The sequence below is a fragment of the Hirundo rustica genome, chromosome 10, assembly GCF_015227805.2.
Source record: "Hirundo rustica isolate bHirRus1 chromosome 10, bHirRus1.pri.v3, whole genome shotgun sequence".
Taxonomy (NCBI): Eukaryota; Metazoa; Chordata; class Aves; order Passeriformes; family Hirundinidae; genus Hirundo; species Hirundo rustica.
In genome coordinates, this window is record NC_053459.1 from 11057346 (window position 1) to 11201524 (window position 144179).

General features: G+C 40.1%; 4 protein-coding genes across 9 annotated transcripts in view; 1 reads left to right on the forward strand and 3 right to left on the reverse strand.

The window, feature by feature from the left end:
* The first annotated feature begins 2651 nt into the window (after positions 1–2651).
* Positions 2652–26868, forward strand: ATP1B3 (ATPase Na+/K+ transporting subunit beta 3). 2 transcript variants are annotated; one of them, XM_040073715.1, is made up of 8 exons: positions 2652–2927; positions 10355–10483; positions 14533–14640; positions 16191–16378; positions 17111–17161; positions 17737–17763; positions 22111–22197; positions 24556–26868. In XM_040073715.1, exons 1-8 carry the CDS (start codon positions 2819–2821, stop codon positions 24724–24726), a joined length of 870 nt encoding a protein of 289 aa, XP_039929649.1. In that variant the 5' UTR covers positions 2652–2818; the 3' UTR covers positions 24727–26868. The 2 variants fall into 2 exon arrangements, with proteins under 2 accessions (XP_039929649.1, XP_039929650.1); XM_040073716.1 differs by lacking the exon at positions 17737–17763.
* Positions 26869–36883: 10015 nt separating this feature from the next.
* TFDP2 (transcription factor Dp-2) lies at positions 36884–93235 on the reverse strand. 4 transcript variants are annotated; one of them, XM_040074084.1, is made up of 13 exons: positions 93119–93235; positions 81981–82074; positions 75538–75604; positions 65585–65688; positions 61958–62079; positions 59497–59544; positions 58217–58379; positions 57654–57797; positions 55424–55492; positions 53648–53799; positions 49251–49417; positions 45271–45376; positions 36884–44391 (listed from the first exon to the last, which is right to left on the reverse strand). In XM_040074084.1, exons 2-13 carry the CDS (start codon positions 82020–82022, stop codon positions 44223–44225), a joined length of 1353 nt encoding a protein of 450 aa, XP_039930018.1. In that variant the 5' UTR covers positions 82023–82074; positions 93119–93235; the 3' UTR covers positions 36884–44222. The 4 variants fall into 4 exon arrangements, with proteins under 4 accessions (XP_039930018.1, XP_039930017.1, XP_039930020.1 ...); XM_040074083.1 differs by having other exon boundaries at positions 57654–57800; XM_040074086.1 differs by lacking the exon at positions 59497–59544.
* A 2642-nt stretch (positions 93236–95877) lies between these two features.
* Positions 95878–117409, reverse strand: GK5 (glycerol kinase 5). Its single transcript, XM_040074727.2, has 16 exons — positions 117278–117409; positions 116183–116276; positions 113166–113241; positions 112675–112768; positions 111573–111704; positions 110473–110548; positions 109802–109863; positions 109640–109713; positions 109276–109336; positions 108135–108261; positions 105409–105513; positions 102992–103077; positions 101676–101779; positions 100325–100384; positions 97941–98074; positions 95878–96858 (listed from the first exon to the last, which is right to left on the reverse strand). Exons 1-16 carry the CDS (start codon positions 117407–117409, stop codon positions 96722–96724), a joined length of 1554 nt encoding a protein of 517 aa, XP_039930661.1. The 3' UTR covers positions 95878–96721.
* Positions 117410–121912: 4503 nt separating this feature from the next.
* XRN1 (5'-3' exoribonuclease 1) overlaps positions 121913–144179 on the reverse strand; it is a 36022-nt gene continuing 13755 nt past the window's right edge. The window contains exons 15-43 of one of the 2 annotated variants that reach the window (XM_040074079.1): positions 144068–144179; positions 143212–143381; positions 142317–142437; positions 142127–142225; positions 141499–141602; positions 140949–141080; positions 139528–139690; positions 139269–139382; positions 138702–138800; positions 138423–138538; positions 137424–137570; positions 137024–137113; positions 135953–136088; positions 135172–135228; positions 134354–134486; positions 133202–133271; positions 131935–132160; positions 131142–131243; positions 130405–130500; positions 130066–130180; positions 129483–129547; positions 128992–129102; positions 128497–128622; positions 128024–128180; positions 127497–127672; positions 127188–127301; positions 126996–127107; positions 125787–125938; positions 121913–125585 (exon numbers count right to left, since the gene is read on the reverse strand). The exon at positions 144068–144179 is cut by the window's right edge and continues 8 nt beyond it. In XM_040074079.1, coding sequence (XP_039930013.1) covers positions 125295–125585; positions 125787–125938; positions 126996–127107; positions 127188–127301; positions 127497–127672; positions 128024–128180; positions 128497–128622; positions 128992–129102; positions 129483–129547; positions 130066–130180; positions 130405–130500; positions 131142–131243; positions 131935–132160; positions 133202–133271; positions 134354–134486; positions 135172–135228; positions 135953–136088; positions 137024–137113; positions 137424–137570; positions 138423–138538; positions 138702–138800; positions 139269–139382; positions 139528–139690; positions 140949–141080; positions 141499–141602; positions 142127–142225; positions 142317–142437; positions 143212–143381; positions 144068–144179 — 3706 coding nt within the window. In that variant the 3' untranslated portion in view covers positions 121913–125294. The remainder of the gene's footprint in view (positions 125586–125786; positions 125939–126995; positions 127108–127187; positions 127302–127496; positions 127673–128023; positions 128181–128496; positions 128623–128991; positions 129103–129482; positions 129548–130065; positions 130181–130404; positions 130501–131141; positions 131244–131934; positions 132161–133201; positions 133272–134353; positions 134487–135171; positions 135229–135952; positions 136089–137023; positions 137114–137423; positions 137571–138422; positions 138539–138701; positions 138801–139268; positions 139383–139527; positions 139691–140948; positions 141081–141498; positions 141603–142126; positions 142226–142316; positions 142438–143211; positions 143382–144067) is intronic. The other variant, XM_040074080.2, reaches the window with a different exon arrangement.

A 144179-nucleotide genomic window follows, 5' to 3' on the forward strand; every position in this document is an offset into this window, starting at 1 on the left:
ATATTCAGAACCAGCAGTGCCATTCCCTCATTTCTCTCTGTGGAACCAGCTCAAGTATTTCAGTAACATCCTGACACATGCAACTGGATTTCTGCCAAACCTGAGTTAAAACCTGTCTTTCAAAAGTATATCTAATCTCATGTTTAAAACCCAAGCAAAGGTATACCCACTATCTCTGCTGATAAAAATTATTTAAATGTTTAATTGCCCTCAGAGTCAGGAAATGTCAACATTAGGTTTGTCTTGCTCCAGTTTCCAGCAAATGAATACCATTGCCTTTGTCAGCCAGGTTGAAAAGGTCAGACCAATGAGATATCTTTCCTACATTTAAGTACCTTCTCAAAGTAATCCAGTCTCTTGTCAGGCTTGGGTTTTTTTGTTTGTTTGTTTGGGGTTTTGTTGGGTTTTGTTTGTTTGGTTGTTTGTTTGGGTTTTTTTAAATAAGCTGAAATGGGGAAGCTTCATAGTCTATGTTAGCTTGTTTTCTGCCCACTGGATAATTTTTCAGTACTCTTTGAACTATCACTAATATTTCCCTGCTATTGGAAATACCAGAAGTGGCTGCAGGTGTTTTTGTACCATTTCTTCACCAATGTGTGCAGATGTCTGCTTTCTAGCAGACAAGTTTTTATGCCGTTAGATTGCATTAGTTCTTTTCCAGTTGCTGTGATGTAGCACTGCCAGGGCTGTGCTGGTCCCTGTGCCAGGGCTCTGCCCACCCAGCCCCGACTCTGGGGCTGATGTCCAGGCCTGGGCTCTCTCTCACAGGAACGTGGGGCACACCAGGCTGTGCTCATTCAGCACTTTGTATCCACTGGAGGATGGAGGGACCCTTCCACTATTTTACCTGGGATCAGTGTGTAGCTCATGGGTTTACATGTCCATGAGTCAGGATATTGACCCTGCTCCATCTCAGAAACAGTTTGATTTTCAGTGGGGATGAGGATCCACTGCTCCATCCAAGTCAGGCTGGGCTGCAGGAGATCACTGATTTTAAAAATGAGCATAACATTTATTAAACTGAGCCTCTGAAACTCACTGGATTAGAGTACAAAAAGATTCCTGTGTTTAAGGATGTGCAGACCAAAGAGTTTCAGTGATGTTGGATAATACTAGTTCCTCTAATACTTTGGTTTACCATTTCTTTAATTAAGAAAAAAAAAATGTATTTAGCTGTTGATATTTCATTGCATAATGTAGGGCTTGGTCGTTTCTTAGAGACAATCTGATTTTTAAAATCTGTATTTTCACAGTTCTTTGCATCTAGTAAACTTTAATGTTATTGAATCCGTATGGTGACCAGTCCAAAAAGACTGCTATAGGTCTATTTTGCTGACATCTTATTCCCTAATAGTGTAGGATGCCTATTTGAATAAATTGGAAAAAAAATTCAGCAAAGCAGATGTTAAAATGGAATGACAGTCAGTCTTTTGCTTGGTGACATTTAGAAGAAAAATAAAAATGGAGATGGCTTATTTCTGGTCTGAAATTGAATCTATTAGCTGAGCAGTGTGACACGGAGTAATTAGTGAGTGATACATTATTTTCTGTTGTTGTCCTACAGCAAATGGAATGATTTAGATGTTGTACTGTAACAGTAGAGACTACTGCAATCAGAAGTTCGAGAAGCAAATAGATGTATTCTATTTTATACTTTACATTTACTGCTTTCTGGCAATACTGCAATCATTGTAAAGATTTAGATTAACCATGCTGATAAATACGTATTTCCTCATAAGACATCTCTTAAATTGCTTTTCTTACATTTTTAAGATGTAGTCTGGTGTAGCTTTTCCACTCGGGTTTGGTCTCTTACTGTTTTTAAGAACTGCTTTGATGCAGGAACTCTCCTGTCACACTTGAGTTTTGCAAGGCCCCGGTTAATGCCATTATTGACCCTGGCTGAGAGCTCTGTGAGAGGGAGAACACCTTGGAGCTGATCCCCAGGGCTGGGGGTGCGGGGGGGCTGCCGCTGCTCCGCTTCGTATTAGGGAGAGAGAATTCCAGCTCTCGATCCGTGCCAGAGAGTAAATGGAGGCTGCTGCTCCTGTGCTGCAAGCCGGGGGACGCCGAAGGGGCTGTGTGCTGTGTTATTCCGACCTTCAGGAGCGTGACAGCAAGGGAGCTTTTGAGCCCTTAAGCTCCAGGAGTCACCTTACCAACAGCGCTTCTGTAGCATCTTGACGCATTCGTGTTCTGTCACGTCGTGTTTCGGGGTGGTGCAGGATCACGGCGAGTGCCGAGATGGGGGTCACACCTTCTGTTCCCTGGCACTTCTCTAAGATGGTCGTGCATCAGGACCCGCCGCGCCGCGCAGCATCCCCGGCGCTGCACCGGCCGGGCACATGGCGGGGTCACGGGTGCCCGGAGCCGGGCTGGGTGCCGGAGCCGGGCTGGGTGCCGGAGCCGGGCTGGGTGCCGGAGCCGGGCTGGGAGCCCAGGGCCCGGCGGGCTCGGGGAGCGGCGGCAGGCCCGTAGCGGCCGTGCGGGCCCCGTGCCGGGCGCTCCCCGCGCCCCGCTCGGCCGGGCCGGCCCCGCTCGGGCCCGCGGCAGGGCGGCGCTGGCCGGCAGGGGGCGCGCGCGGCGAGCGGGGATCGGCCGTGGGCGGAGCGCGGCGGGGCCCGCCCGGCGCGGGGGCGCCCCGAGGGAAGGAGGGCGGGACTGGGGAAGGTCCCGGCGTGCCCGGCCCCCGCCCGCTCTCCCGCCGGGCGCCGCGGCCGCAGTTACTTAGCGGTTGGGAGCGGGCGCTGGCTGCGGCTTTCTTTGCCGGGGAGGGTCTGCCGCCGGAGTGCGCGACGCAGCCGCTCCTCGCCTCGCCATGTCTAAGGAAACGAAGAAGCCCTTCCGCCAGAGCATGGCCGAGTGGCGGCAGTTCATCTACAACCCCAACAGCGGCGAGTTCCTGGGGCGCACGGCGAAGAGCTGGGGTAAGGGCTGCCGCGGGGGACGAGGGCGGGGCGAGGCGCCGGCGAAGCCGAGGGGCGGCAGGGAGCGGGGCCGAGCGCGGGAGGTGGGGGTGCGCGGGGGCGGGATGCGGGGGGGGCCCCCCGCGGGGATGAGGGGACGGGCCGGAGGGCCCCCGCGGGGCCGAGGGGACGGGATGCGGGAGGGTCCCCGCGGGGATGGCGCACAGGTGAGGCGGCCCGCGCGGCCGCGGCGGCGCACGCGCCCGGGCGTCCGTTACAACCGCTGCTCTAAAAATAGCTCCGTCCGTGACAGCGGGGGTGGGGGTCGGGGGGAAGGGGGAGTTCCCGGGGCGCGTCCCGAGCTGACTCAGCGCCCGCCCCGCGGCCGGTGCGGGCCCGTGGGCTCCTCACCCGCCCGCTCTGCCGGGGGCGCCCCGGGGGCCGCCGCGGTGCGGCCGTGACGGGCTTCCGCCGCGAGGTGCGGGGCGGCCCCGCCCGCGGCATCGCCCGCAGCCCGCGCGTGCCGGGGCAGCTCCCCCGCTCCAGCCGTGCCCGACGCCCCCCCCGCGCCCCGGCGGCGCCCGGAATCCGGAATGAATGAGTGCGAATTGCCTTTGTACTTGGAGCCGCGGGTCGGGGAGAGAAGGTGAAGGAAAATCGCCACCCCGCCTCCCCAAAAGTTCATGAGCCCCGATTCCAGAAAGTGATCGTTGTGTGTGGTTGTGCGTCATCGTGCTAAATTTGTTCCAGCGTAGGGCTTCTGGGCCTTTTATTTTCTTAAAGGAAGCTTTAAATGAAGACTCTCCAGTAAAGCCTGTGAAGGCGGTGTTTGTTTTCTTATTTTCAGGTAGTCATCCTCTTGCTTTCTTCTGAGCTGGAAAGCATGTTATCGTAATCTGGTTGCTTCCAATAAAAATATTTGGATTTTCCGAGTGTGTTTTCTCATACTAAACAGTTGTATAAATGCTTAATATTAGGATGTTTCTTCAGGCCTCATGGGACGTATTTACTGACTTCAGAAAATGCTGCGTCTCCTCCCAAAACTTGGATGTAGTTGGGATACGTAATAGTTGTGCTTACAAAACCAACAAGACTCTCAGCGTGGTGTTAAGGAACAGGCCAATACATCCTTGGCCTTGACACGATCTCAATGAATACTGATGTTGAAAGAGCGAGGAGGAGCTTTAAGAGGACTGTGCATGGGGTGTGCTTTCTCTGCCGTGCCAGTGTCTCCTGTCTGTCGGGAGAGGGCCCGAGCTCTTACCGGAGTTCCCCTCCATTCAGATGGAAATAAGAGCTTGCGGCTACTCTGCCAGTTGAATAGCAAAGGATAGGAAATTTCCACTATGCTGTTGTCTAAGGGATCTTTCTGTACAGGCAGGTTTCCTCAAGTGCGTGGGCTGGGTGTGTGGATTGCAGAAGTCTGGCTGTGTCATGAGGCTGAGCAGCACAGACTGTAGATATGTTAGAAATAGCTTGCTATTTTTAATTTTTTTTTTTTAAGGTGAAGATGAAACCAACTTCTCTGTTTAAACCCATCTAGTAGGATAAGTCACTCAGACTGTTATTAGACCAAGGCCAATGGATAACATTTGAAGTTGAGATGACTTAGTTGGCAACTGAGTTTCTACAGCTACTTGAAAGTATCTATAAACAGTTTGAATTATTTTACTTTGCGTATGCAAGTCAAATAATTTTACTTCATTAAGAAGTTTTATTTAGTAGTTTAGGTGATTGGCATCTGCTTACCACTATATACCATTTCCTTAGCCTGGACATTAGGAACGGAATGTTCAGTAAAATCATATTTTCAGTGTATTTTTTCATCAATATTTGTTTATTTTGGCATTAACATGCTGTGCTTATTTAATTTAATTATAGTCTGACTGTTTTAGGGCATGGTGTTTGGTTTTACTTATTAATGGCAGGACACTAACTGGGTGGCTCTGTTGGCACAGGAGACTATGCAGGGTTTGGTCTCCTGCTCTTACAGTAGAGGTATGAGCCTAGAGCTCTCTCACCAACCACAGTTCCTTTTCCGTTGCTGGTATCTGGGCTGAAAGGCGAGGACATAGGGGAGGAGAGCTCTGGTTGCCAGTCTGCTGGGTTGCCCTGTCTCCAGGGGCAGCACCATGAGAATTCAGCTGGCTCTGGTTCTTCTGTGCGTATTTCTCTTGTCTCAAGACACCTTCCTCGCAGAAATAAGACAGGGGCGGCAGAGAAGCCGTTAAGTAATTATTCACAGTGTGTGCATGTTTTGCCCTAGTCTGACACAGTCCCGGGGGCTTATGTAAATGGTAAAATGGTAACTGCAAGGTGGTGATTCTCTGTGAATCCCAATGCTATGGCATCGGAGTACTCCACGTCAGGATTTGTGAAAAGATCAAACACAAGTGGTTCCTATGCTCATTTGTCATGTAACAGAGGTTTCATTTTAGAGTTTGGTAAAGAGCTGCTTTTTACAGCTTGGTGAAAATTCTATAATATGTATCCTTCAGCAGAAAAAAAGACTTGAAGACTTTCACCTTACTTTTTTGCAGACTTGAGGGGTACTTCAGTTTGAATCTTTCACAAGTGGATATCCAAACCTATACACACTCCCCCCCAAAACGTCTATTTTTAATTATTCAGCAGAATCATTTGTATTAAAAGAGACTACTGGAAAAAACTGCTGACTTGAGGCTGTGCTGTTCTCGGCAGCAAGGCATGAGGGGTGCTGATAGTCCTCGAAGAGGTAATGGGAATGAGGGTGGGTCTGGGCTACACCCAGCGTTTAATCAGGTAGAGCAGAGAAAGGACGATTCGGCTCACTGCTGGGTGGAACCTTCCTGCAAGTGGAAGGAAGATCAGCATCTGTCTGTGCCTGTAATGGCAAGGTGCCGTGTCTGCCCTAGAGTTAGCAAGAATGGAGTGAGATCATCAGAAACGTCTTGTACTGAGATGCTCATTGCGTGCTCAGATGTGTGCACTGTCCTACAAGATAGTTAATTCTTTTCACATAAGGTTACAGAAAAATAATTTGTGCCAAAAAAGAAGGGGAATATAGACTGTAGCAGTACTTCATCTCTGGTCATGCTAGATGTCATGTCAAGTGTATTTAAGTTGTTCTGTAAAGCTGGTTGTGTCAGGGTATTTGAGGTAGAGGTGGCATTGCCTTGAATTGCATAGAAATTCAGATCTCCTGATTTTCTTTTGAATGTCATTTGGTGCACAGATATATGTTTGTAATTACAAACAAAAATCCTAACAACAAAACCCAACACCTTATTTTTCAGAAAGCTTTCCACCATGTCAGTGTTGGCCACCATAACAAGGGATCCAGCTTTGCATCTTTTTTTGTCTTCACTGAATTCCTGGTTAGAATTCAAAGACAAAAAAAGTGCTGTCAGAGTTTTAACTGCTTTTCTGAGATGGTTGTTCTGTCTTCTTTTTTGGTGTTTTGAGCAGGGTTTTATTGTCATTTAGCTTTCTTCATGAGTAGTGTAATATTAAACATTCTGGCATCACTGTCTGCTATTGCAGTAGAATACTTTATTTTCCTTGGTTCAGATTGCTCTGAAAAAGGCATCTTGCTTTGTCTTGTTACAGATATCAGTATGCTCTAGTAGTACAGTAAATGTATTTGGTGGTGGTGGGGGGGGTGTTCTAAATGAATAATCATGGCATCAGACCCTGCCTTTTGTGATTCTTCACAAATGTTGCACTTGACAGTTTTTATTGTCTCCTGAGGTGTAGCCATGTTCCGTCTGGGGCCCTGGCTTAATGTGACATAAAATATAACATGGGACTGAGATTATATTTCTTCCAAGACTTTCTCTTCCTCCCTCTGCTGTCGCCCAAATCTGGAAAACAGTAATTCTCGAGTGTCCAAGAAATAAGATCAGTGATTATTGCACTGTTCAATGTTACGTTACGGTAAGGAAATCATCTGCATGTGCACTAAAACTCCTTGATGTTCCTGGTACTGATAGTAGTCAGTAGGAACATCACTTGGGTGTTTAAATCCCTCTCATTAAAGATGCTGAAAGACAATCATGCAGGTGATAGGATCAGCGCAGCATGGAATCCAGCAAACCATAAAAACAGAATTTAATTGTTGTTGTTGCAGGTAATGTTGAATAGTTGCTACCCTGTTTGTGGGAGTGTTTATATTGATGCCTGTATATATCTAACTATGCATTACATACAAGTGGGTTTGCCAGTCTGGTTTATGCCAGAATAACATGCTTTTCATTGCTTTTGGCATGTAATGTTTGGAAAGTTTGTATTCCATGGAAATAATGGCCAGGTATGTGATATCTTGCGTTCACCAGAGTCAGAAATTGTAATTTTCACAGTGGAGAAGTGTTTCAACTCCTGCAAATGAATTCCAGCTAATGACAGGACCAACATGTTGGTTCAGGAATTGAAGTTTTCCAGATTTGACTTGCTTGTCAATGAGGTTGGGATAGGAAGAAGTGTTTTAGGTACTGTGATGCCCTGCAGAAAGAAAAGCAAACCAAAACAACTAGGTAAACTGTAATGCAGAATTTAATTTTTGAATTTTTCTTGTGTTATCGTTTTGGTGTACAAGATGTTCTACAACAGCTGAATTGAGCTGGATATTAGATGTGGAAGCTGAACTTTGTTTGGAGGAAATACGGAGGATAGCTTTTCGCTGTTCCTTGGGTACATCTTGTTTCCTGACAAGAAATCCAGTGTTATGTGAAGTTATTTTGGCAGAATTTCTTGACAGGTTATGGCTTGCTCACTGTGATTAGCTAAGGATAATTAGTACTAATTGGCTCACAAAGAGCTGCTTACTCAGTTTGGGGCTGTTGGAAGGTGCAGAGGGGATTTTTATTGTTTGTTTTTTCCCTGTTTTTAATGTGGCAAAGCAGTGTAAATGGGTCAGTTTAGTGGACAGCGTTCTGCAGTGCATTTACAAGCTGTATTAAAATAAGGATTAAAAATAATCTGAGTGTGAGCAGGCATGCGCTTTGCCGGGCTGGGGGAGGCTGGTGGAGCTTCAGGGCTGTGAATAGAAACAGCCTTTCCAGCCGTGCTCCTGCTGTGTATCCCTGCTGGTTGGGCTGCTGCGGGGAGGGAGAGGGGCTGGGGAAGGTGCTGTTGTCGGTGCAGTCTCCAGCACGGAGTGGGGATCACTGTTACCCCTGTACTGTGAGTTAGCCCAGGCCGTGAGGGGTCCCCGGCTCTGCCCTGCTGCTGCCCGTGGTGGGGAAGGGGTCCTGGCCCCGCTGGACTGAGGGGCTGTGCAGGTGGGGGGCACCAGTGACCCCAAGGGGGAGAGCTGCCCCTTGTGGCACCTGTTGTTCAGGCTCTGCTCCGAGGCCAGGAATGCAGGTGATGTGGTACTGTTGGCCCAGAGCAGGACTCTTCTTAGGGCCATGTCTGCTTAGAACTGCACACCGTGGTGTTCTCATTACTCATGTTATGCTCATCAGTTTTTTCTTTTTCCAATGAAGTTTGGCTTATTGTTTCAGAAATTAAAATACTGAATTAATTTTCCCCGATTTTCTTGCTTTTACTCCGACTTGCCATGGTAGCTGCTTGTCTCGTGTTACGTGTCAAATTCTTCCATTCCATTGGGACTGTTTGATGAATGTCTTGGTTGCTTGATGGAAAATGTACTTTGTAGACAGTTTGATGAAAGTATCCAGTAGTTTAACTTGTATGGATCAAAATGTGAGCTGCCCAGAGTGTTTGTAAAGGAGGTTTTTTGTTTGGTTGGTTTTGTAATACCAGAACACATTGGCTACTAATCAGAAGATCTTTGTTCTGTTTTGAATCCAGTTAAAGCAATTATAAGCTTATAGGTAAAACAAATTGCTGCTGTGCCAAATACAGATACAACTTTTGTAATGTCTTTTTTTGACTAGAATTTCTACTATTTGTTTTTATGTTCTCATTTTAGCAGCTAAATAGCTTCTAAATAACCTTAGCAATCATTCACAATAGATGTCCAGCTGTCTTGTTCATTATAGAGTAGTCTCGTTTCTGTGTTTGCATACTTAGCTTCTTCTAATTGCTTCATAGAATCTTACAGCTTGGTGGTTTCAAATGTATTTTAAATAGCTGGTCTTTTTCAGATTATTGCAGATTGGTAAGTCACTTCCTCAACATGTGAAATTGAAAACTAAAACCAAACGGAAAATCCACTGACATTCAGCTGGTTGCTGTTGAGAACTTTATTTACAGTAAAGAATTTGGAAACCACATCATTATTTTAATAGATGTATGCAGAATTCTTTTGGGAGAAGTAAAACGGGTTCTTGGATTTTTAGCAGTTACGGGTTTCTGGGGACCATACTACACTAGAGACTATTTCAGTGCAAAATCCAAGCATAGTTTCTGGGACAGGAGCCAGGGCTTAGGCTTCTTTTTGTCATCTTCCAGTGGACAGTGCATAGCACTGGGGTACAGTTGTGTTTGCTTTTGCTCTTTCCTTTAAAGGTTAAAAAGTTCTGCACTTGATTCCCTCACATAATCAAGTGTCAGTAGTAGGATGCTGCATAATGGTTTTGAAGTGCTTTTCTTCACACCTGAGTTACATCTCTGGCTTCTGATAGCACCCTCACAGCTAGAATATCCAAGAAAAATTGAATTTTGTCAACATTTGGTTATGTTTTTGAATTAGAACACTTCTAAAGACGGCTATCAGTCCAAGCATCCAGTCCTCTCAGTACTTTAAATAGCTCCCATTCTTTTTGACGGTCTCTGCATGTGTCCTTAAGTCTCAGATGCATGCTCAGTCTTAAAACAGAATCCCGTATGTGTTTTTAGGTTGGTATTGAGTGCTCAGTTAATGAAACAAGTTGAAGTTGGTAATATCTGTGTATTTGGTGAATTTGCTGTGCTTGCTGGGCCCCCAAGGTAGATTGGTAAAGCAGGTATGTGTGTTAGGCTGGATAAATCTGAAGAGAAGGCTTGGTTTGTTTTCAAAAACGTGGCAGAAAGCATTTTCACCTTGAGAACTATCTTGTAACAGGACGTATGTGAAGGACTGCTCTGTGTGGAGTTCCCTCAGATACCAACTGTGTTAAAGCGCCAGTTGCTTCCTCCCTGGTCTGGATCCAGTTTTATCTTTTCCCTCAGTTCTTCATCTCCCAAAAACCAGTTACAAAGCTAAAATTCCAGTAATCAAGTGACAGTTTATTTTTTTTTTCGAATGCACTGCTTAGTCATTTTTGCCAGCTTTGCTTTATAGCCCAAAGAGTGGTTTTTAATGCTTTTCTCTTAGAGATGCTAAAATGCCCTGTAAGCTCTAAGAATCAAAATATCAAGGAAACCTCTTTGTATGCATTATTGTGCACTGTGCATTACATATGTATGCTAGAGGCATATTTGTGACTACAAACATTGTATTGCTAATTTTCCATTTTTGATTTTCAAAATAGGTAATGGAATTAGATAAAACAAAAATAATAATTTTAGCTTTTTCTTTACAGGATTGATCTTGCTATTCTATCTGGTATTCTATGGCTTCCTAGCAGCCCTCTTCACATTCACAATGTGGGTTATGCTTCAGACACTGAGCAGTGATATACCGAAATACCGTGACCGGATTTCTAGTCCAGGTAACACTGTATTTATTTTTTCATAAACCTCTCTCTGGTTTAACAACTGAGTTTCATTTGAGAGCTTTTTTGAAGTATGAACTGCTTATGGAAAATCATTGAGTTACTTGCAGGTTGCAAAGGTAAAACTTGGTGTGAGGCAAGTTATATATGTTTATAGCATAAATTCAGGAAGTGGCTTTTTGTGTGTGTACTAACTTTTGCTGGTTTTTTTCCTCTAAGCTCCTGTCAGTTGAATTTTTCATGTAGACCACAATTTTGCCTGCCGACCCACACAGCTTGCTGATGTAGAAGTGGGTTTATAATTTAATCAAATTGCTTTAAAGATACTTTATACCAGTTCTCCTGGATCAGATGGAAGGCACCTTGATTAGTGTTTGATACTTTGCAGAAGGTACAGGATGGCCATACTGTGGGTGTGATCTGCTCAAGACTGTGTAAGGACTGTGGTACAGAGGCCTTTTTGCAGAGTTTTTATTGCAGTATTAGGTAGTTTCCAACTGAAATGGAATGTCTGTGGATTTCAGGGATTGTTGGCCTGTTACGTAGGGATCCACTAGAGAAAGGCTCTTGTTTTATGATGAAGCTGTCTGTGTAGCACGTAGCTGCCACTGAAAGTGGTGTCTTGCTTCCTTTGTGCACTGCCCACCTGTCTCACTGTTGGCTGCTTCAAGGAACTGTATGTTAAAAAAAACAACCCTGTACAAATGAGAATGAGTAATAAGGTATTTGTCTTCCTGATATAATAATATATTGGTGGAAGTGAGACAACAGTATTTTTTTAAATACTTTTTCTTTTTGTTGAATGCAAAGCTCTTAAAATTGAACATTATCTTGGAGCTGTATCCACACTTAAGATGGTACAGTGATGTGTGAGCAAGTTGCAGTTGAGCCAGTGTGATAAATGTCTCTGGATTCTGAACAGAATTTGTTTTGCTGTAGTGTTCTAGCTTCTCGAACAAGTGTCATTTCGTAAGGGATTTTGAGGATTTGTGCTGTTTTTTCAAGCTAAGAATGGGCTAGATGCCAGGGTGGGGGGGGAATGGCTTAGTTGACCATTTCTTCCCCATTTCCATTGTGTCTGTGTGGAAGTCAGAAGCATTGTAGTGGATGGAGCTGTGGGTAGCTGTGGCTTAATGCTGGGCTTGTGTGACATTTCTTCTCTCATGTAGTTCAGGGTATTAATTTTCCTTGGTTTTGAAATAAGTCATAAGGGATGTTTGTTTTTAAAAGTATGTATGCCACAGTTAGTTTTTAATTGAAGAATTCCTGTAACATTTCTGAATTAAATCTCTTTTTTAACCATGTCTTTAGTAACTCATACATTAAAGTTAATCAAATTGCTTGTTTCTGTTTCAGTGTTTCTCCTTAACTCTGTCGTTTTTCATTTGCAGTGAGACATGTAATGTTCCTGGCTGTAAACTAAAATTCTTAAAAAAACCCTAAAATCTACACACAAAACCTGGATGCCGTAGGTCAGAGGTTCTGCTCTTATGTTAAACATACTTGGAAATCTCACAATTGATTCCTTTTATAATTGATATCTCACTTGCTTTGTACGCTGGGGTATAATAGTATAAATCAAATCCAGATGATTTTAAAACCTTTTTTGTTAAATCACTCCTGGAATTGTAAAATAATATAATCTCTTTTACAATCCTACATGTGATCCTATGCTGAGGCTGTTAATTCTGTTCCTCTAGAAGAGCTCAAATCCTGCATCTCCCACAGTCTGTGCATCAGTCCTTCAAATGTCTTTTTCTGTAGAATTTACACCATAGTTTTTTAGGCAGAATATAATCCACTGGAAGTGGAGCAGTTCCCTCTTCGTAGGATGTTTCTGATATTCCCCTGAAGCAGTAAATATCTTCAAATTATTTTTTTTCATTAATTGCTGTCTAATTTTGTTATTTTGTCATATTCCCTTTGAAAAATACCATTTAAGTCCTTCATTTACAGTATAGTTCTGTAGGTAGTAATCTTTTATTCCCTAAAAGCTCCTAATGTGTAAAACCCCTTCAGTGATTTTTTCAGCCCTGCTACTAATTGCCTTTTATTTTGTTGAATCCCAGTTCAGTGTGAAGGCCAGAAAATTACTGTAATGGTGCAAAGTACTCTGCAGTCAGAATAGTGTTTGTAGCTTTATATGGACTGTCAGTCATTAAGGCCTTTACTTGTGGCTTCCATGGAAATAATTTAACTGCTGTTACTGCAAAAAAAGGGGATTTATGATTTATTTGGGTTCCTATAAAAGACCTAGAATAGAAACCATTAAATTGTATTTGGGGTTTTTTAAAAGCTGAAAGACATTTGTCGGCGATGAATTTCTAGTATAGATGTTTATTATTTGCAAGTTACAAGTATTTGTAAATAATTTCTGCCTTTGGGTGAGAAGCTTGGTCATTTCTGTCAGTAAATCCTTGATAGACCTGGGCTGCTGAACTACACTCTTGATATGCTTTACAAAACCTTACTGTGGTGGTTAACTACAGTAACCTGGCTTTATCTTCCCACTGCAGTCTTACTTTCTTAAATGTCTGATGGTCTGGTTTTAATTTCTTTTTTTCTTTGAGATTTTTGTTTTCTGCCTTAAATTTGACTCATTTGGGTATCTAGTTTTAATTGATTTTGCTGGAGAGCAGGAAAACTACATGGCATCCTAAGATGATACAGTCAGTTGCTGTGTAATTGCGTAATTGCAGCTTCTTCCTTTATGTCAAAGTTGACTTTGATGAAACAATTTTAATATTCTAATTTAGAAGAAAATGAATCTGGTGAAATATAGGTTGAGGTTTGGATTTTTGTGTTTGTTTTGTTTTTTCTCTTTTGTGCAACTACAATGTCCGCTCTCAGCTGTCCTTGAAGAGACAGATGCATGGACACACTCTGCATGTTAATCACAACTGCAGGGTTTTTATCTTGTGTTAATTATTTATATTAAATAAGAGTTACTTTAAGGTAGCGTGAATAAAACAATCAGTTATACACCCTTTTTTGAACTGATTTAATCTTTGCTGCAGTATCAGGTGGTGTAGTGCTATTTCATCTGCTGCTGAAGCTGTGATGAGTAATAGAAGCATCAAGTACCAGTGTAAGTGGCAGCTCTGGGTGGCACAGGCTGGTGTATCAGTGTGCCTTTTGCTTTCTCCTGCTCCAGAGAAACCCCTGAGCTTGACCTCTGCAGCTTTCTGGGCCACGTGCTGGGAAGCAGGGGCAGTTCGGCTCTGGAGAGGGCCGTGCCTACTTTATTCCACGCGTGCCTTGTCCATCCTGCAGCCGAGGCCGCATTCGGCCTTTGGTGACCCGTGGCCTCGTCCCTCCTGCAGCTGTGGCTCCTGGCCGTGGGTGGTTCGTGCCCCCGAGGAGCCCCAGAGGAGCTGAGCTGCCGTTCCAGGGGCTCGGGCGTGGGGCTGGGACGCAGCTCCGGAACATTCCGCTTCCCGGGCCTGGCTGAGCCCAGCCGAGTGTCTTGTGTTCTCCGTGGAACAGGTGGTGCCTAAACTTGGTTTGAGGAGATGGAGGAGAAGACTGAAAACTAACTTGGCTTGTCTGTTTTGACTGGGGTAACTTTCAAGCCACCTTTATTAATAATCAAAAATTTAAAATATTTTTCTATGAGAAATTTATGTTTCTATGAGAATAATACAATCAAAGCTTCGCTCTGTATTGCCTAAAGCTTTGAACTATTGCTTGAAGTGAAGGTTTTCTGGGTGTGCTTTTGGGTATTTTTTCAATTATTTTTTTAAGCTAAATCTGCTGAGTGTGGATCAGTAAAAATCTTTGATTGAAAGTGATTAAACTGCTGATTTTGCTTTTCCTAATCACTTGGGTTTGGTTTGTGAATTGCAGTTATACATTGGGTTGGATTTAAATGTTAAATAATGTAATGCTGATTTTGATTACTGGCTTTGAACACAAAGTACCTTCCAGTACTATGGAATGTAGGGGTGACATTAATGTTTCTTTACAGATGATAGACATTTTCCAATTTATGGATGTTTGAGTTGGGGTTAGAGTGGTGAAGCTAACTTGAACTTTTTATTTTTAAGGACTTATGATTTCACCAAAGCCAGACACTGCACTGGAATTCTACTTTAACAGGAGTGACAGCCAATCATATTCAGAATATGTTACTACGCTTCAAAACTTCCTTGAATGTAAGTTACAATTGCCCAAGCAATTTAGGAGTCTTAATCTTGAGTACATTATTTCATTTCTTGCTTGTAGTTACTAATTGCTAATGGAGACTAGTGCAATTTCAGGGTTGCTGCAGATGTATTCTAAAAGTCTGTATATTACAGAAAAAGTATAATGCCTGTATTGGACAGGGAGCCTGAGTATGAGCAATAGTGCCGTACATAATGGAGAGTTTTGGGTGATGTTATTGAAATGCTGTAAGGTGTAGAAATTACTTATGCCAAAAGAATTCCATTTAAAATAACATAGGTCTTGTATTTGATAGTATAGTAATACTTTGTTAGTATTTGAGATGGTCACGTTTATCTGATTAGTCTTAATCTAAGTTTATCAAGATTTATCTGATTAGTCTTAATCTAAATGATTTAGTAAGAGTGAGAATACTTTAGTCTGAAGAATTTGAGTGTCTGTTTGAAAAATGAGGCACACAAAGATGAAATTAATTGCAATTTATTGATTTTTCACTCTGATACACAGTGTCTACACACAGGAATATTAAAACACTTAATTTAGAACACAGAGAAAAGGTAACACAGGACAAGTCTAAAGGATGGCAAAATCACTGTTTTGTCATACATTATTTTATGTATGTGCCTGTATGTACACTTACTCTAATAATATGGAAATCAACTGAAAATATTAATAAGTTTAACCCCCTCGAAGTTGTAAGTCAGAGTGAAGAAGGTGCTGTGAAATCTCACCTGTGTGCATGAATTGCTTTGTTAGCTACAGCTGTACTGGAATCTCCATATTCGTAGTTCTGGTGCCTACTAAAAGTTTCAATGAGTAGGCTTTTCTTTCAGAGCTGTGCCAAGGGTTCCTAAGAGGAATGCTGCATTTCATGAGTACTTGCTTCCTGCAGTTCTGTGGGCCTTGCATCGAGGATGAACTTTCCCTTTGTCCATTTCACTTTGTTAGCTGGGGGCTGGGTTGTAAGAGAGGAGAAGAAACCACGAAGTATTTTAAATGGGTGTAGTTTAGCATTTGTGTGGTCTGTGCACTGCAGAAACACCGGAAAGTGAGAAACAACTTGAGATGTTAGTATAACATCAGTTATACTGCCTGATGTAAATGTAGAGACAATTTAATATTAAGTAGTGAAATACTTCTAAGTTTTCCTGTGTATTTGTAAAAGAAGCATATGCAAAGGGAAAACTGGTTGACTTCCCAGGTAAAAACTTGATTGTATTTTAATGTATTATTGGCTTAGAATATGTAGTTAGTTTACGTACAGAAGTTAATGAAGCTGTGATTATTATTACAGTTTAAAAAGCAGGAAAGTATTAATTCTTCTGTAATACTCTTTATTTTTCATTCAAGTACACTGCTACTTGTCTGTAGGCTTTGAAAACATGTTTGTTAAGATGGATGTAAGAGACAGTGCTCTGAAAATACTTCTTTGAGAAAACTATTAGGGAAGTAACACAGTAATTATTTGTTTAGGCATCTGCAGGTTTTGGCTACTTAGATGTTTTATACTGTTGATTTACAAGCTGTTTTTGTTTCCTAGCATATAATGATTCAAAGCAGTCCCAAAACATAGATTGTACCCCAGGAAAGATCTTTGATCAGAGTGATGCTGCTGTTAAAAAGGCTTGTCGATTTAACCTCTCTGAGCTTGGACAGTGCTCTGGGAAGGAAGATAGAAATTTTGGCTATTCTAAAGGAACTCCCTGTGTGCTTGTAAAAATGAATAGAGTAAGTGCCAACTTATTTTTTTGTTCTTAATACAAATGCTCCCAACTACTGCTGTATGAAAAAACTACTCTGGAAAGTACTGAAATATGTGTTTGGTTTGCTACTCAGGATATTTGCATTTCTTGAACAGTGTCATTTACTGAAACATTGAGCAATTTCAGAGTAGTATGAAGTGGCCTTTTTGAGAATTCTAATACACTACGAAGTATTGGCTTTGACTGCTTGCACCAAAATATGTGAATCCTGTTTTAAGAAGTATATTGTTCTTGGCTTTTACTTACTGTTCTGTGAAACAGATTCTAGACCACTCTGCAAAGTGAAGTGTTTCACTTCATGTTTGTGTTCCAGAACTCTTAACTAGAATGTAGTGCATTCTGTGACTGTTAAACTATGAAATGTGAGGAAAATTTCACAAAGTATTTGACTTTTCAATGATGTTACCTGTTACTTTAATTGCTAACTGTTTTGAGCTACTACAGTTCTGTGCTAAATGTAAAATAAGAAAAATTTGTGACTACTGTAACTATTTTGAGTCAACCTGAGTAAACTATTTAACTTAACAATATTTAATATCGTAGTCCTAGTTTAAAATTGTGTTCAGGTAAAAATGACTCTGGATAGATTTACTCCCTGTACAGACTTCTACTTAGTGGGGCAAAATTTCAAATTTAGTCTGTAAGAACGGAAAGGGGGGAAGAAGATCTGTAAATATTTTAACTTTGTCTCCTCTAGGTAATTGGATTAAAGCCTGAAGGAGAGCCACGTATAGAGTGTACCCCTAAGGTCAGTTCAGATTGTAAGAAATAAGTGTGTTGTTTTCCTTGTGATTACGATGAATAATGAAGTAGTTTATTTCACTCTTCCCTTCTTAGAGATTTTGTACTTCTGTTTGTGTTTTTCATCTTACTGTATGTCTAATTTAGTTTTAGTGTCTTTAATTTCTTCAGTGTACTTATAGAAGCATTTTTTGGTTGTTCTTTCATCCTTAGATGTGTTTGAACTATCTGACTTGGTTTAGAGTTGAGGAAAATGCATACATGTGTATTTGTGGTCTCGTTTATTTATTTATTGTGAGTTATATTTTGTTTTCCCATTTCATAACCTATATTTTTATTTTTTCTCCATGCTGCAAGTGCACCTTAGACAATTTTATAAATGATGGGTAAGACAACTGTGTGTGGAAACTAATGTTACTGCTCAAGTAAAGTTACTGGTCAAGTAAAAGCTGCCTTCAAATCAAGTATAAACTACTTGTAATAACAGCTAATCTTTGCGTATTTGTTATGTGCCAATGGATTTACACAGAATGTTTTATTGCAATTATAATAATTACTTTGACTTATGGGTGTTTTTCCTAGACTGCTTGGGGAGCAGTGAAAGCCTTGGTAAGTTTGTAGCTTGAGCAAAGGGCAGAGTCCTGGCTTTTGGCTTCTGGTGACTGATAAAATGTAGGCTGGGAAATACCAGCAGTTAATGAGACAGACACATGTAAGGGTTTCTGCCTTCATCCTAGATGCCTGTGGTAGGCTCAGATTTTAATACTTGATTTTCATGGGATATTTGAAAGTTTTGATCTCTCCGTGACGGTCCATTGCACACAAAGGTGATTCCTCCTCTTACTTGAGACTGATTTCTTTGCTTCCATTCACAAACCTCACATTGTTCTCTTGAATAGAAGAAAGCAATTAAGCTCCTTCTGCTTCTATTAGTACTCTTTTTTCTTTGACTTTTCTAATTTATAATATTTTTTTTTGAAATGTGATATCCCAAACTGGACAGAAAGTTGCCTGAGGTATTCTTAATGACAGCATTTCTCCCTTTGTGATCACATTGAAAGCAAGGTGAATTTGCTGTTTGTAATGCACTTGTCTTTAATTGTTTTATTATTTAAATTATTCTTCTGGTTATTTCCCAGTCTGTATATGTAGATGTGATTTCTCAAAGTTCACAGCTTTGAATTTCATAGGGCTATTTTTGGCCCCTCCTGTCATTTTTTGTGGTCATTTTAAAGGGATCAAGTTCACTGAAGTGCTTTTCACTACTTAGCTTAGTGCCATCAATGCATGAACTTGGGTTTGCATTTCAAGTCCTAGTTGAAACAGAGAATAGGATCCAGAGCAGTCATCTTCATTCCACCAGAAATGCCTTGTGATGTGTTGAGAACTAATCTTCAAGTGATTTATAAAATATTGATGCCAATCCTATTTTATGATTGTATTTCTTCAACTTTCTTTTATGGATGCTCTCTGAGACAATAGTAAAAATTACACTAAGCAGATGATACTTTTTCTTACCCTCTTAACTGGTTTCACTAGCCAAACAGTAAGTTTAATAACAACTTGGTTGCTCATGGTGGCTTTTGCTATTTTTTTACCCTTTGGGATACATAGAAATGATTTGTGTGTGTTTCCTTGCATCCTCTTGCTGTAGGTACAAAGTTCTGCTACCATATCCACTTAAAATTTTTGTGATCTACACAAGTGTGATGGTTCTGAATTTCAAAATTACTAATCTTATTTGTTCTTTAGTGACTTCCAGGGAAGTATTTGTCAAGCTTTGTTACTTTGAATGCATCTATTTTATCTTTATTAGCCTATTCTCACCCTAGCTCATAATAATTTCCTTGCTTAGGAAAGCTTAGGTACCAATTAGAATTCATCCTCTGGATTTACCGTTCACTGGTTTTTATTTCTGTTTCACCTCTGTTTTTAAATATTTCTTACTGTTAAGAGTCACAGAGTGGATAAGGTTGGAAGGCACCACAGTGGTCATCTGGTCCCACCTCCCTGCTCAGGCAGGGCAGTCCCAGAGCACATGGCACAGAGTTGTGTCCAGACAGTTCTGGAACATCTCCAGTGAGGGAGACTCCACACTCTCTCTGGGCAATCTATGCCAGTGCCCTGTCACTGCACAGGAAAAAGGTTCTTCCTCATGCTCAGATGCACTTCTGTGCATCAATCCTACAAATATTGAGAATGATTTGGAGAAGTGTTTGCCTGGACTTAACACACCATCTGACTTAAGTGGTGTTTTTGCTTTTACAAGTCTCTCAAATACAAAATTAAGTTAATAGCTTCTATCTGGACATCCTGCCAGTCTTGGCTGCCTGAAACATCACTTTAAGTTTTTCAGTGTGGAACTTATGTTCTTCAGGCATTCACCTGTGAGGTGATTCTCCTTTATTCTCCCTGCAGTTTTTATATGGAACTTTTTTAAAATGGAAAAATGTTAGATAATGGAAAAATGTTAGATAGATGGTTTATATCAGAGTCAGCACACTTATGGCTGGGAATGCTTCCCCCTCTGCCCTCATGCAGTTGAAGCTGTGAGGGAGGTGAGTATTTGCAGAGTCAGGCACTCATTATAGCTGGTTCTTCCTCCTGACCCTGTGGGAGCTTACCTGCTGCAGTCTTGAGAATCTCCACAAAGAGAAACAAACCAACAAAAGATTCTGTCTTCAAGAAGTTTGAAGATCAGCATTTTAGGTCTTTCGTTTGGGGCCAGAGTTGTGCAGTTTCACAGGTGCTAGCAGCACATCCTGCAGCAGTATTTCTTTCAAGTTAAAACAGCCTTTACTGAAAACTAGTAAATTTGATGGGGTTTTTTGTTTCTAACTAGGGAAAAGGAAGAGCTTTAATTCCGAAATACATCTTTTTCTGCTGCTTATTGACCATCTTGACTCTGTGTTAGGTATCACTTTCTAGTTGACAAGAACGAGGAACAGCTGTATGAATGACAGTCTATGTGCCTTGCTTTTGTCAGCACACTCAGCATCTGAGTTAGCTTGCTTTTTGTGAGAGAAATCTGTTGGTTTACAGTTACTACTATTGAATGCTGCTCTTTACCTTCTCCATTTCGTCCTCTCAAGTGATTATAGGCCATTCCCACCCAAATTCTTTCCTTGGCTCTTTGTATATTATTTCAACATCTGGTAAATTCTTCTTTCTAAACTACAGTCTTAATTAAGACACAGTTAGTGTGGTGGAAGTCTGTCTGTCCAGCTAAGTTGTCCAATTTTTAGATTTGCTGACTGTCAGGAGCTCTTTGTGGAAACAAAATGATAAGCAGAAAAAGTGACACTCACTAATGGATTGATTCTTGAGGTTCTTCAGCAAATACAGCTTGTTTAGGTGGTTTTTAGTTGCTTTTATTTAATTGTGTAGGGCTATTAATTAGGATTGTTTATTCAGGAAGATCTGGAACCCCCCCCAACAGTTGGACTAGATAGGCAGCTGCATGTCCCAGAACCTCCCTGCTATTGCTCTGATAGCCTAATGCATATATTTAGTATATAGTGATGACTGCATGCATGCCTGGAATTTAGCTGCTCCAGAAAGCACTACTCCTATTTACTTTGCTTATGTTATTCCATATGCTGATTATTTAACCATTATTTCAGCAACACATTTGAAAAGTGAGTATTTTCAGCTGCATGAGCTTTAAATAAAATAAATAATGGTGAAAATCAACATATTCCTGCTTAATAGTTATATATGCAAGCTCAAGGTCCAAAATACTTAATAAACATATGTTAATGATTGCAATAATTTAGACTGCAAAGGAATGAGAATGGGGCCATATCCTAAAAAAATATTGTATGTTGTTTTGAGGAGGTGGAAAGAAGGTAACCTTGAACTGTGACTTGTTCTTAAATATGTTTTGATTTTACTGTTGTCTTCTGAACTTTGTAGGGTGTCTGTTTAAAATTACAGCTGATGTATATGGTAATAGGGAAAAAACAATGAAACTTGCTAATACACTCTGAACTTGTGAATTACATGGAACAAGCAGTGATGTTCTGAACTTACATTTAGCATTTTGGAGGGGTTATTTTAATGACATTTCCTTTGGTTATGGCAATATATTTCATTTATTACAGAAAGGCACATTGGATGTGGGCTTTTCCTAGTGGTTTGAACTTGCAGTAGTTTGATATTCTGCCAGAATATACAGTCTTGAAGAATGTTGTATATAGGGAGAGGTGTTTGGGTATTGCTGTACTGATAGCCTGTGTCCTATACGTATTTTGTATATTTTATGGATTGAGTGACTCCTTAGTCAGAAATTAGGCAGCAGCAGTTGGTAGCTGCTTCTTACTCCCAGATTTGGGGTTGCAGGGGCCAGTTGGGTGATAAGGCCTGCATCTGTATATATTATTCTTCTGAGGTGGTGGTATAACTCCAGCAACACCATTTTAACCATTTGGGTTTCTTATCTGGCCTATGTTTGAAGGATAGAGGGCACCTTGTGTTAGGAATGACACTGTTGCAGAGAGGTGTCTGTGGTTCTTTGTGAAGGCTTGTGTCATTACAAGCTAGAGAGGCTTAAAAACCTGGCTTTGAACAGCGCATAGTTCACCAAAATACACAGGCTTGCTTGGGGATGCTTTGGATTTTAATTGTGTGTTGAGGGCTTGGGTTGTTAGATTACTCATTACTATGAACACACTCTTCCCTCTTCCCCATTACTTTGAGTCGTAAGTGTGAAGACAAGCTGTCTTTGATTTGATTGCTAAGTTAAGTAGTACTGCTAATCCTTACTGCAGAAGATGTGTGTAGCATGTGACTGTTTGCCAAAAGGAACCTGGTTTGAATTATTCTATATGACTTTGTAAGTCAGTTGCCCTTTTTTAGGTATTTTGCACTTTATCACTGGATTATCATTTTAATTTTGTGTTCATTTTTATGCAAGCAAATGTTTACTTCTACTTTTGTTGCTGTCTGCAATTACAGGAAGAAGGCATGGTTAACATAAATTATTTTCCTCCTAATGGTACGATGGACTTGAAGTACTTCCCATACTATGGGAAAAGCTTGCATGTAAGTATCCCTTAATGATAATCTTCAGCGTCAATGTTTTGTTTCTATGTGCATTTACAGTTGCTGGTAGCAGGTTAATTCTGAAGTTTGATCTTTGTGAAGAGGTACTGCTAAGGATTATTGCAGATGCAGACATTGCACAGCACTCAGTGAGGCTGGAGACGTGCTTTGGCAGACATGAACAAACTGGGCATTGTCCTAATGGAGGAGTGGCTGCCCTTTTTTGCTCATTGAAATCTTTTGGAGTCTTTCTGAATGCAGGGAAAGGCAGGAGAAGTAAACTGGGTCTTCATATTACAATACACTTTCTGATAGTTAATCCTTGGTGCTTCTGTACAGGATATGAAGTTCATAAGTCCTTATGGTGTTGTTAATTATATTTCATTGTGGCTCTGCATGTCAAGTTTTCTGTTTGCCCTAGTTTATAAAGAAGGACTTAAAGGTAGCAGATAGGTTTGGGGGGTTTTTTTAATTATTGTTGTAAAAACCCCAAACTCGCTACTTTATGAACAGAGAATACTTAGAAGTAAAACTCCATTCTTTGAAATGCCAGTCTTTTGAAATTTGAATTTAATTATTTTTTTATTTTCTTGCATCAATTTGTGATCATTATATGCAGAAAATCTATACCTTCTATAAAACAGAGAATTAAATAGCGTCTTACTGTTATTTAGTCTAATAAACATTGTTCACATTGAAGATAGAGATACTTTTTAAAACATAAATCTATTAGTCCCATAGTGTACCATGGTGGGTGGTTGTAATTTCACCAAAGTGATTTTTATATTAAATTACTCCTTTGTCAGTTAATTTTCCAGTGTACTCTATACTTGCAGCCATTCCATAACTTTTTTATCCTACCATGGCTTTTACTAATGAGGAAGGAGTTTGTTTTTCAGCATTTGCTTTCATGTTACTTCTGGGTGGTTCTGTATTTTCCATTTTGTTGCCATATTGTGAATTGGTACCCCATCTATTCACTTAGGCATGCAAATTAAAGAGAGGTTGCCTGTGCTTCCAACAGCTGGAGTCAGTACAGACTCTGTCCTTTTCTTGAATTGAAAGAATAGGGAAGGAGAGCACTGCTTCCCTAAGAAATACAAAATACAGCATCTGGGGACCTTGACATGTCAAAACCCAGTTTGTACCAAGGATGGGATGAAGAACTTTGCTAACAAAATTCCCATCTTGCTACTATACTGATGGAAAATGAATCTACTTCTTAAGTCTTCATATTAAGGATTTCAGCACATCTACTTTATTGACATAATCCTTTGTAAATGAGACTTTGAATATTCTGTAATGTGTTCTTTGGCAGAGAAGATAGCCTAAACCCAACAGAAGTGTATTAAAGAGTCTTTTAAGTTAATGAGGAGGGAAAAAGACTTAACACAAAATATTGTTAAATTAAAATTTAAGGTTTATACTTGCAAAATACTGTAGTGCTATATTTAGTCCACTGACTTACATGAATTTTTACCAGGAAAAGAATTTTGCTTAATCAGCAGTCAGCAGTACTGACCTAAAAATATTAATGAAGTAAGGAAATGCTTAATGAACATTGCATAAAATGCTGCCTTAACATTGTATATTAAGCTCCTATTTAATTCATAGGCACTTTACAAGAGAATGCAAGTTCTTACTGAATTGGACGTCAGGTACAATACTGGGTTGACAAAAGAAAGGAATTGATTCTACTCTCTTTCTTAAATTTTAATTTTGTAGTAGTCACCAGTTGATAATTTTTCCACTGAAAATGACTGACCAGGAAGAATACTGTCAGGTTGTTCAAGGAAAGGTTTCTGTATAAAGCTGTTAAACAGGTAACACCTTTCAGAGTGGTTTGTTGCTGAATGAGTAAATGGAAAGAAGGGAACAAGTAAATGGGAACAGGGGAAGAAGGGTAGCTGGTTTAAGAAGTATTTGTTGAGTCATGCTTTTGGAAAAAAGAAAAGCCACTTTAAAGCATGCTAGTAAAGTTGTATTCTGAAGCAGATTACACACACCCTGCCAAACCAAAGCCAAAACATGCAGAAGACTCAAAAGAACTCATTTCTGAGGTTCTTGCATTGAAGGTTTCTAGAAGAATTGGACTTAATAAAGGTAAGGGTAAAGTCATATGCCTCTTGAAGGCACTGTCCGTGACTCAAGTTACGTTGAATATATTAGTTAAGAAAAAGTATGAAGAGTATATTTCTAACCTGGGAAAAAAAACAGTGTCAGTCTGAATCAGATTGGACTTTTAAAAGTTGGGTTCTTAATTAGCTTTTTTCCTAACTGTTCTGGTGGATTAAATGTTAATTTAATGCTAACTTATTCTGGTCTCTCAAATATTTTCCCCATCTTTCTGTTTACTAGGCTCACTATTTGCAGCCTCTAGTGGCTGTCCAACTAGCAATTACCCCCAACGGTACCAAAGAAGAAATAGCAATTGAGTGTAAGATCCTGGGCTCACCTAATTTAAAAAATCAAGATGACCGTGACAAGTTTCTGGGACGAATTGCCTTCAAAGTTCTGATGTCTGAATAGCTGGAGTAAACACTCTCCACAAAGTAAATGTTGTGTTGTCTGTTTTGTATCAGCTGGACATGCCATTCTAGGATATGAGACCACCTTGAAGAATGTTAAGGTGGTTTATGGCGTTCAGGGTAGCATAATAATATGCTTCCAAATTGTATGTTTAAATTCCCTTAAAATAAATGCCTATCCTGCTTTTTGCCTGCCCCGTTGGAACAGTGTACAGATTATAGTTATGTCATAGGGACCTGTAAATAGCTGTTTTCAAACACATAATAATGGTGACCTTTGTCCTGCTCTAAAATGTGGTTTTATCCTCCAAGTGAGTGTCTCAAGCTTAATGTGCTGTGCTCTGTAAATATTGTATTGATTTAACACTGGTTTAACTGTCATATCTCAATGCTGACACGGTTAGAGGGATAAATAATAAATGGTACCTGACTGACATAGTGATTTCTTTGTGAGAGTGAACACCTCCAACAGAAATCGTGTGTGTGGGAGTGGGTGGGTCAGTGGATGGATGGCTGTGTGGAGATGCCTTAAATTGTGGACTGGGTGGTGTGGGAGAATTGGATTTTAAGAGTTGGTATGGATATCTGAAAGTAAGTGCTTAACTAGTACTTTCTTGTGCTTGTCACTGTGCAAGTATTGTGTACATGTAATACTTGGTATAGAGTTTGGTGTTCTAGCTGAGGAATTGAACCTTTCTTTGTGTTGTTAATTGCTTGTAATATGTGGAGCACAAATAAAATCTATACAATATTTTGAAAGTTTTTAGTTCAGAAATATCAATAGAAAACAGTTTAAATAGTTTAGGATCCTGGTTACAGTTGTACAACAGAGCTGCTTGAAAGAAGTGGCCTCGCTATTGTGGGAATAGGCTTTGATTTTCCAGCTAAAAAAAATCTGGAAGAACCTCTGTTTAAGAAAAAAAAAAAAAGGAAAAAGAAAGGATTGTGTTGATTAAACATTCTTGTTTAATTTATATATCTGTTTTGTCGCATCATTTTAACATCTCACATCTTCCTCTGCTCTTTCATCTTGGACTTTTGTATTTCATCATCATCCATTTAGAAAATTGGTGTCATCAAATGCTTTATAGGAATGCCCTGTTGACTTGGGGTTAATTGCTTGCAGTGTAACTCGAAGTGCAGCTGCTAAAATGACTACAACCAGACTGGTTTACTTGTGACTGCTGCTCACTTGGAGCTGGGCTGAGCCATGCTGTTGGGCTGACTTGGGCAGTTGAGCTGACATGCAATTTATATTTCTCTTCCCCAAGGTTTTTGTGTCTTTCAGTCTTGGGGGGGTTGGGCTTGAGCATATGGTTCACATTCTGATGTCTTCCTGATATTAAAGACCACAGCCAATCTGCATTTGTGTAAATACCTGTATGTTGTGCTAGTTAGGCCCAAATTTGTTACTTAACTTTTATACCTAATTATTACAGTGGGTTTTAATGTTTTATTTAAACAAATTCAATGAAGGATTTCTAAAATTCAAGGTCCAGTCTTAATGCCCTGCTTTAAGTTTGGGGCCAGTCTAAGCCACATTAGTGAAAAACTTTTAACAGCTGTGCAAGCCTACACTGATGCACAGTTGGAGAAAGCTGCTCTTAATGGGACTTGAACAGTGTCTTAAACCTCATTAAAAATAGATTTATATTGATCTGATACCATTCAGCATGCTTTTTGTTGTCTACAAAAGAAAGTTGTTGTTCCTACAATATGCAATGAATATTTTTGTAATAATGGCATGCATTAATACTGAATGAGATGTTCTTTCAAAATATTCCATTACTAATGTTATAAATTATGCACTTTTAGAGCTGGGATACCTGGCTTCTTGAAGATATGACTAATTGCTTCTCCGTGTATTAATACTGCCTGAAAGTATTTTAATAGTTGTGAGGGACCTTAAGTGTAGATGTTGCATCTGATAATGAAAAGGACTAGCTTCATGTAAAAACTTCTCACGTTTGTGTTCACTTAGGAATGGTAAGAAGTTCTGGAGAAACACTCAGTTTTCAAATGAGCTTGTTTTTTGCAACAGTTTCTCTTTTGACTTACCTTGTCTATAGACAAAGCATGAAATGGCAACTTTACACCAGCAGTTTTCAGACAGGTAAAATTCAATAAACTCCTTTTCTCCCTAGATTCTGTACAAGTGGTGGTTTTTTGGTTGGTTGTTTTTGTTTTTTTTTTTTTTTTTTTAAAAAATTGAAACATGTAGAGATTATCAGTTGGGGGGACAGCGTGGGAGGGGAGAAAGACAAAAACAGCTTTTGGGAGGGTTCAGCTATCAAAGTAAGCATGTAAAATGTGGGTGGGTGGTAAGTCTAGTCTTAAGCTATTTAACTAAACTGAACTATTTCTCATTTTTATTTCAGTGTCTTGAGTAGGTAAGGGGTACAGCAATTATCTGTAAACAGGTATGCAGACTATTAGGATAAGATACAATTACTATTTTCTTTCATACAAACTTTAGAGTAAAGGTTTCTTAGCCTTCATTTTAAATTATGGATGAAGATTTAAATTTACTACCATGTTACCAGAAACCTGAAATGTTTAACTTTTATACCGGTAAATTCTTACTAAGTAGCTTTTAGTGCTTTCAAATCTGGAACAAGGACTTTTGATTCAAACCTGTAAAATTGCCAGTGTGTGTCCAGATCATCTGAGGTGCTTTCTCCTTGCCATCCCCACTCCCCCTGCCACCCTCCACACAAACAGACACACAGAGTTACAAGGGAAGATGAGGAGAAGCTTGTCAAGAGACAAAATGAGCTGTAGGGTTTTATTTACATCCCTCATGCAGTAGGTAAGATGATCCCTTGAGGACAGATGATATTTAGCACCGATTGGCAATTAACTTCCAGCTGGGGATGATGCTGCTTGTAGAGCAGTAGTGAAGAAAACTCTTTCCTTTTGCACTGAAATGTCTGCTGTAGTAGTTTCCCAGCAGCAGAGAGAAAATATGGATGCAAATGAAGAGTAGAAGGAAGAGTTGTAGACTAAAGGAGTTGTGAATCAGTAATGGAAAAAAAAAACCAAACAAACCAAGAGTGGGGAGGGTGAGTATTGTTTTTTGTGTTTTTAATCCCCTGCACCCTGCTTCTTTCTCAGAAGGAGATTTGGAAAGGGAAAATATATTTCTCAGCACCAAGTCCTGCTGAATGATTTCCCACAGTTTCTTAAATGCAGTGTTCTGAGGAACCTGGATTTGCCCTATTTAAGTCTACCTCTCTCTGAAACTTATTCATCATTACTTTTGGAGATACTGAGTTAAATAGAGCTTGAAGCTGAACAAGAAGGTACACTTTGGTCTTCTTAAAAAATGAGATGGGTCTCCTGTGATGGAGAAAAGTGCACAATTTAATGTTTTCTGGAAAAATCCTAGATGCTAAGAGTATGTGGGCAGCTCGGAGTATATGGATTTCAAAACCTCAGAATGCTCAAAGCTTTAATCTTAAAGATTTTTGCAATTATTCAGATCTTTGACTTTCCTGCTAGTGGAAGTGCTAATCATCATCTTGCTAGTTGGACACTTTGTTAAAACACCTCAGCATTCATGTTAAGTCTGCCATCAAATTACTGAAGCCTTCTTATAAATTTAGATTTACAGTTTGTGCTAATATACCTGGAAACTAATGGGTTTTTTTCTTACAGAAAAAACGTTCTGTTAATGTCATCTACCATGAAAAGTCTTTCATTTAGACAGACTTTTTTTTCTTTTTTTTTTCTTTTTTCTTTTCTTTTTTTTTCTTTTTTTTTTTTTTTTTTGCATTGTATTAGTAGAACATGCAAGGCATAAATGTGTTCAGAAACTACTGTTCAGTTTTGCCTGTAGGTCAGATCTAGCTCTGTTGGGAATAGAAAATCTTCACCTACAGTGGGCAGAACTCTGGTGTCCCTTTGCTCCAGGCTGGTGCAAATGTAGAAATGGCCTGAGGTGTTGATGTGTTCACCTTATGGACACTGGGGGAATAGAATTATTTCATTCAGTTCAGCTCATCCTCTGCATCAATACTGAGCTGGTTTTCTAGTTTGGTATTTTTGTTTTCTTCATGGGGTTTCCTTCCAGTTTCCTTTCGAAGAACATCTGTATTGGAAACTTTGCTTGTATGGCTATGCTGAGGGAATAAATCACTGAAGTAACTTTTATCCTCAGATGTTTGGCATCATGAATCTTTGTCCTGATGCTTGTTTGGTGAAAGATGTTGGCTACACACCAAAAATGGGACTCCTCTTTTACCTTAAAAGTTTCCTGGTGATGAATAGTCAGTGTTGCTATAGAAAGAGCATCATCATAGAGGCCTCATTTTTAAGTAGTCTTGCAACAGAAGTTGTCCTTCGGTCAAAACATACAGAACTGTCATTGTCTTGTTAGAAGAAACATTTTAGTATAGAAGATGAGAGTGAATTCCTGTGTAAGATACTTTCTGGAGGTTTTCTTCCTGTTTTAATAGGAGAAGAAAAAAATCAGAGAAAAGCTAAGTCAAAAATTCAGGTTGCTGCAGTTTGAAGTATATAATTTGGTGACTGATTCTTAATATAAAATCATTAGCAGAGCTATCAGAAGATCATTAACACGAGGGTTACTAGAAGCTTGAATGTCACTGTGTGGTTTGGATCAATTAGCTCTAGTAATTCATGACAAAAAGTAAGATTTTTTTTGTCTCTTTAAATCTCAGGCAAGCACCTAAGGAAGCCAGAAAAGGGAATTTCAAAGTTTTATTCACTAGCATGTACTTAAATCTTTTTATGTGGTCTGAACATAAAGTAAGTATTGCATGGCACTGTCGAAGCTGTGCCTCATCTTGATTTTTGCATTACCTTGAGGGAATTGTTAAGTTTCATCTGGATTTGGTGATGATTCCTGTAAAAAGCTGATGCTTATCAATGTATTTGGAACAACAAAAAAAATCATATTCAAGTTTAGTTAGCTATGTATATTGTGTATTAGAGAGGATTAGCTTCTTTTGAATTTGCTTTACAGTTGTATGGAACAAAAATGTGTCCTTCAAATTACCCAAATGTTACGTGACTTGTGAGCATATTATGCTATTTCTATTTTTTTGACACAAGAGAGCCCCTACAAGTGATAATTCCTCCAGGGTTTATTGTCCCTAACAAGGTCTCTCCTAAACCTGCTGGGCTGCAGATTCTAACTCCAGAAAATGCCACTTCACTCCTAATTACAAATGGGACAGATGAACTTAACACTATAAATATTTTAATTGCCTGTTATTTAGTACCAAATTGTCTTAACATTTTAAGTGTTCTTGTGAATGTGAAGAAGCATAATGCATCAGAGCTTGAGTGAGTTTGACTGTAAGAAATTGGGTTTTTGCTTAACACCTAAAGTTTTCTAATGCTTCTTTTGCCTTTCAATTTTCAAGAGAGGTTAGCACATAATTAGCACATCTGTAATTCTGCAAGTTCCTCTCTTAAATTTCAGACCAATTGATTTAAATGTTAGTTCAAAACAAACCCCCAGATAAGATTAGAAATCTGAATGTGCTCTTGAGCAAAGTTGCAGCAATGGCTCTGCCTTCTTTTGAGAGCTGCTCATTATTTTGTCCTCTAAGCTGCATAGTAATTTCCTTGTTGGATATAAAGGAGCTTTTCTTTTTTCAAGCTGAATGCATAGAAGGGTTTGCACTGAGGTTCAAGATGATGATTTAACCTACAGGTGAAGCCTCTTAATTTTATTAGTTATCCTAAAGGACACAAAACAAGAATTCAATTTATAACATTACATAAAACCTCTTTCATTTGACAGAGAAAGCAATTGACCCCAAAGCAGGAGTATATTAAAATGCTTGTAGTATTCAGTAGTACTAATACCTTCACCTAAAGCTGAGGCATTGCAGGAAAACAGTGAAAGATCATTGAGGCACTGTAGTAGTAAGGTACAAATTGGACTGAAATGGCAGGGCAAGAGTGATAACTGTCCATTAAAGAAGGCAGGTAAAGCAGCTTTTGGTGAATAATAGTGGATGTCATTTGGCGGTAATTATTTTGTCCGTGTGACAGTGTGTATGGTCTTTGCTTCAAGCATGTTTAGAACTTCCCTTAAAAGCAGAATTGAGGAGGGATAAAAACAAACCAACCTTTCCAGCATTATTCTGAAGATCTACACTGCTCTGTAGACCTTGAACTTCAAGGTAGTTTGCAGTGACAAGTGTCTGCTGGCTCACTCAAACAAGTGTGCCCAGACACCTTAATCAGATTAGAAATTTGAATTTTCCACACACTGAAATGTGTCTGGAGTCCTGTTTCTCATGGGGGAGAAGGAAGGGATAGTAATCCAAATTTCTCCTTATTACTTCTCATGTTTAAGGCTTAGTTCTAAGTAGTGGTAGGAATGATTCTATTCTAAGCTCTCTTTCCTTTAGTGGTGTTAGGTCTGTTTTAGTAGTTAGGTTCACATCTGGTAGTGGAATTAATAAAAGTGTATCAAAGATCCTCTTTGATAAAACTTTTAGTTCTCAGAGACCTTCCATTTATTGCTGGAGTTTGGGAGGATGTGTAGAAGACACCTTCTTCTGAACACAGCTGGCTGATGGGAGAAGAGAGAAGATCCCTGTACTGCTGACCAGGTCATGGTTTATCATCAGTCACACCCAGCTCTCATTTGAAGCGTTCTTCAGGAAACTGCAGCCGAGAAGGGCTGAGACAGTGCACGCAGGTCAGTGTCTGTGTAAGCGCTTACTGACTTGACCATTTGATCGTTTTGAAATAATGTGTGTGGTCTCTAGCTAAAAATAATACATATGATGGTTGATCTGGAGTCTCCTAATGGTTTGATGAATACCTTGAAAATGATAGTCTGTCACCTGTATTTTAGTGGATCCATGTGTTTTGTCTAAAGACTTGTGCTTCCTGCTGCAGTGCTTTCTGCTGTCAAGCTGCTGCAGTGGATCTCATGTTTCCAAATGCCCCAATGCTATAAAGTAGGTCAGAAATTGCATAAGATGCCATTACTGGAAACTGCTGTAGGCTGACTTGCATATGAAAACTCAGCAATGCAACTGGCAAATGCGCTCTGACAAAGAGAAATGCAGCCATGGCTTAAAACATGACAAGAGAGCTCTCTGAAATCTCCCTAGGATATGAATGGCTGTTGGAACTGTGAGATGTCTTTGCCCCTTCAGTTCGTGTTCCTGCTATCTGCTGAGCCAGACTGCCTGCCTGGCTTGTCAGGGGACTCATGTTGTTCTTATCTGCAGGGAACTCAGGCACACGGCTCCTTAACTCCTCCTGCACCGCAAAAAACATATTTTGTGTTCCCCTGCTTGCCCAGCGCCTTGAGAACAAGCACAGTGCACCGCCAGTCGTGTAAAGGCAAGAATCTGTAGTAGCCCTAGTGCACAAGTCTCTGCAGTTTCTCCTGCTCGGTTTAACATCGCGCCCAGGGAGCACGGAGCAGGGTAGAGCATGTGCATTTTGTCTCCCCCTTAGCTCTGTTTCAGAGCTTCACTACATTTTACTTTCAGGTTTTTTTCTCTTTGAAGAATTTGAACACTGGAAAGGACAGTCTCCTGTTTCATTGGGGTTTTTTTTGCTACTGATACCTTCATATAATCTTTTCTTAAACACGTATAACCATTTGAATAGAAACAAGAGAACTCCCAGTTGGGGGGATTATATCCATTTGCAAATCAGAGTGGGGTATATTTGGCTGCGATTATCTTTTATTATTATATTTTTTGATTTTCTTTTAGTTCAATGTATATTTTAACTGTGAATGATTCATCAGTCGCTGCTTGGTGGTACATTTTCTGAAGGTTTGAAATACGGGCACTCCCCCATGAATGACTGCAGTTATTTCTGAAAAATCTTCACCATCCAGGACTGCTTTATTTCCTGGAATTGTTGCATTTCTGGTGGTGTATGTGCCCATTTGTCATCGTGCCAATCACGGCTTTCCTACAGATAAATAGATGGGTCAATACCAACCATCTCAGGAACACACACACGGTTGTACAGTTAAATGTGCTGGAAGGGTCTACAGGTAATGTATAAACCTCAGCGAGTCTCTACCAGTGCAGAAGTTTCTGCTCCTCATTTTGCTGCTCAAGGGCCAACAAATTGTGGTCTATAAATGCTCTGATACAGCTGACTCAGTCGTTTGGCAATGGCCTCTAGACAGAGCAGCCCTATCACATCCAATCTTCGTTTAATAGTCTTAATACATTGCCCGATGACAGAAAACAGTAGGTAGAAGCTTGGCAGAACATTAAACAGAAGTTTGTACGCCTAGATAGAATGTTTAGAACTTGGCTTTAGTCATGCTAATGAGATGATGAGAAAATATCAAAAGGTGAGGAGGTTTGAAAGTAATAACAATAAAAACCTGGGCTTTCCCCTGGCTTACATCAGCCTGGCCAACCTGATTGCAAAGAGCCAGCAGCTGCGTTAACCTGCATTTTATTAGCAACGGTTACAGCAGCTTTTTCTACGATTTGGCTAATTTAGTATTGGTAATACTTAATGACGTGCATATGGTATTGTGGAAGTGGTATCTTAGTGTTAGGGTGCTAATTCCAAACTCTTCAGAAATCAGGAATGTTTATAAAAAGGTGGATGATTTAGCAGCAGCGCTTCGGCGCTTGCGGTCCCCGCGGAGCTCGGAGCCGCTCCCGGAGCCGCTCCCGGAGCCGCTCCCGGAGCCGCTCCCGGAGCCGCTGGCGCGCGCGCGGCCGTTACCGGTGAGAGCCGGGGCGAGCCCGGGGCCCTCAGGGGACGGAGCGGCGGCGGAGCGCAGGGACGGCGGGCAGGGCAGGGCCAGGACAGGGACGGCGGCAGGGCAGGGCCGGCGGCAGGGCCAGGACAGGTACGGCGGGCAGGGCAGGGCCGGCGGTAGGGCAGGGACAGCACCAGGGCATGGGCAGCCGTCCGCGCCGGGCCGGCGGCAGAGCGGGTGCAGCGGCCGGTGGTACTGGAGCCAAACGCCGCCGGCCCGCCTGGGCTCGGCCCCGCGGGCGCTGGGGCGGGTCCCGGGGCGGGCCCCGGCCTGTGCGTGCCCCTGGAGCCGGGGAGGGGAAGGCGCTGAGCGCGGGGCTCCGGAGGGCGAGCGGAACCTGCGCGGGGCGGTGAGAGAGCAGGGACTTTGCTGAGCAGCGAGTGCAGGAAGCGGCACAGGCTCCGCCACCGCCGAGCGGGCCGGGGCCGCGGGTGCCCCCAGCTCTGGAACGCACAGGGACGGACCCGGGAACTCGGCAAATACAGGCCGGGTCCTCAAGAAGGGATGTAGCTTCTTGGAAAGGAGAATAATACGGGTGTTGTGGTGAAAAGCTGTCGTTCCAAAACAGTAGATTTAAAGCACGAGAACTGGCTCTTAGCAAAACACATGAACATGCAAACACCTCTTTTTCTGATGCTTAGCTAAGGTGTGGCCTTAAGACATGCTGGCAATTGTAGAAGCTCCACGGGTTTATTTTTTACCCCGCTTTAAAAAATAATTCTTACCTTTACCACAGAGCAGCGCGGGTGCGGTGTGGGCTGTGCGTGGTGTGTTCACACCCTGCCTTTCCTTGCAGGAACTTGTTCTCCATGTACTCAGCCCAGTCCTGTTACTGGGAGCTCTGCTTGCTGTTTTAATTTCACTCTGCAGAGCCGGAGGCTTGAATTGTACACAGGTCAATGCTAGGACATTTTCATGGGGTTTACTCATTTGAAACGTTATTTAACTTCTAAATGTGCCAAGACACTTATGTCCTTCTGGTGCTTATTTATTAAAAATAACTATCTTGCTTATACCAGCGGCTGCTGTAAAAATGCAGTTTGCTGCTTTTTACATAATACGGCATTAGATGTAACTTTCGTTATTTAATATTTGAAAAATAATGACGGTTAATAGTGGCAGATTAATTGAATGTAATATTTATATGTAATGCTGTCATTGCTGCATAACCTGGACTTTAATGTCAGGGTGATGAAAACTTGGGTTAACCCAGGTCATTTGAACCAAGGGAGAGCGTTGGCTGTGTGGTTTCATGTCTTGTACATGAATGGTGCTTAGATAATTTTGCCTTTTTGTAGTTCAGCTTGCCACCTTGTGCTGGAAGAACACAAGCCCTTGTTTGCTTACTTCTTCCTTTTGATGTCATCTAACTGTTGCAGGCTTTTCTATCACTTCCTGCGCAGCTTTGCCTGGGACAATGGTTTTCAGTTTTTTAATGGGTCTGTGAGTTCTCTGAGTGGCTGCTGAGGGATTCTTGAAATGTTACAAAACCGAGCCTGCAATGAGTTGTGCAGGGGGCAGCTGTAACAACCAGTGGGCAGCAGTGCCTTCAACCATTTGGGATTTTCAGTCTGACAGAATCGATTTAACCTTTGTGACAGATGGGAAGGTCTGTGAAATATACAGAACAGCTTCTTCTGTTTTGTTACCTCTGAAGTGTGGTTCAGCAGGGAGAAGTCCCAGTGACATTAGGTTTTTCAGCCTTTTGAATGATTTGCAGTCGGAGGAGCAGAATTCAGTATTACGTGGGACCCGAGCAGACGGGTCCCTCCCCCGGCAGGAGCAGGACGGGCACTGCAGCACAGCTGAGCCTCTTCAGGAGCAACCTACACGGATCACACGGCTCAGGGCAGCACTCGTGACACGGCACTCGGACAGTGGAGTATTGTTCACATTTATCTCCTATCCTACACTTGGGCTTGAGACAGAGTTTAATGAATAATAAACCTACACAAATTGGGGGGTTTTCTGGTTTCCTGAATGTTTTCAGATATTTTTGCTTTCTAACAGAATGTGTGGAATTCAACAAGATACAGTTTTAAATACTGTTTGTTTGGTTTTTAACCAAGGAGAACATTAGTTGTTGTCTTAATATTTCCATTATTAGTACATATTAAGTAACTTAATCCTGCAGCAGTTACCATTGCTTGATTCCTTTTTTTCTTTAGGAAACATACAGATTTACTTATGTGAAGAAAAACATAAGCTGGTTTATATGCTGATATCTGGTTGGACAGCCAGAGAAACTAGCCAAAAGTATCTGTAATTTCAGAGAGCATCATTTGCAGACTTCTTAAGAGATCCATGCTGAGTACTTCTTAGAAAAGATGTGAAAGCATAAAAGGCCATTTCATTTCCTCTGTTGCTTTGTTGGGTTCTTGGGAAGGAGATCCCCAGCTGAAAACAGCACAAAGAACTAAGGATTCTTTAGAGGAGAGTATTTATTCCAATCAGGTTCACCATCAGCTTGATATTTCAGAATCATTCTGATAGCAGTTTATGGAACACTGACACAAATGAAGGTAAGGATTTTTAGACTTTTTTAAGAAACAAGCCATAAATATCTTTATTGCTGATATAAAGGTTATACCCTCTCTTCCTCTCATTTCTGCAGTTGTGCTTCTTGCCCATAAAAAAAGACATTGCAAGAGTTTTTAAGTGGTTATTTGCCAAATCTGTTAGTGAAAATGTCTTCACAAATATGCCGTTGCATTTTAGATGAAAGGAGTTTGTGGCAGAGTTTCTGTTTATTACACATGAATGAACTCAGAGTTTTTAAAGTCTTCTGCTATTGTCTTTAATCTTTACTTTTAGCTGATTTGAGATTAAAAATAGTGAGTCATGGGTCTTTTGTGGATGTGGGGAGAAGCAAGCCACCGGGACATTACTTGGTGTTTTTGTATTTGGCAGAGTTGGAAAACCAGCACAGAGGATGAAGAGGGACTGCATCTAATGCTGCCTGAATTCTTGTCATTGGGATTCTTGCTACCAAAATGGGAGGAAGGGGTTTGGAAGGATATGTGTTCGGAGTCTATAGGTGTTTGAAGGGTGTTCAACAGGTTAGATCTAGCATGAAACTGGGGAACACACCCTGTTTCTGGGGCCTCCTCTTACATATAGATTAGGTGTTTGTCTTGAATGGATAGGGACAATAGTATCCATAAACATTTTGTGATACATTTGTGTCAAAATGTAACAATTTCAGTAATCCAGCATCTCTCCCTGGATAATGACATAGGAGGTTTCTCTGAAAGATGAGCCAATGAGGACACAGTTGTTAGATGCGAAGAACCAAAGGATGCAGTATTTGCATATAAAGCAGGGAAGTTCCTTGTTTTCCTAACAAGGTGTGCAGACCCGAGTGATCTTTTCTCTGCAATGTTCTTCTCAAAGACAAGCTTGGTCCTGTTGCCTTGAAATTATTTTATTCAGTTCTTCTACAGTTAAGGTTTACATTTCAGTTCACATCAAACTGGATGTTCTCTTCCAAGCATACAGAGCTTTCACCTCAGTCAGACTGTCTGCTCCCCACCCACATCTGCAATGTACAATTCCCACTTGCAGCATTTTCAGTAAACATGGGATCAATTGAGTATACAGAAAAAGCTTCTATAAAATTTCCATTAAAAAAATAACAAGTTTTTATTTACAAAATGTTTGCTACTACAAAGTAATATTTCCTATTGGTTCAAATATACTATTTGCTAATGCCAGTGTTCCTATTAGGAAAGTAAAACTTTGTATATGCACTTTTCTTTATATCTTTGTCAGTGTCTAAAGCACATAAAATACTACCACGTTCTTTTTTGCACTACTCCTAGCCACCTACAATGTGGTAGTGGAAATTAGCACTCTTTGATCAGGACAAAAAATCAGCATAGTTTAATAGCAGACTTTCTGCAAAAATAAAACTTGCATTTTTAATTTATAGTATTTGGAAAGAAAGAAATCTATGGAGAATTCAAAAATATGCAGCAAATGAAGATGAGTGGGAAACTTGGGCTTTCCTGAAGATACAGGAGTTTAGCACAAGAAAAGGGAGAAAAATTTCCACTAAAGTGTTTGTGTGACGCTTTGTGCCAATACACATGTTGGGAGAGCAAGATGAATAGATTAAAAAATTAATTAAAATTTCAAATCCCATATAATTAGCATACTTGTAATTGGATTTGTCTCTTCCCACCCACCATGTTTACAAATCCCTGCTTTGAGTTCAGCGTTGGAGGTCATTAAATAGCTTTGTCCATGACTGGCCTTGTTCTTTAAAAAAAAGTTTAATTTAAAAGTTAATGGACTTTCAAGTGGTTTCTGCATTTTAAATATAAAAAGGAAACGTCTCTACAATTACTTCCATGTAGAATCTAGTGGATATTAAAAAGTGCTACCGTAAGGGGGATGGAGGGCTGGACCTGCCTTTTCTATCCCTTGCTGCATGTTGCAGCACCTTCAGAACATGGGCTGATGGCACATCAGCATTAAGAACTCAGCATCAGTCCTCCTTGCCAAGGACTCATCTACTGCCAGATCATCCTCCAGGTGCCAACAAGTCCTGGTGTAAAACTCTGCCTGTGCTTGCTCGCCAGTTTCTCCTGATGCTGTGTAGGATATGCAAACACAAAAGCTGTGCCTTGGTCCCAGGGCATGGTTTGCAGTCAGGGCCTGAGGACCGAGGACAGGCTCACATCCTACTTCTTACAGGTTTGCTTAAAGTAGGATTCATTTTTTTACAGTAGGTGCTTGTGAGTTACAGTGTCATAACATTTGCATATCCTTCTCTGAAGTATTTTTCATGTATACAGCATGAAAAGCAAGGGAATGTTTCAGAAACTTGTGTGATGGGTCTTGATTTAGCTGGTGTTTCCTGGGGGAATTCTGGGAGATTCACTTAATCTCCACATTAGTACAACCAAATCTACTAATTGTTAAAGTTACAATAGCAATTTAACAAACCCATCAAAAAGCCTGGAGAGTGGTTTGGTGGACTTCACCTTTTCTGATTGTTTTAACTTCTGTGGCCATGCAGAGCAGTTGTATGTGACCTGAAATGTCAGCGGGAAGGGCTGTGGATATGTGGTGGTTTTCCCTCTCTGGCTGCCTGGATTATGTGGGTGAGCAGCACAGGAACCAGGCAGTGTGAGGGATGAGTGTTTCACTCAGCCTGGAGAGGAGAATGGGCTAAAACCAACTCACCAGTAAAGACTCCTTTTGTCTTGGGAAAAGTTTCTGCATAGATGAGTTGGCTTTGCATCTACAACTGCATTTAAATTTGACATTGCTGTATCCTCTATCCCGTGGTGTCTATATATCTAAAGTACCTATGCCTAGAGAGTGTTGAGTACTTTAGAATGGCATTTAGAGAAATCAGATTTAAGTGACTGCACTTTTCTAGCCAATATAGAAGACTAAGAAGAGATGCAAGTTTGGGCTACTGGGAGGTTCCTGTATCTGCTTGGAATTATCATGGCTCTTTTACAGATACTGATGTGACCCAGGTCAGTCTGTTTTTCTTCTTAGATAAATGCAGAAGTATTTATTTGCTCCATATTGTTCCTAAGCAGGAGGCTTTCCCTTGGGATTTGGATGGTTAGATCTCAGATGCTACTTCTGCCCAATTTTGAGCAGTTTAGGTCGCTATCCCAAATGTTGGATTCTTTGGTGCTGTTAAAAATATGGAAGCAGAAAGAAAACATTTTGGTTTTGTCTGATCTCTGGGTGGGCAGACAAGGTATTAAAGGTGGAGAGTGTACGGTCTCTGAACTGCTGCGATAAACAGCCTCTTCAGCTGTTACTGCCAGACTGCTTTAATGAGCATTGCCCTCACTGTCAGTGCCAGCTGGGGAGGGATCCACAAATGCCACCTCAGGCAATCAGGTTGAAGGAGCTGGGGGCTTCTTGCACACACAGTAACACTGGTTATGGGTATTTTTTGGCAATATACACGGATCGGGGAAAGTAGAGTTACTCACAGCCTCTTAAAAATACTCACCAGACAAAATCCTAACAGCTAAACAGGAAAGAGATCATCTGATTTGGGAACTTTGTTAAGTCTAAGGAATGAGTTTCATGAAGTTTTATGGTATCAGGATCAGTTGTGTGAACACCTGCCAGCAGAAAACTAAGTTTTTAGAGCTGTTCATGTGCTCAGGTTGGTGTGTGATGTCCACAATTAACAAATGATTCATTGGTGCATTGCTTGCAGACAGAGGCCAGAATTCAAGAAGTGGCACACTTTAAAGAACAAATTTCCATAAACAGGTCCTTGGCCTCTCCCTCCCCTGTTCATCACTAATGCTGCAAAAGGCACCACTCCCAGTGCTGACACTAGAGACACCTTCAGCCTCAGAGTGACCCAACTGCAGCAGAAGGATGTCACCTCAAAGTGTGACTATTACTAGCATTTTTAAAATCACAAATTAAAAAAGCAGACATAGTCTTTCCCTAGTTCATTACGTCTGGGTATTTAATATCATGATGTTCCTGAGAGATTCCTGGAATGAAAATTTATAAATGAGGTGGGTCAGGCAGGAGATAGCTTGCTTTCGTTTGTTTTCTCTATACCATACCCTGTGGTACTGGCTTTGTTTTTAAATGAATCCAAACCCCAAACATCTTTAACTCACTAAAAGGAAAGTTTTTACAATCAACTGCCTGGATTATTTTCAGCTGAAAAGGGCCAGTTAACTACAAAAAAAGAGTATTGCCCAGATTTCAAATATGGTTAAGTTTCAGCCATACTCTTGACCAAATCCACCATTTTAATTCAAAAGAAAGAGCACCTGAACTTTTAAACCTTAACTATGGAATTCTGAATTCAAGCATCCTTCATGTATGAAAATATGAACTTGAAGGCCTAGTTTTTCTTTCTTTAAAAACAAAAGGATTAAAATTTGGTAATTAGGCCTTTTAAAATAATTTTACTTCAGGCTGACATAGTTGATCAGCAGAAGCCCTTCTGTGGGAATTCTGTATCCTTGGCAATTTCCAGCTACTCAAAAGGATTTGGGGTATTTGCAAACTGTGGTTTAAAAATTAAAACCCCTTAACCAAAATGGAAACACCTACAGCAGGGCTTGTACTGGGTTTAACAGTGTTAGTTTAAGTCATACCTTCAGTTGAACTGGTCTTATTTACTAGATACATACCCTTTCTGAGATTAGGTGGATTGTGGACAATTAATTCCAGCATGGAAATGAGAAGACTGGTGCACTTTAATACAATTTTAAGTATCAAAATCTACAAACATTGTCAGATTTGCACATAATAGAAAAATGCTGTCTCCCACTCATACTTTTTCATCTAGATAGTGGAGCTGACAAGCTTTTCTAAGTCAAATTAAGATTTTTCAAGCACCACAAAGTTAGTCCAGAACTGAAGTTGTTTACTGCACTATAGCTATAAAGGCATTTACATAGAGCATTATACTGCTTGCAGCCAAGTGCCCCCTGAATGCATAACCAAGAGAGAGTGTTCCAAGAAACTTCACTTTAAGTTATCTTAAATATAAGTTGCATGAAAATTTAAATGTTAACTTTTCTTATATAAAGTATAATCTAGTACCAGGTGTTGCTGCTTGATTCCTGTCAATGAGTATCAGGGATATTGCATGAGACAGGAGATGATGATGGGAATTGTATAGAAAATGGGAAAACCAGTCTTGGTCATGACCATTTTATTGTAGAAAGTGTTTGCTGGCTCTCAGCAGGAGGGAAGGGCCTGTGTGTTGAAGCAGCTGAGCACAAGCACTGCCATGAGCTTAGAGGGAGCTTTGTGGTTTGTTAATATTCTCAACCCCCTTACTCACAATTGCAGCAGCTGCCTTTAGTGAGGTTTTGTATTTACCTGTTTTGGTTTGTGGGTTTTGAGTGTGTTTTTTGTTTCTTTTTAAAATATGGCAGCTAAGATCATCAGGAATGATGGAAAGGTTTGCCTGAGATCGTACACAAGGGACTGTGGCTGGATAAGGCCCCAAATTCTCCTAGTTCCCAGACTTTGGTGTAGCCACAAGACTGCTGTGCTTCAGCTGAACTTTGTCCTCAACTGGTACTTGGCACAAAGAAACCCATGGAAAGAATTTACTTTTGAAGTCTCTTCTAAATGTTCTAACTTGTTTTGTACTTTGTATTCAACTACTCCAGGAAAAATAACTTTTAAAGGCTTGGTTCAACGTCAAATAAATGTTATATGTGCTCTCATATTTTTTATTTTTTTATCTTTAAATGTGATAGTTTGATGTTTGCCAGAAAGCTGTGCAGGCTGCAGCTTTGAAGGGCACAGACATCAATGGAGGAAAGGTGTCACTGAAGATCTTCGCCCTTTAAAGCAGAAAGCCCACTGACTGCTGATAAAACACATTCCATTTCTGGGCTGGAAGCCTTTTTTTGCCAGGTTCTTATAGTTCAAAATGCTGCTCTTTAGGAACTGATTAGTGTTTTGCTAGTTTTTCTTTTTACACAGATCTTGAGAAGGAAGTGTGAAGAAAGTGTAAAGTTAAATGTGTCCCTAATATATTGTTGGGGAAGGAGGTATAACTACTTTAGAAACTATTTCCCTCTTTAAGAATTCCTTAGGATCATGCATATAGAGTTATCTTTGATCTGCCCTCTCCAATGAAAGCTGACTAACAGGGCAGTTTTTGAAAAGGCAATGGGTTTTTTTAAGAATGAAAGTGATGATCTGTTTAAATGAAATGTCAATCATGAAGCTGACAGTTCCATAGTAATATGTGTGAAGTACCTGTTCCCTTCTCCCTCTATTTCAGAAGTGAGCCACTTGGCTCTCTCAGCAAGAATATTCTTTTGTATCTGTAAAGTTTTCTGGCATGGAGGTAGTGTTACAGATTTGGTGGAAGTGAGGGGGTGGAAAGCCCTTGGTCGGCTGTTGCCTGTGAGCCACGAGCACAGGACGGTCTTAACAGTCTTGCCCCAAGGGCGAATACCATGGTAAGAATTTTAGTTTGTGCATTTGCCTTGCATTTGTGTAAAACAGCTCAGTCAAGAGCCATGTCCACATACTGGTGCTGCCCTCATGGTACTCCTCACATGCTGCAGTTTGAACTATCTGTGAGAAGTTTCTGTCTGATGCTTTAGTTTGCAATGTAAACATGTGGCAGGTGCTTGTCTACTCCCCCTGTCCTGTGAGCAGCCAGCCCTGTGCTATCTCCTGCGCACAGCAAGACAGCTCTTGAGCTGGAGCCTCATTTTCTCTGTCTAGCTCAGGCTTGGTGTTTTTGGATCTTGCTGGCCTCAGTGAGTACACGTTTGGCTGTAAAAGATGATCTGGACACAGCCCAGGCTGTGAGAGAGATGCTGCCAGCAGCCCAGGGGTAGCTGCTGCCATTGCTCAGGTGAGGAACAGCACAAGCTGCCTCATCCCCCAGCACAGGAACAGAGCCAGGACAGCTGCCTCAGACAGCTGAGACACAGAACAACCAGACAGGGCAAAAACTGGAAAGATTTACCTCATAAAAAATAGTTAACTTAGAGGCAAAGTCCTGGATGCTGGAACACCATGGCAAGAGTACATCTACAGTGTATTTTGCATTGATATTCAAGGTTTTCTTTTTTAAAAGGTCTTTATGATTGGATGTGATATTAGCCATGAAAAACACAGCCTCCTGCTGCAAGTCTAATTTAAACAGTTCTCATGGGATGAAACACGCTGGGTAACTTGAGCAACAGATTATTTTAAGTGGTTTGATACAACTTTCAAAGGTGCATCAAGGTGAGTGCAGCTGAAGTTACTGATAAGAAAGTCTGTCAGAATCCAAGCTGACCACAATGCAAAACATGAAATGATTGTATTGTTGAAATCTTATTCTTTTTCCTAAGAACCTCAGCCTATGACTTTAGAAGTTATGTGACCTGCCCACCCCAAATTTGAAAAGACTGCCTTGAAAACATGCTGCCTGAGATCCTTAAGACGGTGGGAGGCCCTTTTTTAAAAGAACAAGACATGCTCTAATATCAAAGGGATTATATAAGGTTAGAACAGTAAAGGAGAAGCTACACTGAATACGCTGTAATCTAGAAATACCATTTTTTAACTTATTTTCCTTGAAAAAAGCTGGTGCAGAGAATATTGTTTGTTTCCTGTTTTAATAATGGCTAAGAATAATCACTTATAATAAATTAGGCCTGCAATATAAATGAACATATGAACCTTTTATACTAATGTTGCTTTTAGAGTATCTAAAATGGATATAAGCTATCTCAAGATTCATTAAATCACTTGCAATTTATATTACTTTAAGAATCTTCTATACAGCAAGTTGAACAGATAAAAAGCAAACATTTTAACAGTCCCTTTCCTTATAACCACTTTCATACAAGATAGTTTTAAATAAAGATTTTAGCACATTTGCATGTGCTCACTCCCCCTTTTCGAAAGGCAGCAAAGACAATGCAAGAATCGGCTTTTACTGACTGACAGTTTTCTTCTCCATCTGAAAAAGACAAGGGGAAGGCAGAGAGTCCCAAAATGGAAAAGATGAACTTAAGGTTTACTTGGCCAGATCTCCAGGGACTTTGTTCTTTTCCTTGTTTATAGTTTATAAAACCCACTTTGCTCTGCCTCTGCATGTCACTCTGTGTTCAGTTATACAATTCTTCAATTTCAGCTATGGATAAATTTGTTTTGAAGCTTCCATTTTGGTTCACCGAACACAGTGAACACCAAGGCAAGAAACCAGTAAAATCCAAACAGGAACTCCCATTAAGAATATCTGAGCAGCATTTTGTATATTCCATTTTCTACTGTCCTCATTCTGGGGAGGAAGAATCCTCATCTTCATCCTCTTCATCTTCCTCGTTGAAGGAGCAGGGCGTCTCCCCCCGGGACGCGGCGCTGCTGGACTGCTGACTGCTAGGGCCAAGCAGCTGCCCAGTTGCTAAGGCCACTTCAGCATCCAAACACAACCCTGGATTCTCACTAGCAAAACAACAGAAAGGGTGAAGTTTAGAGGGTTTCTCATGAGGTTTTAAGCTTTTTGGCCTCAGCTTTTCCCGTAGTCGAAGAAATGCTACCAAAAAGGAAAAATCCCAAAGTGTTACAGTAAACACAGCTATTAGTTAGGAGAGCCGATAAAACAACGGAAAGTTGCATGAGAAAGAATATTGGGTGACTTATTTTTTTTCATAAACAACTAGTAGGATTGCTTAAGCTGAAGGAAAAATGGGAAATCCATCACAGTTTCATTAATACACAGAAATGTTTGCAATATAAAGTGAAGCTATTAAATACTATGAGAAAGAACCTGCTTCAAAATAATAATGCCTATTTCCATTTTTTTATGGTACAGGTAACCTCCAAGCAAAGTCCAGCTGCTGCGGTGTATTTTAGGTTGGGGTTTTGCACGTGGTGTTTTTTTGTTTGGTTGTTGATTTTCAATTTTTATTAAGCTGTGTGGACTAAACTTCTTTCATGAGAGCTTAAAGAGTAGTGCATTTAGAGAGCAGGCATTCTTATGCATTCTTCAGAAATATTACTGGGCTTTTATCCACATGTAATTATCTATTTGTAGTCCATGCCCAGGCAGGAATTTAAGGTTAATCAGGAAAAGGGGCTTGAAAGTGATTCTATTCTTATGAAACATAGGTACGAAATAGCTGGTATGTTCAACATTCAAAGCATGTTGATTTGACCTTTCAAATATAATTATCCTTCAAGGAAGACAGAATTAGAGATTTTTTCACAGTCAAAATTAACCATGGTAGGAAAATATCTCAATTCCTGCATGCAAATGGTATGAAATAGCAAGGTTACTAAAGTACCACAAGCATATATTGAATAAAAAAATATTTTGATTACCTTGATTTAGCATCATAAGTGCCTCGAGCTGCCTCAAAATGGGAAACTGCTTGTGCTGAACTTGAAAGTAACCCTTGGTTTATCCATGAAAATCCCGTAGACATATCTAGAAGAAAGCATAACTATTTGTGATAGTTACTTACATGTTTTCTCCCTTTTACAATTTTAAACTTTGCACTCTCTTTGCAGTTAGGGTCTCTTAATTTAGTTTAGAAGGTACCAGTAGCTTGAGTTTTCTACTGCAGATGTGTCCTGTTTAATCAGGATGAAATTATATCCTGTCTTTGTGGATACACTTAAGCCTTGCACTCAGCTTTTCCCTCTGCGTGAAGAAGATTCACCTGGCTGGTGGCTGTATGCAATCACAGGTATCTGAAATAAGAGTTCTGGAGTTCTGCATGGAAACTTCCTGCCACAGCTGACCCTGTGAAACGTCCGACAGCTCCAAGTGCCTTGGCTGCCCCACTTGGTGAAGGTACAAAAGGAATTGAATTTAGTTGGGTTTGAGAGAGTGCAGTGAAGCCACCCGGGCAGTCTCTGTGTCACTGCGTGTGTGCTGGTGGCCGAAGGCTGGTGCTCTCATGGCTGGCTGTGGGGCAGCCTCCTCATCCAGCTGCCACCAGGCAGAGCTGGGCACCAGCTGTGGGCATGCACAGACCATGGCAAAGGGCTGGTGCCGAGAATGAAAGAGTTGTACGCTGCACATGAGACATGTAAGGCACTCTCCTCCACAGGGACAGGAAATGGGGGTGGGGGTTAGCACCATTAAAATGGGCTGGTACTAATGCTGAGTTTCTTGAGGTAGTTTGTTAAAAACCCTCTGAGGGATGTGAAGAGGTTACTTACAACCCCCATAGTACTCGTATGCAAATTCCCTAATAAGTTCTGCCTGTCAGTTGTTTCCAGTTATGTACATTTCTGATAAGACAAACAGCAAAACAAGTCCACTGACCCAATTACATTTACAGGATTTTTTTTTTTTTAAGAGTGTGTATGTTTTTAATTTGTTAGATAAGGCATTTCTATTCACCTACACAAATTCCATCTCGACACAAAGTTAACATCAAAACAGTTAACAAGATTGTCTAGTTCTTTTCTATGCTCCAGCTGGATGCATTAAATCAGAAGTTAGGGTCCTTACTGTTAAATTCTATGCCTAACCAAGCCTCTGTTTTGGCACAGTGGCAGTAACTGGGACTGTACTACTCATAATTATCTGGAATTGTTCTATAGCAGCAGGTAACAGGAATAACTGTGTTTGTTACATACACATTCTCATTTGTCCTTCTGTGTTCTTGTCGAGCTTTGGTTCCTCTAGGTTTGGCAGTGCTTCCTAGCACGGGGACTGTTTTAAGCAGGTTGACACAGGCTCACCATGGATGGATCCAGGGCTACCTTGGTTTGTGCTGTGGAAAGCTGTTGCAGCAAGGTATTTAAATGTCATGTTACAAAGCAAGGCTAGCAAGGGTAGTGTTCCTGGAAGCAGTCCTTGGAACATGACAGCAAATGTTAATAAGTGGCAGTTTTAGGGCGATCTGTGAGGACAGAATAGATGAGAAGAGTTAAATGTGGATGGAGCTGGATGTCTTTCATCAAGATTGCCCTAAATGCAGGTTTCATGTTACAGAGAATATGTTCCAACAGCTTCCTCCTGTCTGTGCAGGAGGAGGCTAAACCATTTGGAATGACTGCATTGTATTTAGATGAATAGAGCTGTACCATAGTGTTGTTCCCTGGTGTTTTGAAGGAGTGTACCTGTGTGTACATGTTTAATATTCCAGAAGAATAACAAGACACTGCTAGTAATCTTGTGGTTTAGTAACATTTCTGGATAATAGCTCATTAGTTTTCATTTTGAAGAGCAAGGTAGAACCATGGGAGAAAGGTGGTTCATAAAAGCATATCCCTACCTTGTATTTTCATTGCCTTACATTTCTAAATTCAAATTTCCAGTGGGCTCTGAGGAGCAAGGGATAAGAAGTTTTTGAAAGATGAGTTGAAGCCATTTCCAGTATGGAAAAGTTTGTCAAAATAGAAATGTGCCTACAATGAAGAGAGTGATTTATCCTGGCAGTGTAGAACAATTACTAATAGATACACTTAAAACCAGGGAAAGCAGCTTGAATAAACCTTTCCAAGGTGGTGCAGTCCAATCTAATAGCTCATCGTTATGTACTAGGTATATCTTGTAGCAGATACACTTGGTAGAAATTTATACTTTTTTTGAGAAGACTCTGAAGCAACACTCTCAACAGCTTTAGCAGTTAATATAAAAATGCTGCATGGAGTGTTGTTGACATCTGAATAAACTCGCTCAGGCAGTGGGTGCTCTTAGCTCATTAGTTTCAACTCCAGCCCATCTTCTAGTCCTGACTAATTATACAGGTAAACAGCAGAGCACTTCTTCACACAGGGAAAAAAACCAAATCCTAAATGGCACCACTTTGTCTGCCCACTACCTTAGTGGGATACATAAGGTGAGATGTTGTTACCCCAACTGTTAGTGCCTCAGAATTTTTATTTCCTGGGTTGTTGTTGTTGTTTTGGGTTTTTGTTGTTGTTGTTTGTTTTGTTTTGTTTTAAATCTGTAGCCTCATTTCCAGTAGTCAGGACTCAGCTAACAAAGGTGGGACTTGGTTTTGTGTTAAGTGCCTGTAGATGTGCACAGCCCAAAAGACGGAGATGGCACTCTGGCTGCTGTTCTACGAGTTAATGCTTGTCCCAGGCAGCGGAGCATTTCTGCTCACCCAGCAGCCTCACCCCCTCCTTTCCACTCGAGCTGTTCCGGTTGGAGCCCTTTGCTACATAGTTCTCCTAATGTTTCATTGTTGCAAACTCCTCTGCCAGACAAAGCCTGCAGTTTAGTACCTGGAACCAGCTCAGGGAGAGCACATAAGAAAACACCTGGGTCAAAATGCAGAAACGTCCCCAGGACACCATGTATGAAGAGTGCATTACTTGCCTTAATGATTTTTGAGTAAAAAATAAAATCAATGCATTTCCTATGATTAAAACTCTTCCAGGCTGCTGGTTTGCTACTAGGGAAATACTCAGTAAATAGTGTCGTGACACTGGGTTTTTTGCAAATGTTCGGAAACCCTGTTCTCTGGAGGTAAATTAATGCAGGCTTAAAATGAAAAAGAAATTTTAGTTAAGCCATTTAGTTAAGCCATTTAAAATTTACTACTTTTATCGAATGTAGCTGAATTCTGATTTATTTATAGCAGTAGAGAAGTTAGGGCAAGAGCTTTGTTCCCTTTCCTCAAAAACAAAGGTCTGTAGGCAGTAATTAATTGGGTAACACTTCCTTTACAGTTAAAGTCCCTCCAGAAACTCGAGAAAATGCTGGGCTAAGTTTAAGCTGTGGGTACAGCAAGAAGAACACCCTGACAATAATGACAGGAAGTGATAGCAAATTTTGGCAGCTCTAGTCCAGTGATGCAACTCTGCAAGGGTTCTAGTTTTGTGTCTGAGCACGACCTGTTCAAACAGGGGAGGTAACAGCCTCTGCCTAGGACACCTGTCCTGAAGTCTTTGGAGCTTCCTGCTTTATTTAGAGAAGCTTAGTTCTCAGGTGGCACCTGCTGGCTCTTGAGGGATTACACCCAACCAGTTCAAGATGTTCCTTTTTCTTTCCTCATTTTGGGAAGAGCTGCCTTCTTCCAGTTTGCTCCTCCACACATTCAGTTACTCAAAATTAATATGAACACATGAAAATTTGTTCTTGGTGTCAACTTAGTTATTTAAGGAATAATTTCTTCATAATACAGCTCATATATCACACTGTTATAAATCAGTGTGCATTAAGTCAACAGGACAACTAAGATAAACCTTCCAAAATTAACAGTAAAACAACTAGTTCATGTACCAAACCTACTCAGTCCCACAAACCTCAAATGTTACATACATAAGTTAGTGTAATTAAATTTGCTGCAGTTAAATAAGGTTATGGATTTGATCAGCATCAATTTTTAACTTACCTGTGATGTAGCCTTCTAAAGCTTTTGGCACCAGTGATTTTGCAGTTCTTAGGTCCTCAGCTGAGCATTTGCCTGCTTCGAGCCCAAAGGACATTCCCATTCTCTTCAGCACCTCGCTGTCATCATGAATTTCAAAAGTATTATCAAAATTAAAGAGGTATTCAAATCTGCAGGTAAAAAAATTCAAAGTGAGATGATTCTGAAAAGAGCACAGTGGTGCTCTTCTTGCCTGTTCTTTCTCTGGTGGTTTTGGCATGCACTGGGCTAAGTGTCTAGAGTCTTGGTTTTCTGTAAAGGGTCCTTAAGGTAAGAGAAGTGCAAGAAATGCTTTCTCTTTTCTGTGACTGGCATGCCTACGGCTTCAAAATGGCACATTGTCAATTAAAGTAACTTCACCAGTGCAGGGACAAAGTTTAACGTTTTCTACCTCATTGAGTAGATTCAAAGGGGAAGAGGGAGGCCTTATTAAACATGAACCTTCACTTGCACTAAAGCCAGTAAGGTCACCTGAAGCCCTGTCACCAAAATAACTGTTTTGTTTTTCTGCTTTTACATTTCACTTTCTGTTCTAATGTGCAACACTCCTCCTGTGAACTGACCTATTTACTTTGGTATAATTTTTCTTTTTTGGATGCAGCTAGAAAAGCTGTCTGTTCAGAGTCCTGTGTGTTCACAATCCACCGTTGTGGCTGCTGGACTCTCAAAAATGTTTTTAACTGCATATAAAAGTGGAAAATGAGATACAAAGTTCAGATGGGGCATTTAGGCTGGCCTTACACTGTCATCACAGGTGTTAAAAGCCTGGACAGTTCTGGTCTGTAAAATAAGGCTTAGTTCCCAGTACCTCCTCTTTTGCTGACAGAACCTTTATCCTTGGAAAAGCAACCCATCTGTGAGATACAGTTTCTAAAAGATAACTCACTCGTGGGTCTTCAATTGTCCCTCCAAGCTCATGTCACATGTCAATTTTCTTGCTAGGTTGTTTTCTAATACTTATTTTCTTGTACTTGACCAGGAAGCTCGGAAGCTTTACAGCTCTTGAGTTTAAACACAGAATTTTCAATTAGTAATCTAATGCTTTGTGCTGGGTGTAATTGTCAGTTACACACAGCATTTCTTCTGTGGCTCATACTGTATTACTTGTAAAACCTATTGTTTATGCACCTTTATTTATTCCAGCATTATCACCTTAAGAGGGAAAATAAGATGTGTCATAATTTTAACCAGTACAATTACATTGCTGCTGCCTAAACTGGTACAGCTCAGTGTCACACCAAGCTAACTACCAGCAAGGTGTAATTACTGACTCATAACTGAATTCCAAATGGCACAGGATCAAAAGCTGCATTTATTGATAGCTCTGCATTTCTTCTCCCATATGCTGTGGCCAAATAGTGGATGTTGGAAAGGAAGGTAGCTTTCTTTTCCCAGCAAGTTTCCAAACTGAAAAATTTACAGTCTTCACTATTTCTCCAGTTCAGTTTCTAGCAGCCTGCAGTCACTGATACAGGAAATCTCTACACTTCTACTTTGCTGTTAACAGCTATTCAATGACTTTCTTTCAGGCACTTGACATGATCCCCTTCTGAACTTATGTAAACTTTTAGCATGAACAAAATCAAATATAACAATTTGCATAGACTGTTAAAAATAAAACATTCTTCTTGTCATCACCTGGTATCTTCTCTTAATGTCTCTCAATTTAATAAGCAACTGTGTGCAGCTGTTCTCTATGCATGTTCACCATATCACCGGTGATTTTTGAGACACCTCACAATCCATGTCCTCTCCTTTCTAGGCCAAAGAGCCATCTGTTCCTTCTGTCAAAGCCTTTCCACAGCCTCAGTCCTTGCTGCCCTCCTGTGCCTCTCCTGGTTAAGCCATGCTTTTTCCAAGAACATGAGAGTGTGTAGTATTCCAGAGAGAAAGCACTATATGCATCTAGTTTTACACTGTAGTCCTTACTGGTTTTCCTAGTAATTCCCAGCATGATATCAGCTGTTCTTGAGAAATCAACTTTTGTTCTCACAGAATGATCTACTGGGCTGCCATGTTATTATTCAGTACTATAAGCCAGGTTCAGAGGCTATTAATACTGTGTATACAAAATTTGAGTACACTTCCTGTCCCTTTCCCATAGTAAGTGCAAATCTGATCACCAGTGATCTTAATCTGAATTTTCTGCAGCAACAGGCAATTCTTTCTGTAAGGGTACAAGAGGCCACTTTCTACATGTTCTCTCTAATGTACAGCATTGTGTCTCCAATGCTGTACAAACTCTTCTGCATTTCCCCTTGCAGATGTTCTAATTTTCCAAGTTTCTGATACATCTATTGTGTCTGAATGCTTGTTTAAAACAAGGTGTTCTGGTTACATTTTCTTTCTTTTTCCTAGGACCAAGAGCATTTATACAGAAGTACCATATACACTAAATACATTTTTCCTGTTTAAATGGGACTTACTTATTCAGGTGCCTCACCTTTAAAATTCGTTCTTAACTACTTCCTTTTTACCTGAAGACTTTGTTTTTCCTACTTCAACTTCAGAAATGCCATTCCCAGCATGCTGCTTGGCACCCATCTACCTTCTCAAGCTCTAAACAAAACTTGCCCAATAACTTCTCTCTTCTTTTAACTGTGAGAAATTTCACTCTGTTTTGGCTGTTCTTGCATAGGAAAAAGCTTAGGGGACACAAACTGATTTTCCTTCTGATACTACATCACCCTTATACATAAGACATTTCCAAGCAATTACTTTCCTTCAGCAGTTCCTCTGTAAATACAATTTTGAGTAGCTAATGCTGTGAGCTTAGCTCTTCATTGGACTTACTAACATCAGTACTTTATATAAATGTTACTTGGAGAAGAAAGGAAAATGGAAGCCCTTTAAAAAGTGGCTTTCAGTCTGGAACCAAGAGCACAGCAAGCACTCAAGCTGACCAGCAATGGAGTCAGGCAGCACAAATGCTCTCCAATAAACTCTAGAGACTGGGAATTCTCCAAACCAAGTCGGTACCTTTGCTAACTGCCTTGTTTAGCAGTTTAACCACAGTGTAACAGTGGTTAAAACAGAGCTGTTTCTGGCACTGTTTACCTACTGCTGCTGCCACTAATTAGTTGCACAAATAATAACCACAGTGGAAAGCTGGCTTAATTTGGGTTGTACACTTACTGACCTCCAGGTGACATACTACCAGAGCTGAGTTACATAAATTTAAGTATCAACAACTTCAATAATTTTGGCATGCTCACTTTCAGTATGAGTGTTTCCACACAGTTGGAGAGAGTAGAAGTGTGTTACACTGCTCTGGATCCCAAATGCCAGATTAATCCCTGACAACTCAAAGAAGCAGTTCTGAAGTTCCAGTATGAAATTGTCCAACTTTTTAAAAACTTCAAACCTAAACACAGAGTCCTGTTTAAAAGAGCAGGAAAACCTCTATAGCATGACTACAGAATAAGGGTTTAATTATGCTAAATCAAAAGTGATCCTAAAGTTCCCAGCTTGCTGAACTGCATTGCTCACAAGAGTATTCCACAAGTTTTGTCACAGAACATACTGAACGTCAGTATAATTTTCTACAAAAAATCAACTTTTAATAGTATTGCTGTTTTGCATGCTGGTGGGTTACTAGAGCCTGTCTGTTTTTGACTTGAAGTTCAGTACAGATTTGCATACCACAGAGTGAAATCTGTAATCTACAGTATTTAGAGCAAAGCCAGCTATTTTCAGCTAATAAACTGAGTGTGATCCAATTACCAGGTATCGTAACAGCACCTCAAACTTCAGCCATATTTTCACGGGATGAGGAGAACAAGCACCCACAATTATGTAACTGGAATATTTTCAGATTAATGTGAATGCAACTGTAGTAGTTTTCTTACAAGGACAGTATTATAAATTTCTGTATCTTTTCCTTCAGAGAACTTTTTGCTGTTAAAATACACTTTCAAAGTTGTGATCATCACCTGGAGTATGTTACTTTTGTGTCACAAGGATAACCTCGTGTTTCTGACTGTGTACATTTTTGTGGCATGCTAAGAGTAAGAATTCACATGGCTGCTTTGAAAGGTAGCGCTGTCCTAGTAAAGTTTCATTGAGTTATTGCTCCTGTGCAGGGAATGCTCTTTGAATGTCAGCCTGAAGTACCTTTTACAACACTGAAATTCAGCCTGTTTAACTAGAGACTATAAGGCAGTGTTAATAAACTCATGCATATTATTACTGCAGTTGCATCAAATGTTTAAAAACACAAGTAACCCCCTGAAGTGACAGTTGCAAACGTAAATACAATAAGTACTTCTAGTAAAGTAGAAAAATTTCCCTCACTTATTTGAGGAAAAATTCCAATCCACAAAGAAAGTAAAATTGTAAAAATTAATTCCATAAACACTCACTTATCACTTGATATGCTGCAGTCTATAATTGTTCTTTTGCTAGTGTTGACTATTAAGAAAGGCAGCTGTATTGTTGAGGTCAAAGATGGAGGGCCTTGATTTTGCTGTTCATTTTGCTGATTTCTTTGTACCAAGTTTTTAAATGCTATTTGCTGTAAAACAAAAGGAAAAAAAAAATCACTGCCAATAAAAGAGCAGATATCAGTGTTTCCAGGAAATGAAACCTCATAGGGCTTATTTACCAACTCTCAATACCTTCAGTAATTTTTTGTCAAAAAGTGAGTTGTGGCCTGACTTTCTCTTGGCACTAGTGAAGTTCACCAGGAGCAGAAGTTAAATCCAATTTTTGCACATATATACCATTGACTCTGTCCCGCTCACACTCCTTGAAGAAACAAGAAAGGACCAATAAAGCTTACTGGAGAATGCTTCCCCAATCCCTTTGAAAAGGCTCTGGAGTCAGAGGTCTTCTCTGGCATTTTTTATGTGTAATTACCTCAGAGTAGGAGATAGTTACACTGAAACAAAAATTCCCCTGCCTCCCATATCTGTATTTTTATTCTCTTTCCCTTCTCATCCATCACTAGCTTCTCTCAAAAGAATTAGTTTGGAAATTCTCCTCTGGAAGTTACTAAGCAGGTGCTGTTTGTGACACCACTCACTTCCAGTTTCCTATATCTGACTGCACATGTATGAAAATGGGTGGGTTTAGGAAATGTTATTTGAGGGACTGGAAGTCAGTGTAATTACCCACCTGAGGCCCTGCTTATTCCATTTAAGGGGAAAAAGATGGATAGCCAGAATCCCAAAGGACTGGTAAACCCTCTGGCTAACAACACAATCAGGGCAATAATGAGAGTTGTGAACAGTAATATTTGAACTGTCAATATTTGGACTAAAAAGTTAAGAGGGCCTGAGTTGCCTTATTTTCACCAGTGCAATTTCATGTAACTGTCAGAGGAACTGCTGATGTATTGGGTCAGACAGATAGAATCCCAATTGTACCCTAAGCAAAGAAACAGCTTTTGGTGACAAACAAAGAAGCATCAGATATTTGAAAGTTTCTGTGAGTATCAGTTACATGAAAATTGTATCAGTGTAGTTGAACCAGGAAAAAAATACAACCTTATTGCCTGTAATCTCCTAAAATCATTTGATTACACTGAACTTACTAAAAGCCTGCACAGACTAGAACATTAAGAATGCTCATAACTGTGTTTATAAAATATTACCTTATAAACAAGATGCATTTGAAATATATTTCAGCAATTAAAGCCAAAAGTCATCTCAAAAGTATGTGATTGAAAGTAAAGGTATTGGATTTTGCAGCCTTCCACTCTCAACATCCAGAAATGTCTATATCCCCCAAAACAACTCTGCACACATTTACACAAATTCTTTTGTGAACTTCATAGCTTAGGTCAAAGAGAAAATTTAAAGAATGACTCAGGGTAGCTCTGGGGGAACTTAGAGTCAACAAAGGGGACTTGTGAGTTGTTCCCATTCCCACTGAGGTTGGCAAAGCTTCAGCAGAACACTTAGGAAAGCTTGTGGCACACAGATGGAGGGTGCTGGTTTTACAGCAGGCAAAACTGAACCACAGTGTCAGCAAGAGGTCCCCCTACCAGAATCCAGAAAGGTCACAGCGGTCAAACTTTTCTCCTTAGTGTATGTCACAGCTGTTAGTTAAACCTAGAAAGAACTCCAGGTCTAACATGCTGAATTTGCACTTGATATTTTCATTTATGGGGGGGAAAAAAGTAAAATTAAATATACCTGCAGTAGTAGTTCTTGCAGTTGGGCTCGCTTCTGTTTTATTCTTTCAATCCGCTTCTGTTTTTCTATCTTAAAAGATAAATGTAAATGCATCAAGATACTTAAGCTACCTTGTCCATTCCCTTGTGCCAAACTGAACAGGCTTTCTTTGTAAATGGGGGCAAATTGCATGGGCTTGACAGTTTCTCCATTAAACAGGTCTGACAGACTGTAATGTCTTTCTCTGTCAACAATTTTAACTCCAGTAAGAATTTAATTATTACAAGAGACTATTACGTCTCCCCCCATTCTGCCTCTTCTGTCTTGCACCGAGTGCCAATTGGCATCAAATCAAAAACTTGCTCGAGGGGATGCTTTTTTTTTTCCCTTCTGCCCTCCACTCTTCTGGAATTGTACATATCCCACTGTTCTCCCAGCTGCAAGCTACTAGACATAAAGATATGGAGGCTGGGCTTATGATCACCTATATCTTACCAGTGACCTCCACTTTTCGCTTGAGACTTGATTAAACTGACAAGACTGCAGCAACAAAAAGGGGTAGAGGTAACATTTTCTGCAGGAGCATAGCTCTTGCAGCAGTTTAGCTCCTGATGTGGCCAAGCTGCTGTACCCTGGGGCAGGGCAGTGCTGACCCTGCAGGTCCAGCAGTGTTTGGAAGAGTCCTCTGGGGCAATGCTAAGAACTGACAGAACTGCTCATTGGGGCTGAGAGGGGGTTTTGCTCATCATCCTCATGGTGCCAGCACTGCATCACCGGCTCCCCAAAATACCAAACCCTTAAATTACCTTTTCATTCAAGCACTGAAACTAAATGACTTGATCTTTTAAAATTTAGCTGGCCCAAACTCCTCTATCTCCTTTACAAGGTTGCTCTGTGGTGATTCCCTCCTCACACCCTTTAATGTTTAAAATGCATCTTTCAGACAGCTTTCTGTGCTGGGACTCTTAAAACCAGTAAGCAATACAGATATCATTCAGGCATGGTTTCTATATAACAAGCTCTTTTGCACTGATTTTTGTACTGGTAATCTTATTATGGATTTACACTGCAAGAACAGTTGCCACTTTATACAACTTTAAAAGCAAAATTAATTCTAATTTTCACACCATGAGAACGCAGCTTTGTTTGACATTCTTTTCTCTTATATCAGTTTTTGAAAAATATGCCTGGCTTCCATTTTGTGCATGTGTAATTAGAGCCTGAAACAGTGACTTGCATATGATTATTGAAGACAATGAAATTCAAGCTCCATATTTGTAACAATAACCTATACTGGAGACAATGCATTAACATGAATGTATGCAAAATGTAGATTTATTCCAAATTAAAAAAAAAAAAACAACAACATCCTGGAGCACTATGATTGAACACAGGCATTCTCCTTGGATGGATGTACTTTTCAAGTTGCTGTAATGGACAAGGACTGTAAAAGCTTTTCTCTTACCACATCTAGAAAGAGAATTGATGTAAATGACCCTGCACAAAAAGAACTGCCCTGCACTGGAGAGGCACCCACCACCTTTTAAGATACCTAATGCCCAAGTGTCACAAACTGAGATGGATTTGCAGACAGCCATTACAGCACACTGCAGTGAATACAGTGACTTATGCTTTTTATTTATAGCACATTTGGCCTGAAGGACAGACAACATTTGTGCGTATAAATTCTGGCATGCCTGCAAAAAACACTGTAACTCTGAGCCTGCTGAAAAAATGATGGAAATAATTGATAAGTCAAACTTCTTTTTGCTTTCTCTGGCAGTTCATAACTAGCAATTGATATTCCAGCAGGAATTATTTTTCAATTTATTTTCCTTTGAATTATATTTCCAAGTACAGACATTAATAGAGAACACCTCTCATTTTAAATGCAAACCATTTTGTGAGCATAACTGAAATATAAATTCTTTTGACTTTTTTCTGATTCAAGGTACTAAGTACTACAGACTTTAATCTTAAAAATAATCCCCGATTTAATCGATGCCCATTTTGTAAGGTAAAGAGCTTGGAAAACTAAATGTAATGTATATTAAATGAAACTGAACTAAGCATACACAAACAATTTTTTTCAGTTTATTCCAATATCAATATTCGTATTTTCATTGTGCACGAGCATCAAAACCAATCAGGTTCAAACTGAGGGAAAACAATCCCTCCTCTTTCTAAAGAAGAGCAACTCAATTATCACAACATGTGAACAAAACAGAATTTCCCACGTACATCCCTTTACCTCTAGATTCTGACATTCCTGAGCTGAGTTCGTAGGAAGGCCGATCCATCGGATTTCCTTCTTCTCCTTTGAAATGATGTTCATTGCCATCAGGACGTTGAGGGCATCGTAAACTCTCCGTCTAATATTTTTCTGATCATAAGCCTGCTAAGAAAACAACACACTAATTACAACAAAATAATTGAATTAAAAAAGGAAAAGCAATTGAACACATGCTCCATAGACATGGAGAAGATCAAATGCCAAAATGGAAGCAAATCTCTGCAGAAATTCCATCATGGCAAGGCTGGCACGGTTGAAAAGCCTGACAAGCCCACATATACAAGAGCAGCCTTTTCTTAAGGTTAGTTATTTTGGCAGATTCCTCTACTTTGTTGATAATTTAGGGAGAGTTCAAGTCTTCATCTTAATTCTGTATTTTTAGATTTCAAAGAGTAAGTCTTTATATTTGAAAACAAGTTAAGTGAAGAAGAGTATGGACTGTGGCAGGACAATGCAGAATTCCATGATAAAACAGATAAATCTGTATTGGTATAAACAAAAATCAACACATATTTGCTTACTGAATCTGCTGGTAGGTGGCTGTTAGAATTTGTGAATTCTGATACGAGCTCATCAGCTACTTCGTTGTATGAGGTTGTTCCTTTACGTTGAACTTTTTCACAAACTTTCATTGAAAAATGCCTCAGACCCTTCCCATTTTTATCTCCTTTCTTGCTTCTCTTACTGAAAAGAGAACAGTATTATTTTAATACATTGAATGTTAATAAGCTACTTTGTTACACAGCAAAAGGTCTACCTTTTGCAACAGAAATCTGAACTATCTAAATGCAAAATAAAACTTCTGCGTCAGTTTCTTGTTTCTTACAAGTTTGCAAAGAAGTGCACTAGAGCCCCTTCCCCTTCCTTGACTATTTCTGCATTGATAGCATTTGAACACATGCTGCTGGGAAGATGCTTAAAATGGATTTGTAATTCATCTCCAGGCAGTCTCACAAAAGAACAACCGAAAAAAGAGGAAAATCTCCCAGGGTGCTTATGTGCCTGGAAGCCAGGTTTATGTGGATCTCTCACGTGTGTGCCTAAAATAGAAAGACTCAGACATCCCTATTTAAAATACAGCAGGAGATACTAAACTTGCTCATGAAGGGAATTAAGGTTCCACCATAGAATATATCCACATGTATACATCATCATATATATACATACATACACATCTATCCTAAGATGTGTCCATCATAGAATAGATACAAGAATCCCTTTTGTGGGAGTAAGTACATATTCATTGGGTGTTAAGGTGCCAAATTAAGAACTGGCAAACTGTCAGGGTTATTTTCCATTCACCTTCTTCCAGAAAAGCAAGAGCTTAGGTAATGGTAATAAAAAAAAACCCCAGGAGCAGTTGTTTTTATCATACAAACTAGATCTGAATGTGTAATTCAACAGAAGCTTTAAAAAATTCAGCTGTGTTGGTTTTGGGCTTGTTTTTGTTCTTTTTTTTTAATTAGTCTTATGGTTTCATTCGACAATGTGTTCCAGGGAGAGATGTTATTTTACAGAAAAAGAGTTCCTGTCAGCAGTAAAAAGCTAAAGAAACTATTAAAAAAACCCCCAAGAATGGTTTTCAAAATTGTGACTGTATTCAGGAAAAGAGAATATAGGTAAACGAAACAAAAAAGAGTAAAAAGAACATCAGCAGACTAAAAAAAACCCCATCACAGTTTTGAGGTGAAGGAGTGAAAACTGCTGAAAGCAGGAACTGGACAGTTGTCTTTCTGAAAGGCAAATCTGAAGTAAACCAAGAATGATTCTATACATAAAATACACATTCAGTAACACTCACCTTTCTGAAAAATCTGACTCTATAATTTCTTGAGTCCGTTTTCGCTCCCTAAGACAAGACAATTCAAACTTAAGTTGAAAATAACATTGTGTATGTAGACCACTAAAATCACTGTATATGGGGCCGAGCTGGTTCTAGAGTTTGCTCTTACATGTTTACTCAAAGGGAAAACTACAACACACAGAGCTTGACAAAATTTGAGGGAAGGTAGTTAGGACTTGTGGAGGAAGTTGTCGGAGCTCACCGCCAGACAAATTCTTTTCCCAATTTCACCATGCTTTGCCCACAGGAATTGAGGGAAGTCACTTCACCTGGAACTACAGGAAGTGCTGGTGTGAGCTAGATGTCCAAAGTCCATAAAAAAAGAGAAGCTGGGCTCCTTTGAAAATTCTTATTTAAAATTCCTCCACATGTAAGAAAAACGTCTTTAAACAGTGCATAAGACATATTCTATATTTTCATGCCAGTGAATGTTCAGTAATCATTAAATGAAACCCCAAGGTAAAACACTAAATACGTTCCTGTTAGAGCTGATGCATACAGAGCTGAAGACAGATTCTGAAGAAGCAGCTGCCATGAATTTTGAACAGCAGCAGCAGTCTGCAGCAGTCACCGGCCATTCCTTATCATCCTGTTTATTCCCAGAGCAGGCCAGAGCTGCTTTCCAGACCTGCCTTTTCCTGCTGCAGCCCACCCAAGGCAGGGCCCGGGAGCTGCGCTGAGCTGGGGAACGTCGTCTCCCCACGCTTTCCAGAGCAGGGCTCCCAGCACAGACCCACACAGCTGAACACCTGACACTGCTGGGAAGGGAGCTGAACAAAAAGGATGGGTTTGAAAACCTATGCTTGAAAGCCAGTACACTTTGGTTGTGTGATGCAGAATGCACAAGCAGGCCTCTCCCTGGGCAGCACCAAAGGGATTCCTGTCCATGGTGCTTGACTGTAGGGGCTGAGCAGCTGGGGCCAGGGGCTGCCCTGCAACAGCAGCGAGTGAGAGCTGAGCCCTGCTCTGCACACCAGGCTGCCAGAGCCTGCGCCGAGCCCTGCCCAGGAGCGTGCGCCTCTCATTTTGGAAATCACTCTGGCTCTGAGAAGGAAACAATGGGTAAAGCAAGCTGTCTTCTGAAGGGTGTTCAGCAAGGGCTCCCTACCTCAGTTCAGGAATACCACAGACCCTTCCTTTGCTCCGTTCCTCAAATGAAAACATGGCCTATTGTATGGACTTCTGTATGGATCACTATTGGTCTGTCTCGAGCCTTTTTATGGATGAAGCAAAAGGTAAAGCTCATTGGAAATCCTGTGTCTCGACCTGGACAGTACACAAACACAAGGATGGCACTTGGTGGTGGTGGCTGAAGCACTGCCACGAGGCTGCTCTGGGAATCCCCATCACTGGATGACACTTTGGAAAGCGAGGCATGTTGATTCTGTGGTTTAGCAAGCTGTGACCAGACAGTAGAGTTTGTCCCCCTTCTGAGTACTGAAAGAACATCAGCTTGGCCTCCGCATTTCACAAAATTTGCAGAAAAAAAGTAATCGTTGACAACTCTTTTCTCAAATAAAATCAGAACTAAGTGCATTCAAAAGGTATTTGAGGAAATGAAAACATACTCAGCAAAAAAAATCAGCTTAAAAACTGCATGGCTGGGCCTGCAGTTTATTGACTCTCTGGGGGAGGAATACAGTAATTGGGAAGTACAACCTATGACAGACCTTACTTACAGAGGAAAATTGAGAAAGTCAAAGTACAAACATTGAACTCTGATTTCTCCTCTTTCCGTGATGCTCAATTTCCCACCTCTGTTGTTGAAAAGGTAATACTGACAATCATCTCTGATTAGAAAAATTAATCTAGATGCAGAAATATATTACTTTTTCAGAGGCAAAGCATTTCTGTTTTGAGGCAGCTGAGCTCAGCAGTACTGAAATTAAAACAAAATGCCAAGAAATACTGTAAAGACCAGATTTAATTAGAAGAGATAAAGTCATTGTTTGGCTGGAGCACCTCAGAACCCCATGAAACTTGTTGTTAATGTAGAACAGTAATAAAAGTACCACACTGATTATAGCTGAAGTTTTTTATTTGAGCTTATTCTTAAATGCCTGTTGAAGCGTTTTTGACCATCTCTCACCCTCTAGGCACCTGCTACTGTGCTCAATAGCAGTGCAACATGGATATACCATGACCTTATGCAAAAAATAAAAGCTTCTTTTAACAGGAGCCGTTGTGACTCTCCATTTTCACCAAGAAATAGACACTGTCAGAGACTCCAGTTAGAGCAGACAGTGAAGTGACATACTCCAGACGTCAGAAGTGCCTCCCAGTCTGAACAGCACATGCCATACTCCATTTAGTTATGCAAGAACTAGAAAATGTAAGTCAGCATATAGATTCAACAGTGAAAGTAATGGAAAAGATGAGAGCAGACGCTCAGATATCTTTAAATGAGACAAAGCCTTACCCTGGGACCCAGCCGGAGGCTTCTGTTATGTGTGTCTGTGTGACCATTGTTGGAGCTGGGTTATACGGACTCCCAATCAGAACACTCCCTGAGCTGGTCAGTCTTTGTGGTGTGCTTATGATCTGTAAAATTTAACAACAAAAACCACAGCTCTCTTAAGAAAACAGAGGTTACTACAGCCCAAATTCATACTAAGCATTGCACTAAGAAAAGTAATAATAATTCTGTGCCAGAAGCAGTTATCATATATGCAAGAGATGGCACCAGAAGATCTTCATACAGCAAAGCCATTAATTACAGCACTGCTAAGTTTCCTATTAGTTGTACCATATTACTGTATTATTCATATGGACAAGAAGCAGTCAAATGATTCCAAGTAATTCCTAGGTATGGTTAATAGGATCTGTACCTATAGACACCCAATTGTTTCTTCATGAGCACATCTAAGCAACTTCTTGATCAATGTAATCAATACAGCCTTCTTTCTTCCCAATGGATTTGTCTCTTGTAATTGTCTATAAAAAGGTAAAGCATTCCCTGCAGTTTTTAGCATTCACAAAATCCCAAGGCACTCAGGCAACTAATTGTACCTACAGAATTCAATGTAAAGTCTTTATGGTATAGATAGAATTTACATTTGTGCAAACGTGGTGAAATTGTAGGTACACTGGTTAACACTAAGACACCCAATCTTTTAAATCAAGTTCCTTTTTCAAAGTAGGTCACCAGAATAATTTAAATAATATTTTTAAATGAAGCAGTACTGATTATCTATTCTTTAAAATAAATCACATTTAATTATTTGGATTCAATTATGGTAAGATTCATATCAAAGCTTCTTGGACAGTGTTTTTTACTCTTATACCTTGCCTAATTTTTTAAAACTTTGTTTTACTTTACTCCACTTATTAGTGACATTTTGAGTAGTGACGGTACTAAATAGTTTCCTTTACTATTTAATGTATCTAACACCTGTGTAAGCATCCCAAGGCACTCTGGTAACTAACTGTTGTAAGTATACAGCAGATATATAGGTACTGCAAGTATATATATGTATGCATATATATAGGCAAACTACAGATAAATATACAGCACTTGTTTGGTATCCATCATTATTGTTTAGACAGGTAGAAAAATGGTATGTGAAGAATTGCCCATTTCCTTAGCTTATTGAGCATTACTTCACATCCCCCCCCGGTACCACGTTGTGACTACACACATGTCTTTTTTTGTCTTAAAGATATAAATTTATCTTATTTGTTGTTTGCAAACGTGCAGCCTGACAGAATTTTAGAGAAACCAAAACACAGGTACAGGTTACGTATTTGTTTCCTGATACTGGAGAACCAAAGGCACCTGGCTTTACCCATCGCAGGCAGGCACAGGAAAGGTGTCACTTGTGTCACTGACTGCTGCTCCGGCCAGAGGCACAAAGGTGTCAAGGGCTGATTCGTGTTTCGGAGCTCTGCGGAACGAGCGCGGCTGCGGCTGCGGCCGGCAGGTGCCAATGGCCCGGGGGAGCGAGGGCCGCGGCCCGGCCCGCGCCGCCATCTAGCGGCACCCGCCCGCTCCTGCAGCCGCACCGACCCGCCGCGGCACGGCACGGCACGGCACGGTACAGGCACAGGCACGGGCACGGGCACGGCACGGCACGGGCACGGCACGGGCACGGGCACGGGCACGGGCACGGCACGGCACGGCACGGGCACGGGCACGGGCACGGGCACGGCACGGCACAGGCACGGCACAGGCACGGGCACGGGCACGGCACAGGCACGGCACGGCACGGGTACGGGCACGGGCACGGTACAGGCACGGGCACGGCACGGCACGGCACGGCACGGGCACGGCACGGGCACGGCACGGGCACGGCACGGGCACGGCACAGGCACGGGCACGGTACAGGCACGGGCACGGCACAGGCACGGCACGGGCACGGCACAGGCACGGCACGGCACGGGTACGGGCACGGGCACGGTACAGGCACGGGCACGGCACGGCACGGCACGGCACGGGCACGGCACGGGCACGGCACGGGCACGGGCACGGGCACGGTACAGGCACGGGCACGGCACAGGCACGGGCACGGCACAGGCACGGGCACGGGCACGGGCACGGTACGGGCACGGGTACGGCACAGGCACAGGCACAGGCACGGGTACGGCACAGGCACGGGCACGGCACAGGCACAGGCACAGGCACAGGTACGGCACGGCCCCGGCCCCATGGAGCAGCACAGCCCGGCCCCACCGCGGAACAGCACCGCACAGAACCGGTCAAGGCCCCGCGGAACAGCGCCGGAGACTCTGCGCTGCTCTGAAGGACCTGGAGTGGCCCCAGGCGCTGGAACCCAGTGGGTAAATAGGGCTAAATAAATAGATTAATCAAACAGGGTGTTGCTGACACGGGCAGATGCTGAGGGAGCGCTACCATTGCCACCACTGAGAGCTCGTGAGCATTTGTTTTTAAACAGCCTGGCACAACGCAGCTGTATGTGGGGTGTCTTAGCCTGCATTAAGGGCTATTTATTAAGAAAATGTTTTCTGAATATAGATCTATCCTTGCAAAGCAGCAGAAAAAAAGAATAAAAAAAAGGAATAAAAATCGTGTGTTTCACATCACACAGTAGCTTTGGCAACTTCTACCTGCTATAAAACCTAAACTGCAAGCAGGACTCACTGAAACCAAAAGCAGGGCTTGAGAAGTCAGTCCTAACAGTAGGAACCGCATTAAGCGAGTGCTCTCGCTGTCGTGGGCTATCTATGGCACTGCCAGGACACATCCCCAGCGGCAGAACTGTTGCAGCGCAGTGCCACAGGGCACAGGCCGCAGCGACACGGGCATGGGGCATCGGCGCTGACGCACTGAGCTGCTCCTGGCAGGCAGCCCCCGGCCAGCGCTGGGGGCACAGCTCTGCGAGTGCCACGGGAGTGCCTGTGATGTGTGTGCCCCTCTGCCCAGCTGCACAGACCCCCAAAGAACAGCAGACGCTGCTCATGAGAAAAAGACCCAGCACCATTTTTATAAAACACAACAAATGGTCCTGTACTCAGGCTAAGTGCTTGGCAAGGAGGTATCATGTTACTAGAAACTGTTCACAGTATTGCCTATTTAGCTCTCTGGCCACCAGAAAATCTAATTTTTTTCTCAAAAGTAGATCCAAAATCCCTGGAACATCAATATACATATACAGTTATCATGGACAGGAAAAGAGTTTTAAGAGTAGTTTCAACAAGTTTAAAATTTCTACTAACATACCAAAGACACTCTCTGACAATGCTGGAGATTTACTGGTGAGAACGTGACTTAAAACATTCAAAGAGTATCAATAATGAGGGGTTTTTCTTAATACACTTTTGAGTAATAGTTAAAATGTCAGCTGGTAAAGCTGTTTCGATTTCCACTCAAAGCCAGGAAGATGGGTACTCCCCAAGGGCACATACAGGAGCGTTGCTGGGAGTGGCAAATCTGGCCCGCCAGGCCTGCTGTGCCCCCAGGGCACCCTCCCATCCAGGTGGGGCACTTTGTGCTGAGGCAGAAGGCAGCGGGTTCCCCACGTGTTCCTGTCTTACACCACCAGGAAGTCACAGCCAGTTACAAAAGCATTACTGGGGTTGCAAAACTTACCATTTGGGGTCCAACATTCACATTGATTGGTCCCAAGGTTTTTGGCAAAATCTTAGTCGGAGAGTTGGTGCTGGAAACTGGCAAGGTGATTACAGAAATATTACCTAAAAAGAGTGTTAAAAGGAGAAGTGTTAAATTACTTCCTTAGTAACCCGTGAAAAACACTTCGGCAAATTCTCACACCACTCTAACACTTTGGAGTCAGGTTGGCTTTGTTGTCTCATTCGCTGAGAACACACCCTCAGGTAACCTCCAGACCTCTCAGCAGATGTCACAAGGACACCTCACAAAACTACACCTTCACAACTTAACTTTTAAAATTACGTGTATTTTATTTCCAGAAACAATTTATAGTTGCTTAAGACAAAGAGCACACAGCCTGACATTCCTCAGCGTTAGAACTGAAAATTTATGAGAATACTTCTAAAAGAAGCCAACATACAAATCCTACTTACAAGCATGATCACGTGTACAAAATATGGCATCCATAAACCTTCAAAGCCTTCACCATTTCTCACCTGACTGTCGCAGAGCGTTCCTGTCATCGCTGATGTAAGCCAGCCACAGCCTGCCACTGGGCAGATGGAGTAAGTGATGCCTTTACAGCTCACCTGCAGTCACACAGCAGGCAGCTGGATGTCACAATAAAGTCTCCCAGGCCATCTCCAACGCAGCGTGTTCTCATCCCAAGATGTTTGTCATTGTGTGATCTCAAACTATTTAAGGATCTATGTCATCCTGCCTTCCACAGAGAAGGGCAGCTCTGTGCTGACAGCCCCCAAATACTGCTACTCCTCCTCTATCCCAAATTGCATCTTGTATCTCGATTATTTGGAATTAACGTTTAAATCAAAACCGTTGCAGCGCCACCGCTACTCCTTGAGTGTTCAAACTGTTGTGCACAAGCCTCTCCAAGCCCTGAGCACACTGGCTCATCCACAGACACTGGTGGCAGCAGCTCCTTCCTCTGGGACAGCTTCAAAGCAGGAGAGCTGGATCAGTGAACCCCGGCCCCGTGCCCACCCACAGCCCGATCCAGCCTGGGGAGGCATGGGGGCAGAGGCACAACCAAATATAAGGAAGAGCTGGCACTGCCAGCTAATCCAGAGTCAGCCTGGGTCTAGCTGGGGTCGTGAGGACAAGGATTGGTTCCTGCAGAGTTACTAATGTTCTCTGGCACTGCAGACAGCCGCTGAAGGCGTCTGAGGTGACGGGTCCCTTCAGAGCAGCACAGGCACCAGCTCTGCTCCCACAGGAGCCAGCCAACACTCAGCTTAGCCCACACAGCCCAGGCTGACTCAGTGGTGTTATACATGCCTGTTCCCCTGTCTTTTCTCACATCACCTGTTCACCTCCACTGCCCAATTTTCTTTTCTCACTTGGTCCTGAATCATGGGGGGTTTTTTTACATTTTATTTTAGTACACCGATGTTTTTCATGAGCTTATTGAAAAATGATAAATTCAACAAAGTAACTTCTCTGCAACAGAAAGCAGAAGCAGCACAACTTGGAGGAAGAAGGATCTTATCTTCTGTAGTTACAGCACAAAAGTAGAAAAGGATGTAGATTTATGCCAAGTCTCACCTTCATAAGAAATATTCAACAGATATATGAGACATACAAACAAACTGAGACTAGGACATTCTAATGTTCTGTGTAGATGCTTTTGGCATCTGGCATAATACTACTACTTAATATTAATTTTCCAAAAGGAAAATCTGTATCTGAAAAGATCTTCAGAAGCAGCTTGCATCTCTACTCAAAATGAATAAATTATTCAGTCATGTGATTCACCTAGAAAAATAAACCTCCCACACTTGCAAACCCACCTCCCCAGTAGATCTTTGCTCTGTTACGAAACAGCTTTTGTGACGTAGTGCCAGAGAGCACAAGACAGTAATTCATGACTTACATACACTGCGTTCCCATGTTGAGCTCCAAATAGTTCTCTCACTTCCCAGTTTTACTTTTGCTAGAGGATTTTGCCCAGGATTTCCCAAGCTGTGCCAGCATATTCCATCAAAACCTAGTCTCTTCCCTCATTCCCGGCTGTTGCCATCAATGACGTGTCACTTCCAGTGCTGCTGGAGGAATTTTCCTCTTTTCTGCCGCGGCTGAAACTTTTGACCCCATTATCTCCAAGATCAGCTCTCATCCTATTTCTCCTTGTCCCTTTTCTTACCAGTGAAAAGAAACAGATTACTTTCTCCGCTGCCGACAGCGTAAGGTCACATGGCCAAGTGCAGTAAAATTGTGAAATGTGGGTTTTGGCTCCCAGCTCTTTCACCACAGGGCTACACCAGAGTTGTCTCCAGCTGCCCTTCCCAGCCCGCAAGAGGCACTGGGCTGCCATGTTTGTCTGTGCCACAGCGGCCCTGTGGGGCTGCCAGCTCTGCACAACGAGCACAGCAGCACAGGCAGTGCACATCACATCCAGCACTGGGCACGGGTTGTTTCTTAGCACGCGCCGCGCACACTGGATCCATGGGATCCAGCTGCACCTGTGATTGATTGAACATTTGTATGATCTACTTCCCTCACACACACATGCAGACCCGTGGCCAAAGCCACACAAACCCATCAGATTTACTGAGCAGCCCTGGCAAAACCACTAATAAACTACTACTTAGCAGCTACTGCTGCACTGTGCCTTCATCTCCCTGGATAAAGGAACATGGGCACCATTGGGGTAACCAGTAAATACAAGAGTCATTCAAATTACTTGATTTTAAAAAGACATTTGCTTATATATGGCGTCTGTTTAAATGTCTTTTTGGCCAGAGTCACTGTCAATAAAAAAGATTTCCATCTTCTAATCCCTACAGAAATCCCTCATTTGGCAGCAGTACTGTCAAAACAGTCTTAAGCGTTGACGAAGTTTTCAAAGAAATGCTTCCCTGCCCTTGTTCTTACTTTGAATTTTCTTCATTGGCAAATATAAACATGTGAACGTGTAGATTTTTAAATACAGGTAGGATGAAAAAGAACCAGTTTGTTTTTATGACTGAGGCATTTCTTATCCACAGTGGCCAGAAAGAAAGAACAACCAAATTTTTCACAGTAAGACGTTTCTCTTTGTGTTTGTCAGCAGCTGGAAAAATAGTAAACACAAAGTTTTATCAATTACAACTAAAATATTCCTCCCTACCATTTTCTTTCTTTCCAAATAGCATCATGGTCCAGATACTCATGTAAACTCAATTCCTTCAAATGTTATGATTACATAATTACATTATTATACTTAGGAGGAAGTAGATGTGACAAAACATTCAACAGATTTCAGTATTCAGCTGAAAGCAGAAATTTCATCAAAGTAACTATATATACTATCACAAAGCAACTGCGAAGTCTTTAAACATGACTAAATTCTAAATAAATGCCAAGTCTTAATAACACCCATCATTTGGGGACAAAAAAAGAGTATACTGATTTATGTCCTGGGGCACAAGAGCAGTGAGTACAGTGATAAGCTGAACACAATGAGACCCATCAGCCTTGAGTCACGGTAATCTCACTGCATGGATGGAAAAGGTCAGCACAGATGGATCAAACTGGAATGATTTGTATAATAATACTCAATTCTTATATAATGTTTCTCAGCAGTACTTTCAAAGCACAAAGGAGGTCAGCATCATTATTCCCATTTACCTACGGAAAACCAAGCACATGGGAAAGAAACCCACATAAAACTCTCATAGGGAGGCTTTAAGGGCAATACACAGAAAGCCATCCCGAACTGAGGCTCCTTGGCACTGAAGCAAATTCAGAATAAAATCTGCTGGTAGATATATGTATGTTTCTCTCAGAACAAAAGCACTTTACTCCTACATAAATTATTTTTCCATCCTTCAGTCACCACTGTTGTTTCTTCTCAGGGGGAGAAACCAATGTTGCTGCAATTTCATATTTTAAAAAACATCATCGCTACATAACTATTAATTCTTCCTGACATTTGTGCAATGATTTTACTGGCACACAAAAAGAAAAATTCAATTTAAATGATCTTTAGCTTCAAGCAGTCATAAAGTTATCCATGTTTATGCACATGTATGCTCACATGCACACACTAAGCAGCTCACCAAATCAGTTTAAATCATTATGTGCCACCTTAAATAGCTTAATTTCACATAAACAACATGCACTCCTATGCAAATACAAAGCTAAAGAGATTTCAGTGTTTTTTCTTATATAACTAAATCTGTTAGGTCTGCAGCTTAGTTGTGAAGATAATCAGAAACAGTGTCAACTGGAGGATCTATAGAATCTGTCACAGCCAGTTTGAAGGAGACCATGGCTGATGGGGAGCACAGCCCAACCAGCTGGGGTTACACACAATGCATACATCAACAAAAAAAGCCTTTGAATTTTCAAACAAAACACCAAGGACGTGTTGGTAATTTGGATTTTATATTCAGAGCTCTAAACAAATGCTCACTTTTCAAAAGCGTCTCAATGAAAGGCCATTTTTAAAAATACAACCTATGACTTGACGATGATGGCAAAAGCCCCAGCTCAAAGCCGTGAGATAGCAGCAGCCCATTAGGATATTTTGCAATAACATGTGATGTGTCTTCAGGGTCCTCTGTTACACTAAGACATTTACTGATCTCCAAGATCAGTATCATAAAAGCATACAGAAAAATGGAATTATTACTGTGTCATTAGTACGCAAGTATTTTCTTGGTACATTTCTTCATTTGTGCATTGCACAAAATTACTGGGCTACAAACCTTATTTTAAAAATTCCATAGAGATGAAATCAAAGAGATCTGTAGAAAAGAAAAAATAAAATGGGGCAGAAAGCTTTTCAATGTTTTTCAGGCTTACACGGAGCAGTACTATTTCAGTCTTTTACTGTTCAATTTGAGACAAATCTGCAGGAGTTAACAGCTGTATGAGTCTGAAAGTACCAGGCACAGGCCTATGGATAACTGCTTGGTCATTTTAGCAGATCTCTTCAAACATACAATGAAGTACTTCTATTACAGCAGCCTTATATTAAGGTGCTTTTAAAACACCAGCCCTGCCAGGACTTAGTAAAAGATAGGTACTGTGTAATAGAAAGATGCATTGAAACAAAGTTCATAGTGAAGTTGTATTAGAAGTGAAGATTCCCACCCAAAGCAAGCTCTCTACAATTGTAATATGATTAATGGTTCCTCCCTCACGGAGCCTGGTGCAAGATTGGTGCTCTGTGGTTGGACTCCCTTTTCCTCCCACAGCAGTAAACAGAGACATGCAAACCCATAGGAACTGGGAATACAGCAACAAAGAATTGTTAACTAAGGCGAGCAGAATCCCCCAAAACCATTGTGTGAGTCTACATGACACCTTTTAAGATAAGAATGCTGTACCTATGGCCCCAGCAGCAGCAGCAGATAGGCCCAGTCCCACTTGCCCCATGGCATCCTCTCCTTCCCCCTGTGCACACATCCAGGCCGGTATCCCGGGATTTAACCGGGCTGTTCCACCCGCCAGTGCCACTCCACATCCCGGGATTTAACCGGGCTGTTCCACCCGCCAGTGCCACTCCACATCCCGGGATTTAACCGGGCTGTTCCACCCGCCAGTGCCACTCCACATCCCGGGATTTAACCGGGCTGTTCCACCCGCCAGTGCCACTCCACATCCCGGGATTTAACCGGGCTGTTCCACCCGCCAGTGCCACTCCACATCCCGGGATTTAACCGGGCTGTTCCACCCGCCAGTGCCACTCCACATCCTGGGATTTAACCGGGCTGTTCCAGCCGCCAGTGCCACTCCGGATCCCGGGATTTAACCGGGCTGTTCCACCCGCCAGTGCCACTCCGCTGCACGGCGCGGTGGTGCCCACTAACTGAAGGGTCTGATGACGACTCATTGGCCACTAACGTGAGCTTTCAAGCGATGTCTGATTGCAAATCTCGGTTTTATCCCAGGTTTTCACAGATCAGGGAGCCTTGGGACTCTCTAAGCTGACAGCTGCACACATCCCTGAGCATGCAGAGGGGCAGAGGGTTTTATGCGGCAAGGGGTGACACAGAAACACCCTCTGCTCAGAATTGGCAGAAAAACCGCTCGATTCTCCATTGTTGTTATAGATGTGAGCAGGACTACAAAACTTCAAGCATGTAACTTAGTGACTGGGAGTGTCTCCCAAACAAATGGACTTCTAAATCCTCACGGTTACACCTGCAACTTTTTATCATGAACTCTACATTAAGTCCGGTTGAATCCATCACAGCTTAGAACAACTACCCCAAACCAAAAGCAGAGCTGCCACTATCCAACTCATTCACAAACCTAATTACACTTGCTTAAGGACTAACTTGAACTATTCTGTTGAATCATTTTAACAGAATAGGCCAACTCCACAAAGACATTTTGCCACTTAAATCAGGATTTTGCCTGAATGATGGATGCAGTTCCTTAGTTCCTGTCCATCAACCTGTCTGGATCTCAAAGTTCTGTTGACACCCAGGAGCACATCGGTCTTGTTAGCACGGATCCTCCCAGGAGTATCTCTGAACCGGCACAATCCATGATGGAAAACTAGCAGAATACCTGACACATACATACAGATCTATCCCCAAGGCTACAAACAGCCATCTGTGTTCCCCAAAACTTGAGAGGAAACATCTCTTTTCCATTCAGCAACCCAAGAATATTCATTTAATAAATGAGAATCAGAGCCTTTTTTTTTTTTTTTTTTTTCTGTTTAGGAAAATTAAAATGCAGGTCTCCTACAGGAATAATTGCAATCACTAGTAATTACAGGTAAGGAAATGAAGCATGGCCAGCCCAGCTCAGCCCATCCTGTCACAGCTGAACAATTCTGACTGCAACAATAAGAATCTACTGTGTCAAAGACCAAGTGAAAAGGACTTTCAGAAAGGAGATATCCTGACTGTGCTGCATGGGATGCCAGAATATTTTACCCAATGATGGTCCTTGCACAAGCAGTCCCTGGCATTAGGTGAGTACCATGGCCATGGCCAAAAGCCATCTGCATGTGGCATTCCCTCTCCGATCCAATGAGTGTGCATTTCAAGCAGCAGAAACAAGTTCCAAAGGGAGGGGCTTTTAGCCAAAAGAGCCTGTTACCTGTGAGATAAAGGCAACATGTGTAGGGAGGTGAATTGTCTGTTGATCTAGAACTGTTCACTAAACAAAGTGAACAACATTTGGGTTGATGCTCTGCTGAGGACTGTGAAGTTTCTTCCAGGCACATGTAGGAAAAAAATCTGGCTCCCTTCAGAATTAGGCAGCAGGTCTTTTTATGAGATTACAAATTTGGATGTATATGCTTTGATTCTGCAATCATCACATTTAAAACATCAAATTCCTTCGTCAATTTGCACTGCATTTAGACAGACTGGGTATTAGAAATGTTTTTTCCCCTAGACATCATCTACACAAGAAATAAAAACATAAATACTGAAAGTATTCTAAAAAGCCTGAACGAAAAAAAAAGCTGCAGCAGAAAGACAACAATATTCACTAACAAACACAGGAAACAAGCTATAATAAGAAAACTGAACCCCCAAATAAACCAAACAACCTGCCACCCTAGTTAGAAACTTTAATTCAGATTTAAAAATCAGCAAAAGAGACACAGCAGTACTCTAAGACTTACAGATCAGATTGCAATACCTAAGCAGTCTGTGAGCATTAACTTCTCCTGTAGCTAAATACACCAGGAAAACACCCAGAGGCTGTGCATGGACCCTAAAGGTAAAGGACACCACAGGTAATGGTGGGAAAGATAAATGGAGCTTGATCAAACAAACACTGCAACGGCAGCAACAGAGTAACACCCTCAGATGGTTCAGGAGAAAAACTTGCGGAGGAAGGAGATTTTGAAAACTGAGCCTGTGAAAAGCAGAGAAATCCATTTTGAAGTGCAAGAGTCACGAGATCAGCTACTTTGATCAGGCCTTTTTAGTGAGACAAAGACTGAACGTTTCCCCAGCACAACGATTATCTCGTGGTGGTGGAGCTGGGGAAGGAGACTGCAGTATCTGTGTGAGCACAGAAACAGCAACAGCTGACTTGGTGTCTCAAGACATCCTCGTGCAGTCTGAACCAGCATCCTCAAAGAGCCAGGCTGCTGCTCCCAGGCAAAGGGACAGGGCAGCGGCTCACCTAGAGCAGAACAGCATTTTTCAAAATTAGACCCTAGAATTTCACAACAGATTTCATAGAAAAATAAAAGATCGGGGTTCATTAATAAAAATGAAGACATTTTGCAAGGAATTTTCTATGTGCTCAAGGTTCATCATGGGAATCCAAAGTGTTCCATTAATGCACTACTGCTCGTGCTAGAGGCAAGTACCAAACGCACACCATAATTATCTTTTCGGAAACAAAAGAAAAATGCAACTTTTTTTAAGCAAAAAATTCTAGCCCTTGAAATCTGATGCTTTCTAGAAGTTCTTCATTAGAGCCAATGGCATCTCTCCTTTGTTCTTGAACATATCATGGATCCATCTTGCTTCAGTCTAAGAATACTATAAAGGCACATCATGAATAAGCCTAGATATGTAGCAATAAATTGCCTTTATTTTTACTATAGAAAATTATTTAATTTAAATAATGTATTTTAAAACAACCCAACCAAACTGCCCTCACTAGGAAGCTCACAAAGTCCTCTTAAGAGGGCTGGATCTGAATGCCTGCTTGGAGTTTTGCCCCCTTCCTTAATTTCCAGAGTTCCACAGTGGACACACCAAAAGAACTAATTAAAGGATACTTTGGACTGAAAGTAAGAGACAGCTTAGATACTGGCTGCATCTGTACAAGTTTCCCTAGCTTTTATGGAATATTTGCATTTCTAAGAAGAGTAATTCATTGTGAACAAGATGTTTTATTTCAATAGAGATAGCAACGATTTCTAATTATACCATGAGGATTAAAAAAACCCCATTAGATCATAACATTTTATAAGAGATACAAAAATTGAGGTAATAATGCATCCATCATCCCAGAAGCAAAATCTGATAAAGAGTGGGACACGGGTCACTGGGATATTCCTAACAGTAATGACCCATACTTTATAATGTTTTTCAGTTATTTTCTGGACAAATCAATTGGTTGTTTCAGAAATTATTTGAAAATGTTGCACTTAGTCTTTTTCCCTAGCATCACAACACAATAATCACAAAACAATAAAGCACAAAGGGAAATTATCTCAGCAATGTGCAATAAATAGTTCTCAAAGGCCTCCCCCAGTCTGTCATGTTCTGCAAAGTTTAGAGATCTAGAAAGATACTGTAGCTCCAGCCATTTTCTGTTATAGACTGTCTCATTTTTTCAGTCTCTTAGGTTTGATGGCATGAGCCAAAATCAACCTTCCTGCTACTGCATGCATTGTTTATTACAGTGGATAACAGCAAATCAGTATTTACTTAGAAAGGTTGATTGAAATGTTTCCTGAACTGCAAATCCTTTAGTTTTCTAATATAGATAAGGGGTTTATTTTACTGGAATACCACAGCTGTTATGACTGATCATAAATGGGTTTTGAGTCAAAAGTGATTAATCTATAAGTGCGAAGATAAAACAGGACAGGACAAAATATAATTATTGTAAATTGTGTAGGACATTGAGAAGTATGATATCATGCTTAGCCTTCTCTGTCTTTTTCACTACAACAGAATCAGGGCACTTTAAGGGTAGGTAGAGTAGGGTAGAGGTAGGGTAGAAATCAGGAAATTCAATATATTATTCGCCATCAAGGAATGAAAAGAAGTGCTTCTTTTATCCTCTTACTATTATTACTACACCTTTTCCCCTCTGAAATTCTGAAGACCTTCCCATCTTTGCTACTGATACTTACATGTTGGTATTAAACAACTACCAGTGGGGATGTATGAAATACATTCTGAACATTTAAATTCTGAGTATTCCAGATGTGAATCAACCATATGCAGTGAAATAAATCTTAATGTATGTATCAAATAGAATTCTCTTACCTTTTGTTGGACTCTGGTTCTGATCTATAAATCCTTTCAAATCTCCATTTGTGGAAGTCACACCAACCTGAACAAAACATTTTTGAAGTCTTAAAATATGATAAACCTTTCTATGTTTTCTAATATGCAAGTAATAATATAATGAAACCAACTTTCTGCATTATGAAACATCATAATCCTATGGACAGTAGAGTCTAATAAGAGCATGAGACTCAAGGCAAGGTATCCAGGACGTTTACTGTGTATACATGAAGACAAACTCTACTTTTAACTAAGTTGTTACCTAAAAAACACCCTGAATATTCTGACTATATACTACATATGACCCAAGCACATTCTGGCTATTATGGTGAAAGGCACCGTCCCCTCCCAGTCAAAAGGAGCAGCTGCCACACAGCAGCAATCTGCTCGTGCCCAGTTGCTTCGGTACTAAGCTGCACAGTCTACAGGTCTGAGATGTGACTACTGATGCATCCTAAATACATTCCCTGCTCTTCAGAGATACACTGATTTACTGAGTGTGAGTTACTGGAGACATGGAAAACTTCAATATTATACAGAATAGTGCAACTCAGACTTTGGCATGCACACAAAACATAGGAAGGTGTCGTTTGTACAGAAAAATACAAGATCACAGCTCCTGGATGCATTAAGGGAAGAGATGGGAAGTCCCTCATATCTCAACCTCTTTTTAAAAGATTATAAAATTTGAGTACCTCTGCAAATCATTGGGAGAAAAGGTTCCACGAACCAAGTTAAAGGAAGGCAATCATATGATGAAGGATCAAACATTTTGCTTAATTTTACAGATGTATGTAGCAATAATGGAACCTATGCTAGGGCCACTTGAAGAACTTGAATACACTCAAGTTGGAGCATCATTTAATTTTAGGTAAACACTAGCAATTTAGGTAAAAAGCAAGACAAAGTAATACCTACTGTAAGCATTTCAGTCTCCCGATTCTGATTGGAGACCTTGTATTCAGCAAATCATGTTTGTAGGGGAAAATCTAAACATAGCATTGTGAGAAACTCTTGAAAAGACCTGTACTAAGATTTTTTTCCCCATCAGGAGACACGCAAGAAGATGAACTGCTTCTGCACTGCTCTGATTGTAAAACACTGCCCAAATAAGCTCACGTACGTGCTCCACACACCCTTTGAGATGCTCAGTCCAGCCCCCCAGTCTATCCCAGACACTGTCACTGTGGGACCCGCTCTTTCCTGCCCCCCCTGGCACACCCAGACCCTCCTACACCCTCAGGCGCTTGGGTGTCCCCGGAGGCTGTCCCCAAGGAGAGCTGTCCCATTTCCCCTCACATTCCCGGGCTGTCTCCCGGTGTCCCCAAGGAGAGCTGTCCCATTTCCCCTCGCATTCCCGGGCTGTCTCCCGGTGTCCCCAGAGGCTGTCCCATTTCCCCTCGCATTCCCGGGCTGTCTCCCCAGAGGCTGTCCCATTTCCCCTCGCATTCCCGGGCTGTCTCCCCAGAGGCTGTCCCATTTCCCCTCCCATTCCCGGGCTGTCTCCCGGTGTCCCCAGAGGCTGTCCCATTTCCCCTCGCATTCCCGGGCTGTCTCCCGGTGTCCCCAGAGGCTGTCCCATTTCCCCTCGCATTCCCGGGCTGTCTCCCGGTGTCCCCAGAGGCTGTCCCATTTCCCCTCCCATTCCCGGGCTGTCTCCCGGTGTCCCCAGAGGCTGTCCCATTTCCCCTCGCATTCCCGGGCTGTCTCCCGGTGTCCCCAGAGGCTGTCCCATTTCCCCTCCCCTTCCCGGGCTGTCTCCCGGTGTCCCCAGAGGCTGTCCCATTTCCCCTCGCATTCCCGGGCTGTCTCCCCAGAGGCTGTCCCATTTCCCCTCGCATTCCCGGGCTGTCTCCCGGTGTCCCCAGAGGCTGTCCCATTTCCCCTCGCATTCCCGGGCTGTCTCCCGGTGTCCCCAGAGGCTGTCCCATTTCCCCTCCCCTTCCCGGGCTGTCTCCCGGCAGGTGGCAGCGGTGCAGCAGCGATGCAGCAGGGCTGGGGAGGGCCCGAGCAGGAACGCCCAGCCTGGAGCAGGGCCAAGGGAGGAAGGACGACATAAAAACAACCCAAAACGTCTCCTTAGCACGGTGTGGTAGCAGATGCGTAGGGAAAAGAGCAGCACTCAGATCTCTTGTGCTTGGGCAGAAGGAACGCTCCTGCGGGAAGAGGCCACTGCGGCTCCTCACACCGTGGATGTGTTCGGAGATGTTTAAGCAGAGGCTGGCGGGTGGGAGCGGCACAGTTAAAGCACTGCAAGGCCATTCCAGGGCCCAGCCGAGGGGAAGGGGCTGCACCGCTGGCTCACACCTCCGCTGCCTGCACACAAACAACACTGCCAGCTTCTCCCAGGACCCCTGCCTGCCTCTGCAGCAACTGGAACAACACAAACGGGAGACATTTTAAATTCAGGGACAGAATGGGGGTCCTTAGGGATAACTACCACGTTAGACTATGGGCCTCAACTCATTCCAAGAGAAGGAACATCTTCAATGACAGCACTGAAATTTCTTCACAATTGAACGTTCAGTTCTACATCTTCAACTGCACATTTCCCTATCAAGTCAGATCAGCTTTTTAATCAAACACTGAAGATGACATACATATATAGTGTAGAATGAAAATCCTTTTACATTTAATTCTCTGAAAGATTTAGAAGGAAATGCAACAAAATACTTGAGAGGGTTTTTTGTGTGTATGTTGTACTTCAGTGATCCAAACGGCACAAAATTACAGAACTTCAGGTTGCTCAGAAATATGTTGTTTTCATTACAATGGTCCTAGTAGTATTTATAAAGAGCAGCATTTTTCTCAATTTTATAATCCTTGTATCTAATTTTAGAAGAGCTTGAAAACAAACTTGAATTTCATGAGAACTGAAGTGAGAAATGTGGCAGATCAAAAGGAATTTGTTTCTCTTGCAGAATGATTCTAACTAAGCCCTCAGAAGAAGCAATGTGTGATGCAACATTACGCTACAGCTGCACAGCAAGACCTTTATAGGATTCCATCCCAGTGTTCAAGAGGTTCCAGGCCGCATTGTTATCTGAGACAGACCACACACTGCTTTTGGGAATCTTGTTCTGTAACAACTCCTAAGGTGAAACCAGCAAACAATCCAATGCTTAACTGGTATAATTTGTTAATTTCTGTACTGCTCATGTGATATTTCTACTTTATAACACTGGCCCAGAGTGTCTGGATTACTAGGGATGGCAGGAGCTGGACTCGTGCGTCTGCTGCACTGTTCATCTGCTGCACAAGGAATCCATGATGGATTCCATCTTCCATCTTGGATCTTCCATGATGGAAGATGAAGAAAGGACTCGGCAGGCCTTTGCAGACTACTAAATATCTTTGAGGTTTGTTTGTCTTTCCTGTTAGGTGACTAAGTTTCCTAACAGGGTCAGGGGAAAGAAATAAAGTCACAGCCAGAGTCTTGGATGGGACCAACTGCCACAAGCAGCTCTTGTAGCTTGCCTTGTAGCCCAGCCTTCTCTCCTGCTTGGCTGGACAAGTCTCTGTGACCAACCTCAGCAGTTAAACTTTCTTCCAGGCTGACATGTGAAAGGAAATATCACCATCAGCCACTTAACTGACCTTATCTACAGCAAGACAGCCACCCTCTGAGAAGCACTGACAAGTAACTTCACAATCAAAACTAAGAGTCCTAGTCAAAAAACCTGCTGAAATTATATCACTCATTTGTTTGAGTGTTGAAACTAAAAATTTGTTTGAGTTAACTAAACTAAAAATAAATTTACCATTAATATTTGCTCTTTGTTTTCTCCATTTGTTCATACTGGTGTCCTTTTCCTGAAGGACCAATGGGAAAGGAGATACAAAACAGGCAAGAAAAAAAAAATCTTCTCATATAAGTAAAGAACGAAATAACCCGGTTGGACAGGGTGACTTGAATTACATTTGGGAACAATGTATATGGCAAGCACATAAACATCTCTTTCCCAAGAGAACCTGTAACTTTTATTCAAAATTTTCTTATTCACAGCTTCTTTGGTTGGATTAGTTTTCTAAGGAAGGTCAAATTACCCACAAACAATATTCCCCAAGCAGATACCAGAAAGGGTCCTGCATTTAAAGAAAATGAGCAGTGAGCCCAGCCTGGGTAATTTTCCCACCACACACTCAAAGGGTTAGGAAGGAAAACCAGCAATGGGGAAGGTTATTCATCTTGCATACAAATTCAATCTACATTCTGGCATGTGCTTGAAGCACAAGCTAGCTTGGAGAGAAGGTTGTTCAACACAGGTTCCTGCAAGGTGAAAAGCCATTCCAGCCATAACTCGCTGCACAGGGCTGTGATGCAGCAGGAGCAGACACGCCCGGCTGAGGGGCAGTGATTGCAGGATGCAGAGGTGGCAGCTTCCTGCTGTGCACATTTAACAGAAGATACATGTCCTTCAAGAGTTTCATGGACGATGTCCGAATTCCACTACTTTAAAATTTCCTTTCCTTCATGCTTCAACATAAAGGAAAATGATGGAAGTATTCTCACAAAGAAGCTCTCTCCCTCAACTCACTCTGCAGATCACTAAATCATTTTCTGACGCTCTAACAAATACTAACGTTACACGTGAAATGAGTTTTGAGCTGCAGAAACCCCCAGGCACATATAGCATCTAAACCCTGCAACTCTGCAAATTCAGAAGCATCATGGCCTCCTAACAGCATCAGGAAACACCAGGGCTGACACTACTGCCCTGAGTGTGCAATTCTGAGTAACCAAGGTTGGGACAACCCTAAGGAGTTCTATCAATAAGGACACACAGCATATGACCACCACATGAACAGGTGAACATGAAAACTGAGTCCTACCTTCATCTGCACCACCATAGCTGATTTTTTAAAAAATAAACCCATAAATATTAGGTATCTGACTAGGTTTGCATGAGTTTGAAATGCAAAATTTCAAAGCATGCACAGCGATAAAATATTTCTTCTCTAAAGTAACCATAGCATTGTGCTGAAGTAAACAACAAAATTATATTTTAATATTCAGCACAAGAGTAGGTTACCCAGACTGACTGTCACATCTGTCCTCAGAGATTTTCAAGGCCCAAAGCCCTGATGGAGCTCTGAACAAAGCACCAAGCAACTGGGTTGCAGTGTCTGAGAGCTTTACACAAAGCACCAGAGTAGATGGCCTCCTGAAATCCCTTCCAGCCCATACCACTGTATGACTATTACACAACACTCCATGGATTTTATTGGGATTGGTATTTATCCTTTGATTGCGTCCAACAAAAGGTCAAAGCCACAAATGACCTGAATTTGTGTAGCTGTCCCACATACATCAGTAGAATTACTTAATTGTACTAGAGTTGAATATGATCTATTAAACAATAAGCAAAGGGCTTTGAATATACATATCAGTTTATTTTATGTCTTGGTAAGCTTGCATCAAAAAATGAGATATAAGACACCTTAAAGCCTGGATCTACACACCAAATGAAGCTATTAATAAAGCCAACAAAAATTTCCAACACTTGAGAATTAATTTAACCAAACAGTGTCATTGGCACCACTCTAACCCAATATGCAGAAAAGCTTTTGCAGCTACTGAGCACAGCACAAAACTAGGCTACCTGCACTTTTATTGTGGGGCACTTCTTTGGTGGTGTTGGTTCCTAAACCCACTCAGATTTAACTAGAATGCAGGATGTCCTGTCAAAGGACAACAGGCAAATTGCACAGGGCCAAAGTCACACTCAATTCACTGATCACCAGGATTAATCAGAACTGTTCTCTATACAAGCTGTGTACCTCGAGAAGCACAGCTAATTAGGCAGAAAATTAAGGTCAGGAGGTTAAGACTTTTCATAAGCTTCCTCAGAACTCGGGATAGAGGAATCAAATATAGAGCCTTGAGACACCACTGGTGTCAGGCTGGTTAATGAGCAAGCAAGGAAACGAGAAGGTCCTCTCTTCTAGAAACCAAGAGTGTACCAACAGTAGCAAAATAATATGCAGTCTTTCTATACTTTCTTGAGATCTCAGACTCAGTAGAAGGATTTTACAGAAGTGCAGAGGTGAGAAGATTCAACAAAATATGCAGCTTTCACATAAGCTTGAAGAAATGTTAGAGGAATCACAGACTCCCAGAATATCTCAAGTTGGAAGGGACCTGCAAGGATCAATATGAAAACAGCATAAAGCATTGCCTCAGTTATCAACATGACCCACAGCTGAGTGAACTCCACATGCTTAAAGAGCTTCTAACCAGTTTAAATTTATCGAAATACTGCAGAAGATGATGGGGTACATATTTGTGGTATACAAAAATCAGAGATTTCTGAATTTGAAGGTCTTTTTGACTGATTTCTTATGTCTACACAATTCTGAAAGTCAGAAGTGACTGGCAGAATGCCAATACGAAAAGTAACACGTTGAAGAGTTATACTTACATTTTTTGCCGTCATGTCAGACAATATTGCTTTATATTTCATAAAGCCATAAGATATCCCTTTTCATCTTCACATAATTTTTAAGATGAACATCCTGTAAGAAAGTTAATGAAATACCTTAGTTGAAACCCAAGCTTCTGAAAAAGTAATCACCACAATAAAAAAAATCACCTGAGGTTCTGCAGAAATACTAAAAACGTTCACTGCTTGGGACAGGCAGGGATGAAATACAAAGGCCCAACTTACATAAAGCCCTGACTACATTAATGTGCTAGCAAAACCATGTTATATTGTTACTAAAGTTTTGTCATTAGAACCATGCAATCTTTTGCATTTAATGCAGATTGGATTTAAAAATGGAAGTGAATTACTTCTCTCCACTGTCTCGTTAGCCACCAACAAGAGAAGGCTTTCAATGAAATGTGTATATACAGAAAACATTCAGAATTTTTAGGAAACATGCAAGAAAAGAAACATTCAGCTCTAACTCATCTTTTAAATATTTTTATGCTTTTTTATTAAGCCTGTGTAGTTAAAGTTATAATATTAAAATTCCAGGAAAAGACAAAAATTTTGGTATACCAAAAAATAATTTAAGTGATATATTTTTTAAATGAAAGCTTCCAGAAGTCTTAAGGTAAACAGAAGAAAAGTTGCACATCCATGCTGTCAGCACAAACCATTTTAAAGATAGAAGTAACTTGGCAAAGTGTTTAGGTACCTTGAATGTACTTTAAAAGTACCACTTGCAGTTGAAAAATGGACTTCAAAAGACATTTGAATTGCATTTGGATGAATAACACTTTGAAATGTGGAATCAATTCCATAAAATTAGAAAGATACCAAAACTACTTATCAAAGAAGAGTCATGGCCATTTATAGCAGAACTCAGCAGCTACAAAAGTAGGGTGCAATTCATGCAATTTCCCCTGTATTTTAACCTATGTGAAGTTTGAGAATGGCCAGAATCTTCACTTCTGTTCAGGAAAGTGCCAGGGGTTGTTTCAGTAGTGCAAGTAATGAGGAACTCTCCCATCACATCCCATCACTGCTTTAGTAGTTTTGGATTACCCAGGAGAATTTTAAATTATATGCTGTTTCTATACTTTTTTTTTTTTTATTCAGACATCATATCAACTGCTAGTGGAAAACCATTTTATTCAATGTAGAGGTGTCCTCCACTTCCTGTTGACTGAGTTGTACTTATCTTCCTTAGTGATTCCCGTTATTGCAGCCATAATTAAGCAGTTACTCCAGCACGTGAACACCAAACAGCTCTACTAAGACATTTCCCTGGACAATTTGTACATTTTAGTTTCACCACAAAACATCCAAGAAAATAATACCAATTTTTTCTGGCTTCAGAGAAGATACTATGAAGAAGTATCTACTGCCACCCTGGGGAAAGGGGGACTGGATCTGATAGTAATCCTGTAACCTGAAGCCATAAGGCTACAGAGGTCACGGCAAAGACAAAATACCAAATCCTTGCAATGCATCTAAAAATTATGATCTTTGTGCCTGTTCTTTTTTGACATTTCTGACCCTTGCAGACGAACTCTCCAAATACATCATCTGGAACTCTGGCCAAAATTCATGCTGCAGTCTGACCTTCCTCTCTTTCTTTAAGAGGCTTTACAAGTAATTTACTCAAATAAAATGTAGTTAGGAACATAATTGCTAAGCAGTTTTAACTCATTTACAGATAAGCAAACTACATTCATCTTTGACAAGTTATTTGCTGTCAAGCTTAGGGATCGAGAAGGTATTGTCCATAAAGTATTACAGTCCTTTGCCACAGTACTCCTCAGCCAGTATGAACAGTTGGTATTCTTCCAGCTTTATGAACACATTTTGTCAAGGCCCAGAAGCCAGACTTTGTGACCCCACCATCTGCCATGACCTCTTGTCAGGTTCAGACAAAAGAACCGACACAGATGGCCTCAAAATGGAGATTTTCTTCATCCCCAGTTGCTGCATGTGCTTGCACCACACAGACAGAAAAACATAAAACTCAACCTTTTTTCATCTTTAGCTGGTTTCTACTGAAACGAAGCTGCATAAAGATAGGTTCAGAGGCCAGAGCACATGAGACACAAAGATTGCTTTATTTGAACTATGTTTGTCCCTTCATAAGCTAAGCCTTGGTTTATAATCCACTCCCATAAATTTGACTTTTGGTTGTATATTGTACAGTACAAGGAGCCACCCAAACTGACTTTGTAAACTCTGTGTTGTATCTTCTTCTAGAACTTACTTCCTAATCACTTATGCCACTGACATTAAAAAGCCAGTTTGAGCATTAAATTTACAAAAGCCCAGGCAATCAAGCTGTAGTTACAGCAAAACAGTACAGGAGTTTTATCTGTACCTATTCTCACTACAAGTTAAAAGCCGAAGTTTTGGTGATTCTGAAGCTGAATCCCACTGCAACAAACAGTGCAAAACAGAAAACAATTATCTGCAGAATAACATTGCATTCCTTCCAGTTTATCTTCTATCTGCTGTCCAAAGTCTTATTTTTAAATTACCCCTATAAGATAACATAAAAGTCTGTTCTCTGCTTTACTAAACTTACCCTGGTTTCTCTTCAAAATTTTATCAGTGCTTCAAGTCACATCTTCACCTAGACCAGGACCATGCAAAGATCCTCCTCAGTGCCAGAGGCCAGTTCCCAACAGAAAGTATCATTTATATAATATTATATCAGTACTAAACAACTACAAATGAAGACAACTACTGGACAATCACCTAAATTGTTATGATGAAAAGTCTTTATGGAACACATGAAAAATAAAAAAAGAGATATTTTAGTATACTAGAATGATTTTTATCACCTCTAAAGAGTGTGGGTTTTTTTCATTTACTTGATAAACAGTGCTGCAAAGTGAAAATTATTCCAGGTAACTGGGTTAGCTAAGAGGAAAGTGTGATGAGTTCCAAGAGAAAGAAACCTGTATAACACCAGCCTTTGCACAAGAAAGTAATTTATACTCTTCATATCTCTCTCTCCATAGTACTAACTTTCAACTATTACAAGACTGATTTCAGAAGACATCAGTAACAAAAAGACTCCTTATTAATCAGTACAGGCTCAGATTTAAACCACTAATTTATGCACAGCACCTTAGACCACCTGTTACACATATGCTGCTTCAGTGTGTCTCAGTTTTCAGATCAATACAATTGCAAAATTATTAAGTACTTATCAGAAATCCACCTGCTCTCAGGAAGTGTTTCTCCAGCTTGTTCCTAAAAAATGTTTCAATATATAACTCCTTTTTGAAAAAACTGAGATAATTTAAAAAAAAAAAACAAAACTCAACCCAAGACAGGAATGCTATATAACATCCAGCTTATCACTTGAAGCTCTTCAAAAAAGCCAACCAAGGTATTTATTAATCAAGTCGCACAGGATGAGAAATAAGTCACCACCTTCAGCTGTCATACAGAAAATTTATTTTGAAAATAACGTTAGAAAGCAGCTCTAAGGAAGCATTGGAAAGGAACTCCCACCATGACATGTATGATAAAGGTCTGGCAGGTACAACAAATTATTTTTCCAGCTTTCACTGTGAGCAACTGTATGCTCTCAAAAACATCCTAAGAGATAACAAACAAGGTGATTAGAGAGACCGAACAAAGGAAATCTAACTGCCTTGACCACTGAATGGTATTATGAGCTTTTTACAAAATAAAATAATTCGAGAAGAGCATTCAGTTTAAAAGTATCATTGTTTAATCACCTTTACTTGATTGTAAAGGCTGCAGATGATGAATCCAAAGTACAGAAGTTCTCCCAACTGTATGACAAAAAAAGGAAATGAGGACGACTGCTTTAAACCAAGATGCAAACAAGAGATAAAACTACCTGAACCTAATTTGAAGATCTCATCATGTGGTTACGATCGAGCAAAATGCCAATGTATCATCAGAAAAAATTAAGCGACACCTCCTGGCAACAGCAGTAATTATGACTCAAGTTTACACAGCAAAAGAACTTGGAAAAACAGATGAGGCATTCGTGCAAGTTCAATGAGTATAAACTGTAGCACTTCGGCCCCATGAGGGAGAAACACCAACCTGTGTGGTTTGCTAAAAGCAAATCTCCCCTCAAGGACTTCATGTAGCAAACACTGAGGCAACAAATGACTTGGATCCCATTCGGCACTCTTGGACTCAATCCCAAATGCTACGTCCCCATTACTCGCACTATTTGCCGTATTTACTCACTGCACAAATTATGACTGTACATGTATACATGACTAGCAAAAGCACTGCTGATGGAGGCTACTGAATATCCTGAATCCCAGGGATGAAGACAGGTCTGAGTGAGAACACATGACATGGGAAGAAAATCCAAAGCTGGATTCAAAGTCTCCATTCATCCACCTGCACTGCTGACCCTCCCGTTCTGCTGCTGGTCCAGGCCAGGGCTGGGTCCCCAATTCCAGCACCTGCAACTGGATGCTCCTTCCTGAAGGGACTCAGTTTCTTAGACAAGCTCCATGTCAGTACCAGCAGTAAACTGCTTGTGTGAGAATAGGGGCAGCACTCATGGCTTCTTTAAAAATGAGGGAGGTGAAGCTTGTCTCTTATTGTCCAAATAAGGAGAACTTTACATTAAACATGTGGAATAATTCCCAAGCACTTGAACGTTTGGAAGCTGTTTTAATTCCCCAAACCAGCTTACTGTCATTCACCTGACATCAGAACAGTGGGTAACATTCATGCAGCACTTAAAATATGATCCAAAATGTCTTTTTGAGTTTTATAGACAACTTTTATCACCAACAAGAAAAATCTGGAATTAACAGAAATTTAGCTGCAGGGTTTTTTTAAGCTGGCAATCTATTCTGTAAGCTCATTTTTTGTTCTCTCCCTGGGTTTCTAGCCCATAGCTGACTCCTACACAGAGCACAACATTCAAGAGTCTGCAGCTTCAGGGGTAAGAGGCAGGTACAACTTCCTTTCAGAGTAAACAGCACATTTTATTTTCACAAACACGTTTTTGCCTTAAGAAACTTCATTTTCATAATGGATTGACAAAAAATTTAGTGATCTATATGATGACTGCAAAATACCTTGGTAAGACGGTCTTTGTGCCTTGCCAAGAAAATACTGGCTCCTCTTTCAATCAAGCTCAGCTGAAAACAGCTTCTTTTTGACTACTGAGACTTGACACCAGCTCCTTGCTAACACCAGCTCACACACTCTATGATACATTACAGAATGCTCTAGATATTAATCTGGTTTTGTAAGATTTTAATTTTGAGATTTCAAAATTTCCAGAATTATTGTGCATTGACAAATATACAAAAAGGTTTAACCACACTGTTGAGATATACTTCTGGCTACACCTCACAGCTGGAAGGATCTTAACATCCAATGAATTGAAGATAATTTTACATTTGCATTTAATTAAAGATCATCAAGTTATATTGCAACAAAAACCTCGATGATGAAGACTTGGTAGCTATTTCTTCCATTTTCCTTATAGTTTGCCAGAAGCTTTGCTCGCATTTAAAGCCTTTATTTAACTCTACTCTTGCATGGGTTGAAGATTATTACAGTATTCACCAAAGGGTGAAGGTTACAAAAAAATTTCATACTTTTCTAATTGTAATTTGTATAAAGGCAAAAAGGGATTTTTCTGGTGATGCACAAGCTCACAAATACTGATTACAGTACATAGAAATACCTGAAGGGCACAATTCCACGAAATACATTGCACCGCTCTGAGATCCCCACCCTGCTAAGATTGCTGAAAGGGATCTTCCACTTTTACCCACTCCTTCCCAATGCTGCACGCTCCCAACAGCTCCCGTTCCTGCCTGCTCCCCTCAGTGAGCCCGTTCAGCTCTAACACTGTCACAATTGCAGCGCTGGGGCTGCAAGGGGGTAGAAGAAAGTTTTCCCTATGCTGCCACCCCTGCGAGCTCCAAGGGCCAGCCGGGCCTGTGCACAGGACAGGACTGAGCCTCAGATCTGATCACTGATTGACCTGTTCAGTCTGGTTTTCAGAACCACACCATGACTCCATTTCAGAAAAAAGCATTCAGGATCCCTCAAAATTTACTTAGAGATTGAAATGCAACAAAAGGTTGGATAGGGTTTGTTCATATGAAGACTACTGCATGCTTTTGAAGAGTTTACTGGGATGTGTGAACGCTTTGAAAATCCATTAGGAAAGGGGATATTTTTGCCTCGGGATCACAGCTTCCTCAATTTCTTATACAGCAAGAAGCAGGATGAATAATTTGCTTTTGACAGAGAGCAGAAGTCTGCTGTTATACCAAATCAATACACAGCTTGAAATTGTATCAGTTGCATGTAGGAAGTTATTGATCTAAAAAATATTTGAATGCATTTGCAATTGTAACTTGAATTTTAAGTAAACTGAAATTTACAATAACCTGATTGCACCTTCAAGAGAACAGAAATATATTTCTCACATTTCTCAAATCTCAAGGTCAAGTTTATAACAAAAGGAAGTTACCTAACTCCTTCCTTCCAAGAAATGCAGAGACAGGTTTCCTATTTCACTCTGAGGACATAAGCTCACTTTCACTTGCAGTTTCTAATCTCATCCATAATTACTGGTCATGTTACCACCATACATTCTTGGATGGCCATTACAGTGCCCAAGTGACTTTTAGTATGTCAGTGCCTTGGCATTCACAAGCCTTAATGAGCAACTACTGATATATTTGCTTTAATTCCCATAAATAGCATTATAATAGCTGCTATCAATTTGAAGAATTCCTCTATACAACTAAAAGTTCACAGCCTTAAAGACAGAGGGTACCTGTTGAAACCTGCTAATTTCTTTCTGACCTTATTTTTCTCCTTCCCTCCCGCCCCTGAAATTTGCAATAAGAAAATACTAAATGAAAATGGTCCCTTATTCACACAGAACACTTTTGCTTGCACCACCCATGGGTAAATGGATTATGAATTCCTATCAAATTAACCTTCCCATATATATGTTATAGTCACCCAACAGAGGTCAGTGAGGGACTCTGTTGAACAAAAGTGCTAAAGAGGTTGTAAACCACAACTGAATCATTTGCTGTTCCCACCCAAACCAACACAAATGTGGCAGCAACAGGAACCTGATGGAACAGGAGAAACCTGCCTTGCCAAACAGAGGAGCATACTATAAGCTCCACAGGAAAAACATAAATTAGGCTGCAAGACCAGATTTACATTCACGAATGGATTTTAGTCTATAGACGTTAATAAAAATTCCATGTTTTGGACACAGGCACCCCATTCACTGTTAGCAAAGAATTGAGAAACAGAAGTACAGTCCCAGCTACCATCACTGCTTTCTCTGACCACTGTTTGTGCAAAACCTGGTGGTCAGGGCACATCCCTCTGACTGAAATAACACAAAACCAGACAAAACAACATCACCTTTATAAAGTGGATTATTTCTACAGGTCGTGTTAACTAAGAGCAGGTTCAGAAGTTTTGTGAAAAACCTGGCTGTACATGTCAGTCAAATATCTTACAGACTGTAAACCAGGAAGAGCCCAGGCATGACAATTCTGGATAATGCCTTCAAAGATACCTCTCAAGAAACCCCTTGTACAATTAATGCTTAAATGACTTGGGAAGGTACCAAAAGTCAAGTTGTCTTCTCTTTAAACACTATCAAGTCAGAAAAAATGAAACTGTGCCAACACCTGAATTGCTGCAGTTCACAACCAAGCACACACACAAAATCACTCATATTTTCCCAGCTTGGTTCCAGGCTCCATAGTGACAGCCAGTACTGGATATGAGCTGGCTAAAGCATTATTTTTCACCAAGTCAGTGCCACAAAAATCTAGAAGTTACTTCAAGTTTAAGTAAAGACAAATAGCCTCAAAATGGCTTCACAGTAGGCCGTGGATTTCGCAAACCATGTTCTGAAAGGCAAAGAGTTTCTTCAACAGTACTAAGTGAATAGATGGACCTCAAATTATTTTCAAACATCATTCCTTTTCATTTAATTACTATTCTGTATTTCACTAGAAGTATGATATTCTAAAAAGCTGTATATTGATGTATATGAAAATATATTAACATATATAATGGTTTTGCAAACTGAACTATTGTAGGCCCGCAGTTTGATTTGCTTAAATTGATTTTTATGCCATAAATATTGAAAAGCATAAAAGTAAGGCTGAACAGTCCGTAAAGCCCTTTATTGGAAACTATCGCTGCACACAGGAAATCAGACTAAGGAGCAAAGGAGTTCCTTTAAGGAAACTATGAAAGTAAGATCACTTACAACTGCCTCAGATTCTTACAGAAAAGTCACAGTCAACAAATCAAATAATGGGGGGGGGGGGGGGGGGGGGGAAGAATTAATTTCATTCTAATACTGGATGTCACAAAACACACATGAAGAATGAATCCAGAAAATTGTTACAAAACTGTCACTCCCTGCCGCACCTGTACCTTTTACAATATTTCCTTGCATATCCCTGGTTTTTCAGATCCTGACACAGGCATTTGTGCTCTCAGCTCCACCATGGTTTGTGCACCATGGGATTTCACCTAATACCTAAAGTTTTGTTATAAACCCATCTGATTCCAGTAGTTTACTGGCTTTATGCACAAAAAACCGCACAAGAGTATTTCCTCGCAGCAGACCAGACAGCTGATTTTCCCTATTTTAAGAAAAATTGTTGGTTCATAAAGAGTTCCGTACAGTGAATGTAATTGGAAAGGTACCAGAGAAAGTCTTATACCATTACACACACAAAAAAAACCGAAAAAGCAAACCATTTAAGAAATTATCACTTATTAGAAACAGCCCCAGGAACATTATTTTAAGGGAGCACATTAGAAAAAAAGCAATTCCAAGAACTGAAATAGAGTGACTATAACTAGAACTCATACTGCTCCACATTAGGATGCAGAAATTTAAATATTTCTGTCTACATAGGATGGGCTGCAGCAGCTTTCCCCCATACCATGCAAGTCACTACTCTTATACTGCATTTAGAGCTTCACATTCAGCTTTCAAAGGCACAGTGACAAGGTCTGGACATCTAAACCAAGAAACATCACATATCCTTGAAGAGGATGTAATGCTGGAATTTTGGTTCCTGTTTCTTCACTAAACCTGTAACAATTCTAGCCAAAGCTCCTGAAAAATCTCCACTGGGAGGGTGCTCACAACTGTTCAGGAAGTGTGTCCAGATGCACCAGAGGTCTCTACAGTGCTGTCCAACATAGCCAAGAGTAGACAAAGATTAGGAATTCTGCCCTGCAAAACAGCACTGCTGCTGCCCAGCTGGATTGCTTGCCCTGTGTCTTTTACACTGGAGAGCTGCTGCCAAGATGCTGTTCTGAAAACTTCACCTTCCCACTTTGTAAAGTGAGGATGCCAGTCAGAACCCTCTGCAGCAATTAAGAGTATTCCTCTCACTGGTGTGCTTTAATTTAATTACATTAGGATAGTACAAGTCAAATTGTTTCTTCTTGCTATGCTGTAGTAGTGGTTTTTGTTCAAAGAAAAAGTGGTTAAAAGAAAGCCAAATAATTTCACAGTAATATAAGATCACTCTTAAATTCACCCATGAGATGATCTTATTAATATTTAATAATTTTCATTTTTCCCCTAGTAAAGAATGAAATCATTTGACCTGTTACTCTGTACTCTTCCAGAGGCACTAGACTCACTTTACAGTAAGAAACTTGTCAAAGGAGAACTTGACTTTTTTTTCCTCTTGACCACCTCTCCTGCCAAGTTTTTTCTCTTCTATAAAACAAACTTCTTCTTAGTCACCTATGTTTTTGCAAAGTGCTATATTTAACACCCTACATGTTACTTTGAACAGAAATTCCTGAAATTCACTACTTCACTGCATAAAAAACACCAGAAAGTATACACAGAATTGGCATAAATATGGACTGTGAAATACAGTTCTGCATTTGCCCTGTAACACTGGTCCTCTCAGTCTTTGCCCCACTTATACAGATCCTTTTTTGTGTATGACAGGATATAATATAATCAAAAGAACTGAAATTAATTTGGGAAGGGTAAAGGAATAGAGAAAATAATAAATTTCTTTTTTTAACAGCATCCATTTTTACCACCATATTATTTTTGAATCAAAGATTGTATCAAGTTGCAGTTGGTTACAACATCACACAACCTCCAACATTTTGCTATCTTCTGTCAACATAATTAAGCTACATCAGTGATAGAAGTTGGGAAAAAAGTCATTGTGAGCCACATTAATGAAGAGTCAAAACAAAATCGAACTGCTTTCAGTATCATGAAAACTAACCAAAAAATAAGTTGTAAAAATTTTTTACCCAGTATACTATATCATATCAATTAAAACTATTCATTATCTCTGTCAAATCAAGAATTTACAGAGAAAATGAAACCCAAAGTCCTTTCTCAAGAGGAGAGCAGCATAAGCCGTGATACACAGCTCGGCATCCCCCCTTTACTCAGTGAGGGAGCACGCTCTCATTTGCCGTTTTCTTCCACATTTCAAGGAAGTTTCCTTATTCCGTATTTTCCTCCTATTGTTTGTATTTTCAGCTCCAACGGACGGTGTTTACACTGGGTTCACCTCTGCCGCTGAGCCCTTTACAGCTGGAAGCCCGGGCAGGCCTGTAACTCCCAGGAAGAGGCAGGCAGGGAAGTTTTGTTGTTGTTGTGCCGGACTGACCCTCTCCCGATAAGACCCGCGGGCGAGAACCGCCCCGACACGGAGTTCAAGCACCACTGAGCAGGGCCGGGAGCTCGGCCGGTGCCTCCCCGCTCCGGGGCCGGGCCGCCGCTGGCCCCGCAGCCCGCACAGCCCCGCCGCGGCCCGGCCCCGCCGCGCCAGCGCTCCCCACAATGGAGGAGGCGCCCCGGCTGTCACCGCCGCCCGGGCCCGCCCGCAGGTGTCGGGCACCGGCTGCCGCCCTCCCGGGGCGCCCGCCCGGCCTGAGCACCGGGGGGGACGAGGAGAAGAGAGACCGCGCTGCCCGGCGGCACCGGGGAGGGGACGGCAGGGCCGGGGGGTCCGCGGTGCCCGGGGCACGGGGAGGGGGGCGGCCGCCGCCGATCGCTGAGGAAAGGCGCTGCCCTTCCGCCCCCCACAGCCCCCCACACCCGCCCCCCGCTCCCCGCTCACCCGCAGGCCCGGCCACGGACGAAAGGTAAGGCGGGCGGCGGCGCGGGCCGGGCCCAGACAGCGGCGCAGAGGCGGCGAGACGGCGACGGTCCCTTGGCAGCCACCGCGGCGAGGAGCGATCCGGCCGCGCCGCGCCGACGACGCCTCTCGGCCGGGCCGGCGCCGCGCACTCGCCGCTGGCGAGGAGACCCCGGAGCCGGGACCCCCGGCGGCTCCCGGTGCGTGGCGGCGGCAGCACCCGCAGCGCCCCCGGCCCGGCCCGGCCCGGCCCCGCCGCCCCCCCGCGCCCGCCCCACGCCGAGCGCTGCCCGGTCCTGCTCCCCCGCACAAGCTTGGCGGCGTCTGCCGGCCGGGAGCGCCCATTGGCCGCCGCGCCGCGTGACGTCCGGCGCCGTCCCCGCGCCATTGGCCCGGGCCCGTGTGTGTACACACAGCGCCCGCCAATCCGCGGGGCCGGCGCCGGGGGGGCGGGGCGGAAGGGCGTGGCCGGCCGGGCCCCGGGGCGCGTGCCGGCCGCTGTCAGCGCTGGGGGCGAGGGTTCGATCCCCGCGGCGGCTCCAGGCGGCCGCACCTGTCCCAGCGGCGCCCAGGTGCTGCGGGCGGAACGAAGCGTATAAAAATACGCCGACACCTAAATATATACGGGCCGGTATTTACACACAGCACGCGGCGCCGCGCTGGCTGCGGCCGCCGGCCGTGCCGCTTATCTGCGAGGCGCTGGTGGGGCTCCGTTCCGGGATGCAAAGTTCAGCGCCGCGGGCCTGGCGCGGGAGCCGGCGGCAGAACGAGGCCGGGGTGCCTCTGCACCGTGCCCCGGCCCAGCTCCGTGCTCCCCCTGCGAACAAAGGCTGCCGGGCCAACAAAGCGGCGGCGGGGCCCGGAGCAGCGACCGCGCCCTCGCACCTCCGCCCCCGCCCTGCGAGACCCCGACCCTCCCCGCAGCCGCACAAAGCCAGGCCCAGCTCGGAGCCTTAGAAAAGCCTCAAGAAGCGTTTGATTTCAACATCTCTTTACCGCTTTAAAAAACTGTTTCAACAAAGCAGGGTTACATATTCTTAGAGACCATATAAATAGAAAGCACTCCTGGAGAAAAGGAAAAAAAAAGAAAAATCGGCACTAGTTCCGTTCAAAGCAAAGATGCAACATTTGTTAAGTCTTCCTCGAGTGCAGCCAGGCACACATCCAAGGCATGCAGTTACCCATTTTGCACATTCCTCTAACACAACTTCAGCTTAATGCCACTAAGCAAGCTGAGCAAAACAAGGCTTATGGGGACACAAACACTATTTATATGCTTTAGATCCTTGCAGATCATACATATACTAAACATGGTAAAATTTTGTTTTTCTTGCATGTCCCAAGTTATGGCAAATGATCTCCAAAAGCTGCTCTATGCTGAGAGACTTTAGAAACCTCTCTCTTTCAGAGCCTTACTCCCTAGTTTGAACCTCTCCACTACCGAACTCACAACTCTGCAGGACATTTGAAAGGTTCAGCTGGTAAATATACCAAGGCCTTTTCACATCCTTAATTTGTAGTGAAATTCTCTCCTGTAGATTTGAGGTTAGTGAAAGGAAAACAGCTTAAATTCCTGCTTCAAATTAAACAGTGACAGTGGTTATCCAGAGTGTGCCCTCTAGGACACCAGCTGGAGCAAGGACTACATAATGTCCTGGGTATCTTCTCTGTCTCTACACTGCCAGGGTGAAAACCACCACCACATAAAGGTGCAGCATCAGGCACATGGTGCAGTGATTTGAACAGAATCCTAACTCCTGTCAGAGCTCTGTCTGGGAGCACTGCGCCATTGCCTGCTCAGCCCACCAAAACCTCCAGGCTGTCCAGCGAACCTAAGTCAAGGAGCCTTCAACAAAAGGGCCATAGGTGGACATTATACCCAGGCAGATGTTTATGAACTAAACTCCCTCAGAAAGAATAAAGAGTAGAATACCAGTGACTGAGGCACAAACTTCTGCCCAGAACGCCAGACTTAAAGCCTTTCTGCTTGGCCTTGGAGAGAGAACCTTCTTGCTAATGAGCATTTTCTTTAGCAGTGACATTGTGATGACAGAGGAAAATGCCAAGCTGAATATAGGTGTTAAAGCAATTGTTTCACATATCCTGTAACTGCAGAATCTTACCTTACTGCAGAAGGAGTGGAGGGAATCCTGAGGGACTTCATACTGGAGTCTTGGCACTACAGCCTGGCATGTTACTAGAAATCAGCAGACACACTTGCTTCTGCACTTCATTTAAGGATTCACATTATAGAAGGTTAAGGAGAAATGGAAAGATACCCAGAGAAAAAGAAATTGCCAAGATGTAGCACAGGTTGAAGGGCAGAATGTAACAGAAGAACGAGAAAAATGGCACGTTAAGCTAGGGCTGACAAGTAAATGAGATGGGGTCTGAACACAGCCAGAGGAGATGCTCTAGCTCAGGGTACATGATTGAAGGAAACTGAGGAAATGGTGTATGATTTGATCTTCTGTGGATCAGCACAAGAAAATGAACTCTAGGTCTTCAGCCCTCTTTCAATGGTGTTAAATCTATAAACACTTCTTATCTCCAGTGTCTGTGGAATACAAATCACCTGCAGCTTAAACTTCGTATTATTCGGAAATTAAAATGTTTAATCATTTTACATTTTGGAAGTTGACTTACACACAATCCTGAGAAAATTACAATAATATCAGAAATAAGCAAATGTATAAGAATAATTAACTACACATTTTTTAATCACAATTTATTTGTTTAAAAAATACAAAAGTAATTTATAGCTTCAAAAATAGACTTTTTACTCCCTTTTAGCTAATAATAATAGGATTTAAAAATGGCCTTGAAGATACTAACAGTACAGATTTTTACAAGTTAGATAGCACACTGGAGTTAGTTTTAATGTATCTGTGCTGGCCACACCAGATAAAATTGCTTTTGGTCTTTTAAAAATTTTTAAAAATTGAGCTACAAGCTAGCTACAAAGTATCAGCTACAAAAATCTTGGATTGTTTTAAAGGAGTGTTGAAAGCCTATTTGCTTTTTTAATTTCATCTTGATCTAGTGCACAAATAACGTGATCACAGCGCCCAGTGTCAACCAAAAGGTGGTAACAGGCTACTACCGAAACAACGTCTTTGTACGCGACTGAATTCCTCCCAACTCAGCCCCAACAATCATTTTGTTTCTTACCAATGCCTAGGGGAGTAAATGTGCCTTTTACTCTTCCTTGATGATTAACACACCCAAGACTTTAAAGATCTGAAGGGAGGTGAGCTGCTCAGTGGCAAACCCATCCCAGTTAAAACAGCCCATGTGCAGTGCATGGTAGGATCTGAGCAGCTGGGCCACCCAAAGGAGGTCACTGAAGGGACACAAATGCTGCAGCTGGACCACAGCTGCCACAGGGATGACGGGAAGGTTCATTACAGTATGGTAAGTAATCCAGCAGCAGGGGGGAACTGAAATACCACACAACTTACAATACACCATCACAAATTCCAGTTATGGTTTGTTACTGTCTGTTAACGTCAAGATGTTCTAAAATATGAATTAAACCGTCTTAATTCTTCTAACTTAATTCTTCTAAAATCAAAATGCCAATTTCTACCAGTGTGGTGAGTGTTTCATTGCTTGCAGCCATGCATCCAGAGCAGGTCTGTATTCCTCTGAATCCTTTTGGGGCTCAAACACTGCTTCTATTCGCCTTAGCTTCTTTAGTTGTTTTTTGTCAGTCCAAAATCCTATAAACAGAAAGTTCATTCTCCAGCTCAACTGCAAATATGTTATTTTTGAGTTGTTTTTATCTATTTCCAAGAGATCCAAAGCAGAAACACAGTGAGAAATAATGACAGCTTTTCTTTACTCTACCAACAACTCTCTCAGAGGGAAGCATATTTTTAATATTGTGAAAATCCTTTCCAATAGGATCCACTTGCTTGGAATCCTGACAACAGTGCATCTGCTTAACTGGGATGGTTTCCAAGGAACAGCTCTGGTACACTGAAGTTCCCTTAGGTTTCATCCACAAAGTACTCTTGGTTGTAGGTCCTTCTCAACGAAGAAGGGCCACAGAAACCAAGAGCGAGCTGCTTTCCTACTGTCTTAAAAAACTGTATAAATGGCAAGAAACAGCTGGTGTTACAGATTCCTATTAATATATGTTATTAAATCATTCTTGTCTGTCAAGGGTCTCAACTTTCTTGCATTTTTAGTTGCTGAATAAGTCTTACCCAAGTATATAGTTTTTACCTTCACTTGTGTTATTTACATATCAAAGCACTTCAACAAAAACACGTTTTGTAGGTGCATATTAAGCAAAACCATCAACAGTTTGTAGCTGGTTAACAATATGAAACAATTCTGTGTGAGAAGAGCTGGTTTTCCTGTTCATTTATTTTGACCCTCCGTTCCTGTGAAAGGCTCAAAGGATAACGGCTGTGCTCACAGGGCACAGGCCAGCTGCAGTGGCAGTGACAGTGCTGCAGGTGAGCACGGCGGCTCCCTGGCCACGTGCTCCATGCCCAGCCAGCATCACTCAGGCAGCACCAGTATGGGAATGGACATGGAGTGCCTGAGTCAAGGAAGAGGAGGCAGCAAAGACAGGATTCACCTTTCTTCTCTAGTAATATATCCTTCTGACTGTACTGTACAGAGAAATATAAACGCTATTTACCTTAGATTCCCACAAAAATAGCTAAAGTAATCATTTGGGGGGGTTTACAATTATTTGAAATTATGCCCTTTTTTTTGTCTGATCTCTTTTCTATTGGATTTATAACATGCATTATAAAGGGGGAAAATAAAATTTTTAATGTCTACATACCTGAAGCAAGGCCTGCTAGGAAAGCTGCACCAAGACTAGACATGTCCGCATTTGCAGGTTTTTCTATTTTCTTATTAATTAAATCTGATGTCATCTGCATGACAAAACTATTATTACTGACACCTCCATCAGCTCTACAGGGAGAAGAGAAGTAGTTAAAAAAATGTGTTGGAGTGCTTATTGCCAGCATTTCAGAAAACAGCGTTTGGTATTTCACGCTTATGCATAAATCTTCCTGTCAGTCATGCACAAATGCATTTCCACTTTATGGGTAAATTTAGGACAGAACAAGGTGCCAAAAAAAAGTAGAAAAATAAGTTTATAAACTCGGAGAGGAACGGTAGACAGATGGGGACACAGGACACTATCAAAAGCTCTGAAAGTTCTGTCTTTTAAAACTATACATCATCTTGGCTGAAACGTAAGGTTTTATAACAGAATCTTTACATAGTTACCACTACAATATGACAATAGTCAAAACCATTACACCAAACCAACCTTTTCATGTGTTCTCAGATCTGGAAAAGTACCTTTTTCCTTACTGACAAATCTTTGTATTAGTTAGCTAAAATGCCTTCACAGTTGCTTCTTTTTAAGAGGAAATTCAGAATGAGGCCTCCATCTGTCTATTTTCTTAACTTGAGACCAATTTAATGGAGGAAACTAAAACTTATCAGTGCTGATCTTTAATCATCTGAGATTTCAAAGTAATTACTCTTGCAAACAAAATAACTATAACAAAAAGCAATCTTTGAAATGTCCTAGATAGGTTCATTATGCTCTTGTACTCCAATACCGGCTATGTATGGAGCTGTTGCTCTATCAAACGTGGTGCAGAGAAGACATCTAGTGTTTATTGCTACAGAAAGTGTTGGGTAATAAAGCTCATCAGTTGTAGGACATGTGGATTAAAGCTGAGGGCTCTTTTCCTCTGCTTTCCTTGATGGTGTTTAGACAAGCATAGAGAAGTAATAGGAATCTATAGAGGACTAATGAAAGCAATGCCCAGAGACCAGGAAGGAAGGAATACAGGACAATAGCTAAAAAAGGAATGAATGAATTTATGGGATAAAAACAACAACAAAAAAACAAAGGTAACTGACAGATGCAAAAGATGTGTGGACATAAAGACGGTAGAGCACTTTCAACCTTACTGAGAACCCCACGGAGTGTGTCTCATTATGTTTTAACATTTAATCCACAAGCTGAATTGCTATTGATTTTATTGAAGTAATACAGACACTATATAAAACTGCAATTTTATATCCATGAATAAAAAATAACATGATCATGCAATTTAAAGTTTACAATTGTAATGTAAATAGAATCAGAATTCTAATGCTCCCTAGGCCGTATTTCTACACTTCCCACATTTTAAGAGTTTTTTAAGAGTTTGCACTTTTAATGTGACTTTTCAAATTCTGGATGCAATTTTTCTACATTAAAAAGCTTCCTAAGTAATCAAAGTTCTGGTACTTTTCATCTTTTCTGTAAACCCCTAACCCTGGCTGTTTCTTCATCTTTGCCTGCTCTCTCCCAATATGTGATGGAAAGCAGAAACTTTTACCTCCTCTCTCTTCTGTACTCTTGCTTTTTTCCACACTGAGAGTTCGATTTCTGTCTCCATGCCAGCCAGTCCATTGCTCCTCTGCAGAGGCACAGGAGGGATGGGAATGCTCTCCTCTGCTCCTGACTGCAGCGCCATGCTGACCCCTGGCTGCCCAAGGCAGCAATTTTGTTGCCGAGCTTTCTGAGCCTCAGAGGGCTGGAGCTTCTGACAACCGGCGTGCTCAAAGAAGGTCCCTACCAAAATGTGAGATGTGGTCTTCCAGCAATGTTTAATTCAGCTAAATGTTGTGCAAGCATATTCTAGGAATTACAAGTTACCTCACTAAATTTGATATGATTCTTCAAAGATTAAAGCAAAACCAATGTCTTAACAGCTGAATTGTAAAACTAACCTCGTTCTTTCCCTCAAAATAGAAACAAATAGAACCAGTTTTAACCAATGCCTTCAAAAAATTGTGTGTGAAAGACCCAACACAGAAAACGTCAGTATGAAAGACTGATGACAAAGGGTTAGAAAGACCTTTGTGGTAGGCATTGCTAAATGCACTTTAGCGCTACCTGAAAACATGGATATGCCTTCTTTTTAATTTTTGTTTTAATAATTAGAGCACTTCATGACTCCCCTACTAACAATCGCCAATGCCAATAGCTGTGGGTAGACTCTACTGCTGCTTAAGTTACATTAACATTTGACTTGGAAATCATCTATTTCTAAACAGCAGAATTTTTACAGAAAGACAAAATGCATAACACAGCTCAAACCTGTTTAAAATCAAACTCTTATATATCAAATTTAAAAGGTACAGGGAACTTACCGAATAGTTCGAAGAGGAATGTGCACCTTCTTCACAATGATATCATATAGCAGTTTGTTTCTTAAAAAAAATATTTAGTTGAATTAACCATTATATATTCCATAGAGTGTCTTCAGTATCTACATAATCAGAAAATAAATGCAAGGCAAGAAAAGCCTCAGTTCTGTTAGAACTGCTGCAATAGCTGAAATGTTTCAAGAATGCAGAAATGAAAAGCCCAGACCCACTGAAACTGGTATTTGGCTTTTGTCACTGTTACAAAGGCATAGCTATGGCTAAATCGTGGCCCATTCCACAGTAAGTCACTGTAGAAGGCTCACTTTTCCCACTGAACGTTACTGACAGGTTTCTAGTGATGCAACTGTTGATGTAGCAAGTGGCTTAGAGCAAGGAAAGTAGGCCAACAGGGCTAATTGGAGTTTATCCAGCTATTCTGTAAGGGCAATATCTGAGGCCTTCAAGTTTGACTTTTTCCTGAAACCATTTCATTTAATGGGAGAAAATCTAAACACAAAGGACATCTACTTTCTTCTAGTTATTTGTATGAGATGGATGAATTCTCAACATCCCTTAACATCCTTTTCAAGACACCCATATGTCAGTTCAGAAATTACTGCATCTCATGTTCAAGCTTACAGTGCAGAAGAAAAATGCATTAGTAACCAGTTGCAGCAGTTCAGAATGCTGCCCTCCTCCAGGTATCTTTTCTTTGCAGGAGATTTTTATGCCCAAAACAAAGCTGTTGACTACATGGAAGGAATCACATCAGTGCTCCCTAACTGGCCACAGTGCAGTGTGAGCCAGGCTCAATCCACAGCTCCTGCTTGAGGCATGCTGGGGCCTGGCAAAGCAGTGAGATACTGATGGGGTACCAGCAGTGACATCTTTAACCTTCACACATCTGGAAGCTGCTGTCCATTCACATCTTTTAAGATGTTTAGGAGGCCTGTTAGTTTGTTTTATAAAACACCAAAATGTCAAACTTTAAACAAAAGCTAATATAAAACTTTCAGCTTCACGGATGCTTTAAACACAGCTAGAGAGGACTATAGCTTCTGACAAAACACTGTCAGGAGAGGAAAGACAAACTTCAAACAGAAAACACATTTAAAACATGTAGAAAGTGACATTATTTAAGAATCTCTATATGGTTACTTAATGACAAAAACTCTGAACTAACAAATATACACACATTTATTTGTAAAGTTAAAAAAGGAAGCAGGTAAAACTCCTCTCCGGTGTAACTGTAGTGTATTGTACAAGTAAAAAAGTCCATGTATCCATTTAACACTGCTGCTCTAAATAAAAGCAACATAAGAAAATACAAGCCAGATAATTCAACAAGCAGTACCTGAAAGCTACAGATTCCAATATAGCTCGAACAAGATGGTTTCTGTTAGTGGAAGGTTTCAGCCCCATGAAAGAGGCACATAAATATGGGTCATTCCCAGAAACCTGCAGAAAAAGATGGCACCATGATTTCAGTGAATTGTATTTGTAGGCTTTTGTGAAAGGAGTTAAAGAGTAAGAAAAAAGTAACTTACGACAATAACAGGCAGCATAGTGAAAGAAGAAAATGGAAAACAATATGTAAGAGATACAGTGTTATTTTAGCTTACTCAATGAACAGTTTAAACTGCTTCTTTCAACAGCAAAACATTGAAGTGACTTCTTCCAATTCAGGCAAACTAAAAAATACCAATCCACATAACTTCCCTTTAAAATACATTTAAAGTGTACACTAAGTGTCTAGGACAGGGCACACTCATATTACTGATATTGCTGTTCTCTAACAAGATTTCACACACGCCCCGCTCCTGAATGCCTGGAAAAAAAAATGAATTGACTTTCAAAAGTAGTACTGAAAAGGACAATATTACTTTTTATTGATGTACACTACAGCCTGTTATCAGTGACACTGAGGGAAGCTGGGCTATCTGGAGAAGAAATTAAAGTCGTCTTTGCTTTGTTCCATTAGCACACAGAACTCAGACAAAGGTAAGGTAAAGATGTTAAGTTTCTTCATAAAAAAACACTAGTCCTGGGAATGATCAAACTGAGTATGGTTAACTCAAACTCTTAGCAACACACCAAGAGATGAGCTCGTATCTCTGAAGCCAAACTTCAGAGATAGAAGATAGAAGGCTATTATACTGAGTTTGATCAATCCCAGGAGAAGTGCTTAAGTATTATCTTTGCTTTCCATAACACCAGGACTTGCAATCTTGCTAATATTTACATACTTTTAAATATTCTGATGAATTATAACCTACACTTTGAAAAAAGGCAGAATAAAATGAATTATTTTAGAACAGTGATTAGAAGTACTGCCTCAATGAAAGCTCTGCACTTCATAGCAGAAAAGCTGTAACACTGGTTTGTGTCTCTGCAGACATTGCCTGTGTTACTGGGGGCAAATAATTTAGTTTATCTGTCATCACTACATTTCCTTTTTGGTAGGGTTTTTCTCAAGGGGAGGAATGGCATTTAACCATTCTGATATGACAAAGGCCTTAATGCATAATGATGAGCAACAGATAATAAGAACCTCAACGGTACAGAATAAATACAGTGATGAGATGTAAATTATTACCTTTAAAATGTAAAAATTCATTTAATTGAATTATTAGAATATATTATTGATTTTATTATTAATAAAAATTATACCTGCAAACCTGGAATGAAACAAACACCTTGAGAATCAGCAATACTCCGTGCCATTTCCGCCGTTTCATCTACATTGGTGAAAAGTTCTGTAAAAATACATAGGTTGTATGATGTTATTATTTCCTTCAATTTCATAATTTTGTCTCCCTAAGAGAAAAAAAAAAAATCTGAAGTCAAGACTACTCCTTCTGTAATATTTTCAAATTACATGTTCTAAGGGAAACAATCTCTTCTCTATTTCATGTCCGTCGGTCACATCAATAAACCCAAACTATTCAGATGAAGGCTAAACTCAAAAGGATCCTCTCCCCTGTCTGCTGTGCTGTAGCCTTTTAATCTTCAAGACAATGATAATGGCACCCTAAGTGTGCTAAAACTTTAGATTAATAGAATGTATCCTTTTCCCCACATTGTTACTGTCAGTCCAACCACATAGCAACTACAGAGAAAGTCCTTAAAACCCATTTTAGCAGCGCCCTTAGTGTCTTTACAAGTGACACAAGAAGTAATAGATCACCTCTTACAGCAATAATGCCTCTTGGATAGACACTGCTTTTATTCTCTGTCCAGCCAGGTGACTCCTTTCACAACTCTACAGAAATTCCTCTTCAGCTTGTTCTTCACCCACATGCAACTCCTGTACTAACATCCATCTTCCACAGTTGTAACTAATGATGTCCTTATGTGACCACATAATATGATTTTACAGAAGACTGGAGGTCTCCTGTACATGACAGCTATTGCTTTTTGTCTAAAAAAGTGAATTTTCCTATTAAAGGTAAATTAGTTCAATCTAGCTCAACTTACCTTTGAAAAGCCTGTCTTAGTGACTTATCAAGAGTTTCACTTTTCCTTTGTAACCTTTATGAATTTGTGGGAAAACTATGGATTCTACTGTGCTCAGACTAATAAACCTAAATCACTTTTTTTTCTTCTTGCTGTCTTTGCTATTACTGAATTATACATATAGTACCTCAACACCAGAAAATCAAAAATTAGGTAAGACTGACTTCATGCAGAAATTCTACATACTACTACTTCAAAATTCTTAGAAGTTATAAGATTCCACTAAAAGAAGTCCACTAAACTAAGTTTGCCTTGCTGCAGAAATTACTGCTTCCTAACTACCACTATTGTGTCTCATCTTCATCCATGTTGAGCCCCACCACCCTTATTGAGGCCGTTATCTCACCTTGTGTTTTGGCCCAATTCCGTCTGTAGAGCTAAAGTTTTTCCATTCTCTAAAACTGATAAAAATTTCTGAATTCTGCTTCTCTGCAACAATATTTTCAGAAAATAAAGGCCTTACGTTGTTACAGAGTTTAAAGCAGCTTGCCTTTTATTTATTCCATCTCTAAAACTTTTTTTTTCCTATGGTAGCAACTCTAGGTCATTACCATTTTACTACTGACTAGCTAGAAATCCTTTATACTTCTGCAGATACCAATGATACCCGTTTTAAGTACAGACAAATTCCATATGGATAATTACCCATTTTAATTATGGAATCTGAAGTAGCAAGCTTTTATGTGTAGCACTGACACTTGAGTCTGCGGCACTGAACTGTGTATTGAACGGAGTCATTTCCTCCAAAGCCTAGCGGCTGTTACTTTCTGTGATTAGTCAAATGCTGGATGAAGATGTGAGGAGCAATCTGAGTCATGCTTAACCCTTAGGGGCACATACCAGAGCACATACATGTACACATGCACCCAAAGCTGACAGCTGCAAGAAATGTGGAATTCTGTCACGAATTACACTTGAGGAAAATCCTTCCCAGAGAGTCCGAAGTTTGAGACACTAACCACTTCTTTCTTATCACTGTAAAAATGCACTAAATTTCTAAGTAAGCCAAGTAAATTTTGAAGTTCTAATCAGAACACCGAGAACAGTTGTCCTGTGAACAATCAGTGGGTTTGAACATCAGCTGCCACAGAGGTAGTATTTTGCAGGAGTATTTAGTCTATCATTAAACTGGAATGCAAAACCTTTCATTACAAAATAGTAACAACAGCCAAATGCGCTTTACTTCCATGTGAAGCGACATACTGTTACTTGCAAAGTTCTTCATGTTATTTTCATATAAATCAAACCTGTTATTAGTTATGAGATGTACAGCTCAAGACCTCTTGAAAGCAAGTGAGGGGTAAAATGTTTCAGGAAAATAGAAGCCTAGTTAGGCAGGACAGACTGAGGCAGAGACTGAAGAGGAGATGATTGTGCAAACCAAACTCCCAGCAGCAAACACACTCAGCAGAGCACCTACTAAAAGGACTGCATTTCTGCTGTCCAAAGCATGTAGACTACTTCCTTCAATTCTGTATAATAAAATCAAATCCAGGAACATAACTCTGAACCCATAAAATAGCTTCTTAAGCAGTTATATATTTCACCCTCTATAAAATTAAAGAACTTACCCATATCCTGAGCCCATTTTATGGCAGTGCCAATGTCAGATATAGAGCCTTCAGTTAAGTAAACAATTTCTTCCCCAATCTTCCAACCAATCAGTGGATAAAGACCTTCATTATTTTCCATGAAACAAAACACTCAGTTAAATTAAATGTTTCCAGAAAAACATATACAAATATTCCTCACAATAAACCCACCTAAAATATATATATAAACTTTATTAAATTCCTTTGTAGAATTCAAGCTAAAGAAGTCACTGATAGAGGTGAAATGTGTTGTTTAAAACTTTAGTGATGGGATTACAAGAGAACTGAGCAACAAGGTTGTTAGACCAAAGTTAACCTAAAAATCTGCTATCAAATTACAAAAAATCCCCACCTTTAAACTGAAGATCTACCTGTGCCTACTTTTATTTTTTATATATGAGATTATGCATACTTAAAAATTTATCACTGTTTTTTCTATTTAAGTCCATCCAACTTTCCCCAAGGGTTTCTAAAAAGCAAATGTTTTTCCCCAAAACATAAAGCATGAAGGCATGCCTCTCAATGGGAAACACAAAACTGAAACAGACATATACACACAAAAAAAGTAACACGAACTTAAGAGCACAGATCTTGCTCACAGAAGAGGATGAAAGTGATGTATTTTTAAATCCCTGTTTAATATGCAATGCTTCCTCACACAGAAAGCAAAAAAGAACACAAGTTTCACCTGCACTGCAGCTAGAGAAATGGCTTTTCACATCACTAGATGAGAACTCAAGTAGTCAGTGGTCACTGCAACAACTTCACCCAATCAAGCACAGCAGCTGCTGGAGTGAAGGAAGCACCCAGACTTTATGAAAGCCTGCTGAGGACTCAGAGGTCATGGGTAATGCAACAAAGGTAAACGAGTCCCAGTGCACCTTTACAGGGACCAGAAAACCATCAGGAGCATCTAGGGGTTCTCTCTGCCTTCTCAAAGTGACTTTACTGATGTATATGTTCCTCACACAATCATCTCCAGTTTGTTTGCCTGTGTCAAATGAGTTGTGTGGGAGTACCAGTGCAATTGCAGAAATCTGTTAGTGCTAGAGGCACTCTGGCATCAGCAGCACTGATTAAAGTCTGTATTTGTCTCCAGAAAGGGGAATGTAATATGTATAACTCCAGATCATCTGTGCAGGCGTCCCTTGAAATCATTATTTTCTACCAAAGGTAAAGCCACTAAGAAAAAAGCCCAAAACATTAATTGAACCACAGATCCTAAAGAAGAGCAGCTAATTAGGGACAGAGACACCCATCTATCACGTGACCTCCCTAAAGATGCTCACACCAGAGTCTCCAGCAGTGTAACTAATCCTGCCTCTAGGGAAAGGATCCCCATGACACTTGGCATGACCAGAGGTATTAAGAACCCTCAGACTACCTGAGGCAGCTTTTAAACCTATACAACATAATTCCATCACTGAATTGTGAGGCAGGCTGTTCTTGAAGGAACCACTTTATTTTTCTTTTTCTCAAACTGTTATATGTAGGAGATAAATGTAGACCAGAAACTAGAACAGCAGCTGATGAATAGCTTGGACAAGGATGCTGCAGGGATTCGTCTTTCAGTCTTAAATACATATGTCAGCTTTAAAGACTGAACACATTACATTTCATGCCCAGGGCACTGAGAAAGCCAGGCACTTAACTTGTTCCACTAACCATACCCCACAATAGCCAAAGAACATAGGGAAAGTGGTTTTAACATAAATAACAGCCTAAAGCAGTAGAAGTTTCACAGCATTGCCTGAGAAGATTTTAACTCCTATCAGAATACAACAGCTAAATTGAAAAACTTTACAGCATGTTTTTTGCTATTACATTTTAACAGACTACTAAAATATTAGGTATTAATACCTAAGTAAAAGTATAATAATAATGACAGCATTAATTAGCATAAAAAGCATTTGCATTCATAGGGAATTCAATGTCTCTGCTATTCAGTTCTGACACATCTCATATATTTGCCAAGGGTCCTTCAACACTTGAGCTGGTAAAGTTCTCTTTAGTATACTGCTGTCCTCCTTCCCAGCCCTATCCCATCTGGACCAGTAGACATCCTGAAATTAGTAACTCTTTAAAAATATGACAGAGAGAGACTGTGTAGTCAAATTTACTTCAGTATCATCTTCAGTGTTGATCTCTTGACAAATAGCTATCTCTGACAAATTAACAAGCTTGACAGACCACAGATGTTCAAAATGACAAAGTTTTAAACACTAGAAATACACTGGGGAGCCCATTTTAAAAGAAAACTAATAACTTCTAACCCTGCATTATCTCATTGCAGGTGCTTCAATGCATAAGGGCGCAAGGGGAGGAACTTGCAATGATTCACTACAACATTTTGATGTGAGAAGCCAGAGGACCAATCCCTTTTTTCTCCAATCCTGTACAATACTGCTATGAAGAACAGGTGAAGGAAGAAATAAATCAGGAGGGATGCAGGTGGCAGATATAATTACTAATGATGTTACTTAAGTTCTCATCCTGAGAAGCTCAGTTTAGGATAACCACAATTTACATTGCTAATTAAAACTTTCCAGACATCTCTTCTGAAAGAACTCCCAAGCTATTTTTCTACACTTATAGACAGAAGGAAAAGCCCAGCCCTGTTTTATTCTTTTGTGTATCTTCAGCATTAACAGCTATCAAGGCACAGCAAAAAGAATAAAATCCCCTAAAACCAAAACTTGTCTTACTTCCCCGTGATGCAAAGAGATGCTCTCCAGTATTCACATTCCAGAAACCACCTGTTCCCATTGTCAGTTTGACATCTCCTGGGTGAAAGCAGCATTCTCCAAACATAGCTGACTGCTGATCAGCTACCTGTCAATCCAACAAAAACCATGGGACAGGTTAGCTATGGGTTTGAAATAATCTCTGAAATAATGCTGGGTTTGAATATATCTCTGTAAACACTCTGGAGTTCTGAATACAAGTAACCACTCAGAAAGTGAGCATTCAGAGAGGACACATTTACAATTTTTTAAGTATTTGCAGGTCATTAAAACAGTTAGACTTATTAATGGCATCAAATTACACCAGGTTAAGACACAAGATAAATGTCTGTAGTGCTGCTTGCAACACTGAAAAACATTATGGAAACAAAAGTGTTTTGTGGTTTAATATTTAACAAGGATAAACGGTGCATTTACAATCCCAGGGAGCAGAACAGAGTAGCTTGGCCTGGATTCCTTTTTCTCCAAATAGAAAGTTGGAAGTTTTGAGGTCTTGCCTTTCTTTTTCATTGATACCCCTCCTGTACCAAATTATTCCATGCTCCATTTTTCAACAACTATAGTGGTTATTAACTGTATTTACTTACATATTTTCTTATGTTTTAGTCTAGGTGAAACAGTAAGTTTACTGATAGTTTTAGTCCACAGTACTTTAAAACAAGACAAATTCATGATAGCTAGGGGACAGTTTTTTCATTTAGCTCAATTCAAGCAGATTTTGCTCCAAATCATCACTTTAGGTTTCATTATCCAAATTCAAGTTAAGGCAAGGCAGAATGGACTCTTGCATAACTTTATACAGAACAATTGATTTTAAGCCAGGCACACACATTACTAGAGCTTAGAGTCCTACACTCAGTACTGAATCATTTGGTCACACAACCTTAATGGACGTCAGCCTCTAGAAATCTCTTCTTGTTCCTTTCTTTTCCTTCCCCCTAAAGTTGTAGACTGGGTTTTTGGAGAAAAATTCAACAATCAATTCTATTGTAGTTAAGTCACAGAGAATGAATAGAGAATACTAATGAAAGAAGCAGGTATTAAATCATAGCCAAATAAATCGAGAATAATCACACAGATTTAAGAAATTATTTTCACTTACCACTGCCATTATTGGAATAGGTATTCCAAATATTTCAGAGTCAGTTGATCCAAAGTTGAAGCTTAAAACAAATCACATTAAAATGATCTTTTTGTTAAAATGAAATCTAGGTACATACAGCCTGGGTCTGGATCACACATAAAAGGTAATGCTACTGATTTATTTTAAAGAAAACATTAAAACTATCACTTTAAGAAACACAGTAAAAAAGGTTTTGGACTTCTTTTACTTTTATATAAGCTATAACTGCATATAATTTTTTTTATTTTGTATCCGTATTATTTGGCCTAGGCAGAATATTTCTAAATTAATCGTAATTAATTTAACAGTTATCATATTCTTTTAGTTATGCCTTCATAGTTACCTTGTGTCTTTCACTGGTGGATAAATAGACATTGGAATAGAAAGTAGGTTACACAAAGTGGGATTCCAACATTTCTGAAATTAAATGGAAAAAGTAAGAACATCACCAACCCTCTGAGAAGCACAATAAATAGCAACAACATTCTTTGTGAACAGCACATACCGTAAAGGGTTCAAAAATGCCTGTAGAACTGGCATTTGAGTAATCTGTAGCATACACAGAACCTAGCATGAAAAGAAATAGAACTAAGTAAGATTTTTAGACATCCAAATACTTAAGAGTTTTCTTTGAACATCTCACTGGCTCCCATGAAGTATAAATCAAGTGTGTATGAGCAAAATCGATGATACAATGAGCAGAGAGATCTTACCTGCTGCTCATTTTAATGTGCACACATTAATTACCCTATTTCCTCTCACAAACCTGTCTAGAACAGCCAACAGCACCACACCAACTGCATCACAATCATCATCTGACTCCTCAGGATAGAAACTTGTGATTCTTCCACATTTGTAACAATTCCCGGTTCTTTTGCTTTCACAGGTACTTTTCTTCAATTAACATCAATTAGCTCTTTAGTCCTCTTTAAATCTTATACTCTTAGAAGGCTGATTAAACTGAATAAATATTTCCCTTCCAGGCAGGCCCAAAGAATAATTAATTTGTAAGTTTTCTGTAACAGTAAATGCATTATAATTTTTATTGACTATACAAAGGCACAAATTGCAAAAAAAGGTATCTGAAGTCTAGGATATAGAAATGACAAGTAATGAACACAATATCTTAGATTCCAGTGTGTTTTACTGATATTTAAGAGGAACTGCAGTGTTCACCTTTAGTTAATCTATACAGTAACCACGTGTCAACTGTTCCAAAGCAGCAGTTGTTTTTTCTGGCAGCTTCTTCAGCCTGGGGAGAAAAATATAGATTAAAAAAAAGTATTTACAACTGGGTACAATAAGAGAAGTGTATTTATTGATTTCTTTTATTATTTTCTTCATGATTAATCAGAATGTCCTCAGAAAATAAGTCTCTGATTGTAAACTTTTCTTCTAAAAAGGCTGAGTTAGCTATTTAACTAATATTATCCTACAGGTTCATGCTCCTAACAGAAAATAAGAACACTTTCTTGCAGCTGTTGCTAAATAAAGAAAAGCAATTGATCTTCTACTGTACAGGCATCACAGCCTTATGAAAAGAAACTTACAGTCACAATTATAACAGTGGTGAAAGAGTGGTGGATAAAGTAAACAAGGTCTTGCACGGTGAGTATTACAGCAATGAATATAGCAACACATAGCTCAGGGCTCATTAGTGCACTCGATTAATTCAGCACAATTTATTCCATGTGCATTTTCCAACTCACAAAAATGGAAAATGAATTGTGCAGTATGGTATTATTAGTGAAACTGCAAAACACTGGAACAATGAAGAGTGGAAAGGTAAGAGATCCCATTGAAAATAAATAAAATCATCATGCAAAACCTGAGTGCAAACAGCTTTAGAACAAAGTATAATCACTAACCGTATAAACATATCAAGTGAAATAAGATGATTTTCTTATGTTGGTTATGTATGAAGAAAGCTTTTTACTACTACACATTTCCAGAATGAGAGAAAAAATTCGTACGAATGTAAGTCACTATTTAGGTAGACGGGCTTTGAACATTAGCACAGAACAAATTCTTACTGGTTTATCTGAGAAGAACAAGTAAGACAAAACTGAAAAAATTATAGCCAGTAGTCACAGAGTCATGGAATGGCCTGGACTGAAAGGGACCTTAAAGAGTTCCAACTCCACAGCCACGAGCAGGAACACCTTCCACTAAACCAGGTCACTCAAAGCCGCACCCAGCCTGGCCCTGAACACCTCCAAGTCACAAAGACATCTTAATGACTTAAGAAACCTATTGTTTTTCCCTTTCCAGCTTACCTCATGTATGTTTTTAAAAATCCATGACAACTTCATAGAAGTCTGATGTGTTGAAAAAGTAAGGAAACTGGGTGCCAAATATCGATCGCTCCCAGTCAAGAAATGAAGCACTGTAAAAATAACATGGATTACCTGTTTCAAAAGAAAACAGTTACTTAATTTTAATCTTGCCCTTTAAAGGTTGCCGATCAATTACCTTTAAAGAATGACAACACAGATGAAAGCTGCTGACACGAGATTAGATTCAGAAAGCTACATCTCCTTTAGAGGATCCTTCCGTAGGATTACGTAAGGACCTTTATATCAACAGCCAGCCTTCCTGCAACACACAGCACAGGAAAGAGCAGCTGCTCTAAGTAAGGCTGCTTTAGCACATTCTGCTGGAGTACTGAGAGCCACTGCTCTGCACTGCCAACACTGGCCACCTCTGTGAGCACAATGCATGATGTGCCTGACAGCATTACATACTGCTATTCCAGTGCAAGTTCTCTTACAGCTGACAGACTCACTCATGTCTTAATAGATTTACCAAAATTTAATCATTAACCAAGTTTTCACAAAAGAAGCAACTGGCAAACCCAAGAATTTAATTTCTTATTGTGACTGTGCTGGTTAGTTTCTACTTGGAGGAAAAGTAACTTCTGTTTTTGCACTTAGAGCAACTCTTTCTCTTCTAAAGGTATGAAGCACAAGCCACAAACAACATAAAATGTACTCCCTATAGATAACCTGAGCAGAGGGAACATGAAAAAAAGAAGCCAAGAAATCAAAAGCCCAAACCACTTCCAACCCAGACCTACCTACACCAAAAATCTATGCTGTAGTGGCGTTAATATACAACATTTTAATATAACAGACCAAAAAGTAACAAAATGAGCCTTAGACCTACAGCTTTTTCTATAATAATTACTTTAGGCTACCAGACTTTTTTCTTGGTACTACCTTCCATCTAATATTGCTCAGTTAAATGTTTTTAAGCCATGGCACATCATACCACCATGCGAACAGGACACTTGCAGTATTCCATATATTGCCCTTACTTGTCATAAAAGTTAAACAGCTCGAATATACCCAAGCAGTATCTGGATTAGCGCAGTTTTACCTTCAGCAGAAGGGACTTATTCCAGGAATTCACAAGTTCAGCACTTCTTAAGTCTTGCCAGCTTATGAAATTATGAAAGGGTTTCCCTGTCTTCCTGAAAAACAGTATTTGAATGTTTAAAGCTAGAGAACAGAAATTGCCCAAAATATTCAAGATTATTCACCATTTCCAGTCAGGAAAATAAACACTAAATCAGTTCCTACAATAACTGCAAATCCTCCTGGTGGATTTAAGGAATTACTAAATCAGCACACAGACATTTGGAGTGTCAGACTTGTCATTAAAAACACGTATGTATTCATCTCTTTCAATGTACAAAGAACAAAAAGGCCACACACAGGGTCTGTTCTGAATTACCCTAAGGTGTGGCTGTGCAAACACAAGAGAACATGTTTTTACTTCTGAGTTCAACGCTTCTACAGCCTGCTTCCATCCAGTCAGTGAATACAAATGAATACCAATTCATTTTAAAGAACACACAACATACATACTTGTGCCATGTAATGAAAGTTGCCCTCTGGGTGGAGATGCCAAGACCAGCAATTTGCCTCATGTGAAGTCCTGCAGCTGAAAACCAGAAATAAATGACAATCACAAAAAAAGCATTTATTTGCAGAAACAAACAAAAATGTAATTTCTTCAATATAACTATAAAGCCTATGGAATACTTAGGAAAACACTTGTTTATGAGAATGTAAATATCTACAGATTGTTCAACTAAGTGCTTAGAGCAGTGAAATATTAGAGATCTCTGAGTCAGACAATTGGTTCTAAAGCGGATAAATTATGTATTTTCCAAAAGCAGTTGGGGCACACTGACCCCTTCCACCCTCTGAAAGGCCTGTTGATACTTAATATGAACAATCCCAGAGACAGGCAGGCAGATTACGTATGCCCACGTAATCAATTAAAATGTGTATTTCACATGGATGAATGTGAATGAAAGCACCAACAAAAGTACCTGTACAGACCTAGGGAAAGAATTTCTATAAAGAAACAAAACTAGATCGATCTTGCAGGCAGTAAATAGATACATGTGAATATGCCATGACTTTTTGCATCACTTTGATAATGACATGTCTCACTTTAAATATTTCTTAAGCAATGTTTCAAAATTCCTAAGAATGAATTTGCTTAAACCAGGTACCACTGATTGCAACAAAGTATACTTTAAAGTCACAAGTACAAATATTGGATACGCACCAATTTTGTTGTTAAACCTTACCTACAAATAACTGTTACAGAACATTTTTTCTAATATAAGTGTAAATAATTAAATATGTCCACGGCTATTTTCAAACCAACTCTGGTCAGCTCGCTAACTACCTCCAGCCATACAGAAGCAAAATTACATGAAGAAAATACACACTAAAAATTTTCCACTTAAATGACAGACTACCCACCCTGTCCTAAGTACTGCTACTCCAAAGAGCTTTCAATCCAGCTCCTTGAACAAATCACAGGTTAAGCAGGTCTTGCCCATACACGTTCTCACATTAATTTTCACGTGCAAAGTTGCTCATTGGTGTGACACGTCCTGCAAACTCTACACCCAGCACACCCTCAGTGACAACTACAGAAGGGATTTCACAGAGAAAGGGCACATCCTTCCAAGTTCTGCACCTCCCCTTACCCTGGGTCCTTGCATTCTTGCCGGCAGTGCTATCAATTCCTCAATCAGCTGAAGTTTAAACCAGTGCTTTCGCAAGGCCACCTGCTCCACTTGCCTGCACAAGTGCTGCTAGCAGGAGTGTACAGGAGGAGGAGCTGGGAGTGGCTGGCCTGAGAACAGCACGATTTCTTTTTCAAGCAAAGCCATCCAAGCACTTCCACAGCTCACTAAGGACTACTGGCATGTGTTACTCCTTCCCATCCCCACAATCTGCACAGCCCCACCACTTTCCCTGTGTCAGCTATCATGTTCTGCAGACACCCACGTAAGTGGAGCTAACTTCCATTACAGACAAAAACAAACCTAAAGACAAACATGGATGTCTTTCAGTTGAGCTGTTGTTTGGATGCAGTGCACAGTAAGGGACAGAGCTGCGACGGTGCAATCAGACCTTTAGGCAGTACTGAACTACAGCAGCTCATCCACACACATGGATGGATTCCTGTGCACGGAATCCCAGGTTTAGCTCTGCAAGCCCTGCAAACCCAAGTGTCACTGTGCTCCTTCTGCTTCCAGACAGTCACTCCTGCCCCTGCTACCACACCCTCTCTTGCGTCAGCACAAACATTGGTGAAGTTCTGCTGGCATAAACAACCGGCCAGTGATTTGACTCAGGAAGCTGCCTTAGACTAGAAACAACTCAGAAAAAAGGGGTGGCACTGCTGCTTTTGACAGCACAGTGAGTTATGCTTACTTACACACCCACTTAAAAATGACTTGCCAAAAATGTGTGCAGCTTGGCCACAAGGAAATCTTCCTTTTTTAAAACTAGCTGAAAAGTCTTGCTTCCTGATTTGTCTCACAGAATGGAAATGAAGGAAGACTGTAAGGTGTTTTGAGGGTTGAGGTGGCATTGCTGTTCTTGTGACCAAATGATTGTGGCTGCTGACAAAACAAACCAAGAGCCCAAAATAATCAACCTCAGCTTACACCTGGTGATATTTACTTTCCCTGTTCCTTAGGCAGCCTTCCAAAGCAAGAGACAAGCACGAGCTTGAAGGCAGAGCAACACTGGAGACCAAGCAAGAGGGCTGAACAGGAGGAACTGAATGAATTGAATGAAAGAGTGCAATGGCTAAGCAGGCTGCGGCACTATGGGAAGGCAAGCTGGGGTCCAGTTGACAAGTTCACAGCACCAACATGGCACAGAAGGTGATCCAGGATGGACAGCAGAACACTGGAGGTGGATTAATATGAAAGCTGTGAGAGTTGTGGAGAGTAAGAACTAGGTTAGAATAGCATCCAGAAAAGTGGGGTGAAAAACCCATCAGAGGTTTGTCAGAAAAGGGAGCTGTATGCATTTAGTGTGTAGAGTACTAGGAATTTTTAGGCTAAAGTACAAATAGAAAAGAACAGTAATACAGGAATAGAACAGTAAGAACCACTTAAAAGTTTGAATGGGAAAAGCAGGAATATCAGGTTGCAATCGAGCGAGCACAGCTCTGCAGCTCCTGCATTCATTCTCTCGCACATACAAAGTGGCGCTAGAACAACGGGGCACTGGAAGGGGAACAAGCCTGCTCTCTGTTCCTGCACACAGGCATGTGGAGGAACAGACACTGGGGAAGGATGCATACACAAAGAGCTGGAGCAACAAAGTGCTGGCGCTGATGCGTAAATCAAGCACTCACATTGCTTCTGCTTCAATCCTAATCTAGGCCCAGTGAAAGGGAAAAGGTAATTGAAGTGCCCTATTTTATGTAATGATTGAATAGGCCTTAAAGCATGTTGTAGACCTGTGCCCACGTTTTCAGTACTAGCTAAAAATAGTTTTATTATCCAAGTAACTTCACTGATTTTGATAGATAAATAATTTCTCAAAGTTTAAGCCCTTACCTTGTACAGTCTCTTTTATTACACCAATAAATTGACTCCATAGCACTTCAGGATCTAATTCAACCCATCCAGGACGAGGATAAAGCGATTCTACCTGCTCAGGAAACATAAAATAGCCTTATTATGATCCCTAGTTTACAGAAACCAGCAAATACACTTGGATTTGGGTTGTATTGTTTTCTTCATTTTGTGAATCTCCTGTAAGAGTAGAAACAACAGTGTAACTTTTAAAACATGGTTCAACATGGTTGTGTGATCACTGTTTATTTCTCGGGGAAAAAAAAAGAAGCTCAAACCCCTTGAAATAAACAAGTCCAAACCTCATGGAATAAAGGAACCCGTAAAACCCCTTTCAGAGCTGCAAACAGGAAAGCAGGTGTTTAATTCAGACGTCGATGCCTCTGAGTTTCGCAGCGGCAGCACAGCAGGCCAGGGATCACCTGCCAGACGAGCTTCCAGAGACAGGCAGGGTCAGCTCCTCCGAGAGCAGCCTCTTCCATCTCCGAAATCCATCAGTCTTTTACACTTCTCCTCGCTGCGAGCTTTTCATTGCAACAGGTAACAGTAAAAAAAGTTAATTCCGGAGATTGCCTTGATCCTAAAATCACGAGCCGTATGAACCCAAAGCACCCTGAGTTTCATGTTATAAAGTTGACACTTTTTCACACGGCGCTGTTACATGACGGGACACGTGTAAACAAACACAAGTCCTACCCTAATCTCAGCTACGCCCTACTAACAAAAGTGGGTTTGTTCAGACAGAGATTAGTCGACAAGCGACCGAAGGTAAGGTAACTAAGGTAACGGGGAAAGGTAAGGTAAAGGGGGTGAGCGCTACGGCGGCCCCGGGGGGCTCGGGGGCTGTGGGTTTCCTTCCACCCTCGGAGGCGGAGCCGCTCCCGTCCGCCCGGGCTCAGGGGATGCCCGCGCACCGGGACCAGCCGAGCCCGGGCGGGCAATCCCCGCAGGCTGGAACCGCTCGGAGCAGAGCGAACGCGTTCGGCCCCGGCCGGCTCCCGAGACAGGTGCTGCCCCCCAGCTGCTCTCGCCGCTCGGCCCGGCTCCGGACCTCCCCCGTAACCCGCCCGCACTCACCTTCCTGTAGCCGGAGCCCCTGACGGCGGCCGCCCGGTCGTAGACGTGGCACTTCACCACCGTGCTGCCCACGTCCACCCCCAGCACGTACTGCGCCGGGGCGGCCCCGCCGTCGGGCTGCCCGCACGGCATCGCCCGGCGCGGCGCGGCGCGGAGCGCGGACTGAGCTGAGGGCGGCCGCGCCCGCCTCAGCCCGCCGGGGGCGGGGCTCCCGCGCACACGGGCAGCAGCGGGGCCGCCGCGCGGGCAGGGGGCGCACACGCGGCCCGCGAGCGGCGCGGCCCCGGCAGCCCGCCGACGCTGCCGGAGGGCGAGAGCGGTGCCTCGCGTTTCGTCTGTGCCGTCTCTACGTAAATCTACCGCATGCACGTAAAAATGGGCTTTTAGTTAGACTGTTTTAGTTACAACTGTTAAGGGCTTTTCTAAAAGGCTGAACTCGGCGAGCGCCACTGGGAGATAGTGCCCACGGTGCGATGCTGATCCCCACTGATCCGAGTGCCTGACCTCAATTTCTTACACTAAACGAGGTATGTTTGCTCCTGGGATTTCTCACTGAGGGCACTCAGTATCAATGAACAAATTACACTATAGTAACACAAAGTCATGAGCTGCAGCAATTCTCTGGTGCCATCGGTTTGCTTTACAGAGAGGGAATGGCATGTAAAATTACTGTTGAAACAGAGTTAGTGATAGAAATGTTCCCGTATTGCCCTTAGATTGGATGGTAATTTTTGAACAGAAACAACCAGGAATATTCATAGTAAACTAATAAAATTCAGAACGCTTAACCCCAAACTAGTACCGGTAGAATTTAGTTTTAACTCAAATGCAATCAGAAGAGTTAGTCAATTAGTCTTAACTCATTTAATTAGAGCAGAAAAAGCAAAATAACACATTGAAAAAATTTCCCCCTTATAGTTGTGGTTTGGCCCCTCTTAGGAAAAAACTGCACTATGAACAACAGAACAGTACTATGTGAGACAAGTCTGGCATTACTGGATCTTTAAATCAGGAATACTGACAGGGAAAGCCACATTAAGAAGCGGCTTCTCACCTCACATGGGCAGTCGCCGAGGTCACTGGGACAAAGGTACAGATCCCGGGGAAGTGAAGGCACGTGAAAGAGAAAGCCAAGAAACGACTGCTTTACCTCTCCTCCCTAAGGAACAACACATTAAAAGGTCACAGTCTCATTGACTATCTTTTGACATACAGCTAACAGATGTCAGAGAGGTACCAAGTACTTCAGTATCTGACTAAGAGTACTTTCCTTCAAACTAATTTATCAAAACTAACAGCATAATAATTACCTAAAACTTCTGATGAAGGCTCCCTCAGTAAGATTCAACATTACGTAACTGGTATAAAAACCTAAAACCTCTCCAAGCATTCAAAAATTAAGAAGCCTTAAGAAAAAAGACATCTAGATATCCTTTGTGTTTTTACAGTATCAATACAAGCAGGGCCTGCCTCACTGCAAGATTAAGCAGAACTTCAAAAAGAAAATGAATGCATGTTACTTTTTTCTTTCACAAGCTCCTAATGTAACAAATACATACCCTTTTGATTGGATGGAAGCGACCATGTAAAGTCACTTTCTTCTTGCAGATCTTAAATTCTTAACAAATGTGAGAAAGATAAGCCTGAACCAACTTGCAAAGTGTCAATGCATACATAATCTTAGCCAGAGAGAGCATGTATTAAAATTGCTTAATTTATGAGAAGCTTATGAAATACAAATTTTTAATTATTGTTCTCTTTGTAATCTCATGGAAGTAATGCAATAAAAGAGACAATGTGCTTTGATATGTGCAGAGCGTGTCCATACATGACTTATCTGGCATTAGTTTATATTGTTCTATCATAAATAATATCATTCCCACACACACTGTCTTTGTCTGTCCAAAACCTCTGTCACCCTCAGAGAAAAATCTTATTGTCAATGTGCACAAAAGCATCAAGTTCATCTCAGCACAGGCAAGAAACACTCAATTTGAAGTGAAAATGTACAGACACTTTCCTGCTAACAAGCCTGCATAAGCCACGGCAGCAGCCTGAGTGCTCCTGTTTGGGCGAGAGCACGTGAGCGCACGTCACTGCTCAGAGAGGGAGCTGGCACACCTGGGGTCACAGACCAAATACCTCAGCGCCATGTCCTGCACTTCTGCAGCTTCTCTGCTGAAATCCTCACTTTCTGTGCTCTCTGGAAAGTGTGGCTGGTCTTATTTTTTTACTAGGTTGTCAAACCAAAGGAAGGAGTGGAGGCACTCCAGGGACCTGTACAATACTGTGGCAAAGGAAAGAGTTAGTAAGTAAAACCAATCAAATGGCAGAACATCAGGGTCAAGAAGATCCTACACTACTAGGAGGGACAGCAACACCCCTACCATGAGTAATTTATATTGAATATTTCTAAGCAATGCCATCACACTCAGCATGTTTCAGTCAGCAAGAAATACACTTTATAGGATGATGCCAAGCAAGAGACCTTGAGAGATGGAACGGCTACAGACCCAGCAGACCTAATTCCCAGAAAGAAAACATGATCTTGACACTGTCTTGATATTTTCTAGGAACAGATTATTAAATAAAATCCCCAAATTAACTGTATTTTGAATAATTAACTTTTTTTTTTAAATTTTTTTTATAAATAAAGTATTCTCAGGTGCATTTCTGTTGTGTGACTGACACATTGGAGCATCTTCACCCAAAGCTTCCAGTATGAATCAAATTTGCCACTGGCACTGCTAACAGGATTCCACACACTGAAATCTTGTAGAGCAAGACCTAAAATTTATAATGCAAAGTTTTATCTTCTCTTCCTCAGCTGCTTTTTTGGTCAAGGTGCATCTATCCTCCTACTGTCTCCTCAAACTGTGAGCAACCATTCTACTTACTTAGCTCTACCTTTTTAACAAGTTTTAACATTATGAAAGCATTGACCTAGGGCCCTTCATCAGTTTGCAGATAATCAAGAAATAGGAATTAGTGGGCTCTTCCTCCACTGGCTGCTGCAGCCCACATCCATCTTTCATTACGACTCACCTGAAAACTTAACGGACAGACCACAATGAAAATTATGATGGTTACACAAAAGTTGCTGCAATAATTTACCATATGACCCTTTCTCATCAGTTCCTCCTATACTCCTGCCAGAAGTCACCACTGTCCTTGAAGTCAACAGACAGAACCACATGCAATGACATCACTTGATGAATCACATTAGATTTATGGGTCATTTGAGCTTTAGGCAGCCACGGGATGTTTCTTAAGGAGTTCCACTCTTGCTAAATCATCCCACCCTCACACTACAAACTGTACCAACCCAGCTGTTCTTGGGGGCTCCATGATGAACTAATATGAAAAATAACACAGGGGAGAGCACCAATCAGATTAATTCCTTGATAAGGTTCATAATGTGGCAACACAGTTCGGCATGACCCAGAAGGAGCAAGAAATAAGAGACTGGTTATCAATTGAAACCATTACACTGGTTAATCCAGGATTATCACTAGAGTATTGCACATCAAATCTGTGCCCACATGCATGAGGTTTTGCACTGCACCTGAGGCACAAGTGCAGTGCAACACTTCTGCCAGCTCTGCAACACAAGTAAACTTTGACAGGAAATGAGGTGGACTTCAGGACAATCAAGTTGTTAGCCAAGAATTTATCTACCAAAGCAACTGAAGTGAAAACTGGTGTACTTACTCTGTTAATGTTTCATCATTTGCCCGTTATTTTTACTTGGCTTAAGGAATATCTACATTTGGAGAAGAGCAGTGTGTATTATCAAGAGAGTGCCCATCATCCTCTCAGTGTCTCTTAAGGAATTACTGTGTGGACTGAATATTACATAATTAGGAATAATTTTAAGAAAATTAGTTATTGAGCTCCTCTATATATGTGTGTGTGTGCAAGAACATATATACAATGAATGGTCTTGTGTTCCTAGGAAATTCAGTGCTGAATAGTTCTTTAAAAGAACATTTATTTCAAGTCTAGAAATTAACAAAAAAATTTTAAAAAGACAGTAAAATGGCCATTAACGGGGCTTCATTAGAACAAGAGAATGGATATACTAGAAGCTAAAGGGATGAAAAAGCACTTAAGAACTATTGTTTCAGTAAGACCTAACCATTAAAAATAGCTGCAAGTACACAAAATAAGGAACTGTTGTTGGAACCATGGATTGTTTTAATAAAGAACAGCCACTTACCTCACGATATCAGATTCTTCAAAACATTTATCAGTTACAGTCTCAATATTCAAGGGTCCTCATGCACCTGAATTTGAATTCTTTTGGCCAAGAGTATGTATTCAGACTGCCCTTATGCCCTTGATGTCACTGTGTCCCCTTTCCAGATACAGAAAGAGAAGAACATAACTGTCTCTCAATAGTAAGGAAGGCTGATTATGAAATACATAAGGAGATCACATTGCAAATGGAATTTAAAAACATCTTTGCAGTAACAATTATTTCTTTGAGATTCCTTACCCTCAGGGGTCATCTAAATAGTAGTTTAGACCAACTCATTTAAACTGAACAAAAGTCCTGTAATTTTTGAATGGGAGCGTCCATGCAAGATTTACTCTGCTATAACTCATATATTTTCAAGTTATCCCTTCATTTAATTCGCTTGAATTTTCTTCAGTGCTATATATTGAGAAAGCAGAACTCACCATGCAGGGAAACAGCAGTTAAGAGTTCATTGACTAATCATTCAAAAACAGTTTATGAAATGCAAGATTTTATCTTGGTGTCTTTAAGTTGAGCAATATGACCTGAGTGTTTACATCAACCACACTTGTTCTATACAGAAACTCCAAGTTGCATACACAGTTACACAAAGTTGCAGCAGCTGGTCATGCTAAGACTGTGCTCCATTCTTTATGCTGGTTGCTTTAAACAAGCTAATTCACACTAAAATGTGTAAGAAAGACATTAACATTCTGCTTCTCAGCCACCAGCTGGTTCTACACCTTGTTAACAATCACTAGGATTGAGCTTACCGCAAAATAATCTTACTGACTTTTCTATGGGGTTGGATTTTTTAAGTCTAATAGGTGACAAGGCCAAAAAAATTTTGGAAGATCAGTATCATTTTAAATGCTCTTAATTGCAAGGTGATCAACAGCCTTTTGAAAAAAACACCTTTGTATTTTGATCTCAGTTACAGTTGAAAGCCATCAAGAAACAGTCTGGAGGGCAGGTCCTGCATCTGAGAATCACCAAAACTGAGTTTCATGAGATTTAATTCATATAGTGAACTTCTAGGTTGGAGCATACACAAGTTCCCATGGAGTAGTTGGAAATAAAACAGTGAAAATAGATAATGGTTCTTGTTTCAATATTTAATCCAAGCAGACACAGACACAGTTTATAAAATTACTCTATTGCATTAGAGTTCTATATAGCATTTAAGTTTTATGAATGTTTTTCCTTCAGTGTAGCATATATTCATATTCCAAAATATCTTTGCACAGTCTTTGTGCAACTACATGCTAAAAATCTGCAAATGCACACTTAACACTAAACAGCACAAAAAATACATTCTGTATCCATTCATATGCAAATTTAAAACATTTCACTTGGCAGATAAACAATGAAAAGTTTTTTTAAAAAAATCAGAAACTACAAAAATGCGCACATAAAAGTCTTCCCTTTTGGATTTTTAGTAAAATACTGCTCTGTATAAGATCTAATGAAAAACTCCAGTGCTTAGAAAATACTTTATATCTATGGGAAAAAGAAATGCTTACATTTGTATCTGTATGAGTAAAACATAATGACCTGGTTAAAATATAAAAATGAAATCAAAGGGGACAAAGATCAATGCAGATGTCACATCTACCAGGACATGTAAAACTGTAATTAAGTGGGCACCAGGCAGTCACTTTCATAGAATAGAAAAACTAAAAATCAGGGACTAATACAATATGCAGCAGCTACAGAATAAAGGGTTTAATCACCTAAATATACTACACATAGCAATTCCACTTGAAGAGGGAGCAGAAATCTTAGTCTGAAGTAGAATAATTAATAAAAATTGCTGTGTTCACTGGTACACATGAGTAGAGCATCCTCCATAGCTTTGTTTCTCAAAAATCTGCATAAATTGGCTATACAGACACATCAAAATTCTGTGATACAAGAGTCTAACATGGCCTCATCTCTGTCAGGGCAATTTTCAAATAGGTATTTTGTCTTATGATGAGATCATTCAGATAGATACAGCGGACAAATTAAATGTCACATAACCTCTTCGGCAATACTGGCATGGCAGCATCATTATCAGTCTCATGTTGCTAATAAGAATAAAAAAACCCCAAAAATACAACTTTCCCTTCACAGAATATGGCTTTGAACCTCTTGAGACTAGATGATTATAAAGAAAACAACCAAATCAATGTAGTTTTAGACTATATGTAGACTATTCCACAAGTTTTGTGACACTAAATAAAATTTCTCAATCTTGTTTTTACCTCTGTGATCCTTTTTATAGGGCTTGCTGCTATTCTACAAATACTACTGAGCCAACATCTGTTTTGGAGAAATGAAAATGAAAAAACACTATAACACAGTAATAATGTGAAACTTCATACTACACCAAGAAATGGAGGCAAAAAAGCAAATGAAAGAAAGTCTGAACACTTGCAGATCCAGAATGAAACCCACTCAAGTTTGCTTTATTTCTAGTTCCTAGGCCTTAGAGGAAAAATACTTCTTTTTCTAGAACAGATAAAAAGTGAAATTTAATGAATGCCAGTAAGCAGCACTGACAGGTTTCAAATTTTTTCTTAGACTGAAGATTTTATATTAATAGCCATAAGGATGGTACATGTGGGTTAAAAACAAGGACCTTTGAGCTTTCTTTTTTTCCTATATGAACAGAGAATCCCATAGCTCTGTCCAAAAATTCATGTCAGCTTTTTGTCCGAATATTCTTATGGAACCAATAGCAAAACTTCCTGATAATTTAATTTTGCAACACAGAAATTCTCTCACAAGACTAAAAAAAAAAAAAAATTAAGAGTTACTAGTAACAAAAAATAACATACTATAGAGAAGGCTTCAGGACACAAAATATTAGAGGAAGAAATGGACTCTAAACATAACTTTAACAGCCATCCAGCAAAATGGGGTGTCTTTAAACTCTGGCCATTTTTATAGTTCAGAAAAAAATCAGGATATCACAAGCATTTAGGAGGCTGTGCACAACTGCAGTAACTTTGTTATTTTATCATCAGAAAACAATTAAATTGGTAGATTTAAAAAAGTTAAATGCACTTTACTAAGGGGTCTCTACTTCACAAATATAACTTTTATATTCAATACGTCCTATAAATTAATCTCCTGGAACAGATTGTGCAAGAGCAAGCACCTTTTTCCACTCCCCTACCAGACACACAGTAACACCTATGCTCTGAAAGCTGTAAAGCTGTTGCCCTCTACTACAAAACCCAGCAGTTCATACTTAGAGAGGATTTGGCAATTTCTTTGTAGTCAGCTTTTAGTTAACTGATTCAACTCAGAAGGACCTGGAGTGCCAATGTAAAAGCTGCATTTAAATAATTTTTATGTCTGTCTTACTAAACTATTTAAAATCAAGGTAGAGTACAAAATGTCACACTAAACACTGTTAGATGCCCAACTTATTACTGTTCCACATCCCTCCCAAAAAGCAGATCCAACCTGAGTTAAGGCTGCCACTGTTATTGCTGCTTACCCGATATCGTCTGTAAGCCACTGTTTAGAAACCTAGGCACAAGGGATGGCATGGCAACCCTAACTGAGTATTTCCTGGCTTTTGATAATTTAAGTGAAAATAAAAGTTTTAACATAATTCTTATGGTTTTAATGACAACCGGAAAAATCATAGCAAAAAAATGTATTTCCTTCTATATTATACTTAAAGTGGCTGGTCTTTTTAATAGAGAGATTTCTGATTTTTTTAAATGATAGAACATAGCAGTGGGGAAAGAGTCAAAGATAAAATACACCTAGCTACCAGATTCATTCTGAAGATTTTGGTGCGCCAAAATTGACAGCCAGTTTTCTTGGCTTTCGCTTGCTGGAAGTGTTTGGTGTTGATTTATTATGAGGAACACTTGGAGTAGCCACATTGTCTTGAAATGAAACAGTGGATTGAGCAGCTTGAGGAGATTTTAAAGGAGCTGAAGAACTATCTTGCTGAATGTGGTCAGAAGACATTGGCTGTTCATTCTTTAGTGGTGCAGCTTGAGGGGAACTCTGAAACTCCTTGAGTTCAAATTTTTTCTTGCTAGCAGCCCTTTTTTTAGTTACCTTTAAATTAAATAAATATTATTTAACAGAATGCATTCTCAAAAAACTGCAAATATTCCACTTTGAGAAAACATGCATACATATCTTAACAATAACTTTCTAATACTAAATAGTACTTCACAATGGGGGTGTTGTTGTATTCGTCTTGTAGTTACTTTTTTTAAAAAAAATACCATATTAAGACAAACCTGCTGCTCTTACCTGCAGAGGTATAAACTGGTTGTGAGAACCAACTGGTATAGTTCCTGCAAGAGACACATTTCCTGGGTAGGAGCCAGGATAATAATGCTTAGGCACTGGAGTTCCCCAGGACACTGGACCAAACATGTGAGATGACGGAGGCATCATATTAGCTAGGAAAATAAGAAACTTTTAGCTCACTTTCCTTAAAAAAAAAAAATAAAATTAAAAAAAAAAAAAATATATATATATATATATATATATACACACACACACACACACAAATGCCCCAAGAGCCCAGGACTACCCCAACTACATCTGTCTGCATGCAGTTGATCTTTCCAGCAAAGCCTCACATGCTTCATGCTTACTTCAAAATAGCTAAGTATTTATTTATTATCAAAAGCCCCCAAACAAACAGAACTAGACCTAGATGACAGCACAATTAAGAGCACTAAAGTCCTGGTATCTGCATTCCAGAGTGCACATAATGTGGCATCTCCACATCCTCAGCTGGACCAACTGTATCAGCAGAAAGCTGCAAGCTTAGGCCGTCATTTTGGAACACAGCAACAACAGAGAAATCCCACAGAAAAGAGATTTAGCAGCTGCTATATGAGTTTCTAGGATGCTACAATGGTGCTAACTCATTAATTCCTAGCTGTGACTGGGAACATCAGCAGAATACAGAACAACTGGGAGCCAAAAACAGCACTAGGACATTTAGCAATTTTTGAGGGGTTATATACTATGCTCGTGTTTGGCAGAGCACAAGAGGATTATGATGTAGCACTTTAGTGAAAGTTGGTTATAGACAAATAAAAACAGTAATGCAGGGAGAAACATTAACTATATGGGATGGGGGGAAAATCCATGGAAAAAATCAAGGAAGCTTGATTTCTTACAAATTTGGGACTGGGACTATCTCCTTTCAAATAATTACTGTTGTTTTAAAGAAAAAATAAATGGGAAAAAGCACCAAAGACTGAATGGATAAATACAGTCTGGAGGAAAAGAAACAATTATTAGAGATGATTCTTTTTACTGAATTAATCTGCACATTGATGCAAAGATGGTCATGAACTGTTTTCAAAACTGTTCAGTCATACAAGCACACACATGAAGACCAAAATAGAGGCTTTCTGCAAAGCATTCATTTTCATATAAAAACCCACCACAATTAGAGGATATTGTGATATTATGTGCAATGTGTACTAGTCAAACACCTACCAGGGGGCTGTGCAAATACTGGAGGAATTGATGCAGGGGGTACAGGAACTCCTAGTGGTTGGTAATTTGGAAACACTGGTGGAGGCGAAGCAAAGTTTACTCCTATAGAACCCTATGAAGAAGGAAACAGAGGTTTACCAACAAATGCAGTGCACAGAGATGAAGATTTGAAGAGAGTTTTTAAATCCTCACCAAGCGCTGTAAAGCAAAAAGCGCGGCTTTCTCCTTTGCTTCAGCTTCGGAATGACACTGCGGCCCGTGAACCAATAAACCATTTGACAGCTTTATGTGGCACACTGTCATGGTCTAGAAAAATAGACAGAAAAGATTTTGGAGGGAATAAACTGTGAGACAGAAACAGAGATTTGTTTGTTTTAAAAAAAGGCAACAAAGGGAGCGAAGCTTTATTTTCAGACAGATTTCAGTGGTCAGTTCAAATATTCAATACAGAACAGTTACAGAAAGTTGAGAACTTGTACTTTTGCAGAAAAAACATTTTACCTGTGGTGTTTTTAGGAAAGAGAAATCTGGTTGCGACATTCCAAGAAGAGAACACACACGAGAAAGCTCAGAAACAGTAGACAGTGCAGGCTGCGGACAAGTGAAAGAATGACCTCCGGTTTCTGTCACTGGTGTGCTCTGGGGGCCTCCAGGGCTATGCTTGTTCATATAAGCAGCTGACAAAAGGGGGAAAAAAAAAGTTGAATCACAATTATTTCCTTCACTAAAAGGATGGGAACTTGGTTATTAGCCAAAAAAAAAAAAAAAAAGCAAGCTTATTTGATTTTTTCAAATAATCATTGGTATTTTCATATTGTTTCACAAAAACCAAGAGACTATGCCTGAAGAGAGTTTTAGATCCAAATACAGAGGTAGAACTCAAAAAATATGGAAATTTTATGACTGTATTTTGATAAAGAGTACCGTGCTGAAACTGTGTTCTAAAATGTAGTGACATTTTAGTGACATTTAGTGACATTGTAGTGACAAGGTGAAGCTCTGAATTACAAACTGGTGGTTAAACATACCCATTTTTTTTGTCGGTCTGTATTGCACAGCAGCTCCATGGCAATCCTGTCTACTAGAGGGAGCAGGAACATCATTAACTTGTGATTTCACTTCATTCCTTGTTTGCAGATCTGAGCCATCTATCTTCAAAATCTCTTTGAGCATCTGTGTTCCTTTCTTTAAAAATAAAATAAACCACTGAGGAACATGCTGGCATTCAGATAATATGACCTTCTTAACACTGATTATCATAATTGGTAGCAGAATCTGGCTTTTTATTTTCCAATCAGTTTCATTTCATCAAAGCAAAGATAACAGCATGTTAGCATAAACAAAGGTGTTCACTAATTTTCTTTGAGAATAGCTAATTAAAAAATCATTAAGACATTTTAAAAAGCAGTATGAAGTTCCATGGAGATTCTTTAAATAGAAGCATTGATGCTAAGATAGCAGATGCTAAACTGCAATGTAATGATTCCTGCAGTATACAGACCATGGCAAATGACTGTGGTGACAGATGCTCCTCGTTTGTAGCTCTTGCTTCCTTGGAATAAGTTGGCACTTCATTTTCTTTGGAAATTTTCAACGAAGCTAGAAGGCTTTCCAGTTCATTGTCCTTCTTAAATTAAAGAAGAAAAAAGGTACATCAACTAAGTGTATTTACAAGCAGATGCAAGAGGAAGGGGTATATGAATTCAAGGTTCATTTTATTCTCATTCAGATTTTTCCTCTCTTAGCTTCGCCAGGTCACAGTCATGTCTGTTCAGAGTGTGAACAAATATCCAGAGACTGCACCAAGTTCTGCATATTAAAACATGCAAGCATTGACCAAGAGAGAATTGATTCAAACAGTAATCAAAGTTACACAGGTTTGTTTTATTTTGCGGACATGAATTTGCAAACAAGTAACCAGGAACAATTGGAACCGAATGGACCAGAAACTGAAATTACTCAAAGAGCACAAGACAGACAACTCCTTAGATCCTACCTTTCCACCTGCACAGGGGCCATCAGCTGCAGCCTTCTGAACTCCAGGCATGTTGGGACCTCCATTCCTCTTCAAAAGTTTGACATTGTACTTATTCACACCTGTGAAATTCTGAAATAAATTGCAGTAAGTATTATTGAATACTCTGGTACTCATTGTAACACAATCACATTCGAAATGCAGCTGCAAAGAGCTTTCACAAGCTAATATTCTTAGAGGATTTCAACTTATTGAACACCTAGCATTTGTGTTTTCACACTACAGCATAGCTTTTAAAGTCTAAGAGGAACAGCAAAGTTGTTTGGTATCATCATACATTTTATGCACTTTCTCTCCTATTCTGTCTATAAACCTCTAATGAAAAAAATCTCCAAAATACATTTACTGACTAAAAGAATCAACACAGATGCCAGTTAAAGAAATCTGTAAAATGATAAATCACATCAGAGTAAAATGAAAAGAATAGATTTACTCAGTACAGACAAAATTACCTGTTGGTTTGACATTTTATTATGTGGTTGACTTTCACCTCTTGTAACTTTGGAATCTTCTTTAACTACAAAAGAATGCATTCTTTTGAAATGCTCTTAAAAATTGTAACAGTCAAGACTCAAAACAATTAGTACCTCCATACAAATACACAGAGTTGCATTCATTTGAATGGTTTTATCAGTTGTTTAATTCTTACTTCATAGGTCATTTGGTCAATGCTTTTCTTCCAGGATAAAATGAAATTAAGTATATCCAATAATATATCTAATTTTCTATTCTACAAATATCATCACAAGAAGATTTTCAAAGACTTGTGGCTTTTTGTTTGGTTATTTTATTAGATGGGTGGCAAGTCAACAGAACAATTTTCCTAAAAAGGTTGAGGATTAAGTGTGGAACAATCTAATACGCACTTCAAGGATATTATTTGACAGTAACAAGTGCAATGTAGTGTTAATAAAACTACAATAAAATATTTCCTGTCCATAACTACAAAAAGCCAAAAAACTCATCAGACATTTCAATGCAGGTCAGCTAAAGCAAGTAGTTCCCCTAAACAAAGTTTCTAATTATAGTACTTACATTTTTTATAAGGCTCCTGTTTTCTTTGCTGACATTTAAAGCTGCCGTCGTTGAAGCCTGGCTTATAAAACTGATGGCCAGTCCCCAGCTTGATTTCCTGAGGTAGAACTGCACCCTAGGGTTTCAAACATCAAAGCTTAACCAGAAAACCAGGTATCTATTATTTCCATAGTAGTGCCCTGTGATTACCCCTTTCCAGAGCTATGCATACTCCACAAACCACTTTCATCCAGAGGATTTATTTGTAACGTGAAGTTTCCTGATACCAGGAACTGATGTATGATATTAAGAACCTTCATATTTTGAATGCAGAGATCTGTTCAAAGTTTCTATACAAACCTTCTCATGGATGTTTTGTTGCATGTGATGAGACTTCCCAGAACTCTGCAATGATTGCCATATGCTGCAGAATTCATCATCTTGCTTACTCTGTGCCTGACAAAATAAAAAAAACAAGACCCCCAAAAAACTCAGCAGTGATAAATTCAACTTTTGAACAGCTAAATATATACCAAGACATTCTGGAAATTGTAAGGTTCAAGTTTAACAGTCCTCAGATGACAGATATTTTCATACTGACACTAGTATAAGTTGCAGGTAATTAATTATGAAACAAGCTGTTGTAGTGGGTTGCAGTTACAAGTTTCACCAAGAATCACGACTAAACTGAAACAAGCTTAGTTTGATGATTAAGTATAATGAAACTCAGATAACAGTTCAGAATGGTTTCAAAAGCATGCTGTCATACTGGGAGTTTTCTTAGATTTTATTATTAATGATTTATTTTGTAAGGCCTTGCCAACAAGGCTCAATTACTTCATTACGTTACAGGTATGTCACCGCAGAACTGCAGTACAGCTATGCAAAAAAACACTTTTAAAAATCTAATGCCTAAACAAAGACAACACAGGATATTATATTCGTTCTTGGAGTACTGCTCCAGTCTGTATCTGAACTAAAACATCTGAAGTACTAAAACAAAGCAATTTATTAATCGTGAGAAAATGACACCCACCCTGAACAGAGGGCCAAAACAGAGACATTTGGTCCGATACTAAATGAATCCGAACACTCACTTTATTTTTCTGATTGCCACTCAGAAATGATCCTTTCTGGGGTGAGTTAGAGTTGCCCTGATTTTCAACCCTGAGATTGTAATGCTGTCTTCCATTCAGTTGCTAAATCATTGAGACAAAAAAAAAAAAAAAAAAAAAAAAAAAAAAAAAAAAAAAAAAAGAAGAAAAAAAAAATCAGAAGTGTTTCATTGTCTTACATTTTCTTTTGGAAAGTACTTTTTCTTGTCTAGACCTAAAAAACATGAGACCACACTTGGAGAAACAGGAAGTTTCTAATTAAGGTAAGTTTCTTTAAAGAAGTCTCTTGTTAAAAAAATAAAGTGTCATTAAACCACCATAATTCAATTCACTTGTAATTTCCCTCCTTTACGGTAGTTTCAAAGTAAATTATAACCAAGAAGCAAGACTGATAGGGAAATCATGTCTTCCATTTCTAAGCATGGACAAACAGCCTATAAGAAGCACTAACTGAATCACAGCTTTAAGGAAAAAACTGCATCTCTGTCCAAACACACTATTTGGTGACACCAAACACGGTGTCACTGCTCTGAACTAAGTAGTTGTCTCTAAGAAAACCAACTGGAATTACTCAGAGCAAAACCACTGTCAATAAGGAAATTTTAGTCATTTTCATTCTTAGATTAATTCATTTCTCCAGCATAAGAATTATTCTACTTCTAATATATTGACATAAAACCTAAATCTTGTTTGGACCAATGAAGATAACCATGTCAGTATTTCAGATTCTACAGAAAAAACCCCATTTTTTGTACAAATGTGAGAAAAGTCTTACTTGAGTAGGAACAAAAAGGGAGCGAGGAGAATGGTTGAGGCCTCCCAGATGCATTTTTTGTGAGCATACAGATGACAGATCAGATGCATATGAGTTGTAGTTATTCACTGCTGGCTGAGGTTTAACTATGGCCATCAGCTTTTGATTTCCCATTTCTGACCGACTGCCATGAGACAGGTTAATTAAGGCACTTGAGGGCAGGCGATAACCTCTGGCAGGCGAGCACCTTAAGAAAAGTGAATTCCATAGTTGTTTCATGCAGTTTAATTGTTGCCAAAAGACAATGACTGAAGTTTGAACAACAGAGGCTGAAAACTGTGCAATACTGAAATCTAGTAGCATTGCAGACAACCTGAAACCCACGACTCCCCTTTGCCCTCTGGCTGTCAAACAGTAATTAGCAATACTCAGTTTATATTGCACCTTTCAGTGCTGAGCTTAAAGAAATTTTTAAGATGAGTGAATTGTTATAGCACAGCTCTGTAGTAAATATTTCTGTAAAAGAACCAGAAAACAATATTCTTTTATTTTTCAGAAATGAAAAAATGAAGTTTCAGGTTCAGTAGCAGAATTACAGATTGAAGTTAAGTAGCATTTCTGAATACTGAGTATTATCTGTGTTACAGGACATGCAAGGGCTGTGATTGCTGAATGCAGGTAGTAGGGAAGAACCTCCTCTAATTTCCATCATTAAAACCTTAGTTTGGGTAAGAACAGTAAAATGAAGCCTGCTGGGTATAACTGAGCACCGAAGTTTAGGTGTTTACTTCAATATAGAACAGTTATGACACTTCTAAAAACAAAAGCATCTCCACCTCCTGAAGAACAATTCAGGTTTTTAATGGTTGGAATTTAGTGTCTAAGTATCAACTATTGAGTTCAGAGCCCCTCCTTCAGAGGAACAGATGCCTTCTGTCTGGTTTTTAATCTAATGTTGAATACGTACTGATAAGGACCCATTTTCTACATATCTGTTTAGAAAGACATCTGGATCTAGTGCCTTATTCTGCTGGTTCATATCTGCTTTCTGCAAGTCAGAAGTTTATATATTAAAAAAGCCTAAAGAGCATTTTCACAATATAATATGCTTCACAAAAATTATCACTACTTAAAGAGAATCAAGAAACGCAAAAGAAATAAAAACTGACCAACACTACCAAGAAACAAAGTTTTAAGAAGTGGCATTAAAAATACTCAAACCAAAGCCAACAATTTCATGCCATCTATATCAATAGCATGAAATGACTCCGAACTCCACCACACAAACCTTATTGTGAGGCCTCCAAGGAATTCTTCATCAAACAAAACTTCAAAGAGCACATCTGTTTCTCTAGCAGCTAAAAAAAAAGCAAAACATCATCCTATACACTTATTTCCATCTATATTATGTAAGCATCTATCTATACTAGTTATACAATAAATAATGAAAAGACCAAAAATGAACAACAGACCCCCAAATAATTTCTGAGTAATTTCATTAACAGGGATTTGGAAATACTTCTCAAGGTCTCACATATGTCTGCCCTTTAAGATATAGTTTCAACAGCAATGTACCATGCATTACACCTTACCAATATGCATTAATATGTATGCCAGTTGTCAGAAACTGGCAGAAAAGAGATGCAAGCCACTTCTACATGCAGGCAGTCAGAAACTAACAGCTTTAATATTAACTTCTTGCATAAAGACAGACTAATACAGCTTTAAAATTATAGTAGTATCTAAGAATTATGGAGAATTTTTTTTTTTTTAAAACTGCACCCAAGTCTAGCCTATTTGAAATTCTGTTACATGCAAACTGAATGAGAAAGCAACTACTGAAATGGCAGGCAAGAAAATAATTTGTAAAACTCGATCTCAAACTGCTGCACTCTGAGGGGTTCAATAACCCTTCTTGAAACAGATTTATGGGTAATCTTCTTGTCAAACAATGTATTAAGCCATGCCAATTAATGGAAATGGAATATCACAGAATAAAAATACAAATTTAAAGTAAGACTATTTAAGATAAATCATACCTGATAAAGCTTTATGTTGAATGTATTAAGGCTAATACTTGGTTTTATGACTACTTGGCTTAACTTTGCCCATATTCTCCCATACCTTCACTTTGTTCCTTTTCTGATCTGCCTTCTTCATATTAAGAAGAAACAAAGAGTAATTTCTAATTCATATAGGAAGGAACATAGGGTAAGTAGTTTCTTATTCAAAAAACAGCTATGTAACACATGAAATTAAAATAGAAGACTTGTAGGTTTGATTCAAAACAGTAAATATGTCATTAACAGCTTCAAGTTGCATATGCTTCATAGTGAGAAATATGTGCATTCACAGCCATTACACAAAACACTATCCTGAATCCTGCTTTCACATTACTAGCTGAGCTGTTATATAGCTATAATCGGGAAGAAAATATTACCTCCTTTAATTCCAATAATGGTGCCTCGTAGACCAACCGGAACAGAGAAGTTCTCTCTGACATTGACCACACGATCAAACAGCCTGTACTCTGCATCTCGATCTGGAACAACCCCCTTCTGCTGCTCTAATGGCTGACAATAACCAAAAGACTGTCTTAATGTATGCAAAACAATAAGGATTACAATAAAAACACATGTATAACAATATCTGAGACACACTATATATAGTAAACTTTCTGGGAAAAAAAAAACCACATAGAAATCCCTTCCATTCTCCCCCCCCTCAAATAAAAACCTTCCCTCTCCATATTCAAAGTAAACTTCCTTTTTTTTCCCCTTGCAACTCTCACTCAGTGCTTCTGCCTGAAAATGTGTTGTACATTAGTTGATCAAAAGAGTCAATTCAGAACCAAAACATCACGAGTAACCTGCCTCTATCAGTAACGTGGGCAAGGTGAGCAGCTGGTCCAATGTGAAGAATTCAATAAAAAGTGAGACATGAGAAAAGAGATGGCAGAAAGCAGATTTTATTTTGCCTTCATTATAGAGCCAGTAAGAACTGCAGAAGCATACAGGACAGAAGGTAGAAAAGACCTGAAAGTCAGTGCCTGACATGACAGAGTTTGCAGTTAGAAGAAATTTTCTCTCCTTGTAGAGAGAGATTACTGTTTTCAAAATAATTTTCTAGGAGGCATAATAAAATCTTTCTTTTCATCAACACTGTCATAAAATTCCATTCTCCTAAAGCTGGTAAGCTTAGGTAAGACACATCTGATCTGGACAACTTAACCCCCCCTGACCCATTGACATCACTTACTCTGTACAACAAATGGGGTTTCACAGTTACTCGCACCTTCTTGTTGCTCTTCCTCTGCTAAAGGAAAGGAACAGAGAGCTTTTAGCAGCCAGTGTAGGAACAAGCACTGAGGTAAAACAAAACTCCTGAAAAGATCATGTAGAATTTCTTTAGTTTCTTTTAGATAATGGGATGGAGCTTTAATGAAGTCTTTAGAGTAAGTCTAGATTTTAAAACATGTTAGATTTCATACCAAACCACTAGTTGTCTAATTCCAGATTTCACAGCAGTTTTCTAAGATGTCCTAGTGAGTTATTTAAAAAAAAAAAAATCAGCCCATTATTTCATTTGGCTTTGTCCTTAGCTTTTACTTAGTAATTTTTTTGGCCACTTTTCTTCATCTGTGGCCTTTATAAAATAACCTAATTTTCTGCAGACCAAAGAGAAACTGTAAGGGCAGAACAGCTGGGATTGCATATAAAAAGAGCACTTTAATATTTTTCAATATATACTGATACCCTTTCCTTTACAAAATCACCAAAAGGCACAGCTCAGAGTATGTCCCACTGCAGATAAATCACCCCTAAAAGAGTGAATCTCTTACAAAGATTCATCATGAGTTCTTCTGAATTTCTGGGACAATTCGTATTACAAGTCCAGATTTTACATTATATTCTGTGTTCTTTTTCTTTGGAATGGCAAGTAATCCTCAACTGTCTTATTTAAATTCAAGAACTGCAAAAATAACGAGCAGTGCTTTTTGGTTCAACCCTTTGGTTCACAATGACACCAAGCTGCATACCTTGCATTTCTCTATTTCTTCTTCAATTTTCTCAACAATGGCTGCATCCAAAATTTGCAAGTCACAAGATGAACGAGACAAAGCGGACACAGGATGTGCTTTTAACCAGGCAACAATTTCTTGCACTTTCTCAGCTCTGAATAAAAAATGGCATGAATGAAAGCTTTTTGCTGCATAAACCAGTCATTTCACCATGTTCCCTATTTTAATCAGTCAAGCATTATCATACAGGCACACTGATTGTATATATTCATGAAGTAATGGAATCTAAAGGTTCTGTATGACGTAAGAAAAGTCAGAATTATACAGTACTGTTTCAAAACCATAACCTAAAGTTTTGTTTCAGGAAAATAAATTAAATTAATTAAAAGTATTCAGCAAATTAAGTTTGCATCCAACCAACGAACTGTGTCCAGACTGATTACTGGTTCTGTCACCAGCTGTGTCCCACACCACAGGAAGAAAGAACTTCACAGGAGAAGACTCTGCTAAAATGGAGAAAAAAATCTGAGAGCCTTCTACAAGAGGGGTCCCACACTGGTGTATCACCAGGTAAGAGTCCTGCAGGTTTACTGACTGAAGCCCATGGATTGGGTTTATTGTCTGATAACTAAAGTTTCAAGTTACCATCCTGTGTCTGAAACCAAGGTTGCTATTTTTCTTCCGTGTAAATGTATACTAAAAATGTGCAAAATACTTCCAACTCTCTAGGACTTACTTTCAAATTCCAAGTGATTCTAGACAATTACCACAATTTTAAAAAAAATTATTTATAACTAGTCATAGCTATGCTTACTGAACATTATTTTAAAAGCAAGAATTATGAAATAGCCACTGAAATTGATATTTCTCATTTACTGGACTTGAGGTTGAAGTCTGGCAGAAACTTGGACTTCATGACTGAAAAGTACAACATTCAAACAATGTTTTCAGCTATCACTGAACAACCAGGCTGCTGGAGGAACAGCAAGGTTTCAGTTACACAGCAGCCACTGCAGGATCGTTACCAATTTCACAACTGTCAGTCTTTATTGTCCTCATTGTAGAAAAGAAATAAGGACCATGGCTTACCCATTCTCATCCTCTCCAGGCCAAATGTCATCTTCATAGCAGATATCTTCCTGGCTGTTCTTGGCTACATAATTAAATAGTTCAGGCACCCTAAAAACCCCCAAATATATGGAAGATAACTTTAGTTTCACATCAGCACAGACCACAAAAGAGCCCCATCAAAAACAAGTCTGGTGGGCTTTAAAAGTTGCGAAGCCCAGATGGGTTATTTTTTACTTAATTTAGTATGACACTGCTAATTTTTCAAAGGCAAGTTGCTAACAAAATTACTCTGTCCCAAAGTAGAACACTAGAATCAAAGAAATGAACTCATTATTAGAAGATCTGTGACCAGAGGACAAATTCCAGCAGTTGATACAAAGATGGGGAATTTGGATGAAGCTCATATCCAATAATTTACCTTTCTAAATACTCAGCAAGTAGTTGTTCTACTGCAGAAGAATACATCCATTCGTTTCCAACTTTCTTAGTATACCCAGGAACTTCTTCATTTTTCTTATTGAACTTCAGGTTTAGCCCCACATTTGCTTTGTGATCACCATGAGGACTGGAAATAAGAAAAAGTTCATGAGCTTGCAATAATATGTGTGTGTTTACATACATTAAAAAAAACCCAAAACTCATAAACATGTATTCTTGACCTTAAACCACAGAAAAATTAAATTCCTTGTATTGTTTAATTGTTAACATTGTGTCAGTTGTAAATGTCACAGGCCAAAAGCTGAGCTATGGTAGCTGTCCACCTGTGTACCTACACTTCACTGCAAAGGAGGGTAGGAAATATTTATAGTTCTTCCTTAATTGAGATCTAATCAACCTCAATCAACCTGGCATTTAGCAAGGGGCAGAAGGATGTCCTTGAACAATCCATCAGGAAGAAATGTACACATTAGATCACAAGAAGATGCTCAGGCATCAACTGTATCTTTAGAGAGGAACTACAATTTTGACATTCACAGGACTACAGGGATTGCCTCCCTTATGTATTTTAAGTTCTGAAAAGAAGCTACAGGTACAACGAATTTCCTTTATTAGTAGTAGTAATAAGTACAATGAAATTAGATCCTGATTTTTTTTGACTTTTTTATTCTCAGCATGGCAAAGTCAGTTTAAACTCCTAATTCAATTTTGTAAATAGCTAACCAGGAAAGTCAATTTTATATCTGTCTACAATATGAAAGCAAACAGAACTGTCCAGTAAACAAAAATTTAAAACATGCTTCTGATAGAGAAAAAGTACTGCATATCAACGTAGTTTACAGAAAGCATACTTCAAAGAAAGCTCCAAATCACAAAAGAGTGTGCACTAGAATAAAACAGCACTTAAGTACAGCAAAAATTCCGTAGAGTTATAGCAGAATTTAGAAGCTTCTCCACAGTGAAAATTCAGAGAACTTACTTTTTCTTTGATCCTCTTCCAATAAAGATACTGCCTGTAAATCTGGAGACAAGATATCCACTTACTCCAAGACGGCTGGCCAAAATATATGCAGGATTGTATTTCACAGAATATTTCTTTAAAACAAACAAACAAAACATATTGGCAATGCCCAAAGGATAAGGATTTTTATACAAAGGGCAAATGAATGATATGGAAACATCCCTTAAAGAAATTTACCATTGCAAAATTTATTTGACACATTGTTAAAACTTTTACTAGAGAAGCAGAAGCACTCACATGCTGGTTCTGTATTAAAGTTTCAAGCTGGGGTTCACATGGAATATTGAAAACTACCCGGATTCTACCTTCTGGGATCACATCATGTGAGTCATGAACCTTGGAGGGAAACACAATAGGTTAAAAATATTAAAAGTTACTTAAAACCAGCAGGCTTTGGATCACAGACCTCATGTTCTACTTTATCAACAATTTTGCTGCAGTAGGCACAGAGATGCTTTGGGATTCATCACCTTGCCTTTACCTTGCTTCCTCATAGAGCCAATCAGTCAGCACTAAACCAGAGGATTTCATGACTGAAAATACCACAAATGGGAACTTCACATATTATCCCAAAGAACTAATAAAAATAATCCTGCATTCAAGTTCTGCTTTTTCCTCTTACACAAGCAACAAGGACAGGGAAAACAGAAGATCCCTCTCTTTCTCAGACTAAACTGCCAGGGAATCCTAGATTGAAAATTTTAGCTAGCAAAAGGCCACTACTGTCACACAACATCTTAGACTATTTTAGGTTTGCAAAAAGGAAAAATCTACAGGGAAAATTATGAAATTACTGGCACTAACTTCTCCCATGCAGCCGTAGTAAGGAGATCCAAGCATGAAGGCTGTACTTCCAGGAGGAAACAAATCATCCAAAGTTTTGATGTTAGAAAAGCGAGAGTCAAAGGCTTTGATATCCTACATGAAAAAGACAACAGTGATAATCTTGAATATTATTCAGTTCCAGTAGAATATTTTAAAAGTTTACATAAATAGACACTTAGTTTAAAACATAGTCTGAGTCTGAAATAATTCAGAGAAGGTACTGAACTTGTATATTTACCTTGACAACTGTTTGGTAAACAAAAGGAAGAACTTGTTTAGACCACTGCTTCTCCAAATAAACTTCTCCATTTTGGTTTAGTTGATATCTATTACCAGTGAGTAACTGTGCATATACAACTACTGAGGTTTCATGGATAATTATTCCTTTCCTTCTCTGGTACCTGAACGCAAAGCAGAACATTTAGCTATATTACAATAAACAGAACTGAACCAAGAGGTTAGAATTAATCTATTGAAGTAAAATAAAATAAAATAAAGTAAAATAAAATAAAAGAAATGCCCTCTCCATAAAAGGATTCTAATAATTTTCTCCTTATTTTACAAAAAAATACCCAGAATAAATGGCTTAACCAACTGCTTACCCACTGTTGCACAGCCATCACTACAGAGCTCAGAGTATTAATTTAAGCACATTTAATCTTTTCAGTGGAAGGGTAGGGGTAATTAAATCACCTCACTCAAATGACAGATAATGAAATGCCAAACTGGTGCCAAATTGACTTTTGCCTTTTTGCTTTCATGTATTCTCTATATTCTTTACATATACATTTGTAGCTCTGTAGCCTATCACAGTACTTGTAGCTAGCATTTTACCTACTCTGCTAGACAGAAAGACAAAATAAATTCCCCAGCAGCTCCAAGCTGGAGGTCCAAGGTTAGATTCTCTGGGAAGCCAAGGTTGAAACCAGCTCTCCAAGACACATTTTCATAAACAAAGTTTAGTTCCTGTCTAAGGGGGGTGGGGGAGAATTCAGAAAGGGTTGAACCGAGGGGGAATTACCTCATCACTCATGTCTCTAACTGGGGATTCTTGCCAGTTATGCTAATTGGCTAAACACATAAAAATTGTATGTGCTTTATGTTTTGGGTGCATCTTCAGGTGCTTTCCAACTAGCATGCTGTGCACCTAAGGATCCTTACAAAGGCAACCCCTTTTTATCACATAACTGTGTCTGGCTCATGACTTTAGGACCAGCAAAAAGGCATCAAAACTACTGTAACTCATTTATAGTCTACTGAGCACCCACACTCTAGAAGAGCAAGAGCTGTATTCAAATTTAACAAAGCTAAGCTATTTGAGTTGCAAGCTGATCCTGCATTACCTCATTCTACATACTTTTTACAACTGAAGATTGCTAACACTAGAACAGAAAATTGAGAGAGAATAAATACTGAAACTCATTTGAGAGCTCTTTTGTAACAGCAACTAACTTTAGTTACCTCAGAACTGACTCCATATATTCTGAAATTTCAATATAAGCTCTTTTATGCTGTTGTTTTAAATTTAAGCAGACTTGATTAACCTTTATCATCAAGTATGCAGCAGCTCTTCTGCGCTACTTAGGTCTGTAATACAGGAACAAAACACAGCCAAGACATAAAATGCAAAGCTACACTTTAATTTTTGAAGTTACTTACTGCTCTGAAATGCCTTGAACTTCTTTTACCCACAGGCTTTGCTCCTTATCTCCAACATAAGCCACTTTAGTTGGGGGCACTGCATTTCCCATGTAAAGCTTCTGTGTGCCATGTGGTTCTTCCAAATAAAACCTTGAGAATATCATGATAGGTAGGAAATTTAACCAGATAAGATTAACAAGACATAACCAATTGTGAGCAAAAATCAGAAATGTTTTTAATAAAAAATACCAGTACGTGTGCTATTTATAAAGGAGGATTGTATAGAAATATTCACTGGGTGGATTTCTGTGCAGGCATTTTTCCCCTAAAACAAAAGAGCTCTCCCAAGCTTCTATATCTCTAATAAAACAGCAGAAGATTAGACGGCTACAGAGGCAACCAAACCTCAGAACAATGTTAAACACTCTTCACCAAGCAGCCTTTGTTACAGCTGGACTAATTTGTTGTTAGTTTGACAATAAAATCAAAATTCCTGCGCAGCCCAAGGAACTTAATTTGAAAAAAACCCAATCAGACAACAAAGAACTGTGTATCAGGTAACTCTTACTTAGTTTCTCCATCCGACACTGCAACAACTCTGGCTTCTTCAAGGTGGGGCCAGTTAACAAAAACTCGCTTTCCAAGTACTGAACTGGCAACATTTTCTACCATCTGAAAAAAACGCAGAAGTTTTATTACAAATTGTTTAACATATTAAAATATATTTGTTAACAGTATTTTCAAGCTGTTTTTGCAATAAAAACTACAGTAGTTAAAGAACAGATTTTCTTGCAGAATAAAAAACTCATTTTATCTTACTAAAATATATATGATACAGATTTCATAATCCCTGATTAAAAATGTGGCTCTTAAAATGTTTCATGTGTTACCCGGAAGACCTAGGATAATTTGTATGCCTCATATAGGTTTGCTAAGTAGTTCTTTTCTTAAATCACTTAGAATCATTTGTGTCTCTGAGACACAATAAACAAAATAACAATTTGAGATTACTGAAGTATTTTGTATGATATATTTCACTTATTTATCCCATTGAAAAACAGGAACAACATTTATGTCCTCAACTTGCTAGCATCTGTAAATTCAGTCTCACATTATGTTCTTTATTTCTAACAAGTCTCTGCTATTTTTTAATATATTAATTGGACTTATTTGATTTTTCTTGCCATTTCTCTTACCTGGTCTTTTGAGTTCTCATCAACCACGATTTCTAACATCATGTTCTCTCCATGACTGCTTTGCTGAAACACTTGTACACCACTTTTTTTAAGATAAAACTGGGTAAAAACAAAACAGCATATAAATTTGAGCTCCTACATAGTTATCTATTAAATACAACTGAAATGTTGGAAGAGAAAAATCTTTTACCTTATGTTTAATGTGCTTTAAAGTAGGAAATCCACAAAAATATAATGCACTCTTGTTGATTTTAGTTATCTTATTGTGGGTTATTTCTACATGCCAAGCATCCAAAGGTATTGTTTTATACCTGAAAAAAAAAGTTGCACAAAATTTGCTCATGCAGATTGACCTTCAGCTCTAGAAAAATTCGTTACTCAGTCACTCATTAATTGACAAACACTTTGCTTTCCAGCCACTAATTTATGTCACATGGAACATATAGAAAGGACTATATATTGCTGCAAAGAGACTATTCATTAGGAAAAACACAAAACTTTAGGATATATGCCAACGTCACTATTTTAAATAATTGTTATTACCAAATCCTAGCTAGCAATGGTTCCATACAGATCTTCACAACTGTCCATTCTTTACTGACTGTAATACAGCAACAGGCATTCCTCTTCTACTCTGACTGCTGTTAAGCTTATGTTTCCATTTCATCTTCAGTCTGTGTGAAATAAAGCTGGCTACTTTCAGTGAGAAGGTGAAAAACAAATTTGTGTTTAATTCTCTGCACTGGATCCAAATGCTTATATTTTTTAAAAAAACCACTCTGGAATTAGCATGCCAGTAAATGATCACCATTTATCAGATATTTGTACCAGTCTTTCATTCTCTGTCATACAAAGTTTAGTAATTCTCTAGATTGTTCTTGACAACTTAGCATTGGTTCATCTGTTTTGCAAAGTGACATCTGAAGGGACAAATACTCTTACTGTGCCATCCAAAGCAGGCAACATCTAATTCAGAATTGTTCCTTCCTCAGTTCACATACTGGCATATGCAAGGTTTGGTTAAAATGCTAGGAAAAGTCTCCTACTGCTTTCAGCCTGCTCTAAAATAGTTACATCAGCATTACCTCGTGTGACATCGTTCTATCGCAGGGAATTTCTCCGGCCACGGTGACAGGTACTGGAACTCAGCATCTTTGTCATACCAGTACATTAAGCAAGCACTGTGAGTGTTTCTTCGTTTCTCCTCTTCTTTTAGGCCCTTGTTACAAGATTCCATGGCCTGCAGCAGTCGTTTCTAAATTTTAGAGGAATCAGCACATGTGAAACTGGCAACAAAAATTAGCATGGAAAAAACTACACTGGGAAAGTAACCTGAGAAATCCAGATACCCGATGTGCTCCTTGTCCAGCTGCAGCCTCACCCTTTCTCATGTCCCTGATAAAAACGCTCTCTGAACAATTACCATGGAATGGCTTTGGAGAATAATCACCTTTCTGCAAGGCTGCTTCCAAAGGGCAGCCTTGTCTAACACGGTTATCCTATATGCAAAAGTAAAGTACTGTTTTATTGCCCTTCATTAATGCTTCCCTATTGCTGGTATTCATGTGAAGAGATTTCCTGTAAAAATACTTTCTTTTTTTCAAGTGTTTATTTTATTTACCTGCAGATGTTTTCTATTTTTATATGTACACAGGAACAGAATATTTTTTCTCAAAGAAACTGAACCAAAATATTTGAATAGCTGATTAAAAACATTAACACCACCAAGTCCATAGGCCTTACTTAGGACTTCTGCCACCTGAAACTAACTTTGCTTGCAGTAAGCTTATCTAGCATTACTCCCCAAGCAGCAAACATTTCTGTTTTTCTGTGGTCCTACCAAGTGTTAATTTAAACTTCCACTTAATTGCATGTCTTAACTGTTGATTAATTAAGGAATTTATCAGTCTTTTATGGACAGCAGATGCTGAAAGAACTTACCTCATCAATAAAGGGGATTAATACTACAGCTTCCCATTCCTGCTGTTTACCATTTAGGTCAGTTTTAAAATCAGGTGGATAATATTCTATAATAGGAGAGTCTTGACTAGTC

What these genes read in the sequence shown, in the direction of transcription:
- ATP1B3 (XM_040073715.1), top strand. Translation starts at nt 2,819, where the DNA reads ATGTCTAAGGAAACGAAGAAGCCCTTCCGCCAGAGCATGGCCGAGTGG. An exon ending in GGGGAGCAGTGAAAGCCTTG is followed by an intron (nt 17,764 to 22,110) that starts GTAAGTTTGTAG and finishes CTGCAATTACAG; the next exon opens with GAAGAAGGCATGGTTAACAT. An exon ending in ACTATGGGAAAAGCTTGCAT is followed by an intron (nt 22,198 to 24,555) that starts GTAAGTATCCCT and finishes TCTGTTTACTAG; the next exon opens with GCTCACTATTTGCAGCCTCT.
- TFDP2 (XM_040074083.1), bottom strand. Translation starts at nt 82,022, where the DNA reads ATGAAATATAAAGCAATATTGTCTGACATGACGGCAAAAAAT. An exon ending in TGCAGCATATCAAGTGATAA is followed by an intron (nt 49,418 to 53,647) that starts GTGAGTGTTTAT and finishes TTTTACCTGCAG; the next exon opens with ATTTGAATACCTCTTTAATT. An exon ending in TTTAGAAGGCTACATCACAG is followed by an intron (nt 45,377 to 49,250) that starts GTAAGTTAAAAA and finishes GCTTTCTTCTAG; the next exon opens with ATATGTCTACGGGATTTTCA.
- GK5 (XM_040074727.2), bottom strand. Translation starts at nt 117,409, where the DNA reads ATGCCGTGCGGGCAGCCCGACGGCGGGGCCGCCCCGGCGCAGTACGTG. An exon ending in GCATTTTTGAACCCTTTACG is followed by an intron (nt 109,714 to 109,801) that starts GTATGTGCTGTT and finishes ATTTAATTTCAG; the next exon opens with AAATGTTGGAATCCCACTTT. An exon ending in TCTCTTTGCATCACGGGGAA is followed by an intron (nt 105,514 to 108,134) that starts GTAAGACAAGTT and finishes AAAATAATGAAG; the next exon opens with GTCTTTATCCACTGATTGGT.